Below are 144,179 nucleotides of genomic sequence, written 5' to 3' on the forward strand. Positions count from 1 at the left end.
GACGCAGTTTGGGCACAGAAAGCTCAACTAACATTTGGCAGAAAATCACGTACTAAGAAAATAATTACTTTTGGTTGAGGAACAGAACCACTTAAGAGCGCACGCTTCGTACAGTCTGTTTTATTCTTCCTAGTGTGACGCTTTCTGTATTTTGGTACCGCAACAGCACGGGAGTGGTTCTCGTCAGCTTTCCTTCTTCGTCAATGAAGCTCCGCGCATGCTGCGCAATCAGTCATACCAGGGACTCGTTCAATTATCGCTACGACGCTAAGTGGTAGGAGAAGAAATCATGGCCGCTAAACAAATTTTGCTCTGAAGTGGAAAAATTTCAAGGTATGTTCTGCGGGGAGAAAAGAGTTCGCAGAAGACAGAGGTCGGTAAATGGCGGTATGGGGCGCGTTACGAAGTAACAGGAACAAATTTTCGAAGAGCACGAAGTAATGATCTCACAGTGCACTAATCACGAGTTTGGCAATAAATTACCAAATCGCACTGAATTGCCGAGGCGGTACCATACCAGACTCTTCCCGAACGTTTTAAAACGCTCGCAGATAACGCCATGGTCAATATATGCTTTTCCCCAGCGACCCAGAAAGCAGTTGTCTTGGAATCAGATAGCTAAACAGAAAAAGAGCGGATGGAATATGGCACGGTCTTTTAGCGCCGTCTGCTGTGAAAAGCGCCTCCGTGAAGCAGCATGCATTTAACGACAGCCAGGACAGGTGTGCGAGTAGAATAATGGAGTATACGTGCAAAAAGAAAAAGATCGCCCTATATAGTTATATACATGTAGCTGTCTAATTTTATTTTTTTCAAAAACTTCTGCAAGCAGTGATATTGGAGCAGTAAAGTGTTACAGTCTAAACCTAACACCACCGGGTGCTGATTCTATCCCCGCGGTAGTTCAGACTGATACGGTGACCTGGGTATTATTGATCACGCAGTCTACTAACCGTATTTCCCACCTTTCAAATGGACGCCGCCTGCTCTACCAATTTAGGTCAAACCCGGAAGCTTCCAAGGAACACCACCTGGTTCTCTTACGCCGTAGTGGCCAAGCCTGAACGAACCATTTGCATCATAATGAATAACGGATTGCTACATGGTCCTGGCATGAACTCACGCCTCCTTTTCAGCCCTTTCACAAAAGATGAGTCGAAGCGTAGATGGCGCACCTTTTGGCCTCTTCGTTTCTGGGCAGCACAACCAAGCCAGCCGTCAAACAGAACCCCATGCTTTTGCTTCTGCCCAGTTTGTTAGAAACGTTTACCGATCGGTCGCTGATTCGTTCCGCTTTCGGAGAGCCATAAGTCGGCCTCCGAAGCGATGGCCTTGTGGTAGAGCATCAGTCTTGGATTCAGGAGGTGTCAGGTTCGACCCCCGGTGCCGTCGAGTGCGTACCGCTTTTCACTGGGGATAAACTCCCCGGCCTGTTGCTCAGCTCTTCTGGGGTGAAATGCTTCTGAAAAGGGTCATGAATGCAAAAGTGACTTGAGGTCTGCAAATATATGCTCCCCCCCACTCCTTCGAGAATACCGATCGAGGCTGTCCTGAGCGCGGCAAATTAAACCTCGGCCCAATTTAACAGCAGCCACGTTTCTGAGATTCCCAATGTGAGCCCGAGCTCACAGGAGTTCTACCATGAGGGGTCGATTTTGGGTTAAGGTAGCCAACAAGTGCCAGATGAGTGTGAATCCTGCCTCCAACGAAACTGGACAAAGTTCCTTTTGCAAAGGCTAGGGCGAGGGATCTTCTCTGTTTTTTCGGGTGTACAGCCTGATGGAAAGCGGTGATGTAAGGGGAGGATGTCCATAATACTTGTGGAGGGAATTAGCGCAAGCTACACTGGCGAATGTGATATTGTAGGTGGACTTTTTGAGGAATACGTTTAACAACGAGATGTGCGTGGATGTATCTAGCGATGACTGGGACACCTCAACCACGCAGTAAAGGATGGGAAGAAGGTGGGAACGGAAGTGGAAAGAGAGAATGACGTGTTGTAACGAAAGTCTACAGATTATAATTTCGACCATCTCGGAATATTTAACGTGCACTGACATCGCTCAGCACAGGGGCGCCTCTCGGCCCGTGTGCTGTGCATTGTCAGTACACATTAATGATCCCCAAGTGTTAAAATTGCACCGCAGCTCTCCACTACGTCACCTCCTTCTATCTTTCCGCTTTCCCCTACCCTACTACCACTTTCCACCTTCCTACAACACCAACTAGACTAGCAGAGGCTCAACGCTTCTATGTGACGTCATAGCTACATTACGTCATCGAGGCATTGTTCAGGCATTGTTGGTCCAGTCTGCGCCCCTATGTGCATGCCACTCCTACCGAATCCAGCGTTGCTTTTTTATGAATCCGTAGGCGAGAGCAGCGTCCAGTAACAGATGTTCCTCGCACTGGTGCATGTCGAGTTGTTTCTTTGTTTCGCGCTCGTACATTTGTGGTTTGTTTACCTGCCGCCTGGTCCTTCTCTGCGTAAGTGCTGTCAAGATGCTACGAAATTAACATAAACATGTCGGATTATGTGTTGAATTCCTCTCTGCCAAGGTAACTATAGATCAGGACCAAAGGTTTATGGGCTAAAGTTCTTAAAAAATAAACCGCTTGAGAAGGCATGGATATATGGGCCATTCCACGCGAATTCATTTTTTCAGTATATATAAATATTCACAAATGAGTCATTTTTTTCTTGCCGTTGATTTATTTTTCTAGTCTTTAATGTTTGCGCCGTCAACAGTGCGAAATACTTGGAGAAAGTACATTAGCGTCTGCTGAAGCTTCAAGCCGCAACTCTTATAGCAAGGCTCATGAGGTGCGAAATCTGAGGCCGGCAGTAGTCCGCAGAGTTTGAAATATATATGGCTCTTCTAGTCGTAAGGGCAGTAGGCGGGCATTTTGCAGGAGAATCTGGAGCCAGCTGATGGTTATATACTGTAAGAACGTAAGAAAGAGGAATATTGTTTTGCTGTGGTTCCCATCCTTCCTGCTTTTTGGTTTACCTTCCGTTCAAAACATAGAAAGTTTTATTCGGCGATCAGCTAGCCTCCCGGATCCCACAGGCAAGACACGCTTGAAGGAAGTGATTGGGGCACGTAACAGCGTACAACCAAGGCCCATTTCTTGTTCCCAGAGAGCCTATAGATGGGACAAATGGTTAACGTATGCATAGCTAGTGAAAATAAGGTCCGCCGCATCCTTTGCGCCGTAATTAGAAGGCACACACCCAGCAAATACCCCATAGATAAGAACTTTGCTACTTCGCTTCGAATATTAACTGCATCATTAGAAATACTAGACGCCCTTTCCATTACTGAACGAAAAGAGGGTATGGTTCTTTCATAAGAAGGTTACAGTGTTGTACATATGTGACTTCATAACACATTTTCACTCAGAGAAAACAGTGAACGAGAAAAAATTACAAGGATAATTTACACTAATATAGATGTATTTTGTTCCGTTGTGGTGAGATCTTCCATTAAGGCATAACCATACAAAGCCTAGGCTTGCAAATTTTGCGATCATCGCCCAAAGTACCTCTCTTCTGTAGCAGCGACCTTTCGTATGTACAGGCGTACGATTTCGTAAATACGTTCGTTGATGTTCAGCGTAATAGTGGCGCAAGGTGCTGCTTATTATATATGAAGCACAATAACCAGTGATGCAAAGCACCGTCATCAAAATGCAAGAGTCTCTACTAATATATGCCGGCCCGTTTATGAGCTCCACTGCCAAAAATTTCGAAAGCACATCGTGCGGACGCTGGCATTTCGGGCAGCTTCTCCTGTTCACGCATATTCTATAGCAACCTTCCGAACTTCACTATAAGCGGTAGATGCTCAGGGATGGATTGGCCGCCTCGCTTCCAGCTTCGCGCGTTTCACGTGGTAATCCTGTCAAGCGGCAGGCACTAGCTGCATGCACGCGCGCTAAGTCCCCTAAACTGGTCTCCGGTCGAGCACGGGGCAGTAACGCTTCCATTTTTACGCCAGTCCTATGTAAAGCGCTTCGCTGCATTTTCTATCCCCGCGAAACTATCCTTTCAATTTGATGCTGGAATGAGAGAAGAGAGGCCTTACACCACACTTTTCCAGCAAACTGGTTATGTTGAAGTAGTCGCAATGGTGTTGAAATATTATAACCTTACATTCTGCTTTTTTCTTCTCACGACTTCGCGTTCTGTCCTAAAAATTGCAAAGTGCTCTGTGTTGAAGGCGCGTGCGAGGATTAGGTATCCGTCATGAGCTAAAATTATACCCTCTCAGTCTCTATGTCACTGCCTGAGAAAGTCCTTGAAACACATTTATTGCACGGAATTTCGTGGCCGTTATGTACCCTTTTCAAAGCGGTGTCTCCTATGAAATGCCTACTGCACATCCATGAAATAAACTGAACAACGATTATCCTTTTTGTGCCACACCATGTGTTACTATAATTCGGAGAGTAAAGAAATATTTCGCCCTCAAGGCACACCGATCAAAAGCGTTTTATGAAACTCACGCTATAGCGTTAAATGAGTACGGCTCAACAAAAATCCGTCGGTAGTTTAAAGTTGCTGCCTTGGGGAGAAATGATACCTTCGCAGTTACTTTTAATTTTCGCCGTCTTTGGCAAGGACTAAGTTCACGTAAAGTTCTGCAAAGAAAAGTTAGTTTCCTTAGCACGTGTGCGGTGGCTAAGCGGTCGTTTTAGATTTTCGTTAGATGACTTGTCTGTGAAGTCGAGCCACCATCTGTGGCCGACGCAGACCCGACGACCACAACAACGTTCGGTCAACTCCGCGGTAGACCATGTGTGCAGAGCAAGCTGTACAAGCCGACAAAGAACCTATAGCGACCGAAACCAGTTTTCATCCCAGTGTGACACGTATTGAGGACGTGGACACCCTACAATATCAGTTTGCCGGCTGTCGGTTTCTGAGCCGTTGCGAGGTCGAGCGCGCAGCAAAAAAAAAAAAAAAAAAAGGAAAAAAAAGAAAAAAAAAAGAAAAAAAAATCCCGATACACGACACCGATTCTGTACACCATATGTCGACGTCGAATGGTTATATTCCGAGCATTCTTCTATCACCTGGTTGATGGAATGGATGCGATCAATAGTAGAGTACCCTTTACGAAAACCTGCCTGATCTTTTGCTTGATTGAAGTGTAAAGTTGTTGTGATTCTATTAGCAATTGGCTTAGTAAATAGCTTATACGTAACATATAGTAAGCTGGCTGGTCTATAATTTTTTTAAGTCCTTAGCGTCCCTTATGAGTTACGATAATGTTTGCGTTCTTTCATGGTTTCGGTACTGTCGGTGACACCAGGCATTGCGTATACAGAGCGACCAGTTTTCTAGCACTATATGCCCCTTTCCTAGAACATATCTGCGTATCATTGTGATATGCCACAACTTCATACTTCTCGACCAGCGGATGACAAGCACAATGATGGCAATGTATCCCAGTATTGCGAGCAGCATTTATATATGTGTCCCAGTTAAATGCAACCAAGTTTTTAAAAATATTGCGAGTGCCCGCCCATTAAAACCATTTAAGTGCTGTCCAATACGTTCACCGTTTTTAATTAGTAGCAACTAAATACTTAAATTTTAATTATTGCCTTAAGTAAAAAAGCATAAATGCCAAAGTTGTACATCTTTTTGAAAACGGCTAGCTAGGTTATTTTCAGCACGTTTTGACTTAAGACACCCAATTTATAGGCCTTCAATATGTTGTCACGTAACCAGTTGTTATTTTGTAGCATTCGCAGTGGCCGGCGTACTGTTATGCAGGCTCTGAGAACGTAACAGACATAGTTCTATTACATATTACTATAACGAAGGGAGAATACAGACGCCACAAACGCTAAGGGAGAACGTTGTGCTGGATCAACTGCTCCAGCTCTACAGTACATACAACCAGCTTCATCGTAGACAGCACGACGCAGAAAAGCGGATTTATTTATCTCGGACAAATCTCTGCGTTTTAAAGTAACGAGTAATTAACGCAGCACCGAGAAAGTTTTTTATTGCACCAGGCGTACTTTTCACTGGTATAAAGCGTGCTTTGCGTAAATAATAGATTGGTGAAAACAACGCAGCTAGCCGTTTTCCAATAAGAGCGACAACTTTTTGCTTTGGTAATTTTTCTCTAGCAAATAATAAAAAAAGAATAGGTTATTAGGTTTTACTAAATAATTACCTTTTGTGAACGAAAAACTACTGAGGTTAGCATAGCTGGCTATGAACAGCTCTTAATCGCTTCAACTCCGGTAACGCTCGCCATATTGTTTAAAACCTTGGTTACATTTAGCTAAGAAACCCGGTATATAATAGGTCAGGAGGAGTGAGTTCGCAGCATCCGGTGTTTGTAGTAACTAGGCTCCTCATACTGCAGCCAGAAATTTTAATGCACGCAGAATAGGCGTTTAGCGCCATCCTAAATATATGCTATAGATGCCTGCTATGATGAAAACACATCCTGAAAACGCTGCTTTAAAGCTCTCCGGAGTGGTCTTCCGTTCCCCACTTAACTCTTCTTGGCGACGAGCACATTGATGACAGTACCGTTTGATGACAGTGCCGTTGAAGGCGACGGCCTGACAGCCGATGTCAATTAGCTTGATTTAATTATTGCATTTAGCTGGTATCCATAGCTCTGAAAGCAAAGAGGCCCACCGTCAACGCATGGGGGTTGCGTAATAATAAGTAAGTGTTTCCGTTATTTAATTCACATTCGTCCATTCCGTTTCACAGAGGGAACACTCGGAGTAAAAACAAGTAACAAAACCACTGAACCGGAACGCCCATAAATTTTGCCCAGCTTCAGCCTGACAAAATCTTAACTGCTGAACTCCACAAAATTGCATCTTTCTAATTCCAAATATATTTTATGAATGAGACTGCCATGATCAATGTTTTTCACCGTCAATTACAATACAGAAATTGTGCCTCGTGGACAGTAATCCGCATCTCATGCAGACCCTCCTTCCATGTATCCCGTGACCAGAAGGCCTTGGTAAAATGGAACTCTCCGCACTTCTAGTTTGCGATCCAGATGTACTGGTGCCAGTTTCAAGCTTGCAGGAGTTTAATAATGTAAAGCACTTCAAGCAGCGGCTCTAGCAATCTTGACTCATTCCCTATTTATAATGCAATCTTTGTGAGCGTAGCACATGAAAAGAAACACCGGTGAAAAGAAGGAAGCACAAGCAGCACTAGGGTCCATCCATGTTGAACACGCCTGCGGTCGTCGATTCGCTCATCAATTCTTGACGAACTTGGTTTTCGCTGGAACAACGCTCCATAAGAGAACTTTCCACTCAAACTCCTAAATACGAGCTGTTTTCCTGCCCTCTCTTAGAAGAGTTTGAAAAGCCTTTTATTATTTTATCCTCTTTCTTCCGCGTAGCTTTTATTCTCGTGCAGGATATCAGAAAAGATCTTAGACGATTCAACTAGCAAGTAGATCCCCTTAAACCCTAATGTTACGATTATTTTGTCCCCCTTCAGTAAGCGCATTATAAAATAGGGATTTGTAGCAAGCCATTAATATCTGCCGCATAACGTTCTAGATTTTCAAAACATGGTTGTATCTGCTTTCTCAATAACACGGCCTCCAAAGCGCTCAGTGCATCCAATTGAAAGCATATAATACAGGAGAGCGCATGTGTATCACCCCATGCCCAAGCGCGTGCAGCTGAGTGAGGTGACCTCCGTTTTTATTGCTCTTCACCACCGGACGATATTACACAAGAAGGTAATGTACCCATCGTCAAGGCACATTTCAAGCTCAAGCAGATCTACATTAATGAGCTTGGCCTGCTATTGAAATGTTAGCACCAAGGAGGCTTAGCATATTGGAGAAAGCTTGCTTTATTTGGACACAATTATATATGTTCTTAGGGTAAGTTTTACAACTAACCATAGGAGTTTTTAATTTCTACAAGAAAAATGCGAGTGCACTTGAATTTTAATTACATGGTGTCAAGATGGCTTTGGCGTGTTGCACAACCTAATATCGCCGGTTTTTCGTGACCCCCCCCCCCCCCACACACACGCACGCACACACACACACACACGCACACACACACAAACACGCGCGCGCGCGCGCACACACAAACACACATACGCACGCGCGCGCACAGAAGCACTGAGGCAGACACATACAAACATACATCGGAGATGAGCTGGTTCGAACAGGTCGGGTGTGAAACCAGGTACTCGGGTTCAATACCCGAGTGTATTATCCGTACAGCTGCCGCGGCAGGTGATGCTTTCGCTTGTCGAAACTAGGTTAAAGTAGGATTAAACATACGCCATTTTTTGTCTTCACTCTAGAGAGAACGCTCTTTCCTTCCTTCATACTAAAGCGACATTGCAGCTGGCAGGCACCACATTTTATTTCGTGCCCTGCGTAGAAAAGAATCACACAATGATTGCAGCGTAGAAGCCCGCAGCTGACAGCATCAATATTTCCGAAGAGTATGCACATGCACCAGCAGATAAAAAAATAAAACTGGAGCCATTAAAAATAGCTGTTCTCCTCGTCTTGGCGATACCTTTACTCGATGAAGGGCCGCATTGCTTTTTCCAGAAAACTCGTTCCCCTCGTTCCAGAAAATATCAATGTCGAAAGAAGAACCTTCCGTTACTGGCTTCTTTCTGTGACAACATTAAAAAAAAAAATATGGGCACCGAACTTTTTTGTATTGCTGTGTGGACAACGTCCCGATATACACTCGAGCGAAACGAGAGCTTACAGCCCGTCGTACTTCTTGAGTAACAAGAACCAGGCTTATTACTTTCAAATCGACAAGTTTATTTCAGATAGCAGATAGGAACAACAGGAACCTTGCTTTATCTGCTCGTAGGGTATTACATTCCATCCGCACGTAGAATCGGGCTGGTTATTTTATTAGTTTGCGGTTCTGTATGACTCGATCAGATGCCTTATTATGATCACTTTTTTGTTCACAGAAATGCCGCATTTGGTAGTTCGGGAAACACTAGTGAAATATGCATGCAGGATACATTGTCTGTGCGTGCGTGACAGCGGAGATTTAGTTGGAGGGTATTTTCGCTGTGCTTGCCTTCTTGTGGTTTGCCCGTAGCCGCAAATTGAAACTACCTTGATCCTCTTTGAAAGCAAAACTTAAAGCGGGCACTTATGACTACTTATGTTCGACGAATCTGAAAGTATTAATTCCTACACGCGAGTTCTGTTTTGAACTCCTATAATGACACAGCATAGATATTCACCCCCGCCTGATCAAAGCCGTGCTAGCATGTGTTTCGTGGCGTAGAGAATACAGTTTGAGCACGCCAATCCAGTTGTGAGTCCGGAGCCTTTCTGGGCTTATTGTGAAAATCTCCTGTGCGCAAGACATGTTCTCGAGATCTGTCATCGAGATTCTGCGAGATGTGCTCTCCTTGTCCAGCGTTCCTGCCGTCTTCATGGCAACGTAGGGGGTGCGGCGACGAGCGGCGCCGTACGGCCGATCCCAGGCTTGCAGGGTCACTGTAACGAATGCGTGCCAAATTTCGGCTGTGCAGCACAAGCCGTGACCTTGTTAGCAAAATGTATAGAAGGGGTGCGAATGCTCAGCAGCAAGGCTCACGCGTTTGTATTCTCTAGTGCAGATTCTGCAGTGCTTTCCGAAGTTTTTCAAGGTGTCATTTGTCACAGAGAGAGTATAGGGCCAATCCGTGCACTGCAATGTGGGGAGGGCGCGTAGCGCCATCTGGTTAACAAAGGAGACGAAAGGTGGACGCAAGTCTCTCGTTCAGTTTGCAGTTAGCGAGAAGAGCGGCAAGGTGTTTCTGCCGAAGGTGAAACTAACCTTCGCTAATTATGGGCGGCTCGGCCTATTGCTGTGTTTATAAATGCTATCACAGCTATAAAAATACTGCAAGAAGGTGCCGAAGATCAAATTTTATTGTTTATTTTGGAGATCATACTAAACGGAGAAGAGGGAGTACTGGATTCAGGCAGTGCGGCGTGCTACGCAAGGGCGACTATTTCTATTGGCTGAGGGCTGCCCCTTTGTATGTGGAAGGCTAAAATCAGGAAGTAATTTTAAATCTTTTACCCTTTTCTTCGGGCAATGCTAGCCCCGACGGAAAACCCTGGCACAGGCAGTATGACTTGAAACCAGAATATGCAGCGCGCACTTTGTAGGCAATGAGAAAAGTAACATTGCTTCGCACTCGGCCTACGTTCCCACCTTATTCCCCCCGTCTTATGGAAAAGCTGACGGAATGATGCTCAGTGAAAAACTGCGGAGGTACTTCAGGTAAGTGCTACTACAGGAAATAGAATGACGATCTACAACATAAATCATACATTCGTCTTCTGAAACCTAATAGTGAACCAGCTGGCTATGACGCATGACAATCCCCACTGTATGTTTTTGATTTGAAGGCCTGAACGTCGTGCAGCAGACCGGGCCACGGTGGACCTGACGACTGCGGATAGTGCAGAGGAAAATCCAAAGGAAAGCGGTTCGTCATTCAACCAACGGGAATGCGCACCAGACGCCGAATATAAGGAGTCATTGCTTTCCATTGGAGGCGCAGAAATGAGAATGGAAAAAAAGGAGTGCATCCGTTGTAAGCAGTATATAATATTCGTTCTCGGCTTAAAATAAAAAAAAAAAAAACAATTGTGCAGTACTTGGTAGAATTTTGTGATCCCCCAGATAGGAAAATGAGTTCGCGCTACTTGTTTCGTTTGATGTTATCGTTTACTTCGAGCATATCGCTAATGGTGCTTGCGTTATTTTTGTATATTAAACTTTAGGTAATGCGCACGTTACGTCTAAAGCGGATTTGTGGCGTGTTATTGTGGTGTGTGTGTGCTCCTGGTGTGCTATATTGTCTTCTTTCTGCTGCGTGTTTCGCGCTTTTTTTGTTTTAAGTATGTATCACCATCTCGCCCGAATTGCTATTTGGTTGGATTATAAAAACACATTATAAAAACACAAATTTATAAAAACACACAACTACCATTGTCCTTGTGTGTTTTTATAAATTTTATGGTGTGAGCAACGTAGCTTTGTACGTGTTGTTTTATTATTTTTCTGCTAAGCCTCTTCTTTTTGTATGTTGATTTTAAATTCCATGTCTTACCCCGATCACAACAAGTAGCTCGCATTGGATATCGTTAACAAATCATCCCTGCGTCTGCAGATGACACAGACTGGGGCTCATTCATGTGAGGGCCCCTGCACCCTTTTCCTTTCTATGACATCAGATTGCACCGCTTCGACACAAGTGTGTCATGTCAGCACTGTGAATTCTTCAACTTAAGTAGAGCTTGCCACTACGTTTACAGCCATTGGCGAAGACGAGAGAAGTGTATTTCTATGGTACAGTTCCCTTTATGAAAGAAAGGACGTCTTTGTGAAACTTTGCGGTGTGAGCACAAATATCTTTGCAATGCTGCTTTCAGTGTTGGCTACGCTTTGTGTTATGAGAATTGATGCGCCAATCGCACAGAAGTTAGTTACATTTTTAATTATGTGAAAGCTAGGTATTTCATTTTCTAGCAGCGCAGTGCTATTTGGCATTCACAGGACAGCAGTCAGCCGCATTTTTTATTTTGTATTGAACAACCTACTGATTGCAATGCGGAACTGGATACCAAATGTACCCGTTGAAGTTGTCCAAGAATCTATCTCCTTATGTTTTAAACGACACAACCCGAGGTGCCGTTTTATAATTGATTGTACACAGCTCACCACAGTGGAGCCCCCCACTTTTGAGCAGCAGCGTGCATTGTTTTCCCATTACAAATTTCATTACAGTCTGAAAATTTTAATCGTAATATTGCCTAACAGAGTTGTAACATTTGTATCGAAAGCATACACTGGAAGGGGTTTCAGGCACGTATATTACCATAAAATCAGGGTTTCTCGACCGCGTTGAGCCAGGGGATGTAATCCTGGCCGACAAAGACTTCCCAGGGATTCGGGAACCAGTAGAAGGTCAGAAAGCCATCGTTATCTTGCCCCCATTTCCTAAAGGCAATGCCCAGTTAACATACGCACAACTAATGCCGACATATCGTGTGGCCCAAGTGCGAATTCATGTCGACCGGGTCACCTAGCGGATAAATATATTCAACATCCTAAACATTAAAGTTCACACAGAGCTAATCCCTACATAGGTGACATCATGCGCATGTGCTGCATACTCACTAACCTCCAGGCACCCATAATAAATGAAAAGTTGCAACCTCATTAGCATTATTCACAGCTCCTTGTTACGCAGATCTTTAAAGTGCAAGTTAAGGACCCAAGCGGGACATCCTTTCCTTTCTTTTACCAGCTCAGTTCCTTCAGAAATGGGGAGGTGAAACCGGATGCTGGGTAGATTTTTAGCTCCTGCTGTGGGTGCAACATGTGGGACTGCGGCATGAAAACAAAATAACACGGCGTCTATGTTAAGGCGAACCCAAGAGAGAGCACCACACATATGCGAGTACACGACGCTTAACCTTAACGAACAAAGGCGACATTTACCATCAACTCTCAGAGACTTGCAACCTGCGCTGGCATAAAATAATGCATGCGTTAAAATCAGCGGCCTAGGCCCATGGTGGGCAAAGTGAATGCGCGGCATAATTAACCCTAAGTACGCGAAATGTAAACATCATCTTCATCTTTCTGTTAATATGCCCAGCTCTCCCATTGACCCTGTCTTGCGTCAGCCGCAGCAGCCTTTTAACCGCAAGACTTCTAACTTCACCCGCCCGCTAAGCCTTCTGTCGCAACCTCCTACGCTCGCCTTAGCTTTGAATCCAGTAATGTATTTACCCTTAGCGACACTGGCAGCAGCTGCGGAGAGCTTCGCACTCAACTTGCTGAATCTTGTTTCTTCTACCATCATAGGTTCTACCTCTGTTCTGGAGCCGCAAGTTGGGAACGGCAAAACTTCCAGTCTGCTGCAAAGCTTCTTTGTTGTGCCGACTTCGTTGACCTTGCGAACAAACCTCTCGCGCCATATTGGTTCTAACCCCCATCGATGTCATCCAATATTGAAAATGAAGATGGTTGTGTGAGCGCTCCTTTAGTGGCGTGGACTGCGAAAGTAGTGTTTGTATCTACAAAGACAAAGAGGGTAGTGTGACGCGTGTCGTATGCTTGCTGAAGTGTTTTTCTCAATTCGTGTCGCTTTTACTTTGGTTTTTATTTTGTCCTCATTGATGTCGATGAAAATGAAAATGAAATTCAGCTGCCAGTGTTTGTTTGTCTCTTTGTGTTTTCTTGGCACACTTGTACGACAAGGTGTCTCGTCCTGTCTCTTTGTATTTTGTTGGCGCACTTCTCCGATAAGGATACTGAAGACCAACCAGGCCAGTGCAAGCCTCATCTAATGACCTCTTCTTCGTTAATCTCAGGTATAACCAAGGGCGATAACCAGACCATGTATGATTTCTTCGCTGACATCTTTGATTTACGCGTTTACTATGGACCAAAATCTGGTCTAACCAACGCTGAGCATTCGCGGAAGTTTCATATGCAGAAATATTTAAGACTAGCTTCCGCACACCAGTTGACATAATAAAAATTGAAAGGCATGCTGAATGCTGCTACGAGTACGCAACACAACTAAAAGAATAAGGAATTGGTTTTTACGCGTCGCCTTGCGGTTTTGGCGCAACATCCTGGTGTGATCTCCGCCTTCTTCAGCGTTTAGTAATTTCATTAGCGGATTTAGAAAGCAAGGTGCGAAGGTACGTAAAAAAATTACTTCCTATGAAAAAGCATGGCGTGTGTTTGTTCGGCAATCAACAGAAAACAGTAAATAAAACAGGTAAATTTCTGGTTTCGGCATCGCCATGAAAGGAAATAAAACTTTTTTTGCCTCCGCAACTTGTGAAGTGGGCCTCGTTAGTATTCTTTAAGGCAGCTTATACTCATCCTACTCGCCGACACACAGATAATGTTAAATTTATTAGGTGCCGTAACGTAAGGGGCTAAATGCACTTCGTTAGACGAGGCTTTTGGAAGCACACACGCGATGCCGCTAATTAGCGCTCATTAGCAATACAAAACTGCTTCGCGGCAGGCTGTTTTTCTTTCATCGTAAGTTCTGGCTACCTACCTGCATTCAGCATCTGGCGACCGCAGATGCGCTTGTACGTATATTAAGGGTTTCTTTCTTGATTTAGCTTTATCATGTGCTTGATGTCCGAAACGAGTTAAGTGAATTCAACTTTCTGGCGACTCATCGCAAGATGAGAAACATGTGCAAGCAATTACGCGCAGTGAGAAGACCCTTAAACGTTCAACGCTGAGTTAATATATGGTTACATGGATTTATGTTGCAGGGGTAACAGTCTAGGTTTTTTCGGTATGTCTGTGTTCCGACCACTTTATATGATCTTGTCTTTGATAACGGCCATATGGGGCCTTTCCTAACTGGTTTTGCACAACCTTAGTACATCGAACTGGTCGACACGTTAAAGAAACGAAATATAAGCACGCATATTCAAACCAATTTCACCTAGATGCACACGAAGGCTGGTCCACTGCAGTGAAGTGGGAAACGGTAAGGTGAAAAGGTATTAGGAGTACACAAAGTCGGTCCGAGATGTCGAATGCAGAAGTTAGGGCGTCAAGAAAAAATTGGTATGGGCCCGGGAGACACAACGAATGAAGAGGAGCTGAATGACAGTGCTTTCGTCCGTGGAAGTACTGATGTGGAGCGTATTATTGGTAAATGCTTCGTCTCACCATCAACGGTAAGCTTAACAGCTGCAAGTGATCAATAACGCTGTTTCAAAATTTTCAGGTTAAAAAAAAGGACATATTAGCTTTGCTCAGTGACTGCAGCCAATTCAAGTATGACAGTCGATTATATAGCAATGGAGGCACATGGTTTTCAGATATTCCGCATCTCAACACACTTACAGGATTACTTACACAGTTCGAACGTGCGAGACCAATCGCTTACTTAGTTGCTTTTATTAGCGAGAAGAAATGCCCTGGTAGGATCTTTTGTTGAGCCCATGTAGCTCCATCATCATCTTCTTCTTGTCTTGAAAACAGTTTACAGATTTCCTTTTGCAAGAAGTGGCCACGGGTGAATGTAATATTTACTTCAATAGAGTAGATGTGGAACTGCTTAGTGACGCGCGAATCATTTGTTTCCTGTTCGAAGTAAGTACTCCGTCGTTGCCCAATTTCGCCTAGATAGGCTCTCTCCAATCAGCGCGCCTTGCAAATCGTGTAGTAACTTTTCTCAGTACAGCATAATTTACTATTGATAAATTTTTGCAACTTCAGCTTTGCTCGAAAATTCGATCGCTGATTTTGCGAACGCATTCTTCATGCCACCTAACCCAACAGATCACAATGATTAGGCACTAGTTTTGTTTCATACATTCTGATCCTTGTAATCACATATATATGTTAGAAGCCATCAAAAGCAGCGGTCTTCCTACTGACCGCCAAAGTTGAAGCGAAAGTGCTCGCATGGTTCGCTGGAAACGCTGTTGTTTAGCGCAACTCTCCCTACGGTCACAGTCGATCTCGGTGCCTATATGACCCATATGCGTCGATATATTTGAGCAAAGACAGCCTCCCCGCCCAAGCCGTTCGGCGTGTCCAGGGGCCTTGGCCTCCTACAAACGGTGAACATTAGACCTGATTCTCCGAGGCAAAAATTCATTCCATCTCGCACTCATTGTGGTGGCAAGCATTTAATTTAATTTGCATTTAATTTTTCACATCATGTATTGGATTACAAGCGATCGATCGGGACGACTGCTCGGTGGCCCCGGGTGATGCTACGAAGACGACGAAGCGGGCTGTGGCGCGGGGCAGAGTGCTCGCGCTAGACCCGCTGGCGATTAAAGCAGATTTCATCGTCATGTCATCACGTCGTTCTGTTTCTGTTGTGTTGCCGTGTTCCATCGCTTGTCATGCCACCAAGCAACATTATGATTGATCTCTGTCGTCTTCAAGCTTCCACAGACATTCGTAAAACCTTCTCCGCCATTATGTTACATATTTTCATTGCATCTAGGCCCACTTGCATAATCCTGAACCTGAACCCTGATAATAATGCTGGGGTTCTCGTCATATATTCTCATCCTTCAAGTACTCTGAAATATTGAGACTAAATTACATAAATTATCTCGTACTTTGGTCGTACATCTCTTGGGGATGTCGAAACAGTTACGTTTACCGTCACTACCTAAATCAGCTGTAAAGATAGGTAGATAAAATGGCCATCTTCGGGTAGGACTACAGTATTGTGTTTTGTACACTTTCTAAAGTATCATTCCTTGATGGTCACTGAATATATCTTGCAATGCAGCACCATAGTTTGCTTTGACAGGTTTGCTTCTTTCATTGCTCAATATAAGTTATCGTGTATTCTTGACACCAAGCTGCAGCATTGTATATTTCGAAAGCTGTTAACTATGGGGCCGTATGCTGCGCTCGTCTATGGCATATGAACCTGAAAACCGATGTAATGCTCAAGATCTTCCTGTTTGACGGCATTTAAAGTTATTTGAAGAACTTAGTGTGGCTTTGTCTAAACTTATATGCTAAATATTTATTGTCTTTAGTGGTCCCTCTGTCAGACTGTGTGAGTGCTGTTACACTCCAGAAAGCAGTAAAGAGCCAAGAAAGCTGTAAACATCAAAGGGAAGATTCTCCCTGGCGATCCACTTATGAGCTGAAGCAAAAGGAGTAAGAATAGCGATAGCAGAACCAAAGGAATAGTTTAGTTTACTGCAAAGGTCTTCCATAGCACACAATTACATGGACACCTGGACACGAAGGCCTAGAAGAAAATGAGGTAGCGAATGATCTAGCCCGAGCTCTCACAAACCGGGCGGATCCCCATCCCTACCCCACCCCTCTCCTAGGACCCTACGGCGACAGGCTGGAACACCTACGGTTAGAAAGAAGAATTTTCTCACCACCACACAAACAACTTCCTTCCTCGGACGCTATAGACGGGAGAAAAATACAAACAAACACATTCCCTAATCTTCACATTTTAAATAAGATAAGCCCAACAAAATACACGAGTTACTGTCCTTGGTGCGGTGCAAGCCCCACACTCTATAACATCTCTTGGGAATGCCAGGACAAACCTGACCCAACGTTACTAGTGCCATGCCCGACACACGAGCAGTGGGAGGCGGCCCTGACCAGCGACAACCTGGACCAGCAAGCCTGGATTATCCAGCTAGTCCGCAAGTCAGCTGCTGCCAGCGGAGCCCTGGACTAGGGGCACCGACCACCCAGCTCCTGCGAATTCTTAATGATTATTATGCTCATTAAAAGTTTTCTCTCTCTCTCTTCCATAGCATATGTTTTGTACAAGCGATCAATACCAATAACCATGCGACTTTATCATTTTCTTTGTTATAGAAGATGCTTCCAGATGTATCTCCAAATGCCCCAGTCACGCACTTGTGCTTTTACAATGCTCACCCGTGTGTCTCGCTGTGTCCCTGTCTGTTTAGCGCTATGTAGCAACAAAAGCTTCTACTATATGTTCCAGGGTATGCTAGTCAGCTTTGTGTGGTTTTATCTACATCTTTCATCACCGCCTTTAAATTAACGCTGACGAGTGAAATGGGCATTGCTACTTAGACGACCGACGAGGACACTTTCTGCTACTGCTGAAGCCAAATAGCTTAGTACTTTTAGGGGTGCAAGTCAGCTAAATAAAGAGTTCATTCCAGTGCTACACCTACCTGTCTGTTCATTTGTGGCCCTCGTCATTGTCACCACCACGTGACATTGTGAGAGACCGGAACTGACAGACTAGTGTGTACGCTGTTGGCATTACGGTAGAGATCACAATCATAGTAGCGTGCGCACGTCACTTGGAATGGTGGTTGCCGGGGCTTTCTAATAAGCAATGGAGTCGCTGAGCCGGAAGGGACCTTGGATGCTACATTAGTATGTGTTGCGTTGGAGGGAGAATGAAATTGTTCCGCAGTATCAGGTGCCGTTTTAAAAATGCGCTGCACAAGCCTTATTGCGCATCTTCATTTTGTTTTTGCTCATAAAATATTGTGTTTTTATCTTCAGAGTTTTCAAATTTCACTGGCGAAAACAACGTGAAAAGGTTTCAATATCTTTGCTTACACTCTAAGTTTTATGTCTTTAAAATAAAAGTCTTTTGTTGGTATTGTACTTCGTAAAATAAACACCAATAGGACATAAAACTTCCATTTAGGGCGCAGTAGAATTTACGCTGTTCGTTCCTTTTCAGAAGATTTTTTAAACCTTTCCTGTCATGTAGTTCGGCGTAAAGAATACCAGGAGGCGTATTTGAAGGTGATGATGGTAGAGCATATATTTACAGCAGGACATATATACAGAGAGTAAACCTGGCAGTACAAATGAATCTACAAAAAGAACACCCAGCGCTATGTTATTCTTCGACCTAACTGGTTAGAGCCTAAGCCGAACAGCCGCATTACATGCCTACGCATGAAGCCCAAGCTCAGACTAGACTTAAATCTCTTGGATCACGTCCCGTTTTACACCTTCATAAAACAAATAGAGGCGGTGATTTTCAGAGGTCAGCCCCACACATCAATTGCCCAATCAGGAAATATACTAGATGGGCACAGCCCCGTGGTTTGTCCTCAGCCTCTAATCCAGGGCACCACTAGCAATACAAATTACAACAAACAAAGAGCACGACGAAACTCCTTCTGCGGTGAGACTTTATTCCCACTTGTCTCCTGCACACCGCCGCCCCATCCACGCTGCCGCTGCTGGTTAAATCCTTTCCACAGTTCATTGCCCCGCGCCACCTGTGTTCACCACTACGAGCAACGGCATGGAAAGGGAAAGATCACCCAGCCGCCATTCTGAAGGCCCGGCGCCGGATTAAAGGAGAGCTCCTGGCTTGCCCGCTCTGAGAACAATGCCCGAGTCAGATCTTGAGTACTTCTTGGGCGCTCTTTGTCGCATCAGCGGGCAAGATAAATGAAACTGCCTTTCGCACTGCTCAAAGTCGCAGTGTAAAAAAAAAGCTTAAGGGTCATTTGATTGCTCGTTACCGGCCAGTACGAACGATGCGATACATGCGATCACCTGGCAGCACGTTCCGCTGCGCCTCTGTCCATGAATGACCTTCGGGCTAAAACGGTTCCGCAAAGGCGGCGCCGACGGTCCGGCCGGCTTTCCCGAAGCGCGGTACGCGTGTAGAAGGGGAACCGCGTCCACAATACAAGAAGCAAACAGGCGGGTGGCGGCGGCGGCATGCAGAGACGCGCACCTGGAAGTGGTCAGCCTCGAACGCGGCCCTACAGGCGCCTCAAAAGTATGGTACTTATTAGCTTCATCTCCTGTCGAGGGTGAACAAAGATTTTCAACAAAAGAGCTCTAAAGTTAATTTTACAAAAGAAACTGAAGTAATGCATATGCAAATTAAATTGTGCGCGTTAGGCAGCCTCACCTGGAAAATATATCGACTGAAAACTTTACTATTTTTATTATGCAGCGGAGCTGTCAACGAAATATTGCTTTGGTGAGTGATTGGCGTCCATAGTCGCGGATGTAAGCACTGTTCAATTCACTCCGATTGCTAGGTGAATGCTGCCACGTCATCAGGCGCACCGTGCCATCGCACACACCTGCGGATAAAAATGTCCTAAGGTATAGTGTTCTAGCACTGTATCAATAAGGCGTCTCATAGGAGCTGCGTGAGTAGCGCATGTGGAGGATTACCTTGGCTCTGTGGCACTTACAGCAGCGCTGCGAGTATGGCTGGGGCTAGCACAACCCCGCAACCAGCATTTCTACGTTGGAGGAGGGACACACTATCTGCAAGACACAAAACCCTGCGTGCAGATGTGCTTCAACAGTGCCTTTAGTATCCCTCAGAGGTGAAGCTTAAGTAGACATGTTGTGGCAAAAATCCTTTTAAACATATCAAGAGATGGCACACTAGTGCAGTACTTTTCTGCTCAGTCTCTTTGCTCATTACCGCTGTTTAACCCTTCTTCATTCTTTTGACATCTGCTTTGCCTGAGTCGAAATAGACAATCAATGACATATTCAGGAAACCAACCAAAATAGGCAAGCGAAATATCACCAGTAGCAATGGCACTACACCCAACATTGGGAGTGCCATGATTGACGTTGAATGCTGCTGACATTCATGGGGCATATTGCGTGTTGTCTGCAGCACTGGGTGCAGAGCTATACAAATTGTCGGCCTAGTACAAAGCGCTGGTTATTTCACTGAAGTGGGCCACTAGTCTTCCGATTTTCCTTTCTTCCAAATGTTGAACTCGCTACAGGTTGTTGCAATAGCAGTGTGTTTTCTGCTACTGCCTAGACTTGTGGCGATGTCAACGAAGGGAAATCCTTGGGGGTACTCAGTTTATCTCGGCTTACCGCAGTGTCTGATAGCGTGCGAGTGTTAACAAAGACAGTGTTGGTGAAAAAGTACATCAGTAGCTGTGTTCTTTTCGCCCGCACAGCTTGACATATTTTTGGCCTATAAAGCTTTTGATGCGGGTCGGACGCCTCTGCATAAGTCCTGGCGGAAGCGCGACGTTTAATAAATCGGTCTGGTCGGCTATATATATATATGTATATATATATATATATATATATATATATATATATATATATATATATATATATATATATATATATATATATATATATATATATATATATATATTGTGGAAGAAGGCCAGGTCGAGATGGCAAGGCAACGGATGCCGTGTCTGGCGTTTTATTCCGATGGACAAAACCCAAGCGCGTGCCGGAGCCGGCGCCGCGGGACGATGATGATGGTATGTACAGGAGCAAGAAGAAGATCATGGTATGTACAAATGAAAGAAGATCCGTGGAGGGCTCACACAATCTGCCCGGGGGGTCGGAAGCGGCCAGCCTGGCCGCTCCTAATCAACCGATGTACGGCGGCGCACAAACGGCTTCAAGCGAGATACATGAACAATTTCAGTTCCACGGTGGCGTCGGTCGCCTGGGGAATCAACAGGTGTGACTTGGTAGTTTACTGGGGACGTTTGGTTGATAACCTTATAGGGACCAACATAGCGGTGTTGAAATTTATCACTAAGGCCAGGGGTGCGCAGTGGTGTATAGTGCAGTACTTCGTCACCAGGACGAAAAGAGACCACGCGATGCTTCGAATCGTAGCGACTCTTGCGGTCTTGCTGGCACGCTTTTGTGTTGAGGCGGGCAAGATGACGGGATCGGGCCACACGGGATAAGAATTGGGCTGGTAATGATGGGGAGTAATCGGGCGTAGAGAAGAAGGAAGTGTCGAGGATTGTAGTGGGAGGACGGCCGAAAACGAGGAAAAATGGGGAGTAACAGGTAGTCCGCTGTACTGCGGTAATATAGGCGAATGTGACGAATGGTAGAACAGTATCCCAATTTCGATGATCGGGTGTGATGTACATGGATATCATATCCAATAGGGTGCGATGAAATCGCTCAGTCAGTCCGTTAGTCTGGGGATGGTAGCTTGAGGTTTTCTTATGGAGGGTGGATGAGGCACGAAGAACTTCGGATACGACTGCCGATAAGAAGGCCGTCCCGCGGTCACTTAGAAGCACCCGAGGAGCGCCATGACGCAATACAATTGACCGCAAAAAGAAATTAGGTACTTCTTCAGCGGAACCAGTCGGTACAGGGGCCGTCTCAGCAAAGCGTGTAAGGTGGTCGACAGCTGTTATAATCTAATGGTCACTCCCATCGGAGAGAGCTAGGGGACCATATAAGTCGATGCCGACTACGCCGAATGGCGTGGCGGGACATGGAAGAGGCTGTAGGAGGCCAGCGGGCGAAGAAGTCGGCCGCTTGCGACGTTGGCACAGATGGCAGGAAGCGACATATTTAGCTACGGTAGAAGATCGGCCAGGCCAAAAGAATCGTCTTTTCACGCGGTTATATGTTTTGTTAAAACCAAGGTGACCGGCAGTAGCGTCATCGTGGAAAGCAGACAGTATACGTGGGCAAAGCGCACGCGGCACGACTGGGAGCCAACGAGTTCCACCAGGGCAATACACGTATCGGCGTAGTACGCCATCTTCGAGCTTGAAATTGCGAAGCTGTCGGCGAAGCCTAGCATTGGGCGGTTTCGAAGCGCCGATAAGGCGGTCGGTGATGGGCCGGCAGTAGGCATCAGCTAATTGCTGCGAGCGGAGTGCATGTTTGTGCTCAGAATCGTCCAAAGAAACTGTTGTGATATGCGTCGGGGGGCTGTGGTCAGAGGTAGAAATGCGTTGCGAAGAAAAACAGCAGGCTGGTTCCGTAAGTGGGCAGCGAGAAAGAGCGTCGGCGTCTTGGTGTTGGCGACCCGATTTATAAACGACGTCGAAGTTGTATTCTTGCAGGCGTAGAATCCAGCGGCCAAGTCGGCCTGTCAAATTTTTCAGTGAAGACAACCAGCAAAGAGCATGATGATCGGTCACAACTGTAAAGTGCCGACGGTAGAGTTAGGGGCGAAACTTTTGAACAGCCCAAACGAGGGCAAAACATTCCTGCTCTGTAATGGTGTAGTTTTTCTCAGCTGGAGTCAAGGTCCGACTGGCGAAGGCAATAACTTTCTCACGCAAAGTTGCATCGCGCTGCAGAAAGACAGCGCCAAGACCGTGACCACTGGCATCAGTATGCAGGATGGTAGGAGCGCTGTCGCTGAAGTGGCCAAGAACGGGATCTGATGTGAGGGCGTGCTTTAGGTTGGTTAAAGCAGTGTTGCACTCTTCAGTCCACACGAAAGAGCTGCGCGCTTTAAGTAGTGCATGAAGCGGCGCCGCAATAGTTGTGAAATGCCTTATGAAACGCCGGAAATATGACGCCAGGCCCAGGAAACTGCGCAAATCTGCAGTCCGTTGCGGGCGAGGAAAGTTCAAGACCGCGCTGATTTTATCAGGGTCTGGACGAATGCCGTCATGGCTAACCAGATGTCCCAATATTTTAATTTCCTTCTGTTCTAAGTGGCACTTCTTGGTGTTGAGCTGAAGGCCCGCTGGAGAAAGACACATCAGGACTTCATTCAGGCGCGTGAGATGGTCGTTAAAAGTTGCCGAAAAGATAACAATGTCGTCCAAGTAACGTAAACAGGTTCTTCATTTTAGGCCACGAAGTACCGTATCAATCATTCTTTCAAATGTCGCTGGTGCGTTACACAGGCCGAAGGGCATAACATTGAACTCATAAAGTCCATCGGGAGTTGCTAAAGCGGTTTTTTCTTTGTCGCTCTCATGCATAGGTATTTGCCAATAACCTGAGCGGAGATCCAAGGTCGAGAAATATTCGGCGCCTTGTAGAGAGTCAAGGGCGTCATCTATAATCGGCATAGGGTAGACATATTTACGGGTAATTTTGTTGAGTGCGCGATAACCAACACAAAATCGTACCGATCAGTCCTTTTTTTAACTAATACTACTGGGGAGGACCATGGGCCTGTTGATGGACAAATAATATCGCGACGGAGCATGTCATTCACATTTTCTTCGATTACATTTCGTTCCGAGAGAGAAACCCGATTAGATCGTCAGCGTACGATCGAGTTACCTTCAGTAATGATGCGGTGGTGTGCAACACTAGTCCGTCCTAGTGGTGGGGAAGTGGCATCAAAAATGGCTTGATGGGCTTGAAGCAATTCCAGCAATTCTTTGCGTCGGTGCGGCATGAGGTCTGGACTGATTGTCTTCGACAGCATGAGAAGAGAGACGTGCGATGAATCACGTTGATGAGGTAACGGGGCGGTGAGCACCATCATGGACATAGGGTGAGCATCCACTATGCATGGCAGGGTAGTTCCTTTAGTCAGCACGAGGGATTCACGGGATGTGTTCGTGGCAGCTACTATCGCTGAACCGCTGCGGAATCGTACAAGACTTGATGGGAAGGCAATTCCACGTGCAAGGTGACGATGAGATGGTGAGATGAGTACATCCTCGTCAGTGATGTGTTCCGACACAACGGTAACAAGCTTTTCGCACTGTGGAGGCAATACAGTATCAACTGCGGCAATGAGGGAATGACGTCCTTCAGAAATGTCAGATGAAAAATCACTGTCTGTCATATGAATGACACGGTCGCCGCAAGAAATTAACGCTGAAGCGCTCGACAAAAAATCCCATCCAAAAATCATCTGATGCGCACACGGTGAAAGCACAGCAAACTGCACATGGTGGCGGACTCCGTCTATAACAATTTGAACTGTACACTTTGCTGAAGGATGTAGAGGGACGTCATTTGCTCCACGAAGTTCAGGTCCATCGCATGGTGTCGTTACTTTCCGCAAACGGTGGCACAAATCATCGCGAATAACAGAAATTGCAGCCCCTTGTCAATCAAAGCTTCGACCGGTAATCCTTCAGCTAAAACAAAAATCATATTGTACGGGCGATGAGGAGGACTTTTGGTAAGTTCGCAGAGTGCAGTTTCACCTCCGGAAACTGCATCGTTTAGTTTTCCGAGTGACGGATAGGAACAGTTGTTGCTGGTCGAAGTGGAGAAACAGAGCGGCAGTATGGGGAAAGGGAACGGCGTCGGGATACATGGGCACCACTTGGTTCAGACGAGGATACCGGCGGTGGAGAGGATCGACGAGGTGGGCTTGGAATAGGTCGTCGCTGATAATATGAGGGTACGTCACTTTCGAAGGCGTCGTAACCACGCCGCTCGTTCTGAATGCGTAGACGACAGAAGCGGGATATATGTCCTCGTATTCTACAGTAGTAGCACACTGGGCGAGAGGGGCGCCAAGGTACGTAGTAGAGTGGCGTAGGCTGAGCCGTCGTCACGGCGTTGATGTGGTTGTAGGGCGATGCCAGTTGGGGCGGCGGAACAAAATGAGGGGGTGATGCTGCGACGCGCGCGTAAGTCGATGCTGGGCGGGGTGCAGGAGGGTCGGACGCCATAGGTCGGGTGATGGTTGCAAGCTCATCTTTAATGATGTTGCGGAGACCGGCGTCATTAGAAGGTACGGAAGAATGATCGCACCCGTGTCGACAGACAGGCTTGAGGGCTTGGAGCTCCTTCCGGATGATGGCTCGAATCAGTACCCGCAGATCCAGGTCAGCAGAGGTCGGGCCAGTAGCAATGCCGGGCTGCAATCGGGAGGATTGCAGCTGGTCGATGCGTTGGCAGGTCGCAATAATGGCGTCAACAGTAGAAGGATTCTGGGCAATCAGGGTATTATAAGCCACAGAATTAATTCCTTTCAAGATGTGGTGTACGCGTTCAGGTTCCGCCTTGGTGGGACTAATACGCCAGCAAAGTGCAAGTATGGCCTCTATGTAAGACGCGTACGACTCATCGGGACCTTGGAGGCGAGAGGCGAGCTTGTTCTTCGCGACCTCAGTCCGAACTGCTGGGTCCGCGAAATCACATTTGCCTACAGAAACAAAATGGCGTGCAATGTAAAATATATATATATATATATATATATATATATATATTATAAAATATAGTTAACTAAAATACATCGTTATGCGGAATTAGTAAGGTCAAATAGCCACACGTCCCTGTACCGTTATCGGCGAAGCTGTCTTTTTTTTTTTACATGAGACAAATCAAAACGACGTTTTTTATGATCTGGAAAAACTCAATTTTCCTGAAACTGCCATGTATTTTCAATCTTGCGACTACTCCAGCAGGCTTATGCAGTTCTGGAATCGAATGCGAATATTCGCGAAGTAATAGAGTCGGATTCGAAATTTGGCGATACTAGCTTAATGCAAATAATATAGATATCGCCTAAGCGGTTAATACCTGCAGAAGAAAAATCATTCTATGTGTGATGTCCATCGAGGACTAAAACAGTTACAGTGCCTGTCATTCTTGCAGAACCGATATCCCAGACAAATTTTTTATTACCTGCCTGCAGTGCTATAAGTTGACAACGGCTACGAAAAGATTTCAAACTGTGAAATAAACGACTCGCCATCTGCGCTTAAAATAATAAACAGATTGTTACCGCAAATCTGAAGAAGAACTCGGGACAAGGATTCTTTCGAGAAAACTGTAAACAAAATCGGGTATTGATTTCAACTCTGAGATCTCGGACACCATTCCCTGTCTGCAAAAACAAGAATATTAACACAGAAAATGTAACCCATAGGGCGCAGCATTATGCCACATATATGCCATGGTTCAAATTCTTAAGAGATCACAAATTCATTTCGCGCTCATGTGTCCTCGGAACCGCATGGATTGGCTGAAGTTCCGCCGTTTCCTCCGCGCCAGCAGTATAATTGCTGACGTAGTGGGTCGTGACATAACCGCTTGTGGCCATTATAATTAAGTTTCGTCCTTGGTTTAAATCCATATAGCCAATTATTTTACAAAGCCAATTCAGCTTTGTGTATGTATAAAAATATACAAAAATAACAATGCCATTAAAGCTTTGGCTTCATTCTACGAAGGGAACATAGCTCTCAGCTTCACGAAAGCTCTCGCAGTTAAATGATATATCAGGTAAAGTCGTAAGCTACCGAGTGGTGTAAACGTAAATCCGACATATATATAAAGAGGCGCTTTATCTAAAGCGTACGAATGCGTCTGAGTGGCCCCTAGGGTATTTTACCCAGGATAAAAGGGTCGCAGATTTTTGGTAAACATCTGAGCCTCCGATACCAAAAGGATATTCAATTGCAACGCTGCTTAAACTCAAAGGTTATAAGTGATATTGGTAGCTCCTCTCTAAGAGCAGCCAATTTGGACTTCCACTCGAAATGAATTTATTAGTTGTGGTGACCCATGGGCCTTACATCAGCATCCACGAGGATAAGGCAAGCAGTCCATTTCTGCTTCCTTTTGTCTTCTTATTGACAGAAGCCTGAACGGGCTATACGTGACAAATTGGAGGTTCCAAGCTGGATACTGGCTTGATACAAAGCATTTCAAACTCATAAGCTTTCCTTGAAGGCAAAGTGCTATTTATTTGCTTCATTACTGCCGCTGTGAACATCGTGCTACAAAGTGGAACGACACACGGAACGTCACTTTTCCCCGAAACGCCTCAGGCGCCTTTTTCAGACGTCAACTGGCGATGAAACTGTGCGCCACTTTCCTCTGTGGCCCGAACGTCCGAAAAGACGCCCTATTTTAGGTATCTTGTAGTGCTGCTTAGTCGCAAAGGTTTTCCTTTCTACATTGGGCGAATGATTTTTGTACTTTTTCCCTAAAATAATGACGAAAAGACCTTGGATCAACAGCCTGAAAGCAACATTCGACAAGCGCTCGGTTATTATGTGCCAATAACCGGTTAAGAAGACATTCGCCCACGGCGATTCGGGCGCTCATAACAAGAAGCAGCGGCCTCCTGCCGACCAAGACAGCTTGCCTTGTTTTCCAAGCATCAGAACAAGAAAAAGGAAACAGAGCCTGCTGTATATTTCCACCCTTGTTTATTCCACCTTATAGAGATATGTCATTTGATGCGCTAAATAGCTTAAATATTTTCATTTCCAACTGCCCTTCGGGAGGCTTTGGCAGGAGAGGACGAAAAAAAAACCATAAGTAGGAGCCAGGACTGACTGAATTTTTTTGCACATATAAGCGTCACAGGCATGAAGATGCGAATTCCTTGATTCCACGAAATGTCGACAAATTCTATTTATAATTTTCAATGTTGCAACACGTTTCAGCAATTTCCGAAGAAAGCGTAGCAGGACAGAATATGAATTTTAGTACACGGCGCCACCTCCTAGATAAATAAGCTTGCCTCAAATTTTTATCGCGGCGATTGCTGCGAATCCTGAGCGTCCAACTGATTATTTAGTTTACGAAGCTTAGCGTCCCGAAGCTACTCAAGCTGTCAGAGGCGCCATAGTGGAGGGCTCGGGAAAACGTTCGACCCTCTGCGCTTCTTTAGCTTCCACTCACAGCGCACAGAACACGGGCACTCAGCTTTTCGCCTCCATTTAAAAGCGGCCGCTGCGGCCAGGATTCGATCCCGCATCCTTGGGCATAGCCGTCGAGGGCCACTGCACCACATCGGTGGATTGCGTGTGAATGAAATGACAGCGTCTTAAGTTCGCGCTTGGGTTTATATATATCCCCTAAAAAGTACGCAAAACATGAAAAGTGTGTTTTAACGTATAGGGGCGTGCCTGGAATACACAAAAACAACAGGGGACATATAATGAGAACAGAGTATGTTGAAACAAAAGTGCATCGGTGTGTGTAGCACGTGTTGAATGCATACAACATAGGTACAAAGGAGATGTTATAGAGATGCTTGAATGTTTTGTTATGTCTGCATATCACTTTTGAAGTGATACTTCGGAGGTGTCTTATTCCTTCATTATTTGTATTCATTTATGTAACCAGTCTACGGACAATATTTTGGATGTGACGCTGAACAGAACGAAATTAGAAACACACTCGTTACCCTCATACCAAATTTGAAGAAAAATAACAGTCGCAGAATCGCTTGCCACTGTAGAAGCATGCAAAAGAAATAAAAGCAATACAATAGCCAATGACGCAGAATGCGCTAAGGGACTTTCAAAATGCAAGTTCATGCGAACTATCCATCCTCATCATGATCATTGTCATTAGCCTGACAACAACTACTGCAGGAGAAAGGCCTCCTTCCTGTCCCTCCAAAATAACCAAGTCTTGTGTCACTGCTTTCATTTGATCACCACAAAGTTCCTAATATCGCCGCTCAATAAGTACAAGGCAGGAAAAAAAGACGAGGGCGATGACGATGAGAAAGGTCAAGCGTCGTCGTCCCTGTCTTTTTTCCTGCGTTGTGCTTTTGTGAGTTTCGATGTCTAACCAACACGCCCAATCCTATTCACTTCTTAATATCATCCAATCACCGAACTATCTGCCCCTCCCTGCTACTCTTGCCCTGCCTTGGAATCCAGCCTATCCCGTTTAGAGACCTTTATGTAATGCAACCGTATTACATGACTTGCGCATGCCAGCTTCTTCTACTCAATGTTCATTAAAGTGTCATAACCCTTTGTTTGTTCCCATGCCCATTCGGCAAGCTTCCTGTCTCTTAAAATTACACCGAATATTTTTCATTACATAGCCCTGAAAGTGGTCCTAAATTTAAGAACACTTTTCATTAGCTTCCACGTTTGTGCACCATAGGTGGCTACATGTAAGAGGCAACTGTTATACACTTTCTCTTGAGGTATATTGGTAGCCTGCTATTTATGATAAAAATCGTACCTTCTGAATGCGCTCCAGTGTAATCTTGTTTTTCTAGTTTTGTATTTCCCATTCGTGGCTTGGAACCAATAGCTTGCTGAACAAGGTGCTTATAAAAACCAGCCAGTGGAATGTGATATGGGTTCCATGTTGCAAAATGTAGGAGGAAACTACCTGTCCGATGCGAGAGGTCAATAGTACACACACTGGCCGAACAAGCGAAGCCCCAGAATCGGAAATAAACTATTATTAAATTCAATCACCAAAAAGCCCAGCTTTGAACATTCAATTAATTCACTCCAGGAGCGCGGAGGAATCCTAGAACGTTCGAATCCGGGCAGGATTCTCTCATTTAATTTTCGTTGCTTGATGCGGCGACAAGATTGCAGCCGCGCGATGTATAGACCCTATTCATCGCGATATCTTAGTTGTCGAAAATTCCACCTGCACTTTGTATATTTTACCCGCTAATAGCTCCCACTTCGTCAACTCGGAACCCGCATCGGCGGCAGCATAACGAATGAAACCATGGTACGGCGGGAGCAGATCGCTGCGAGACGTATTACATAATGCGCGCCTCCTTCTTCCATGGACGGTGTCACGGGTGCACGCAGAAAACTTCGAAAATATATAAGACATCATCCACATATATTTACGTTAAATGAATTCCGCAGCCTTACTTTATGACAGCAATTCAGGGTTTTCACGGATATTAGCAATTTCTTTATTGTATGCCTTTAACACTGAAACCGCTTGTCAAAGAATTCTTAGGTTCAATTACAGTTATATACCCGGAAGAAGGATGAATTGACAAGCCTCAGACAGCAGCGAAAATAAGACTAAAGGTCATTCAAGGCACAGCAGGCGGCAGTGTATGCCGAACCGTTGGATGAGATTGTAGTCCAGGTGTATTTATCATGGCATTGTTAACAGCGAATCCAAAGTCCCATGAACGAAGGATGTTTCAAAGTGACTGATTAGTAACCTTGTATTTATTTTTCATAGACGTTCACATTGGACGTAGGTGCAACCACGGCAGCGACCGCGGTGCTTCGTTGCAGCTGAAGCGGAAGAGGCTCTTGTAGCGTGTCATGTCAGCACGCATTAAAAGAGCCCCAGCTGGTCAAAATTCGGCGTACATAAAATATCACGCCATTTGGTATTGCTAAACTTAATACACCATATGCAAACTCAGTTATTGTCCAGCTAGCATTCCTTTGCTCCTTCTTTCTTTGGCGTGCACGACTATGTGCGTATAAGATTTAAAAAGGCATATCATGCGTGACATGCACGTGCAAAAGTTTAATAGGCACTATATATAGGTATTGCAGTCATAAAAAAAAACAACCTTAATGCGGCGGTGTTTATAAATAATGAGCAAACAAAACATACGCGCAGTTAGCTTGGCATCAGAGATGTGACAAAACGATAATTTTTGTGACTGGCGCACCATCTGCAGTGGACAGCACAGCAGAATTGATGAAGTTCGCTATGGCTAGCTGAAAGCATGAAGAGCGCTTTGGAACTGGCCTGTACTATGAGCCGTGCACATACGAGTAATGCTTGCAGTTGTTTAGGATTTTTTTTCTTTGGGGGGGGGGGGGGGGAGGGGGGCTGTAGGGTGCTGAAACATCAGCATTAGTGTGGCTGCGTACTGAGTACTAACACAATAAACGGAATATAAAACAAACTCCTATAAATAACGCGCCAATTTTAACTCTGCGACCACGCAAATAGACTCACTCCTATACAACCAGGCAACCAGGCGGGGAAAATATCTCTGGCAATATTCTTTAGCTCTCGAAACTGAACGAATCGTGGCTATCGTGCCGGCCGGCCGCGGTTATCCCCAGCCCCGCAGTCCCCAATAAAACGCCCGCGCGACGGTGCGTCAGTCGGCAGAAAATGGCCGCGCCAGAGAGCGGCAAAAAAATCTTATCTATACTAGTCACGCTCAATTAGAAGCCATGCTTCCCCAAATTCGTACCATGCAGCCAGCGGGAGTTTATTTGTATGCGCTTACGATTGCACACGGCCTCGATGCAACCGCCTCTTAGCCGTTAGGCCTTGCACCTGGGAAAGATGTTGGTATGACGCGGGGAATAATTATCAGTTACTTTCCCCTCCCTTTCTATACCTTCATCCACCAACCGCGCACGTTACATCTGGCGTACTGGAGTCGCACGTTTCGTTACAATTTGCTGGCTGCCGGTTCTGATACTGTGTGAATGAGCTTCGGTAGGCAGTACATACGAATAGGCCCAAGTGCAAGGCAAAATTATGTTAATCAGTCCAGGTAACGCGTTTTACTAAAAGTAATTCGTCTACACAGTGTGGAGCTTTGGGATTGTTAATATCTTATTTTGAACAATGGGCGCTGAACCTGTGTGTAAAAAAAAAAGTAGTTTTGTATTCAGGGTGCACAATGATAATCAACTTTTTTTCGATTTAATTTTTGCGCATATTCGAGTTTGCACCGCAGCCGTCCTGCCGGCAGACGTTTGCATAAAGAACTTTTTTTAAACTGTACTTATCTCCCATTCTCAAAAAAAAAAAAAAGCGGTTCCCAGAATGCCTGCCTCTGCCGGCAGACTTTTGCAGAAAGAACTTTTTTAAAACTTTACTTATCTCCCTTTCTCAAAGAAAAAGCGGTTCTCAGAGTGCCTGCCTCTGCCGGCAGACTTTTGCAGAAAGATCTTTTTTAAAACTGTACTTATCTCTCTTTCTCAAAGAAAAAGCGGTTCCCAGAGTGCTTGCCTCTGCCGGCACACTTTAGCAGAAAGAACTTTTTTTAAACTGTACTTATCTCCCTTTCTCAAAGAAAAAGCGGTTCCCAGAGTGTCTGCCTCCCTCCAGAGCCCGCAGGTGTCCACGTTATTTTATAAACAAAAGGCCTTATTCTCCCCCCGGATAAGTCCTCCACACTGGAGTGTTGGCTTCCTTATGCGCCTCATGTACTCACTACGATTAGTTGTTGCCTTTTGCACGAATGACGTTTACATTGGTCCTTGGCGTGTGCTTATTGTCGGATTTTACTTTAATGCCCAAGCGAATATAACTTACACCCGAGGGCATTTTATGGAGCTGAAAAACCATACGCAGAAAATTCTGGACAAGTTCTTTTTTAAAGGTAAGTTCCTGATGAACGCGATCGTTTGCATATTGTGAACTTTATAACCCTGGAGTATCAACATATTTCTCCTTGAGTGAGTTGTAACGTTTTCCAGTTAATGTCTAGATATCATCAAAAATGTTCCCTAATTACCTTTGTATGACAGTCCCAAGGGACCTATGCGAGCAGGGGACAAATTTAGAAAGCTCTAAAGTTTAGCAGAAGTTCTGGCCATTCAATCAAATATTTTCACAAAACTATCTTACAATATTTTGCAGTTGGCTAAACATCAAAATTGAGGGACTAGAAAATTGAACGCGATGAGGTCGTGCACTGAAGTGTGACTTCCGTGAACATCGCGTGTTTATATTTCCAGTTGGCGGCACTGCGGAGGAAAATTACTGACTCAATGAATATAGCACCCAATCTAGCAGTAACGAACCATTAGAACCAACTATAGAAAAACAATCAGAGCCAGCTCTTGTTTTGAGTGAAGCGATGCTTGTAAAACCTCTAGAAATGAGGCGACATGAAAACAAAGCTTTGATTTCGATATTTCTGCGTAGCATGAATGTTTACACTGAACCATTTTCATTCTGCAGTCTTTCACCTTTCACCAATAGCACCGTTCCCACGTGAATCGCCGATCACTTTGAAGAAGTGTGCATAGGAGAGGGGTGTAACTAGTTTTACCTCTACATGAGGGCAGTTCTCAAACATGCCATTTGTAACCAGCAGCGGTTATTTAATATCGAATGTCATTTACGCAGGGTTAAACATTTTGACATACTGATGAATTTAGGCCATCCGCGGTTACTTTGTATGCGCTAGTGCCGCACAACATTCGACAAGTTTCGGACTTCGCATCCATGCACATGCTGCAGCAGAGCTTCGATCCAACGAGCTCGGAATGAACAGCCGATAATTAAAGGCACTAAGCTGCTCCACGACGGGTTTGATATAATCAGACGCGTAAATATTTTGTTGTAGCGTTACAGACAGCCATATTTACGCACCAGGAATATTATTTCGAGGCGTGTGTAATTCCTTATTGCGACCGAAGGATTTTGCATAAGCTTGAATGTTTTAATATTGACATGAACCAAACGCCTTTTAAACCCTTGCTCATCAAATATGCCACGTGTTGTTTGTCCGCACACCATTCACGTATTCTGACTGCGACTTTCATTATCCAGACTTTTTATTAAATCCGTTTGCATAGGAAATGTTATCCTCGAAACCTGCACAACCCTATCATCTGTAAAACCCCAGCTAAACACCGTTTTTGTCACATTTATGCTAAGTTCTGCTCATGGCAGTGACAGAATGTTGACAATGCGGAATTAGAAAGCATGGCTGCCCCCCATTACCTTGCGGGATATTTACTGAGGGCTTTCATGTTTTCCTTCCGTTGTAAATGCTAAGTTTGCGTACCCTAGGTATAAAAAAGTTTATTTCATAGAAAATCACCCGCTTCCCAGATGTCACGTATATGTTGCTAATTCGCGCTTTATTTGTGTAATGTTGATTTAACCAAGCTTTCTTCTGTACACCGTGGTGCGGGCAGCAGTTAAGGTCAGAGACATCCACGCGAGACCTTTCAGTTCGGATGTTTTTGTTTCGTTAAGCAGCGTTTTGTGTTTTGCATACGCAAACAAACTTGTCGGCAAGAAAACAGGAAGATAAAAATGAGGATTCGGAATTTTCTCACCTTTTTTCGCCATTTAAGAAATGTACCCTTTTTCTCTGTACTCATTATCTTAGCAAGGTTGGCACTACACAGTCGAGATGGGTGCAGAAAGCGTACGACCGATTTTTACTTTGAACAGTCTTTTCCGCATTGAACTAACTACACGATCCTTCTTGCTGCTGTTTGCTAAAGATCTTTGGCATAGTTAAATAGAACAAGCTGTTGGACGAGTTGGTTCATACGATCACTTTAGAGAACACAGGACAGGCGCATTTGCGCCTCTCCTGTCTTCTATTTTAAAGTGATCGTCCCGTTTGCGCATCTTATTTCTTTATCTTTGGCATAATTTGGCTCGTTTTAAAAAGAAGATTCGTTTGTGCGCTGCATCGAATATTTTATTTGATCAGCCTTCAACTGAAATATTTCCTTTTCTTCCGTTCTCAGTAGTTCTACTATGCTGTTAGTATCCGATATGCTAGTTTATATAAAGAATCCGACGGACGATTCTGTGGCCGAGGATATTCAAAGACCACGCTTTTTTTTTTTAATGTCGGCATAGGAAATGTTTGTGTCCTGTACACAATATTTCCTTAGGCATTATTTTGTTGAATACAGGCAGCTCTTCTTATATTTAATGGCGTGCCTAATAAAGAGCACTGGAGCTGACTCCGAATGGAACCTCGACTCTGAGAATTTAGGAACTTTGATTCTTGCAGAAATAAATTTTTACTAAATGTTATGACAGATTTAAGCGTTCTTACGCAATAAGCTCTAGCTGCTTTGTACACTCATTAAAAGAGCAAAACCGGCTTTTGACTGGTTTCTAGTCGTTTGAAGGACGAAACGAAATGCTGTGCAGTAACGTGTCTAGAGCTCCTGAAATGGCTTTGCCGAATTTCGAAGGAGCAGCTTTGAAGCAAGCATTGAACGACAATTTTTAAACTTTAGTAAATGCAAGAATATTTTTTCTATCACTGCGCTGAATGCAAGACGTGCCTGAGAAGTGTAGTGGGTTGCTCCGCTATGGGCGCTCACGATGAAGTCATCGAACGTGCGTTCCTAATGTTTAGTTGCGTTTGCTCCAAATGATGGTGGTAGACATCAAGTGGTTGATAAATGGTAGTGCAGCCGATTATGCCATAGACACAAATAAAGACATTTTTAAGCCGGACAACTATGAACGCGTTCTCTTTCGGCAGCGCTCAAAAGTTCCCTGTAGAAATCAAGATATCTTAAAAAGCTTCTCTGCTATAATATATTCCTAGTTTTTGCCATTAGTGTTTTCGCATTTCTTTTTCATACCATTTGTTTGTTTCTGATAATATTTGAACCTAGTCTAATCTATCCGTGTAATTATATTCTCAGGTGTCATACGTCCTCTGTGCATACTGTGTAATGAGGTGTGGCACTGTATGCACGTTATTTAGATTAAGCATGCCATGGACGTCATGAACGTGCAACATTATAAAGTGAGGAGAAATGGTAAGATCTCTTCAGGCGGACGCATTCTGAATTAGACATTTTTACCGCTGTTGCACTTTTCATCCTGATATGCTTTCTATTAAACGCCCTTCCTGTTGAAGGCCTAAAGTTTTGACAGTATTGTTACATATATGCCCTGCGCGTCGCTGGATGTTGAAGAAGAGGACGATAAACAGTAGTGACGCGAAAGAGGAAGACGAAGCTGAAGAAACCGTTGGGACTTGCCTGAACACTTGTTGTGTTCTGCTCTACTGTGCTGTGAACGCTTGCCCATCACCTGCTGTGGTTTCCTGTTCTAGCCTTCTGCCCCGTATCAATATATTTAAATAAATATAATAAAAATGTTCGCCTTCGCTTTTTATGGGAATACTCCTTACGCAATGAGAATGAAGGCCTGGACTCAAAATAAATTTTAGGGGCGCACTAGATGATTGAAAAGCTTTGCTCAATACTTTCGTAACACCATTTTGCAATATTTTGCATCGCATTAAATTTATAGCTGATACCTGAGAAAGCCGGGCCTTGACAAAACAAAGCAGCTTCAATGCCCTAAGCGCGGACGAACTTAAGTGCATAGGCAAAAATAGGTGGAACAATGCTGGAAGTGACACCACCGATTCGTGAGGCCTTAGCTAACTTATTTCATGAATGTAGCTTCTAAGCATTTCGAATGGTTTTTTGTGACCTTGTATACAAGATTTACCGCGTCTATACTAAAGTTTTGTAGCGACAGCAATACTGGCCACAGTCTCGCGATTCCGCCGTGTCTGTCCCTGCCTGTAAGAAGAAGAAGAAGAAGAAGACAACCAGGTAGTTGGTAGAGGCGAACGACAACAGCGCTAATATCTAATATCTCTGCACCCCAATTCTTGGCCGATCCCCCTGTGTGGGTATGTGCCATCACATTAGAGGAGAACAACAACAACAACAGCGCTGCGGTGTGCCCCGGAATTTGACGTAGAGACAATGTCATACCACTAGGAGTCTTCTACCCCCGAATGAGAATGGTCAACGATGAGAGGCAAGGGGTGCTCATACGTGAATAAAAGGATTCCCCTACTGCATAAATAAAGCTGAAACGATAGACTAAACTATACTATGAGCAAAAACCATGTGTTTACTTTCAAGCCGAACCTAAGCGTAGCCATGCAGATGTCTATGGCCTAACTCCAGCTTTAACCACAAGCTAAACCACAGCTATTGTTTTCTGCTCTTTCTGCATGCTAGAAACTTACATGGAATCAAAATATGAAGGTGGGCACACGTAGCCCGTGCTGAGTAAATACAAAGATGCACCATATCGCAAACTGTTCAACCAAAGGATGCGAGGCCCAAACTGTGGCAGCACAGGGGCCGCTTTATGCTAGAACCTGACCTGAGAGCCAGCGTTGGCCAAGAAAATTTATGAAGACCGGTCAGCCCGTACAGGGCTCCCGTGTGTCAGTGCGTTGGTGAACAAGAAGGAATTGAATAAGCGCGAGAATAGACAAAACATTTAATTACTAACAGGGACAACTCAAGAAAAGAAATGAAAGAACAGTAGGATAAAAAGCTTACTTTTAAACTGAACCTTAGCGTAACCATGTAGATTGCTCTCGTGTAACTCCAGGTTTAACCACAAACTAAACTACAGCAAATTTTTTGATATTATAGTTAGGTCGCTGCTTCAGTGCAGTTTCTGTTCTCTGAAAGTTTTGATGTTTCAATATGTTCAATAATTTTGTTCATCGTTGCCAGAGTAGGCGTGTATCATGAAAAGTAAGATAAGAACTTGGAATAGTCTAAGCGCTTCCTTTATTCTTCCTTCTTAGAGTGGTATGACAAAGATCTAATGGGCTTAGAATTAGGAAGAGCTATGATTTTGCCCTATCAAGAGTGCCACATAAAATGTTACTTATATTTCTTGTTGCATTCTTCAAGCAGTAACTATTTGCTCCCACATTGTACTGAGGAATCCTGTGCTAGTGTGAGGAGCTGAAATTCAAGATTGTATAAGACGCCAAAGGTTACACATCACGCGATTTTAGCGACGAGTGTTACTCCATTGTTTTGCTAGGAGCGTAAAACATTGGGCCAACTAGTTATTCATTTTTCATGCGCAGAACTGCAGCAGAAGGGTACTATAAAGAAACAGAAAGGAAATAGAATAAGATAAATATCCATGAAATGAGAACGGTGAGAACGCAGACAAAGCTGATGCAGATTTATTTTTTTTTGTAGAGCATGGTTTTTAGCGGTGTCATTATTACGCAATGTTCGAAAGCTTTACAACAGTTTTGAACTGGCAATGCTTTGCGTCTTTCGTATCGAATAGTCTTCTTAGAATATCTTTCCCTCCGATGAAGTTCCACGAAGGCTGAAGTTGAAGTTTCTTCAGGTTTTGACATCTCTTACGCAACAGGTCTTTCTCGTCATCCAGCGGCTGCGCAGGAAAGGTGGGCAGAAAAGGTATTCCTCAAATACTGCTCAGAGGTGCCTAACAGGGGGCTTTTGTTCGAGTACTTCAAAACTTCACTTTATGTGAGCAGGTTGCAAGAAGCTGGAAAGAAGAAACAAGCGCCGAGGTTCAGCGATATACTTGAATCAGATTACAAAAAGAGAAAGCACCCGCCACCGATTCTCATTGCTTAAACGCTCAACGACTGAAACCGATTACCCAGCTTCAAACGAGACTGGTTCAAGTGCACACCTTACCAATTATTCCTGTTTTAAATGTAAAAATGCTACTAGGGGACTTGCTAAACCATCGCCAAAGCTATTTTCGCTATTGTATATATATATATATATAGAGAGAGAGAGAGAGAGCGAAGGGTACGCTTCATTTAAAGAAACATTTTATTAGACTCGACGTTTCGATCGGAGACCGATCTTTCCCAAGAGTGAATCTTCTTGGATAGTGTTGCGGCTTTTTAAGCATTTGGACATACACCACACCAGGGTAGGAAAACAAAACGTGGGAGACAGAGGAAAGAGACAGATACAGTAGGGAAGGATGATGTCCAGGTGTGCCATCGCAGGTGCATCGCAGGTGCTGGACAGGTCTGTCGAACTGCGCTGACACAGGAAAAACTCTGACTAAACTAACCGATGAAGGTGAATTACCCCTACGTGTAAGTAAGGCACTGACGCCAAAAAATGCCTCAGCGGGGCGCTTCTATATGCTCCCGAAAATACACAAAGAGAATTATCCAGGGCGACCTATTGTTTCCGGTATCGGCACACTCACAGAGCCAATTTCAGATTATATCGATTCCCTAATCAAACACATACCTCCGAAACATCCATCTTACATACGCGACACCAATCATTTCCTGAGAGAATTATCCAATATTACCTTCCCTCATGGCGCTTTTCTAGTCACCCTTGACGTGGTGTCACTTTACACTAACATCCCACATGACGACGGAATCCAGGCCATGATCGGAGCATACGAGAAATATAAAATTTTAGACTCTCCTAGTCCAAGTACCATCGAGACACTAGCCAATCTGGTCCTTAAACTTAACACTTTTGAATTCAACAACTCATACTATCTTCAAACTAGTGGTACAGCTATGGGCACCAAAATGGCTCCAAATTACGCAAACATATTTATGAGCAAAATTGAGTCCGACTTTCTGTCCTCATATGCAATCAAACCAATTTTTTAGAAACGCTTTCTGGATGACATATTCATGATTTGGACCGAAACAGAGGACGAACTCGTAAAGTTTATCGCCTCATTCAACAACATACACCCTAGCATCTCTTTCACACACACCTACTCAACTAGTAAAATCAACTTCTTAGATGTCCTGGTTCGAGTTGAAGGGGGCGCATTAATCACTAGCGTTTACAAAAAACCCACAGACAGACAACAATACCTTCACTTCAAAAGCTGCCATCCACGCCACTGCAAGACTTCAATCCCATACTCGCAAGCTAGCAGATTCAAACATATTTGCTCAAAATCCATAGATTTTCAAGAAAATGCTAATCGCATGCGAGTAACACTAGAGAAACAACACTACCCGCCCTCTATCATCTAAGATGCCATAAAAAAGGCTGAAATAAGTAATCGTCATCACACCCTTGCGGAATCACAGCCAACACCACAACACTGTAATCCCATTCTAACCTTCGCAGACAATATCCCAAATATTAACAAAACCCTTAAAAAACATTTCAATATCATAGAACAAAGTCAACGACTTTCCAAAATATTCTCGACTGCTCCTCAGGTAACATACAGAAGACCAAAGAATTTACAAAACCACGTTGTCCACTCAACTGTCAATAAACTGAGACCTTTGGGTTGCACGTCATGCGGAAAAAGCCGATGTCAAATCTGTAAACACATGCAATCCACAGCACTAGCTAAAAGCACCCACTCAAATTTCAAACATTTTATACGAGAAGATTTAAATTGCGATTCTAACAATGTTGTTTACATGCTCGAGTGTGGTGACTGTGGTATGCAGTACATTGGCCAAACAGATAATTCCTTCCGATTGAGATTTAATAACCACCGCTCGCACGCTCAAACCCTTCCCAACCTCCCCCTTTCGAAGCACCTTCGCAAGGAGGGACATGAGTTCGATAATCTTAAAGTCACAATATTACAGAGTGGCTTCAAAAACACTCGTGAGCGCGAACAACGAGAATCATATTTCATTTTTAAATTTAATACTCTACAACAGGGCTTAAACGAAAACCACGGGGTCCTGTCCTCTCTTCCGATGTCACGAACACAGGAAATGTGCACACCTGGCCAAGTCGTCTGAGGTCATCACCTTTTTTGAATACCAAAGTGTTGGTGTGTTCTGGTCTTGTCAGAGCCACTTACCTCCTACCGCCCTCCCCCCTTTCTGTTTTCTTTGGCTTGCTTCCGACACTTTTTTTTTAAGCTAACACCTTTCCTTATCCACCTCCATCCCCCCCTTTTTTCTTTTTTTTCTTTTTTTATTTATTTATTCATTTATATTTTTTTCCCTACTCCCACTCTTCGGCCGTCGTGGCCAGGAACAGTGAAAATAGCCCGCATTCTTTCGCAGCAGAGACTATGCATCCAGGCACCTGTGTCAGCGCAGTTCGACAGGCCTGTCCAGCACCTGCGATGCACCTGCGATGGCACACCTGGACATCATTCTTCCCTACTGTATCTGTCTCTTTCCTCTGTCTCCCACGTTTTGTTTTCCTACCCAGGTGTGGTCTATGTCCAAATGCTTAAAAAGCCGCAACACTATTCAAGAAGATTCACTCTTGAGAAAGATCGGTCTCCGATCGAAACGTCGAGTCTAATAAAATGTTTCTTTAAATGAAGCGTACCCTTCGCTCTATTATTTTTTAAGCGGCCAAGTACGTTAAATGTTCTCGCATCCTACCTTCTTCAATGGCCGCCACTAACGCTTCAAGAAACATCCTCTGGAAATTTCCTCTCCACGCGCCAACATAGGCTCTGATTGGCGACTCCCAAACGAAACATCTCTACAACCACTTCGATGCATCAAGCCGGTGCTCTCCAGCCTTCATTTCACAACCCGGTGCTGAAATCAAGGACATAACAAACCTCCTGGACTTCGTGCCTCCAAGTGTAAGTGGACTCATTCTTCATTTGGGCACCAACGACATCTCCCGTACAAGCATCGATGATGCCCTCAACCGCTACGCGGGTGCACTTAAACTCATCCGCGCCACACGGCCTGAAATCGAGGCAGTATATGCCACTTTGGTGCTACCACGGGCTCCTAACCGCCGACGAAGTTCCGGGAATTGGCGGACGGTGAATCAATTTAATCAACGATTGAATTGTGTTCTCAAGGCGAAAACGTGTTCCACCTCCACCATTCCTTGGAGGCCTTTCCCGCTACCAAAGTTCTGGCTGCTGATGGAGTGCACCCAAGTTTTGGAGGTGTTTCGGTGCTCGCCTGGAATATATTCAACCTCCTCCTCAGTGCTCAACGGCACTGCATGGCCCCATGGAAAGACCACCTGCCAACCTCAGATAAGACCCACCAACCCACCATGGAGCACAGCACCCGAATAGCTGCCAGCTGTTTTGAGGTCCCATCCCAAAACAGTGAAGATGCTGGTCCACCCGCAACACCGGATTTCCCAACCATTGAGGAAGCAGAGCATCTGATCAACCAAGGACGGACATCTGGGTTGAAATGCCGCCGTGCCACGCATAACCTACCACCAAGTGGTTCAGGCTACACTACACTCACGAAAACGCCCCTTCGCCAAGCTCTGCTGCCAACTCCAAGATCACCACATTTCACTGCGCCTCCAGCCGCCGCCAAACCATCCAGAACAACAGGAAATCCCACACCGAATAACCCCACCTGCCCATCATCAAACCGCCCGTCCCTACTACCGACGCCTGCTGTGCAAGGCGGTACATCCCGGTCTCCACTTCGACGAGGCCCCGATCCCGGATGGATCCACTCTCAGCTGCAACACTTGGATCCCAGCAAGCTTCATCCACCATGCAGGACATCGGAAATGACGTCAACACGCCCACTCCAAGAGACCCAACGGGACACCAACAGCCTCCTTCCAATGAAAACGACCGTCCAGAGAGCGCCGCTACACCGAAACAAAGTGTTGCAGCACGAGACACCACACTCCGGCACCCAAGCTCTACATCGAACTGCCCGTCCCTACTGCCGACGCCCATGGGGAAGGGCGACACGTCGCCGGCTGCCACGCCGAAAACCCCGGGACCACGGATGGCTCCAATGTCGGCACCAATGGAGCCGGCACTTGGATCCCAGCAAGCATCAGTCACCATGCAGTGCTTCGGGGATGAAGCCACCACGCCAAAACAAAGGTATGACCTCAGACGACGCTGTGGCTCAGCCCAACGGCTGAAGCAATACTGACAGGCCGACCAGGCTCACGCGCCCACCAATTCTCCTTCTGGCGATGACATACACTCTCAAAATTTTTTAAAGTTAAGAAAAATAATAGACAAAAGAATCAGGCACGAGCTCCACGTAAAATCCCTTCGAATATATCTGAAATCGGAAATTGTACCGAGAGGACTTACTCTATCTCTAACCCCATCGATGAATAACCTTTCGGAATCCCATCGACTAGCATGGACCAAAGAACTACTCGGGGCATCTTTTAAACTTTTGAAAATAACCATTGAGCACTTCGAACAAACGTTGGCATCATTAAACTTCGAGGAAAGGCGGCCGCGTCACAACATGTTGCTTTCAACATCACAGGCAACCGTGCTTGAGGTCTTCCAGTCTTGCAAAATTGAGCAAATTTGGACGAAGAAACTTAAAAAGTTCTCCCGGGATAACATAATTGTTGATGCAAACATAGACCCTACAAAAGAAATACAACCAGGAAGCCACATACACCCATCCAACGAGAACCTCAAAACCGTAACCGAACACCTAACCACATTAGACCAAACACCCGAGGAACCACACCTTCCAGAAATTATGATTAACCTCTCAAACTCTCAACTCACCTCCGATGAAAAGTCCCTTTTGTCACGCGGCCTAAAATTCTGTCCAAGTAATAGAAAGTATAATGAATTTCAATTATTCAAAGATCTGGATAACTTTTCTCGAAATCTTAGACTACGTGAATACTTTTTCGATAAACCAAACTCGAGTAATCCGCACTTCCCCCGACCTCAGGAACCGTGGACGCCCAAACCTGGTAGGGAAAAATATCTTGACATGTATATAAAAGCAGTACAAGGGGATATTCTTCAGGCCTTTGGGACACGCAGATCTGGCCCACCTAACCTCACAAGGAAAGAACGTAATGCATTAGGCTCACTCGGCAAACGAACTGACATTGTTATTAAACCCGCCGACAAAGGTGGAGGTATAGTCATTTTAGACAAAGACGATTACATTCAGGAGGGCAACCGTCAACTCAATAACCCAAAATTCTATAAGAAACTCTCATCGAGCCCCACCGCTGAACACCGGAGCATCATAGGAAAAACTCTGACTAAACTAACCGATGAAGGTGAATTACCCCTACGTGTAAGTAAGGCGCTGACGCCAAAAAATGCCTCAGCGGGGCGCTTCTATATGCTCCCGAAAATACACAAAGAGAATTATCCAGGGCGACCTACTGTTTCTGGTATCGGCAAACTCACAGAGCCAATTTCAGATTATATCGATTCCCTAATCAAACACATACCTCCGAAACATCCATCTTACATACGCGACACCAATCATTTCCTGAGAGAATTATCCAATATTACCTTCCCTCATGGCGCTTTTCTAGTCACCCTTGACGTGGTGTCACTTTACACTAACATCCCACATGATGACGGAATCCAGGCCATGATCGGAGCATACGAGAAATATAAAATTTTAGACTCTCCTAGTCCAAGTACCATCGAGACACTAGCCACTCTGGTCCTTAAACTTAACACTTTTGAATTCAACAACTCATACTATCTTCAAACTAGTGGTACAGCTATGGGCACCAAAATGGCTCCAAATTACGCAAACATATTTATGAGCAAAATTGAGTCCGACTTTCTGCCCTCATATGCAATCAAACCAATTTTTTACAAACGCTTTCTGGATGACATATTCATGATTTGGACCGAAACAGAGGACGAACTCGTAAAGTTTATCGCCTCATTCAACAACATATACCCTAGCATCTCTTTCACACACACCTACTCAACTAGTAAAATCAACTTCTTAGATGTTCTGGTTCGAGTTGAAGGGGGCGCATTAATCACTAGCGTTTACAAAAAACCCACAGACAGACAACAATACCTTCACTTCAAAAGCTGCCATCCACGCCACTGCAAGACTTCAATCCCATACTCGCAAGCTATCAGATTCAAACGTATTTGCTCAAAATCCATAGATTTTCAAGAAAATGCTAATCGCATGCGAGTAACACTAGAGAAACAACACTACCCGCCCTCTATCATCTAAGATGCCATAAAAAAGGCTGAAATAAGTAATCGTCATCACACCCTTGCGGAATCACAGCCAACACCACAACACTGTAATCTCATTCTAACCTTCGCAGACAATATCCCAAATATTAACAAAATCCTTAAAAAACATTTCAATATCATAGAACAAAGTCAACGACTTTCCAAAATATTCTCGACTGCTCCTCAGGTAACATACAGAAGACCAAAGAATTTACAAAACCACGTTGTCCACTCAACTGTCAATTAACCGAGACCTTTGGGTTGCACGTCATGCGGAAAAAGCCGATGTCAAATCTGTAAACACATGCAATCCACAGCACTAGCTAAAAGCACCCACTCCAATTTCAAACATTTTATACGAGAAGATTTAAATTGCGATTCTAGCAATGTTGTTTACATGCTCGAGTGTGGTGACTGTGGTATGCAGTACATTGGCCAAACAGATAATTCCTTCCGATTGAGATTTAATAACCACCGCTCGCACGCTCAAACCCTTCCCAACCTCCCCCTTTCGAAGCACCTTCGCAAGGAGGGACATGAGTTCGATAATCTTAAAGTCACAATATTACAGAGTGGCTCCAAAAACACTCGTGAGCGCGAACAACGAGAATCATATTTCATTTTTAAATTTAATACTCTACAACGGGGTCCTGTCCTCTCTTCCGATGTCACGAACACAGGAAATGTGCACACCTGGCCAAGTCGTCTGAGGTCATCACCTTTTTTGAATGCCAAAGTGTTGGTGTGTTCTGGTCTTGTCAGAGCCACTTACCTCCTACCGCCCTCCCCCCTTTCTGTTTTCTTTCGCTTGCTTCCGACACTTTTTTTTTTAAGCTGACGCCTTTCCTTATCCACCTCCATCCCCCCCCCTTTTTTTCTTTTTGTTTTCTTTTTTATTTATTTATTCATTTATATTTTTTTTCCCTACTCCCACTCTTCGGCCGTCGTGGCCAGGAAGAGTGAAAATAGCCCGCATTCTTTCGCAGCAGAGACTATGCATCCAGGCACCTGTGTCAGCGCAGTTCGACAGGCCTGTCCAGCACCTGCTATGCACCTGCGATGGCACACCTCGACATCATCCTTCCCTACTGTATCTGTCTCTTTCCTCTGTCTCCCACGTTTTGTTTTCCTACCCAGGTGTGGTCTATGTCCAAATGCTTAAAAAGCCGCAACACTATCCAAGAAGATTCACTCTTGCGAAAGATCGGTCTCCGATCGAAACGTCGAGTCTAATAAAATGTTTCTTTAAATGAAGCGTACCCTTCGCTCTATTATTTTTCAAGCGGCCAAGTACGTTAAATATATATATATATATATATATATATATATATATATATATATATATATATATATATATAAGAAGTGGTTTGTGGCTTGAAAAAATTTAATGACGTTTCGGCCGCGGGACCGGCCTTCGTCAGACGTTTCTGACGAAGGCCGGTCCCGCCGCTTTAAGGTCATTAAATTGTTTCAAGCCAGAAATGTCTTCTTATATCGTTTGCTTATATAGGTAACCGACCCCAAGGAAGTTTTTTTTTCTTTCTAAAATGTGCGTGCGTGCGTGCGCGCGTGTGTGTGTGTGTGTCCTCTTTTGCAGCCAAGAGTGGAGCCTCCGCTCTAATATATCCTTTAATCCGCCCTCAGAGGCTTAAGGGAAAGATGGAGTGAGGGTTCGTGCAGAGCTCAATCTCATACGCCGCCACCTGGTGAACTCGGGAGTTGAACTCAGAGAGTAGATCTTCTGCTCTTAAATATTCAATTAGGATTTCCATGGTAAAACAAGGCGGGTCAGTTTCGGTTGTTTGTAGTGTTAGTTTTACAGGAAGCTAAAGGAAACATTTTATCGGTGTTGTGCCGGTAGTTCCTGGGGACAACGTTTTGGGCCCCAAAAATTTGACCCGTGTAATAGATTGATTCAATAAGGTCTGCATTAGGCCTAGTACAGAACTGCCATAGGAATAAACGAATAAAGGGAAAAGCGGCTTTTGTCCCTCAAAAAACGCAGTACAGCCAATCGCGTCGACAGTCTCTCGCCATGGCATGCTTGGGATTTTTCTTTGATCTGCTGGCGGGATAAGGCAGAGTGTAGCAGATAAAATCAAATCAATCCAAATACGTTTATTAAAACATCCTACGATGATTAGTGACACGGACAAAAAGCACTAGAGGGGGTTTCGCCATGGATTAATTGAATTACCTGCGTTGCCTTGAGAGATCATCGACGATATTGGCTCGATTGCGAGACAGCGCTTTTTTCATGAGCGGTACCCGACTGCGATAGAGAGTCTAAACGCAAACTAACACCGATATTGTATGTCTCTAGTTGCGGGTTCTACAATGGCTCTCTAAATACGAGGGTTGCTAGGGAACAGCTATGTGATCGTAATATCAATATGCAGAACCAGCATTTAGGTGTGGCATTATTTGGGGCAATCTTGGGAGTATTATATGAAATCAAGAAAATATAGGCAGCATGCAAAATCCGAATCATATTAAGCGCGAACAATGAGTGCGCTGTAGCATCACTTTTAACTCTCCGAGTTTGTTTTCCAAAATTTTTGTCAAAACGTTTGAAGCAAAAAACGCATTAAGAAATTGTTGGATGTTACTATACACTCTCCGCTTGCCAGACATCGCATAATCATCTAATACTGCTTACCTTCAGTAGCCTACCATACTTACGCCCCACCTGCGCTCCTTTAAATGAAGTCATTTTGTATGTATCGCTTCGGTGGTGAACATTACATATACGTTTCTAAACGTAGGCAGGATCACTTATGAATACTGCATAGATTACAATATCTTGAACAAAAAATCTTCAATATAACGCTTAAAGCCATTGCATCATTTTCGGAAGAGCGAAAAACGACTACCGCACCACTAAGCACCGAAAAATGCTAAAACCGCATTAAAAAAAGCAGGTCCTAAAGAAAGGAAAAATGAAAGTTACTTTGTACTTCTTCAGAAGCTTTCCCTCATCCTGCTTCCTATCACCTGTTCCCAGCCGACGTCTTCACACAGGCGGCATGGGAGTCGCTTGCACGCACGTTTTTCGTAACAGTGTTTGATTCTGTAATAATGTTTTTATTTTCCTTTTTTTTTATCAAATATGCCCATAAAGACTATGCGATGCGCTCCACATGTCTTGTAAGAACAAATAAAAGTGGATAGAATTCAGGTTTTATTTCTATACTTACTGGGTCCTCGACTTGTTTAAAGAGATCACAAAGCACTGAGTTTTACTGCATTTCTTTCCCCGAACTCTAGCGCTCAAATCACAGTGGAGTTGAAGTGTTTACACGAAACGGAAATGATTTACTGGTGTGCGTGAACTTTCGAAACGGTAAAAAAATACTGCGTAAATCCGGCTGTTCCGAGCAAGCAGCCCATATTTGGTACAAAAGGACTTAAATGTTAACGCATGTTTACCTCAGGTTAGGTTTACCTGAGGCCCTTAGGTCGTGGCACGGAGAAGACTGGGCAGAAGGTGGAAAGTGCACTTGGAGGTTCCTGCAGTTTGAAAACACTGCCGCATGGCTGCTCCCAATCTAAGAGTGCCAAGAGGTGATGTATTTAAATTTTCGTTTCTGCCTAAAACAATCATTGAATGGAACAACCTTGACCGAAGCGTATTTGAAAAAACTTGTTCTTTAGAAACTTTCGAGAAAGAGTTGGAAATTTGTTGTGCCGCTTAAATGTACATTACCCACCCTGTAACAGCCCGGAGGGGCTAACTGTACTTGCAAATAAATACATAAAATAAATAAAAAAAAGGACAATGCGGATGTCAAACCCCTGGTCTTGAACAGCGAACAACAAGCAAGCTGCAAAAGGAAAGAATGCAATAGCAGTAATTATGCAAAGGTTATTCCTTCCAATAATTTGCCTTGGCATTTATCCCGTAGACTATTCGGCTGCCCGACGTATAAACTGCTCTTGTATGTGTAAATGCCAAAGAGTACAATCGTGTAAAAAGCAGGATGTAGGAGTTTGTCACAATGTATTTTCCATAATTATTTCTGAAGTTCTAAACGAATAAATGGCGAAAAAGCTCTAACAGAAGACATAAACGTTAACGTGCCCTTTCAGATGACACTCCGAAGACGTGCTAAGTGCCGTAGCTTTCCTTGTGGCTGCACGCGTTATATTTGCCCACCACATGAACATTGACAAACTCACCACACTTGGGTCATTGTCCCATTCGACACAATTTCACACCAGAAAAAACAGCGTGCAAAATAATTGCCCGCCGCGCCCCGTCTTAAATCTCGCTAACCTGTTTGAAAAGTAGACAGCAGCTTCTAGCATAACAAAGAGGTGTAGGGTGTGCCGTGATACACATTACAGTGCCTACGATTGCAGTTCCGCAAAAAGCAAATAAAAAAAAATCTCCGAATAGCTTTAAACTCACGACAGATGTAGTAATTTGTTCGAAGCTCAAAGTGCTCCTCCGAGTGTCCTTTTTAAGGTGACACGAACCTCTTTCACCCTTTTGGTCATTCAAGCCATACCTGATTTTGTTACTTAATACGCGTTTGGACAAAAGACGAGTCGCGCTCCTATTTTTGAAGCACTGATTCCTAAGTAAATGCATTCTTTATTCAGCACCACAGGTACTGCCGGTACTAGCCTATTACCTCCATCTGAGTACGCGAGGTCGGGTTTATGTGGAAGAATAAAATGAATCAACTCATAATAACCATCTCTCTCTGCCATTCTCGACCAAAATAATTTGGGCCAGTTATCACAACGGCTTTTTCGCTATGCGAATGGGAATATGTTTACAGACTTCATCGTTGAAAGGCAGATATTGTTTTATCTGGGGTAAACTAGACATGGTAATAGCTGATTAAACCTCAGATCGGTGCACTGCCTCTCGTGCTAATTTTTCAGACACTCGATGGTAAAGAATTGTGACTTTAGCTTAGAAGAACGTCATGACTGTGTTTTGTATAGTTTGATGCAAAAGGACAGACTCTGAGCTCCATGCATGCAAAGGCAATCAGAAACAAATTTGTTTTGACCTAGAGGTAAACAAAATAAATGCCATCAATAAAATGCAAGCTTCTAAGAAGATAATTCTGCGAATTGGTATGAATCCATCATTTACAAAAAACGCAAAAAAAAACACGGACAGAGAGAGAAATAAAGGGACACAGCAAGCGCCCGCTTCAACTTCTTTTGGCACCAGGAAGGTAACCACATACTTAGGAAACCAGAAAAAACGATATCACAACCAGCCACACAGGTCACATAAAAATTAAAATGACAAAATAATAAAAATAAATACAAACAACACGCGTAAGTGCTCCAAAAAACTACCCATGTGTCGTAAAACAATAGCGCTCGGGTCCATACCTAAATTAATACTCGCACTTAGAACACACTAGGTTCGCATAAAAAACTTAGCCGACGTAGGCAGCACTGAAAAATTCACTTGCTTCTTCGACACGACACCCCCCCTGATGAACGACCGGTTCCAGTGTCACCTACGTCTCCATAAAGTAAGCTTACATAATTTCTCTAGACACTTCAACTCTATTTGTGAAAAGGTGCAGTGCATTCACACGAACGGTGATGTTGAGCAAGATCACCCGATAGTGCACTAGATTCATTATCAGAAAAATAGCAATCTTATAACTAGAGCTTGTGATAAACTAAAGATGATGGTAAAAAAGGGCATAAGGGATCGGGAAAAGACCAATAAGTTTGATAGGGTAGCAGTCGTGCCATATGTGCATTAACTCTGACATGGGTTAGGGAAGATAGTATGCAATTATTTTGTTAAGGTTGTTTTCTCAGCACCTATAAAACCGACTAGTATTTGTGGGCAGCAGCAGTGAACTAAGAATATTTCACGAGGCCAGTATGGCGCATGTGACGTTAAACATCGTCCAAAGTTCATTTTTTGCAAAGCTGATGCTGTATATAAGTTGCTGCTTTCTTGTGGTGGTGTGTATATTAACCAGACCGGGCGATGCATAAACAACGCTACGATTCCTTTGATAATGATTATAGTGCATCATAGATTGGTCTTGGTCAGCATCGTCGTTCATGTGGATGCAAACCTACTTTTGAGAGCACCGTTATTCTTTTCACACAAAAAGATAAAGCATCTAGAAAAATTATGGAAGCTTATTTCATGGATTACGAAAAAGCATTTGACTCAGTTGAAACCTCGGCGGTGATGCAGGCATTGCGAAATCAGGGGGTAGACGAGCCGTGCGTGAAAGAGCTGGAAGATATATATAGGGGCTGCACAGCAACCATAGTTCTGCATAAAGAAAGCAACCAAATTCCCATAAAGAAAGGTGTTAGGCAAGGAGACAATCTCCCCAGTACTATTCACAGCTTGCTTAGAGGAAGTATTCAGAGACTTGGAATGGGAGCAGTTATGGATAAGGGTAGATGGAGAATACCTCAGTAATCTGCGATTTGCTTATGACATTGCCTTGCTAAGCAACTCGGGGGATGAAATGCAAATAATGATTGAAGACCTAGACAGGAAAAGTAGAAAGGTAGGCTTCAAAATCAATATGCAGAAGACTAAGGTAATGTTCAACAGCCTCGGGAAGGAACAGCAGTTTACATTAGGTAGCGAAATACTGGAAGTAGTAGGCGAATATGTCTACTTAGGACAGGTAGTAACCGCAGATCCGGACCATGAAAAGGAAATAACAAGAAGAATAAGATTGGGATGGAGCGTATTTGGCAAGCACTCGCAGATTACTTCATGAAGACGTATGGTCAAAGTTGCATCAGTCGTCCATCAGTTGTGATGGTGAAGACGGAACTGGATTTTTTAAGGACTGCTTTTGTCGGCTGATCAGTTTGGACGTGAACCTTTTGCGTGTTCTTGGTGCAATGTTGGGTGTGGACACATACGTTGTTGCCTTGCGACAAGTGAGTGCTTATTTGCAGCGTGTATGCCTGTTTTTCGCTTTTTTATTTTGTTTTCATTTTTGTATTTTTAATCTATTTGTGACGTGTGTGATACTGATAATATCAGTATGCGCAGTAGGCGCAGTATCTGCCATATATGGCAGATACAGCTCCTTTCTTTCCAATGAACCAGTTATTCTAATTAATTACCTTATTAATTCATTTGCATATTTATTTTTTTGGACACAACATTATGTCATCCTTTCGCGATTGACACCACTCATTAACCTCTACCGCTTCTCAATTACAACTGCTGCGGACACGATTTTGCGGACACGTTCTACGGACACGGTCTGCGGACAGAAACTGTGAACATAGTGAAATAATGCTTTTACATTTATTACTCTAGTCACTGATATTCTAAGTGGAAATCAAGAAAAAGAAATGGGCATGGACAGGACCTGTAGTACGAAGAGAGGATAATCGATGGTCGCTTAGGGTAACGAACTGGATAACAAGGGAAGAAAAGCGTAGCAGGAGGCGGCAGAACGTTAGGTGGGCGGACGAGGTTAAGAAGTTCGCAGGGCTAAAGTGGATGCATCTAGCGCAGGTCTGGTTTAATTGGAGGAATATGAGAAAGGCCTTCACCCATCAGTGGGTAGAGTCAGGCTGATGATGATGATTGTGGTGATGTTTCGCAATGTAGGATCCTTGGCGGAGGTGGGGTTACTTTTTGAGCGCAGTGTCGCAGATAGATGACATGACTTGACGTACGTCTTGGGTCATATATGCATGAAAAGTACACTATATACACATTTATAGTACGATCAGGGCGGTCGCTAGCATGCAAAATTATCGAAACTTACGGTCACAGTTCGTCGGCAATGGGACCCTGTAGTCTTCTGCCTTAATGACTTGAGTCGCGTTACAAGTGGCTCTGCGCTGACTCCGCTCAGTTAGAACTCTCACTCCTCCAACTCTACACCATGAGTCCCGTCGAAATTTTCGTTTTGTTTTGGTGCCAAATATCTTCTTTAAATCATTTTGTCCAGTATTCTCCGGACCATCCTTGTTACTCATCAGGAATGCGCGTACTGGAGCCAATCATAGAGTTTTATTTAATTTGAAAAGGCACATTGCACGCCATCGCTATAGAGTTTGCTTACCCGCTAACAGATTTTGCATTTCACGAATTCATTTAAGCGCTTTCCCTTGAAGATATCGTGGAGAGATCCAATCTCTCAAACAACAGTTTGTATAATAAAAAAGCAAAAAGAAGACACGCTTCATTTCCACATCCACCAGCTGCTATCGCAGTATAAACACAGAGCGCCTTAGTTAAGCCGACCATCGGCGAAGTTTAAAAAGAAAAAACGAACTAGCAAAAAATATGCAAAAAAATTAATATGCCAATAAGTTAATAAGCGTTCCATTCTAGCACGACGGCTCGCGTGTGCTCTCAACTGGCAACACGCGCTCGTAGCCTTCCATGCAATACACCTTTAAACTTACCAAGAGCGGGCTTCTCAGAATGAGGCCTTAAAGCTCTCGCGAACAATGCACCAGGAGCGCGACGCACAAATTCGTCGCTGAGCGTGTCTCCCTCCAGAGGCCTTGCTGCTGGCACCGTTTACATTACGGCTCGACAACCTTCTGCGAGCAGCACTTCGCTTCCTTTGTTGTGGAAAGACCGGACGACCCTGGTAGGGGCGACGCGGGGAGCCGTTAAGTAAATTTAAGACGAGGGAAAGTGAGCAACCGCAGTGTTTGTATAGATTTGCATATCCCACTAGCTGGCAGCCTGGAAACCTAACTGGCCCCATTGTCCACAAACTTTGGCGTTGACGGTGTCAGAATTTTGAGCGACAAGATCCAGGGATTGCTCCGAGAAATCATAGTTGGCACGCGTCATGGTCGGGACCACATAGAGCGCGGTTGGCAGGAGCTGCAAACTCGTCTGTTTCTTGCAATCGGACGGTGAGATGAGAGCTAAAGCCAGTACCCTTAGATTTCGAGCCAGGCAAACTACCTCTAGACAACTCAAGGGCGTTCAAGCGTACTGGTTAAAGAAGGGCTTCACATCATGTCGCGTGAGCTTTCACGTAACGCCGGCTGTACGCTTAGAGGTATGAAGAAACGACCGTCACAAATAAAGTGTTTGTGATTGAGCGATCAGCAAAGTTCATGTACCCGAAAGAGGAACCGCCAAAGGAGCCCTATATCTGAGCCATTAACTTTGTCGCCTAAGACCCTGTATTGAGCTTTGAACGTCCTACAGATTTTTACGTTCATTCTAGAAGGGCGCTGTTTATTTTTCTTGCAGGGTTCTGAGCCGAAAACATTTAATGTATTAATGATTTTATTTCGAGCCGGCTTGCACCGCGGTTAGACAAAGGACAAACGAAAGGGCTTGGCGCATTTAGGGAAAACAGCAGTGTTTGAAATATATTTGACGTCGGAGCCCGCTTCTTGAAGAGTACAAATTAGTTATTTTGGTCCTTCGTATGTACAGCAAGTGAAGCATGGTGCAATTAACGAGAGCTGCATTTTCTATGAGGTGTTCTGTTCGGCGACAGACACTTTGCGGTGCGCCGTCATTCACTCGGGATAATGACAGAGGTTATAAGCTAGGCGCCGCTTTAATACATTTGTATCTACGTTCGGTGTGACATGGAAAAGAGGAGGATTATGAGGCAGTTTTTATTGCAGCTGAATATTGACGGTTAATTCGGGCGCTGGACAATTTCGAGTGGAGGCACGCCTTACAGTTGACTCCACAGTTTGAAGTTAAACAAACCGAATGAACGAAGAAAACAGGGTCAATCAAAGCTACTTTGAACAGTTATGAATGACTCATGTTATTTCAAAAGTTTGACATCCTTTGAGCCGTAGACGCTGCTGCTTGGTCACAGAGTGGGACTTGTTCAGAACGCTACTAAACAACACCCTGCTCACAACTGTGGATCCACAGGAAGCTTTGCGCACTGCGCTGCAAGCTGCAGCTCATTTCAGTTGGGTAGAGGAAAACAGACCGCCTCCGGATCTGCACCTTCTTCGGCTATGGGAGGCTCGTCGCATGGCGGAATTGGCGTTTATTAGAGAACTAACTTTTGGATGCCGATTTACACTACACCAGCTAACAGCAGCGGCACGCCGACATGAGAAGCGCCTTCCTCGTCAGCGATGGCAGGACTGGTGAGCATCTCCTAACGCAACATCTACTACTCGATCAATATGGCGCATATTGCGGTCCATGGAACTCGGCAGACGTTCAAAGGACCCCGCAGGCAATGCCTGTCTAGCATCTGGACAGTCTCCAAGCCAGTTTGCATCAGTGGTGGTCAGGAATTTATTTCCGGATTTCAACAACATTCCACCTATGTTCACCAGCCCGAATAATCTCCCATCACAAGCGGGCTCACCTTCAGCCAATGAGGACCTTGAAGGTATTCAAAAACATTTCACAATGGCCAAGTTTATTGCAGCTATTGACCAAACAAAACCGCGCAACGCTCCGAGGCCGGATGGCCTGACATACGAAGTGTTTAAAAATATTGACCAACTAGCTCTAGAGTGGCTGCTTGAGGCCCTGAATACAATTTGGACCTCTAGAGATGTCCCGACCCCTCGGAAACACGCTGAGGTGGTGCCAATTCCTAAGCCCGGGAAGCCTCCCACTAAGTTGAGCAACCTTCGCCCAATAGCGCTTACATCCACACTTTGCAAGCTACTAGAAGGCAAGTTAGCTATGCGCCTGTCATGGTGGCTTGAAAGATACAACTGGTACTATCCAGCTCAGATTGGCTTTCGCCCTCTTTTGGGCACTGAAGATGGGTTGGAACACCTTTCAAGTATGGTACTATTAGGAGGACGATCCCGCAAAATCCGGACCATTTTAACAATGGACGTCCACAAGGCCTACGACAATGTCAGCCACTCAGCGATTCTAACCATTCTACGCTGGCTACGTTTCCCACCCAGAGTATGTAACTTTGTAAGATCAATCTTAGAAGACTGTTCTGTTTTCATAAGGATTGGTAAAGAACGTGTTGGATACTCCAGTGTATAGAGGGGCGTGCCTCAAGGATCTGTGCTGGCATCAATACTATTTAACATGGCGCTCCTACCAGGTGGCCTGGCAACTAGCAACCATTCCGAACATATTTTATCTGATGTATGCAGACGACGTCACAGTATGGTCACTACACACGGATCTAAGCGGCCAAGAATTAGGCCTTCAGACTGCTCTTCACAAGACGTCTGAGTGGCGCACGAAAATTGGCCCCGCCCTCTCAGTAGAAAAGACAAACTTTATGTCTATCACAAACCCATGGGGTAGACGCAGGCTCTTACAAGCACCATTACAGCTGTCATTGAACGGGCATCTGCTCACTACCACTTCGTCGATGTGAGTCCTTGTTATCGAACTGGACAGTTCTGGTTCAGCATCGCCATGGGTTCGATCTGCACGACAGAAAGCCGCTAGTACACTACACCTATTTTGGCGCATAGCCCAGAAAACAGGCGGCACTTGCAGCTACAAGGCTCGGGCGTTAGTGCGTTCTGTGTTACAGCCTCGGCTTGTCTATCAAGCCCAATTTCAACGTCTCACATCAAGAGATTGGGACCGCTTGGAAGCAGTCAATAGAGAGGCAATGTGAGCCATCACTGGCCTCCCTCGCCTGACATCCATTCCCACTCTCCAAGCGGAGTCTCAGCTGAACAGCATTGATAAGCTCGTCGAGCAGCGTCGTGCAGCGCGCTACTTGAAGCGTGGAGCTATTCCTGCAGCGTCTGCATTAGCGCATTATTTTGATTCGTCTTGTATGCTGCTTGAAGCAACGCCTTCGGAACCTCCATGGAATCGGCCACAGATGACAAACAACCGTCCGCTACGAGAAAAGCGCCGAGTTCAACATTCGGTTCAAGAAGCTGAGCCAGACCATTACACAGACACTACAGGGGCACTTCCAGCTTATGTAATCGCAAGCACTGACTATGAGGTTTTACATACTACCTCATTTGTCCATTGCTTCCTGAAATACGCCACATATGTTCATATAGAGCAGAAGCAATGCACCTTCCTTCTCTAATGCAGAGCTCGTTGCCATTCGCGACGGTCTGTCTACATTGGCAGACAGCCTATGTGCACCACCCCCGACCATTCTGATCTTGCATGCACAATCAAGCCAAGCAGCCCGAGCATTACGGAGTATAGCTAATACCTTCGACATCATCAACGATATCTGCAGAATTGTGGAAACATATTCTTGCCATGTGCGTGTGGTGTGGGCTCCACACACTACGCTCCGTCTCACAGAAACTGATAATGCATCCTGTTCCCAGAAAGCGACATATCCTCTGCCTATGTTAAAGTTGTCCGCCGGAGATGCCGTAGTGCCACGTGTGCTTTAATTCCACCGTGTGGATCAAACCTTCCCGGCGGTTTAACTCGCCGTGAGGAGGTGACGCTGAGAATAATCCGCGTGGGTGCTGCGTTAACGCCTGTTGTAAAATCTTCCTGGACCAACCAGACTGCTCCCACGAACTGCCCTTTCTGCCCAGCCCCTGTTATGGAGGCCACACTAGAGAACTTCCTAACTACTTGTCCTGGTCTTCGCGTGGCCCGCAAAACACACCTTAGAAGCCACTCTTGCCATCCTACCAGACCACCCGACACAGGGGTATGGACACATGGCCCACACCACTGAGAGCTGTTGGCATTCATCGCTGCCACAGGCCTGCATCAATATATTTAAACCCTTATGCTGAAGGGCGAGCTGGCGCAATAAAAAAAAACATCGTGCAACCCTGATTTCCCACTAAACACTCACAAAACAACAAGGCAAGAACCTGTAGATTGCTACTCAAATGAGAAAGCTTACAATGATTTCGCCTCCTCTCCACCAACCCAAAACACGTTTGCTGCAGAGATGTAGCTTCTCTCTGTCAGTTTCGCATGACTTTGTCGGATGTACTTGATACAGCTTAAACTTAAAAGCATTTAAATCGAGCAGTGCGTTTGTGTGTGTGCGGGGGGGGGGGGGAGGGGGCGATCCGCAATATTAGCTAGCGCTTGTATCAAATGGTAATCGTTACGTCTTATATACTACGGGCATTATTCATCGTATCAGCGATCAATCAAATAACCAGTTTCGTGCATGCGAAGAACCCTTAAACGGAGCCGCTTAGAGCAACCTTTTACGCTGTCTAACATATCTTTGAAGACAGAGAATAAGTGTTCTCGAAAAAGATTTAGCGTATATATGAAATGCTAGCACCCAAAGTTGGAAACCGAATAATAAAGGTGCCAAAATAAATACATGTGAATAAAGACGAGAAGGTTTTTTTTTTTTTGTTGTTGTTGTAAATAGAAAATTGTATGCTTCAAAGTGCATGGCTAGCAGGACATCACCGCCGTCTCGAAGTGCGGTGTAGGTGGCCAAAATGCGCGTTCAGGTTAGTGAAACTGTGTAGTCCCGAAAACGTCGCATTATTAACAAATCAGTGCAGGTCCACAATTTGGAGTGTATGCCATTTAGTGGTTAAGTTATTTTTGCATGCCTAATATAACTTTTATTTTAATGCGGCGCTATATTGCATCGATGGCACAAACAAGTTAAATGAATGGTACAAGTTAAATGGCACAAACCTGCATTGAAATGAAATTCGCATTAGTCGTCAGTGATATATGTGATCTGATAGCGACATTACCTCGCATATCTAATTTAAACCCCGCACAATAAGTACAGCAGAGACGATGGAACTGCACGATTCCAAGCTAGTCTACAGAGAAATGATCTTTCACTTCCGTTACGTAGTGCCTGTGTAGAAAGGAAAGCAACTAGACTGAAAAGAAATGCGGTCGAAATCGAACTTGAGCACATTTCCCATTAGATAATAAGAAGGCCATGGTTCCTCTGCCAAATAGAAAATTTTGGTCAGGGCGATAGTTCAGACAACGCGGCCACCATGAGCACGAGGCGAAGCTGTCGCATCATAGTCTCAAGGACACTAAAGGGTGCAAACGTATTCATTAGATTGCTGGCACATATTGGCATTAGCTGCGCTAAAAACAAGTTGCTAGATTTGTTGCATAACATTTTACTAGGCAGGCGCAACGTACAGGGGGCCACAGAGAAAGTTAAACATTACTTCTATAGAGAAACGCACGCAGGATTGCGAGATAGGCGTTATTATTCGGCAATATCTGTTTGCTTCTAATAAAGGGGGGTTTGACTGGCGCGAAATGACGTGTAAATAAGAGACGCTATTTCTGAAGAAACATGCTAAATTTTAAAATACTAAAGGATGCCTTTCATCGCAAATATTTACAGCGAGGCTGTATTTATACGGACAGTCGTTATTACATAGCATGTGTGTTTGGTTATACGCTGCTTTGCTTTCTACGGTGGTGGAATGACAATTCATTTTATTTCCATGGACATCATTACAATCTCTACAGCCACTTTTCAATGACTATCAAACTTTTACCGACTCATGGCAGCGTTTGCAGTGCTGACGGCACCAATGACAGAAGGTGTGGTGGCCAACCACACAAGACTGAGGGCGAGACGAACGCAGGAATTTGGAATAGAAATTCAAATTATATGGACATATATGCATTATATACTGGCACGGACGACAGAAATGCTGCCGTGCAAGCGGATTAGCTTTCTGGCAGGTACAATGCCGCACACCCCAGCACCTTGCCTAACCTGATAAGTTCAAATCACTACCAAAAATTGCTCACTGAAGGTTCCCCTGGCAAAGCAATGATGCACTACGTACGCATCAAAATGAAACATGCGATCAGGCTTGGGTTATCTGAAGCAGCAACAAAGTCGGTGTTTGATCGTACACAATGGCTCACCCGACCACAAGAGGTGTTTCTAAACAAAGTAATAGTAAACGCAACCTACATGTACGCACATAATCGAGTCATTTTTCGGCAGGAACTAAGCACCGAAGAAGAACAGGTATACTCACTGTCAAGAACAGTGTACAGAGGACCTAAAACATTTTTTATGACAATGCACATCTTTTTTCGAGGAAGTAACAAGCTTAAGCTTATTCCTTATGATGACATACAAACCTTAGCCCATCAGATACTAACTAGAATCGCCATACAACATGCCATTGCGACTTATGGCAGTGAGAGCGGCCTACTTCCAGTAGTGTAAGAGATGTCGACTTACAATGCACAGATTGGCACCATGAAAGAGAAACGAGGAGAAGAATCGAAAAGAACAGAATAGCGATAAGCTACACGCCCATACCTCTTAATTTCCTAATTTCCAATAAGCGGCCGAAAGCCATCTCTTCGACTCAAATAAACGATTAATTCATTAACTTATTCATTCATTCATTCATTCATTCATTCATTCATTCATTCATTCATTACTTCATTCAAATCATAGTTGTATTTCAATCTGATTTGTTTGAACTTTGATATTCTTTCCACAGCAGCGACTCAAATCACTCAGTTAGACGGGGGTGGGGCAGGGGGATGAAAAGAGTCAAATAAAATTGAAGACCAAATAGTCTTAACAGTCACTGCATGGATTTCTATTTACTGCTTAAAAAAAAACAATGAAAGCAGCGTTTTGTCGGTTCCGAGTAAAAAGCTTGGAAAGGACAACTGAACCGCTCTCGCTTACCACCAGTATACGTACTTACTAAGCTACATTCAGTTTTAAATTCTGATATGATTCGCAAAAGTTCTAAATGGGAAATAGCGGACTTTTGTTAGCGACAAGCGACCTTTTTCAGTTTTGCTCCAGTGGTGACATCGCGATAACCACTGCTTCTTGCCAGCTTGTACTTCTGAATGAAAGTAAAGTGTGTTTGTCTATCTGCTACTCCACCTCTGTAGAATATTCTTTATCATTTATGTTACTTGTTTCAAATTTCATGAGATGCACGCGTTAGCCTTTTACCAATCCGGACGAATTCGGACCAACTATTTTCAAGGGTCATGAAGGGATTTCTTTTTCAGTAAATTTTTCTATTTTTCATGATCCCAAATAAAAAAAAATGGCGTGTTCGAGATGGCCCCTTGCTCTTGTTGTGCTATAACGCCACGTGTCTGGAACCCGGATAATGTGTTCCCTTTGGACGCCCTTTGTTGACGTGATTAGCGGCTAGACCCATCTTGACTGGTGCCCAATACCGAGTCTGGTTGTCAAGTGCGTAGCTCCCTGTTTTGAAGCACTTATTCGCGGGAGCCGGGTGGACATTACCGGAAGCGCTCCTTGAACTACCCTAACGTCTCCGTGATCCTTTTAGCAATTTGATCTTGTTGCTCAGAGAAATAAAACTTTGCAACCAGAGCAAATACATGGGATAAAACTTGAGGGCTGTTGTTGGTACAAACTTCTAGCAGGATTTGGCATCTTACAAAAACTAATCTGAGCGAGGACAGTGGTTTTCGTCATGTTTGTCTGCGTCCCCAATTGAAATTCTTAAAGGCATCAAATACGCATTGGTACGCCGCACATCCAAATGTCAACCGCGACCCTGTACCAGACATGATCAGAGGTCAGCCTATAAACACCACTGGTTTAGTTTTTCTGCTTTGAAGGCGTATGTTTAGAAAACGGAAGAGGCCGTGACCATACTTGCAATGTCCACAATCAGTCTTGACCAGATTACAAAGTGGCGTTTTCTTGCATTGCACTTATTGGTGTCCAAATAGTCTTCGTGAATGCGACAGAGTATATCGGTTCGCCCATGCTTCGGTGTCACTGCCGTCATTCCTTTCCAGACAATACCTTGAACATCTGATTGCCTAGAGCGAATGATTTCAACCAGATTTGGTTTTCTTTATTTCACTTAGCAGCGCTAGCAGCTCGATACGTCCCTGTGTGATCTAATATATTAAAGCGAAAGCCTTTATAGGCTCATGAGTGTCCACCGGTGCTTGTGTGTGTCCACGAGAAGTGTCACAGTTCGCGAGATTTCGCAGGGTTCTGTTTATCTTTCAAGTTGCCAGTGAAGAACTTTATTTAGTGGTAGGCAGTGATTGACAATTATATTGGTAGTTAGTGACGTTTTTGGCTATGACCGAATGTGATGTCATCATGACCTCGCAATGATGGCGTCCCAATCTGTCATGTATATTAACCGGAACTGACGTCCTCATGACGCCACACCTTGTCGCGACTTCACTCCCGGTCATGACAGATTATTTCATCAGGCGATTCACATATATACGAAGCTGACACCGTCAGGCGCCGATCTATAAGTGTCCATGCTTTGCCTTTGTTTTAATAGCAATCAACGGCGTTTTAAATTGGTTTACATGAAAGATAAACGCCAGAATTTGTCAAATAATTCAGCAAATCACTAAGCATTCAGCCACATTTAGCAACCACCGCGCTATACACTTAGCACCCACTGCGCTATAATGGCTTTCGCCTCAACCCGCTTTAGTGGTCCAAAATGCCCCTAGAAATTTTACAGATAATTCAGGTGCGACAAGCGCCCGCCTGAGCCTTCGCTGCTGGTCGCCTTCCCCCGTCGCCTGAATTTCAACGTATGTTCAGCCAACAGGTGCTACCAAGAGGGAACCAGAGGAACAAATTATATTACGGCCTTGCACTTATCTATAGTAGCAGCGCAGAGCGGGCATATTTGTAACACGCTACATCTGACTCTATTACAGGTTGTAAAGAAATTGCGTATTTTTTCCAACTGCAGTTTCCACCACTATTTTTAACTGTAACTGCTCCTTGTAATTGTTTACTCTGTATTTCTTTCTGCCTGCTCCCCTCTGAAATGCCTGCATGCCCCTGAACGTAAAAATAAATAAACAAATACTCTGAAATTGATTTATCGCCATGAACTTACTAGGCATATGTGCTTGTGGAGACCAGCAATATACCTAAGGGTCCTGCCTTAAAAAGTTAGAGGTAAATGACAAAATTTGCATAGAATGTGAAAACGAAGTCAGAGTTACTCCTGTTTAGCAACACGGCACAGATAGCTATGTACGGCTGGCGTCATCTTTGTATAGAGCTCTCAATAGCCATTCTTCCCTGCAGAAACATCGACACCTTTTTGCAGTTTGTTAGTTTTTAGGGCCAATACTTGTACGGAAATAGAACCACACAAATTCACACACTGTTAAGTACAACCACTTTAACGGGAAACCGTGGGCTCCTTCAAAATTTCAGTTTTTATTTCATGATTAGCACAGCTCGAGCGCTCTATATAACGCCGACGCAGGCTGCACAAAAATTAATGGGTAAGTTCTAAGCTTCTCTCCTTTCCTTTTTGCATGCATCGGACAAAATGAGCCAAAACAAAAAAATATACAACAAAAAGCAATAAAACACCAAATGGTAGCAATGACCACAACTATGTCGCGAGCAAAATTCAGGACATCTGCAAAAACACAAAAACAAAAAACAGATATTTATTAGTGATTGCTTCGAACTTGCAACCGAATTGTAGTAAATACGTTTTGCTCAGACAACTTAATGAATAAAAATGGGCTGTAAACATTTCTGCACCCCTTCCCATTTTTGTGTATATTTTTGGCAATATGTAAATCTCGGGTTTCCGGTGGGTAAATTTACATTTTGGTTTTAAATGTTTAAATGCATAGCTGCCATATTGATTCGTATATATTATGTAGTCACGTAATTCCCTTAGAGTAAATCATCTACCAGTTTGATTATGTCATTTGTACACATGAAACCTGTTGCAATACCATGTGCCATATTTTTCGCAAATTTATATACGAGCCTAATATCATTCTTCAAGTATACTCAACAAAATCCATATGAGGTAATTCCATACTGTCAGCTATTTTCACCAATTGTTTTAAACATTCATTTTTTCAACTGAAGGCTTGTGTAGCTTATATAGTGGTATACAATCGTGCCTCGTTAATATGGACACTTCGGTTTTCGCACAAAACTGTCCATAAAGCGAGTCGTCCGTAATAACGAATCACAATTGTTTTCTCAAAATACTAAAACAAAAAAGAACAAAAAAGAACCCGTAAGGATAAGGTCTGCTTTAGAGCGCAATGTAGACCAGTGAAGTTGGCATTAGAAGCTACAAGAACGTTATTCGAGTCACTGTTATGCTTAAAGTTTCATGCAATTTGAAAATATTGCGATGCAGTTGCATAATGTTGTCGATAGCGCTTCCTTAAAAACTTGACTTCTACTTATCATTTCCCACGAACCCTTAGCTACGTATCAGCATTCAGTGGGTTGAAAGCTGCTGAATCCAACTTTTTAAAAGTCACACAGCTGTTGCCAGAGTTTTGCTTAAGTCATGCAATACAAAAAATAGTAACGGCGATGGACTGCGCAACTTCGCAGTGTAAAATATGAAATCACAAACGAAAAGGGCAATCAATTGTCATTGGCACTACGGTTCATGTGGTGCCTGTCAACAAAATCTAGCAGAGAAATTACCTTTGAAGCAGTGTAACAAATTGGTTTTCACAACTGCCCATTTTAACGCGACAAAATATATGGACCCGAATGGTATTTGTGCATTTTCTACTTGTCCATCGTTCGTACAGGGAATTTTTACATTAACGAGATATATATGCATGGGAAAGTTTGGCCCCCCGAAAAATGTCCCTAATTCGAGTCGTCTATATTAACGGGGGTCACATTAATGAGGCACGACTGTAGCTGTGCTGACAAAGCCCTTACCTTCCGACATACTGCATCAACCTGCTTATTCCAGGACAGGCCTTCATCAGACTCGATGTCAAAATTATTTGCAAAGGTACTGTAATGGATAAGGATGCCAGTGGAGCTTGTACATATTTCAGTCTGCAGGATTGTTAGTCGTAGCATGTGCAGTTTTCTGTGGGTGTTGTGGAAGCAGAAAAAAAATCGTTTTTGACTCGTTGACAAATTTGAAAATTTATATCAGACCAGCGTATAATATTGTGACCATCATACTTCAAATAACTGCATGCCACATACATTTCTTTAAGGCAACACCACGCTGTGTCATCTGCAAAGGCGGATTCCGCCTTTTTGACAAGCCCACTTTGCGTATGCGCGCCTGTTCCCTGTTTGGTGTTTGTTGTGTTGTCCTTGGCCTCTGCGCTTGGTGCAGCCGGAGCTGATCTCGGGGGCCATGCGCAGTTCATATTCGTGACAGGCGTTCGCGACAAATGGCGGTAGCTGTCAAGAACATATATCAGTGTTTCGCAGGTGGCTGCGTCCCACAAAGACGTTTTAACCCAGTAGCAGACGAATTATAAATCACTCGCACAGGGCGCCACATTTTGTGAAAAAGGCTTCAGGACTTCTAGGTAATTCATTTATGAAATGAATAACAAGAGGCCCAGTGAGGAACCCTGCGGAAATTCATGTATAGTTTCCAACAGATAGCTAAAACCGTTATACTTCGGCTATTTATTGGCGATTCATCAATCAGTTTTTTCAATACCGATGAAAATAGCCCCCAAATTCCCAAATGTTCAGTCTTAAACAATAGCATATTTCTGTAAATAGTACCAGATGCCTTTGTCCAAGGCAAAAAAAAAAAAAAGAAAGCACAGTACAATTTCATTGTGATCAGTGTTTCAGCGCACAAAGTCTTAAATGTCTTCAAGCTGTGTTATAGCGCTTGTCTTGTCCAGGCCCCGTATTGAGTAGATGAAAACGGCTTTTGTTTTCGCCAGATATGAACAATATTTACTAAATATTTCTCCATAAAATGCACGGTAAGGCTATGGGGCTAAAAAATCTCATAATTCTGTACGTAACACTCTCTTCTTATTTTGGACATAGGTCGCATTACTGATGTTTTAAGCGCTTTGGGTACAACTATTATTATCGATTCATTATTAAGGGCTCGGTTAATAGTTTTAGTTCGTTAATGTTTACAAATATATCCGTGACACTTATGCCTTAAATACAGGGGGGTTCCTAACCTGCACCTTTTTTGGGATGCCGAAGAGATCGGTGGTAAATATGCGGACATAAAATTATATCAAACTTGATTTCTGGTTTTGCTTTACTTCATCTCCTAATTTAGCTGAATTTATGAAATCATTAAATTAGCATGGTAATACCGAGAAATTTTTCACTTTCCAAATATTTACCTGATTTTGTCATCAGTGCTCTGCCTCTTTATCCTGGACATAAGCTCCACAAGGAGCTCCCAAGTTGATTTCATGACCTTTGAACTATCAGTGAACCTTTTGAAAAATAAGTTTTTTAGCCAAAAACAGTTTTGCTGTTATTCTCTTCAAGTTTGTCTTTAAAACTGCGTTTCATGTTTTTTTTTTCCGCAGAGCTTCTAAATCGGACTTTCTTCACTGCAAAGTTCCATTATTTCCTTATTTATCCTTATACATTTTGCATTTGTTCGTTTTTTCACCTTCTCTTTATATGCCTTAGAAATACCAGCCAGCTGATATGTTGACAAGCGTCTTGTATATTTCGTCATGTCTGTGTTCTGTCAGACAGTTTCAGTCGAATTGCTTCATCAGCTTATCTAATAATCAGTTTTTGTATGCGTGGTTTCATGTCCTTCACTTTTGTTTGAAAGAATTTGCTATTCGGCATTGTTGCCACCACGTGACATCAGGTGGAGGCTCTGCCGGTCATCGTCGGGACACCCTACAACCTGTGAGAAGAGCTTCTAACATGTTGCGGTACAGGAGGTGCCCATAGTGCTCCATGTCAGCCGCTGACGTTTATGCTTTCGACCTGAACATAGGCTACTGCAGGCGCCCACTCAACCCGAGAAGAAAGCCTCGACATCTAAGGTTGCCCAGTCAGGATCGTCGTTTACTGTTATGCAGCAGCCCGGAACGTCAGCCACTTTTCATGGCGACCCCGAAGAAGACGCAGAAATGTGACTGAATCAATACAAGAGAGTGGGAGACTTTAACAACTGAAGTAAGCATTTAACGCTTCGAATATATTTTGTGTGCTTGATAGCGCAGCCGGTACATATGGTACTAAAACCACGAGTCATTTCTGACGACATGGGAGCCACTCAGTAAAAAGGTATTGAAAGTATTCGCCAGCGTGATGAGGATGGAAAGAGCGGAGCTGCTTTTTGAGTCTAAGGTCCAGCTCCCAAAGGAATCCGTCTTGGTTTATGTGAAACGCCTTTTCGTCTCGACGACTCTGACATGCATGAAAAAAAATTTGTAGAGGTTCAACCATCATTGAACCAAGCTTCACGAGCGTTAGATATCGACCGTAGCCGCAGTGGCGGCTGCCGCTTCGCTCTTGGCTCAGTTTCGCGCTGGGTAAGCTTCTCAGCAACTAGATAATATGGATGTGTGCTCTGGCCTTGGCAGCTTGTCTGGCCCGGCTGCAGTCTTTAGCGAGATCGCGTATGTGTATGAGGCATTTACCTTAATATAATGAAGAATCGGTGAAGCTGTATCTTCATGAAGACGATGACCTTCAAAGTACAGCTGGAAGCCTTTGTGGTTAACATCCATGTCTTCCTTCCTCCTTCATATCTAACTGTATCTGCACAAGGCGGGATCGAGTGCGGCGATAGCTTAGCGCTCTAGTGCCTGGGCACGATGATGAAGACGATGATGTTTTGTCCACAGCACGACATGAAATAGCGTTCGGAGCACAAATATGCGGCGTGATTTACGAATACGCATGAGGTGAAGGTCCGGGAATAACGCGGAGTAAAGCGAAACTTGCAAACCAACGCAATAAAGCTGATACTCTAAATGTTGTAATTATAGCGAGGGGTCAAACACTTGCCTTTTGGAGGCCTCTGCAGGAACCCACCGTAAACCATTGCAGAGTTCAATAAAGCTAGTACCTTGATTAAAAACCTTGTACTTTCGAGGCCGTAAATACTACCACCCCGCTCAAATATCACCTATATACGCCGACACAATTTGACGTCTCTTAGCAGCGACAACCTGCTATCATTCGCGAAGTCATCTGAGAACTCCGCCGGCTGCTACCATCGTTCCAACAGTCGCAGGTAGCGATGCCAGCAGACATCGTCCGTGACGAAGTGAAACAGTTGAGGGGCAGGTTGGAAGCGACAAGGACATGGAGTCTCTCGTTGTGCAAGCAAGCTACCTGGAGCGGTAGCGTAGCTCATGTCTTGCGGTTCCTGCGTAGTAACTGTCGTGGACGGGATTATAAGCGCCAGCAGACACTTATATAAGCAGCAGGCGCTTATGATCCCGTCCACGACAGTTACTACGCAGGAAACGCAAGACATGAGCTACGCTACCACTCTAATTAGCTTGCTTGTACAATGAGAGACTCCGTGTCCTTGTCACTTCCAACCTGTCCCGGAACCCAGCATCTTAGCACCTGTTCGCCCAGCTTACCAGAAACCCTCATGCACGAGGGAATGCGACGCCTGGAGGTCTTCAAACAACCGTCCCATGTACTTCCACTACGGCAAAGCCGGTCACATTCTTCGTAGATTTCTATACACATGAATGGGCTTGCTTGGTTTTGCAATCAAAGCTCAAAGACCCCGTGCAGGCGAATGACCCCAAACAATCGACAACTTCCGCGCAGGAGCGATAATGCATCATCAAGCTGGGTGTCCCGCTCCCCATTACTCTTCCGCAGAGGCTTTTCATCGCCCTGCCAGAGGTACGTGCGAGGATGGTCTCCTAACCACCGAAGGCCACCGTAGCCTTTAAGATTGGTTCGATACACGCAGAAGTAACGAAGATCCTCAACCGACGACAACGCGTAACGGCGTTGCAACAATTACGTCGCCACTAGCCACAACGACAATATCGCCGACCACGCGACCAGACTTCACCTCACACCACCACACAGCGAAATAGCAATGGTGTGCCCGGGACGCGACCGCAGTACGCGTCGAAGCAGAAATGTGACACCAAGGTCAACATATCATGCAAGGACACGAACAAGTGGCCTTGAAGTTGCAGTCGGTGGTCGCTCGGTTGCTGCGTTAGCAATTACAGCAGGCACCCACTCAGTCATCAGTGGACCGTTCGCTTCCCAGCTGCAGTGACGACCACTTGGGATGGCTTGGTGATCTTCACCGCTGGCGGCTACCTTATTAAGTCTGGTTCACACTGCGGAAATAAAACCGCAGCACAAAGAATACACGTTCGCTAGCTAGACGGAAACTTGTTTTCCTACACACGTTTTTCCTATACTTTGTCACACTGCATAAACAGCTGAGAAACAAGGTAGGCTGCCGGGGTGTTGCCTCGGTATGACAAATTTGGACAAACAAAAATCTAAAAGCAAGCAGCATTCGTCCGCAGTGTCCGGCATGTTCCCTGGTCGAGCGAAAATGATGGTGACAACACACCCCCACAGTAAGCGCCTAATTGTTATTCATCGTTTTTAAATGTTCCCGTGCTTGCAAACATGACTTGAAAAAAAAAGCTTCTCTTCATTGCTCTGTTGTATGCTGCGGTAAGGCAAGCAGTCAGACAGGGTGCCATTATTTGAAATCAGCAGTGGTGGTACCGCCGTGATTCCCCTGCTCTTCTGTGCGCAAACATCACCCACAAAAGAGGCCACGGGAGTGGTATGGGGCCACACGAGCAGCTACGCTGGAGGGGCAGCGAAGGACTGTTGAAGCCTTTTCTTTAATGGAACAAGAAGTTCACTAAGTGTTTCCGTTTAAGCTTCTGTTCCATGCAGCCTGGCGATAGAGCCGTATTTACAAACAGTTGGTACTGAAGCGATGTGAAGATGAAGCGAGCGGGCACAACTGGAAAACTGTATCAACAGCGTGAAACGTGATTTACGACGTCGGGGTTTGTACCACGTAGAATTAAATAGTGCTTTTTGTTTGTTTACCCTCAGAATCGATAAAACCATCTTCTTTTTCATCGTTTCTTTTTAGCGATAGCAATACTGTGCCAAGTTTCGGCTCGTAGCGTCGTTCCGGGAAGGGCCACGTTTGACCTTGAAGAGCCGCGAAGAAGAAGAAGGAGAAGAAAAAGAAGAAGAAGAACGCTCGGTCACCGGCAGCTAGTACTTTCGCTCCACATTTGGTTCAGCAGCATTGAACCCTTCTCTTTATATGCGGGCTGGTAACTTACGCTCTTGCGTCATACGCTTAACGGATGAGCTTAAGTATCCCCAATAATGTAGCACCTTGCACTGATAGGGCGTGACAGGGGATTAATGTAGTAGGCGAAAAAAGCTTCCGCCATTGCGATCGCAATTCAACTAGGGTTAACCAGAGTTAAACCACTATTTGTTTCGTCCGAGATGCGCCGAAATATACCTCGAACAATTGCAGCTACTTGTGCCCGCTTTAACTCCCTTCCAGTTTGTTCTAATCGCTTTTGACAGCCTTATCGAGACGTTTGATTTGATTTGCGGTTAAACGTCTTAAAGCAACTCATGCTATGAGAGACGCCTTAGTGGAGGGCTCCGGAAATTTGAACCAACTGGAGTTCTTTAACCTCCACTGACATCGCACAGCACAAAACCGCTTAGCTGATCACCTCCATCGAAAAGCGGCCGCCGCGGCCGTAATTCGATCCCGCATCCTTGGACACAGTGGTAGGATTCCCTAACCACTGGACTACCACGTCGGAAATTATTGAGCTGTTTCTTCACCGTCTTTCACTTCTAAACAATGGAACGGGCTATTGCAGATCGAGGACAGGCGAGGACGCCTGCTGCTGTCGCCGCTTCTGAGTTTCATTTGAGTACAAACAGATCATTTGACTACAACCACACTTTATTCGGGTCAGTGTCAGTATATCAAGTGACACTTAAATCAGGATCAGGAGCTGCTGCTTCTGCCAGATCAAGTATTTTTCGCTCACTGACTTCAAAGTCCACTGCATGAATATCGTTATCAAGTTTGAAATAACCCAAATCTCATGGAACGACCGGTGATGATCTAGATTGATGTTATTCAAATGGGAACCTTTGGACCTCAGTATTTCCGCGAATTGATTTTCTGGATCTGCCAAAGCCACGCCCACAACATAGAAAGCAATAGATGGCCCTTGCCTGAGTAGACAGGTTTTTCAGATTTAACAGCACGAATGTTCATGAAGACTTTAGTTTCTGAAAGCAAAAGAAACGCGAGAAGAGTTTGCGAACGGAGAGCGCGCAGGAGAAAAAGAGAGAGCGTCTAGAGAATTATTTGATGCCGGCATAAGTGAAACTCGAGCTCTGGCTGCATTTCTGGATGAAGGTGCAATGAAAGGCATCTCTGGTGTCCGAAAAGCAAATGGCACGCTCTTTTCGTCGAATCCCTTTTAGCAGCATGCATACCGGCCCCGACGTGTCGCCTGTTCCTCACTTCTTCTGCACCGTGATGCGCTGGCATGTCAAGCTGCCAGTGTTAGATGCCAGTTTAGCTTAGAATGAATCCAATTCCGTGACCTACTTATGGGAATACGGTAGCAGTCTGTACAACCCCCCCCCCCCTTCCCGTCTCAAGGGCCTCCCGCCCCGTCCACTGGGCCACAAGGGGTCCCCGGCACCCCCATGGCTGATAACTGCTGATTTAGTGGCATATAGTCCTAGAAAGGTATTTTACCAGCTACACGTTTGAGGACACAGTCGCTCATAGCAAGGGCAAAATAAACCTTTAATTGTCGCCAATGGCGTGTCACCAAGACTTGCCGAAGCGTTCGCTTTGATTGATTAGTTTTGGCCTTAAGCTTGAGGCCAAGAAGGTAAAAAAACACATTTCTTACCCAAATATAAAAGTCATCATGAGATTCTACTTTCTCCTATCATTGCCCCTCATTTCATCGTGTGGCATGCATAATAAAGGCAACCCGGTACCGCCAACAATTTCCACAGTGATAAATGATTGAATCGATCCTTATTTCTTTTTCATCTGGTCATTCTATGATTCATCTGAAACAACTGTGGCCTCTCTAGCACTACGTCAAATGACTAGCAAAACTGCACAGCTCATTATGGGAGAGAGTGCCTGTAATTTTGTTTTGAATGGTTTTATGATTTCAGAGATGCGGACATGGCTTCATTTTAATGAGACTTTCTATAAGCACTGCGTCTGTTGCAGCATGTGTTTTCCGAAGTAGGTCAGAACGCAAAAATTCTGAGAAGGCCTGTTTTGCCCTTTGGTTGATTCATTTTGATCAGTGGTGCTTTAGATGCGGGATTATATTTCATTCAGTTGTGATTTGTCACGTCACCAAAATGTCAATTTCGATGCACCGGATGTGTACTTTACAGCATTATGCATCAGGCCGACCGTTCTAGGCAACTGCAAGGCTGTGCGATGGCGAGTATTATACTTTTTCCATGTGCTTCCTTGTGTGAATAGAGCGTCTAGAAAATTCACACAAGTGGAGCCTGGTCAATGCTTCATTCACTGTATTTTAAGAAAAACGACAAGCACCAAACAATTGCCGTAGGGAAGTCTCGAGAAAACTCAACAACAAAGAAATGGTCCACTTGCGCACGCCCTTGATGTAGCTTTGTCAAAAGCATTGATGAAAGCCAGGTGCTCGCCGAGGCGAGAGAAAAAAGCGGCACTGGCAAACTCAGCTTGAACGTCTTCTTTCTTCGGAATGTGCTAATGATGTCTCTTTATGCACTCTATAATTCGCCTGGGGTCAATGCAGGGCAGGCGTGCAGTTTTCCATCCATTTTTCTTGTTGCACCAAACAAGCTCATACATCCCGTCAGTTGGTTAAATTTTACCAAAGTGCCTGCGCACCCCATGCGGTCTGTTTCTTCTAGTTAGGGCTTCAGCAATGCATATACCACTTTTAAGCTAGATAGACAACTGATGGTGCATCATCTCGGAGAACTCCTAGGAATCCGATATCTTGAAATTAATCGGAAAAATACTTACGTTGGTCAGTTTCTTTCGTTTTACAACGTTCACGAGGCGTGACAGCAGGACCGCTTCGCTCGCCGACCGCTGCAGAGAGGCTTGTCGTCTCTTCTTCACTATAAAATATTAAAGTACCCCCTGTGGTAGTTTACGGCCACTTGCTTGCAGCGTAGCCACGCAGACACGCTTTATGACGCCCTCGCTTTACGAGCGTGGAGCGACAGAGCATTCTAGTTGAGTGAGACACCCAATTCTCTTGCAAGGCACTGTTTACTTTCGGGGCCACAAGCCACAAGCCACTTTCGGGGCCACAAGGGGGGTTGGAGAGCCGTTCCCGACTTGATGATCCAAGTTTTTGGTGCCAGCGCTTACTGCGGGGATTTCAGAGACTTCTTTATGGTCACTCACATCGAGTGCTTGATTTTAACGTGTGTTGGCTATCAATCATATTCGTACAACAGCTTCTATTTAGGTAAATGGAATTATCTGTGAGTTTGTATCCTAACCGCTTCCTGCTCTCGTAAGCCTCGTTTTGCTTTTAGCAATCAGCTCATTGTACACTATCTGAACATTTTAATTGCGGGTGTGTTATGGTTTACGCTACTTCCTTCCCCTGGAGAGCCAAAAGATTGTTTTTCCTCACACATACCCCTCCTCTTTGCAAATTTTCTCCTGTCTCAATATTGAGAAGCCCTTAATATTCAGCACCTTAACGCGTAATGCCGGATTAAAATACTTCTCCGGGCGATCCCCCACTCCAAGCAATCTGAATATTATAGGAAAATTGTGGTTGGCCATGTGTTGGGGACGCGAGAGAAATTCATAAAATGCTACAATATGTTATATTTTTGCATATAATGTGCCTTGACAAGTGACATTACTCTAAACTTCATTCACGTTTTTTTAACTCGCTGTCAAGGCTCATAAAACAATGTTTTAGTGTTCGCGAAAGTTTAGTTGAGTAGTCGTTTGCTACAGGTGAGATTATCCTCGCTTATTCTGCCGGCAAGTGCTCCGCTGTAGCGTTACATATGGAAAAAAATTCTTATGTCGGTGAAATCTACCACACTATGCACACAGTCACTTATAACATTACATATTCCACTCCAGAATTCACTATCTATGCACACAATCACTTCCAGTATAACTTATTCCACTCCTGAATTCATCATCTATGCATGCATTCACTCCCAGAAAGCACAGTCCAGTCCAGCTGCCATGATCTGTACACACATTCGCTGACAATATAACATAGTCCACTCCAGAAGTCACCATCTGCGCACACATTCACTCACAGTAGAAAATAGTTCATTCCAGCTCTCATCATCCAAAGCCAAGAGCAGTGTCCTGCAGAAAATGTGAAAGAAAGCCTGAAGCCTCCCTTTTGCATGTCTAGTTTCCACTCGGGTAGATAATGTCCTGAAGTGCACCATGAAGGGCTCCTGTCTTCTTGAAGGAAGCGAGCATGCGCAAACACCGCATATAGAACATAGCAGAGACGATGCCATGCCCGTCTGATGCATTCAGGCAGGAGTACGAGCAGAGTTCGTATGAATTCAATGTAGTAGGGTGACTTGATGTCTTCTCAGTCCGTTGGTCACGCATGGCTTGCGGGGCGCACTCCACAGGGTACTAAAATGGTTGAGTAGCATTTCTCTCTCAAGTCTTTTTTCTGGACGTTTTTTGAGCAAGTACCTGACAATGCTTTATAGGCGAGACTGTCTACCACCTCGTTGCCTCTGATATCTATGTCTGAGGGCACTCATTGGAAATGTAAAAGAAAGCCCCTGCTGTGCGGATTCTGCATCAATCGCAGAGAGCTTATAGTCAAGCATCTCTAGGAAAACCGCGGTCTAACCTTTGAAGGGCAGATTTTGAATCTGTTGGATGTCAACAGGTTGAGCCGGACAGTACGCAAACTTCCGTAAAGCCACCTCAATAGCAACACTTTCGGCCATTGGCGGGGGGGGGGGGGGGGTATGACTTAAGTAGAGCGTGCAGACCGCGTATACTCCACACAAGGAATATAAAAAGCCGCAGAGCTAGATTTTCTAATCTTGTCAACAGAATCATCAGCGAAAATGTGAAGATGGCGGCCATACTCTCTTTCCAAATGCTCATGTAAGAGCGAACGCGTTGCCGCTAAAGGAGAACTGCACTTGGGAGAACTTCGGAGAAGAAATGACAGTGCGTTTACATAGACACACACGGAAATCATCGACACAGTACTGGCGATCACTTCATCTAACTGTATTCGCTGAGCTGCCAACAATTATATAACAAGCAAGGTATGCGCAGACACGGACACAACTATTTGTCAACAAAAATGTTAAAAAACGACATCTCAGCCTTCAAAAAAGGTCACCGATATATCGCGGAAACTATAGTTTCCTATTTCGTTATATAAAAAGGTGCGAAAATCTTCAGCGCCTTAGTATTTCTCCTCTTTCCCAGAATTCTTATCTCTCAAAGTCGCCGTTCGCACTCCATACACCACAGACAACTTTTCCTGACAAATGTTCAGCCACGTCGTCACACATAAAACGTTCTGCACAGTGTTGCACTAGATGCACTCCTCCTAGTTCTTTTAGCGACCGCGGGTGCTCGGATGCTCGGTGATTTACACATTACCCTGTTTGGCCTACTACGTCTGCCCTCAGATCCACTGTCTCATACACCACACCGGTGTAGCATTTCACAAACTCCTTACCATGCTTCTTTTTGCAGCAGCTCTTATGTCTTTCGTTGGCAGTGCATTAACAGTGCTGCGCAAGGTTTCGTGGAGTCAACAACACGGCGGGTATGACATGCTTATTCGCCACCTTTTCGTATTGTAAGCGATCCCATGAGCGTACGAACTCATTTCCGGCTTCACGCGTCCCTTTGCTAGCTCACATGGCTTATGAAACATGGTAGGTTTGACCTTTGGAGGGCTTCCGCAACTGCTGTGATGACAACACATGAGAACCTTGCGGAAACCAAACGTCCCACTTTTTCATCAAAACTATCCTGCGTGGAAAGATGACACGACTTCGCGAGAGAAGCGTCCAGGCAAAGACTACCAATGGCGCGTGTAAAGGTCCTTGAATCGGCCGACATGTAAGGCAACAGCTCACTTTGTGCCCCTTGTGCATACCGTCTACACACATGGTCATCGCCTAATGTAAAATTAACATCACGAAATTGCAGGCACCCCTTCAATGGGAGTTCATGCGTGAAAATCAAACACCCCTTCGTGCTCACAAAAGGTGTCTAGAACCATGCCTAATTGAGAATATTCAAAATGTTTAGATCTATGGACGATTTTTTTTGTTCTATAAAAAAGACAGAATGACTTCACGTACACAGATGCTGTAAGCACGGTTTTAGACTCCTTTAATGAGATAAGGGGAGGGGGGTAGTGTGTGATTTTCACGCATGAGCTGCCATAGAGGGCGTGCTTTCAGTTTATAAATCTTAATTTTACCTTAGGCGATGACCGTATGTGTTGGCAGTATGCACCGCGTCCACAAAAGGAACTGTTGCCTTATACGTCGGCTCATTCAAAGACAGTTACATGTATCATTGCTAGTCTTTGCCCGAAGTCATCTCACGCTTTGACCATTAAATTTAGGCTAGTTTGATAAGCAATGGGAACGTTTGGTTTAGGCACTGCTCTCATGCTTTATCATTACAGTGGTTGCGGAAGCCCTCCAAAAAAAAGTCAATTGTACCATGTTTCATAACCCTGCGAGCCAGAAAGAAGCTTGTGAAGCCGGAAGTGACTCCGTACGCCCACAGGATTGCCAACAATATGAAAAAGGTGGTGAATAAGCATGGCGTACACGGCATGTTCTCGGCTTCACGGAAAATTGGAGATGCTCTTTTGCGCACTGCCAATGAAGAAAATAGGAGCTGCTGCAAAATTGAGCATGATAAGCAGTTTTGAAGAGTTTAACCGTTTTGCTGTACAAGATACAGTTCACCTTCCGAGAGATGTAGTACGTCGGGTAAACAGGGTGATGTCTAAATGACCGGGAAGCCGAGCAGGCGCGGTATGTTAAATAACTTGGAAGAGTACATGTAGGGCAAGACTGTGCAGAATGCGTTGTGTGTGAGGAAATGGCGGAAAATGTGGAAGGTAAAAACTTTGCAGTACTAAAAATGTAAACCGCGACTTCGAGGGATAAGGGTTCTTAGAAAGACCAGAAATACAAACGGGCGGGGGATTTTCGAAGCTTTTGTATAAAAAAAAAAAAGAGGGAACGATTGGTCAGTGATACCTCGGTGACCCTTTCGAAGACAGATGTCTTGCCTTGAGCGCTTTGGTTAATAAAGTCTTGTCTCTCTGTCTGCGTATGCTTTGCTTGCTATATATTTGCTGGCGACTCAGCGAATAAAGTTAGATGAAGAGACCACCTTTTCGGCGTCAATTCCTTTCATATACATGTGCACACATAAGTACACTAAGCATGCTTTTCCGTTCAAATTAAAATCACGCCTTCTGCTCAGGAGATAAGAAAATAATATTCGTCCAAGTAACAGGGCACTAGCATTTACTACTCGTTTCCGCATATCATGACTGACAATTATAATTATGCAACACGTCAGAATTTTAGATGAAAATAGCGTGCTCCGCTTACTTTTGTCCGTGCCGGTATGTCTGTGCAAATGCGCTATAATGTCTTCTCCCAAATAGGAACCATACAGTTCAATTCCAAGTTCTCTTCTATCGCGAAATCCACTTCTTGCGTCAAGCACGCGAAGCTGGGAGGGGAAGAGACAGTAAGTATCCGGATCGAAAAACTGCGGTTTAAATATACTCTTTTCGAAAGCACAACCTATTTTCACTAAACTGCAACTACTTCCGGCAGCGTTGTTCAGGGGTCGTTTGCAAATCTAATTGAGACAACGTCGGCATAGACGCGGCATATCACAAAAATGATACTTATCTTTGTTATCTCTATCGTTTTTCTTCTGTACAATCGTCGTTTGACGTCAGGACCGCGAAATGTCTAGAAGATGCATGAACGAAACACTTTTCTGTTTCGTTTACTACTATTTTCTGTGTGTTTGTAATGTTTGGGGGGGGGGGGCATTTATCGCGCTATTTGAGAATACCATTTTATTAGTTTGCTACGAGTGAGAGAGTATTCGCTGTTCTTCAAATATTAGATATTTTGTCTAAGGGAGGGGGTCCTACTCGTGGACGGGTACGACTCGATGACTGAAGCTGTTGCGGTAGTTTTCCTAAGGTCTCCATCCAGGATCACAGAGCATAGAGTAATTTAGGGTTCAAAATGCCAAACCGAAGCTTCGTGCTAGCTTCTCTATGCTAGCAAAAATCTCCGACGGCTCACTTTAAGCCTGCGTTCTTGAGCAGAAACCATAACGTTCACACCACGACCTACTGCATTATACAGTAGGTCGTGGTTCACACTCTTCGTTATCCTGTTAAATACAGTATTCCAAGTGTTGCATAATGTTCTTGGTTTTGTTATTCGAGTAATAAGCTTTGTTGAATGCTTCTAACGCCTCCTTCCCGACCACGGAGAGCTGAAGCGCGGTCTTGGCTGGCTGCCTCCAACAGAGATATCTTGCCTACCCTGTGGCCGGCATCGCGAAACCTAGAACCTATGTTCGAGCTTGAAGAAAGGACCAGTGGCTGTGTAGGCTTTACTAAATGTATCGTGCCAATTCAGTGGGACGCCCTTTGCGAGAACCTTAATACCCTCGGCTTGGCATCTCTAAATACCACACCGGTGGCGGTTCCGGCAGCCGCACGATCGCTCACAAATGCTGTCTTCGCTCTTCCTTTATTCTGGTGTGCTTAACCCCCCCCCCCCCCCCCCCTCTCCTCTGTTTTCATTTTTCTTGTTTTATTCTGTTCCTTCCTCCTTCGTTTTCCCCTTCCTTTTTCTCTCTTCGGAAACGGGGTGGGCGCTCTGCACCTCACCACTCGCCTCTCCCCTCCCACCCCTTACGAGTTATATGTGGTTGTTTGGTTCATGTCCTTCTTTTTACACCCCCTCTATGAAAAGTTCTTTTAAAGTACATGCGTGTAACCGTCTGTACGTTCATTGTTGACAAAGATTGCTCCCCGATCCAAAGGTTGAAATCAATCTACGTTATGCTTAATAGTCGACGTGGCCAAGGAAAGAATAGGAAATTGTTTTTGTGAAGAGGAAGTAGTGCACGTAGTAGTATTTTTTCTTGTATGAGAAATTCGGGGCCGGAGCTTTTGGAAAACAAGCGAGGATTTATCTTTTATTGATAGATGGTTCATTAAGTGCATCCCTTTCAGAAGGCCTGTATATTTAAGGGATCCCCGTTTTAGGCTGCCTCTTTTTTTTTTTTTTTTCATTCACCTTGAATATATATAGCGGTTCCAAAAGATTAGGCTTTTCTAGCATATTTTAGCACTAGACCAGCAAATCTCGCGTACCTAGCGCACTGAGCTCGCAGACTCTGTTTTCCTAACAGATTAGATCGTTTAGGGGCATCCATGGCGGAGCAAGTGTTGTCTGACAAAAACAGCCAAACGATACGGATTTCTCGATGTGCCTCTGCGGATGGTTGCGTAAACGCTAATGCGTGTCGGCGCTCAGAGCACGTCGTCCTAGAGGTGCTTTCTCTGATCGTGCTGCAACTGCTGATATGCTGGATTCAGAGAATACAGATGCAAACATGCAATACAATCGTAATGCACAAATACCGTTCCAGGAGCACAAACTAGGTTCTGTGCGTCTACGTGGCGTACATACGTACTCAAAACAGGCGACAGGCTTTCAGTGTGTTTATCTGCTCTCTCTCTGACTTCCCAGTTTGTCGTGGTTGGCAGAGAAATGTAAATACGTTTGCAGTACCTTTTTATTGTTGAAGGTTTGATGTATGTGGAAAACAATGGATAGATAAAAATGCATAGACTATGAAATCTTTTACTCCATTTTAATAAACTAATTGATGTCCGTTGTAATATGTAAGGAATTTTTATGTCCTCAATGTCCCGTTGCGGGACATTAGGTCATTTAAATCTTAGTTCAGACTGTTCTGTCCTTTTGTTAAAGTAAGCAGCTGTGATAGACTTCGGTGGATGCGTTTACGCAAAACATGGTGTCTGGTTTACTACTTAAAAGCAGCAGTGTAGGTAAAAACACGATAACAAATTAGAATGCACCCGGCTTTATTCTATGCAACTTGGATGCATACGATGTTGTGAGTGAACGAATGCTCGAGGCGCAAAATTCCAGTAAATCCCACCTTAATGTTGGTCTACGATACGAAGCCTAGCGTGCTTACAGCTGCTTGAAATTATATTTAAGACTTTTTTTGATCTCACTAAATTTTTCTGCACTCTTGCCTTATTCTCTAGACACCGATATACGGGCTTAAAGAGCAGCGCTCATGTCCGTGCTCTGACGTCTCTGCTCTTTCTTAGATACATCACTTCTTGCAGCGGACACTAGGACTTCTACAAGAGTAGACAAAACAGTTTCGCGTCTTCCTTCGTATGACTCACACTTTATAAATCCCCTGAATTGTCACGGTGTCGGCGTGCTATTGATGGTAAACAACCATTTTCAATGCGAGGTATTGCATGAATTTTCTGTAGTCAACGTTGATTATGAAGCAAACGTCACGGCGGCGATCTATAGTCCCAAGACGGAAATTTAAAATCCTTCTTTGCCTTTCTTGACCTTTTTTATCTTTTATAAGAGAAAACAAATACGACGTAATTTTAGGTAGCTATTTAAATATCAGCCTCCTTCCAGACAACTCCACAAAAATAGCATTTAAAAATCTACTGAATTCGTTCACTCTTCTGAACGTGATTTCTAATCCTACTCGTGCTACACTGCAGTCTGAATAAACCTAAAGGCAACACCTATAACGTTTCAAGATATCTTAATAAAATATCTGAACAATTTTAATCTCGAGAGTCCCGGTGCAGTTGTCTAGCTATGGGACCTCGTCTGTATTTTCATGCACCCTGTAAATATGGCCAACCTAATAAACTTTCACTTTCACTTTCAGGCTTACAAAGAGAGAAGTCATGATTGGAGTGACGTTCTTAAGGAAACAGGTACCGAAAGGGCTTATTATTTGTTGACAATGGCTTTTTAAAGTATACACAAGGGTTTTCATAATACACACGAAGAGAAACGCAGGAATATTAGGAAGCTATGAAACGCACTTGAAGTGCTGAAGAAAATACACAGAAAAGATAGGCTATACAGGAAGTTTGAAAAAATACGAGGCCCTGACATGTTTTGAGCGCTTGAAGTGTTTCGAAATAAACTGACGACGGAAATATGATATGTGCGTCATAAAAATTTTTGTGATAAGTCGGATGAATAATGGAGGAAACTGGATGCACTACTTTGCAGATCCTCAGCTTCAATCTCAGTGATAAAAATTCAGACCGAAGGTACGGAATAAACAGGCTTTGGTTTAACAAATGCATTTAACTTCCAATTTACAGATATAACCAATAATTTTGTCGATTCAAGTACTCTCCATACACGAAATGAGAAATCTATGTCCTAAACGCCAATATCAGAATCAGGGGTAATATCGGCTTTCATGGGCGTAAAGAATAGCAAAAGTGCTGGCGTAGAAGGCATTATAATAAAAACCAATCAATCACATGATAAAAAGACATAACAGGGTACTTTACGCACATATATAATCTGTGCTTATATTTAGGAATATTTCCCGAGGAGATGCAGCTCGCCAAAGGTAGTCTACTACTCAAGAAAGGAAGTGAGGGATTTTACAAACTATAGACCGGCGTTAATACATCCCGGTTTTTCTAAAGTATTTGAAAAAAATGATACTTACCAGAACAAATTTTACTGAACAGTGCAACATTCTTCACGACGTGAAGTAGGGTTTCAGAACACATAGATCAGCAGAAATAGCCCTGCTGCAGCGCAAGGAATTTATTTTGCAATCTCTCCAAAGCAAAGAAGTAGCCCTTGGAATGTATGTCAGTTTCACGAAAGCTTTTGATGATTTCAAACAATCTATCCTGATAAAAAAAAATGTTTGAAATTTACGGCCTCTGTGGAACTGCGCTAACCCTGGCCTACTTTCTCAGTTAGGGTCCTTTTAACTACAAGTGGGGAAACATCTCCTGTAGTTACTTCGCGTGCTCGTTGCAGACCACATGAAATCATGAAAAGTTGCACCCACTCTTAATCAAAAAATGAAGCATTGTTCTATGTGCGTCGCCCTTGACAGGAACGTATTTACGAAAAAAAGTTAATAAAGGATAAAACAATATATCAGTCCAACAAGGGGACGGAGTAGGTGCTTGAAAGTCATGACCGCGAAGTGCACCACCCGTTAACCTAATAATAGGGCAACTCAGGGCGATTCAACTACACAAGGTTAACCCACACCTTAGGAAAAACGAAGAACCTAGAAAAGAAGAGAAGACAGAACAGCTTTGAGAAAGGCAATATGAAAGTAAACGATGAAGGTGTGTACAGAAAAAGGTGAACATCGATTTTTCGCTTTCGAATCAACCCAGAGTTGACATCTGCAGGTAACATAGGTCAAAATGATGTTTCACTCGGGATCGAGTGAACCACCAGGATCTTCACTTACACGGACACAAGGATCTTGTGTGGCTAAGTGTGTCAGAGAGAGAGAAACTCTTTAATGAAGAGCAGAGATTTTAGCCGGCATTTAAATTTCGGTGGCATGCTACTCTGTGTAGGAAGAGGAATTGAAGAAGAAAAGATGGAAAAAGAATCGTGAGGAGATTAAAAGAAATGAAGTGGGAGATAAAATGGGCCATTAAATGTATTCTATGGTACATCGTGGAGTAATGATATAAAATGAAATGATGAAACGGATACACCGATAAAAGTGCTTATATAGTTCACAGCGTGAACAATGTCTAAGGGTAACATTCAAGGTGAACCTACAGTTTGTCTAAAAGGCATTGTCTTTTAAATATGTAAATAAAAAGTTCACTGCAAGCCTCTGTTGCCTAGGACAGGCTAAGAGGTCTAAAACAATGCCCATTGTTGAAGGCACTGGGGAGAACTTTTCGATGATAAGTTCGTAGTACGAACGCTAGTCAGCGTACGAGGGACACTCAAGTAGGATATGTTGCACAGTTTCAACCGAACCACAGTCGTCACAAAGCGGACTGTTCATTTCACCAAAATGGTATCGCAAGCTATTTGTATATGCATAGTTCAGGCGAAGTCGGTGGTAAAGAGTTTCTAGTTAGCGAGGAAATTGCGGAGGGAGTATTAATCTTAGGTGTGGGTCAATCGAGTATAGAAATTGTCAGGGATTTGTAGGCAAGCTCCAAAGTCGATAATTTGCTTCGGTAGCAATTTTTTTAGCCAGGTGATTATGGACCGCGTTGAACGAGAATACACCAAACATCTGCTTCTTACACCTGTCATTACTGGTATTACTAAGAGCTTCATTTTTAATAAAGAAATGTATGTGCCATGTACATGGCACATAAGTTTGCTTGACACGTGTGATGTTTTTTATGTAAAGTTTTGCTTAGATGCACGTAAACTCCCTATTAGCTTATTTTTTTAAAAGCGAAAATGAGTACTCCAGAGTATGTTACATGATACCCTCTAATTATATATATTGTTAATTGAGTTTTTGTTGATTGCTTTTTAATACAGGCAGAAAATATTCTCCCTTTAGTGATTTGCATTTTACCGTTTCGACAGTAAGGAATATGCGCACGCCGCGTCTCCTAGCTTCATGCCTCAATTTCCTCAGTCAACTTTTGTTTTCTTTCTTTTTCCCCGTTTATCCCCCTCTACACATGTACGGCAGCCTAATGGGCATCGTCAAGCTCTGTTTCTCTTTCTAAAACACCTTTCCATCTTCGCAGGAGCCTACAGCGCGCCAGCGCATGAAATTTTAACTAATTTTAAGGCCCAGCTTGTGCTTTCCCTTCATCGGTTGTGTGTGTATGTGTGTGCGTGCGTGCGTGCGTGCGTGTGTGTGTGTGTGTGTGTGTGACACGCACACACTCTCTCTCTCTCCCTCCCTGCGCAGCTTTATGCGCTCTACACAATTCAAGCTGACAAAAGAGGTTAGAAAGTTAAGCAGACTTGCTGGCCTTGACGATAGCCGGTCATAAAAAATGATGGAAAGCAGAAACGAAACAGTTCGAAAAAGGTGGACAGCACAGCCAGTATGTAGCTACAACTAATTGGTAATTTGAGACGGCGAGCGTTGCCCTGGGACATGGACCATGCAGGTCGCGCAGGTGCCTCTTCGCCAGGGCTGGAGCTATTTACGAGAACGTCATTAAACGCTTTATTCCTTGCATTCATATGCCGCTGATAAGTGAAGGCGAGAAGCCATCGGCGCTTGTAAGGAGAATGCCACTTTCCGCTCCCATTCTGCGCCAACCCACTCCAAGTATTCTGTTATCATTCTTTCTCTTCAACTGTAACTCTCCTCGCGTCTAGTCAACTCTTTCAACCTCTCCGTGCGTAGCTGCTGCCGAATGACTAACCACAACTATGTCATGGTACACTGAGACCACAACGCCGCCACATATTTCACTCGCCCTCACTGCAACCCGAGGCCTCTGAATCGCGGAATGCACCGCAGCTTCTCGATTCATGGATTACCGCCATTTTTCATACCTGACGTCAAGAAACAGTCGCAGACAACAAAGCGTTTTTTTCTCTGTCTTTTTTTTTTCTCCTTTTCTTCAGAATGCGTAACCACATTGAGTGCAATCTGCACTCGTTACTTGTACGTCACAATTTGAACAAAATGGCGAATTGTCTAGAATAGGCCTCCTGTTATAAAATTAACTGTCTTCAAACAACATTAATTCAAGCAACCTTCACTAACTAATTCCAGTATGAGCGAGTCTGTGTTATGGAAATAAAGTTAGAAAAAAAAAACTAAACAATAGCAATCGATTGATGTTCTTTTTTAATCAGTTACTTTTTTCGGGCTGTACCAGACCATGGTAACCAGTTACATTTAAGATGGCGTAAATGAAATCGGTTAAATATCTTCTGTATTTTGTTCATGGCTGTAAAATCTGATAGATAACACATTACACAGCTGCAATACGCTTCCAGAGTTAACCGTAATTTAAGAGAGAAGTTTACGGTGTGACGGCAAAGGTTTGGGGCACAAATCTTTTCACTTATTATATTCGCTTGCCACACTAGGGTCAAGAAACAGCGACACGTCCTAACAGCATATATGACTTGAGAAGGGTTAAAACTTCCGTTCTTAAGAAAATTTGCTCTCATTAAGCAGCATATTTCTTCAGCTTTATTATAAAAGTCTGCTAATTTGATGAAGTAGGTGCGATTAGAAAACAGAAATGTGCAATTTGCGTGTTTTAAATATGACTGTGAAATGTGGACGATTTTCTGAGATTAAAAATCACACTGAAGAAATGCTTTGGTGAACAAGCGAATGGACATGGCCAGCTCCAGCAGATTCTATACGATGAATGGAGTTTTGAAAATGCACTTGCGCTGAAAACGCCACGCGATAGTGCAAGAAGGACAAAACTACATGACGTTTATGGCCGCAGCATGCCAGACCTGCAAAGAGTAATTTCATTTTCCACCAGCAAAATATCGGCGTTCATTGCCTGAAGAAGAGTTGAGAGTTCCCGACCATTCAGAGGTACATATACCGCCAAGCCGGCAAAGTTTATTTGGCGAAAAAGACACATTGTTGTAAATCTGATGCAATGTGCCGGTGGTGCTTCAAAGCACCACACATTTCCAATTTTAATTTGTTGAGGTATTTGCCAGCTCAAAATCTTTTCGATGCGTCCTGTAACGCATCCTGTGTTACAAGAAGTGCTGCGTGGAAAGTGATCGAACAGTGACAGTGGAAGATGTCCAAAAACCATTAACCTACGGCAACAAAGTAAATAAAACCGTTGCGGTCGTTAAGTGAATGAGAAGATAAAACAACAGAAATGACGGGCTCGTTATTTATTTATTTATTTATTTATTTCAATAGTCTTAAGGCCCGGAGGAGAAGAGGGGCATAAAAAACAGCAGTAATTTTTTTGAAAGTTTCTATTTTCGTGATGGCAGTAATGAAGTCATGGAGGTGGTTCCAGAAATTTGCAGTCCACGGAATAAATAAATTCGAATTAAGCGTGCTTCGGCAGTGCGGTATCCCTACCTTGAAGGTGTGATCACTGCGTGAGGGCATATAAGATGGAGGCAGTCGAACTGATCTTTAAGAATAGAATTAGTATAATAAATTCCGTGGAAAAAGCAAAAGCGAAAATATTTACTGCGCAGAGAAGTAACTGGAAGACCGAGGGTTGACATTATTAGAGACAGTTTGCTGTTCGTGAGAAATTACAAACAATAAAACGAGTGGTGCCGTTCAGAACGGAGTCCAAACTGTCATTTAATGTAACTTGATTAGGATCCGAAACAGATCATGCATGTTCTAGTTTGGGCTTATTAACGTCCTATATAAATGTAGCTTAACGGAACTATCTGTAACTGGAAAATGACAACCTACGAAGCCTAGTATGCGATTAGTCTGGCTAGATACAAAGCTCACGTGCATTTTTTAAGAGAAGTTATGGGTTATTTGAACACTACGATATTTGTATGATAAACAAGGTGATAGCGGAGTTTTATTAATTAAGTAGCTAGTGGTATTATCATGCGTGCTGATAGAGATACGCATGTATTCGCATTTAGTAGTGTTAAGCTTTATAAGCCAGTCGGTTAGTCTTCGCGCACACATGTATAAGACCAAAATAAATTATCTTTTCAATATTTGGTAAGAAAACTAATTCCGCTTGTTTTATTCTGTCGAAACATAATACCCTTAAGACGACTGCAGAAAGCGGCGAGAAAATGGTCCACGTTACAAAACCCTGCACGTATTTGAAACACACTTAAATAAGAGGCTCACATGCTTTATGACGGAAAAGAGTGATTAATCTTTAGCACACAATAATTGGTTCAACGTAACGCGCCCCCGCGAGTTTAATGAACTTTAAAACGGACTTCTCGCGGTGGAAAAACCTGTTTGCAATTTCGGGCTTTTGAGAGGTGGGGTGGCTCAGATCTATTTCTGGTCATTCCAACTTCCTGTCTGAGCGAGGTGGATTCTTTTTTTTTTTTTTTGGCTGTGAACCAAAGCTAAATTAAAAAGAAAACTCAAGTAATTTCAGTCAGCTCAATCATAGCAGCGGAAACCGGAAAAATAAGCTTTAAAAAGCACCGCGAACATAAAAGCCAACCATGCATTCATTCTACTACGTGAATATATAAACGGCTTGGAGTGTGCCTAATTTTGTTTTATTCACGTTGAGCAGGAAAAGCAATAAATGACCTAAAAACATTAAGGAGAAGCGAACACAGATGAAGATTTTGTAAGAACTCGTGAAGTCGACAGAGAGGCAATTAGTGAAACGCGAATCTCATCTTGAGGACGATAATTGGAATCGGCCGAGTTTCGTGTAACTGAAGCGCTTTCTGATCGAGTTGAATTTGGACGTTTTTTTCAAGTTGAATTAGAAGGTACGGTATAATTGAAAGAAGAGTAAGACAGGTCAAGCGCCACTCTTTTTTCTCGTCGCGACATGCTCACTGAGGTCCCCAGCGGCACACAAACGCTGACAGCACAGTTTTTGTTCCTTAGAATCTTCCACTTCACTTTGGCCGCTTTCTCAAAAGCAAATGCATTTGATGGCAAAATGAATATTTGCTTTCTTTATCACCCACGAAAGGGGGAGTTGTTCGCAAAACACAGATGACTTCTTTGTGCCGGGAGGAATAAGCCATCAAATGTATTTCAGCTAAAATGTGTTAAATTTGATACGTTCAAAATCTCTGCCTCATTATTCAGGAGGTGGGCAGGACAGAATTTTTCTGCTCTAAGACATTCCTCTGTGTTTGAAAACAGTACTTCTCACTACTCAGTTTACCCGTACACCATAATTTGGAATACAAAAATTCATTCCTATACCTTCATGTGCAATGTGTTAGTTTAAAAAGCATAAAAGGGAAACAAGATCTGTTTATCTTATTTCGTTAATGTTACAGATGCTGAGAATAGATGCGGACGCAGAGTTTCGTTCGGAGTGGTGAAGATATCTATTCTTAATATGAAGGAAGAAATCACCAAAAGGAATTTCTACTTCTATAATAAGTAGTGGTGTCATGCTAGACAATTCAGGTGGCTTTCCGCTCTGTTACTATTTGGCACAGATCGCAGATTATTGATTATGCATATAACGCCAACAACGCCTATGAGCAATGCGGGAACGAGCACCGAAGTACTGCACCAAACATGAGAGTGCCTTCTTCGAAGCGTCGCCAAACGCCAGAAGGGTCTGTCAGCAAATTTGCTTTTGTTCCACTCTCACACGGCAAAGCATTTCTTAAAGGCTCAAATGCTGATGCATTTAAGCAGGGCATTGTCGTCTCAGGAATTCAGTTAAAGGCTCTAAGCGTAGCGTGGACAAAAGGAGCTTGTAAACTCCAGCTATGCTATCGCACAGCCTCCCGAAATTTAGGCACGGTGACTCTAGCATAGCGCAGCCATCTAACCCGCATGTATTTGCGATGCAAGCGATCAACCACATGCTTATCCGCCTGCTGTTGCTGACGGTGGCAAGCATTTTTTGGTTGCGTCTCTGAAGTGTGCATTGCATTTCTCCACCAGCTGGTTAGGACGCTGACATTGCCACTTTACGCTTGTCAGCTGTCCCCCCTTAATGGCTGCGCTGACAATGGAGAAGTGGCCACTGGCACTCAGTGGAAATTGGACGCCCATATCAACGACATCAACAGCACCATAGGCTCTAAAACTGTCCTTGCCGTGGGTGCCACTCCGTGGGCTCGGTGACTGCACCACAGCGAAGTCATCTACCCCGCTTCCATTTTCGATGCACGGTAGTCAGCCATACGTCCTGCTTGCTAAAAATTCCAGTAATTGCGATCTGCCTCAGTTCCCGAGCCCACACTGCGGCGTTGGAATTGCTGCCGAGTGTGCGCGCGTCATTTATTCTTTGCTCATGTTATCGCGAGGTATTGACACCAATCCTGGTCCTAACGGCAATAATACTGAAGTACTGAAAAATGTCAAATCATTTTGTGGAGCCTACGTATCTCTGATTTTTTCACAGTTTCCCTCTTCAAACATACCTTCAAATAATTGAAAGGCGGGGAAGGTTATTCCAGTCTAAAAAAAACAAGTAACAGAGACCCACCCTCAAATTATCGTCCCATATCAGTGCATCATAAAAAGTCAAGGAACATGTCTTCCACTCTTAGAGCATGTTTTTCTAACGTTTGTAATTACCTGACTTGCTTTGGGACGTTAAACCTTACTAAAGCAAACCGAGCATAAGCACTTTCCCACGCGATGCTACTGCTTAAGATTTCTAACAAAGCCTGATTCTCAGCGCTCTAGCGATAAAAAGTATCCTATGGTTTTAAATCTTTTCTTTGACAACAGGCACAAACTTCTACTGCATATTATTTTGGAAGTGTCTCAGAACTTCGTTTTTATTTCATTAGGCTTCAAAAAGTGTAGCTAGAACAGGCCACAATTTACTGCAGCGCCTTACTTCGTGATATCGGTAATGGGTGGAGAAATCGTAAGCATTTACAGTTCTCTGGTTATTGTGGTAGTATCAAGCTCAAATAGAACGTTTTAATGTTCTGATTGCCTGATTAATGAGCTTTTCTTAGCTTCTTTGAAGCGTTCATATTTTCGTTTAGCTCAGTTTAACGGCCATAATGTCCAGAAAGCTACAAAATGTGCAGTATAGACTAAAACCTACTATAAAGCGCGTAAGTACTGGTTGTATAGAAGTCGTGATTTCCAATCTCGGTCTGACTGTGGTGGCATTCTGAGGACAATTCGAAGAAACCTAAGCCGTTGTTATATTTCATCAGAAAAATTGCTACAGTCTTGCGCACGTGCGAAAGAGAAAAATACGTACAATCTGATCCGTTCACATTTGGGATGACTGTAATCTTTCATATGTTGTCCGTAATTTCTCGCTTTAACAGCAACCTATATTGTTTCTTCCCTCATCTTATATTTTCTGTATTTCATTTAGCATGTTTCATTTTTTCCCAGTTTCACATTATGAAATCATGTTTATCACAAACGCTGCTACTACTTGCTTTACAAAACAGTTTTCCTCCTCCTCATCTTCCTACTCCTCCTCATTGGCGGCGGGAACAGGCCTCCATTCTCAGTCTTTGTCTTCGTATTTTGCACAAGCTGAAAATAACAGAAAAGCTCGAAGCAATGAATAAAAACCTTCCGCGCTCCTTTTCTACAAAGCTTGGAAGCTTACTTCCATTGCCTGGTCGCACGAGTATCTGTTTCTGAGATCATTTACTTTATTATTTTGCTGTCCTGCAATCTTCCCGTCTTCAGCGGTTTTGTCTAGAGGATATTTTGAAATAAATCTTGACAAATTGTGTCTCGGAAATGAAGTAATATTTTGTCCTGTGTGTTTCAGAATTAAAGCACGTACGCAGAGAGCCGCATCCTGCATTTCGGCACGTTCCCACTGTTGTGAGCCCTTGGGAACACAATACCCATTTTTTATGCCTTGAAAGGACTCCAAACTGAGCGGGGTCCCAGTAGTGCTTTCTGTGCGTGCTGCCAGGTATATAAAAGTGGTCTCTTTTGTCCGGGATGACGGAGGCTTGTCAGGTTTTCTCCGAGCCTAAAACGGCGGTATTCAATGCATCCTCCTGAATGTCCGGCACGCTTCATGTAAACATCGTTTCCCTTTGAATATTTTGATGTTAGCACTCTTGCCTTGGATAAATTCTTGTACGCACTAGGAGTTTATGGCAGAAAGGAAACTATATACCTAACCACTAGTACTGACCTCCCATACTCTGCCATGTAGCAGCAGATCATGCGCATGATTTTGAAAGAAACAACTTTCCAACTATTGCAAAGCAACACTGACGAGCACTCGATGTACTGAGATTTCTTGTAGGTCACCACAGCGCATGACACCAGTATGCGCTGTTCTGATAGTAGCAATAGAATAGTTTTTCTTCATGTGGAGACGGTTAAGTAACTTGTTCATTACAAGAATTAGCTCCCTTACTCCTTTAGTCACATAGCGATTTGACTGTAAAATGAATGTAGTCCCTAACCTAAGCCCTAGATGTCCCAGCCAGTCACAGAAGTGGATCCTCGCCACTTATAATGAATGTGTCAAGGAGCGCAGACTTCAGCAAGACTATTCTAAAAGGTTGGACGTACGGCTAAAAAGAAAGAAAAACCTGTCCTGGATGGCTAAGCGACAACGCCAGGATGCATGGAGTGGAGTTCTAGAAGGTAGTGGCCTCTATGTCCTATTCTTGCTCGTTGACCTCATTTAATGCCAAATGTGGAGTGTTCGAACACGAAAATTACAAATTCTTGAGCACTAGTCTTCTTGCTGGGGCAGAATCGAACGTTCCTTCGTTGCATTTAAACTGCCGCGGCCAACGCCGATCGCAGGTTCAAAAAGCGATATTCAGTGACCCCAGCTTGCAGCTGCTGACAGCATTCGCTTAATACTTGCCAGCAATTAACATAGAACTAAACGTAACAAAAATACTGTTGCCCGGACCGGAGCACCTAATGCAGAGCGGGCAGAAGAAAATATAAAATAAAAAGCTGGCAAAAAAAGAAAAAAAAGGGGATTACTTAGCAGATACCCCACTACTGATTGGGGGTAGGAGAGATTCTACTGAGCGGCAATCTTTTATCAAATCGCATAATTATACAGCTCACAATTCTTTAGTTCTTAGTTTAGAAACTGTTTTTCTTGCAAAGCTTGATGTTTGACCGACCGTTTCCTTCACTCAGAATATTTTGCGCCTAGTTCAGGACGATGTTCTCTGCACTCACAATATTGTTTTTTTTATTACACACACACACACACACACACACACACACACACACACACACACACACACACACACACACACACACACACACACACACACACACACACACACACACACACACACACACACACACACACACACACACACACACACACACACACACACACACACACACACACACACACACACACACACACACACACACACACACACACACACACACACACACACACACACACACACACACACACACACACACACACACACACACACACACACACACACACCCTCGAGCCACGGTCCCATAGACTCTGGTGACGGATGGTTGAACAGATCCAGGGGAGGCGGATCACCCACGCATCAGACATCCTGGTGGCAAGAAAATCATTCACTCCTGTCTTTCCTTGAACATCCTCACCGTCACGTCCCCATCAACTTCAAGCGAATCGATCGGGACGATCGCGCGGTGGCCCCGGGAAGTGTTACGAAGAACAAGATAGGCAGTGGCGCGAGAGCAGCCCTTGCGCTAGGCCAGTACATTATATATATATATATATATATATATATATATATATATATGAAGGAAAGAAGCCAACAGTCGGCGAGGCCAAGGAAAGCGTTGGGGATGGTATCTTTATGTCATTTTTTTTCTTTTTTAATGTTTACTTCTATAACCACAGAAATTAGTAATGTAATCTGTTTAGGGGAAAGATAATTAGACACAAAGTAGAAGAAAAAGCAACGTGCCGATGGTGTGTATATATATATATATATATATATATATATATAAGGTTATATATATATATATATATATATATATATATATATATATATAAAACTTATATATATATATATATATTATATATAGTATATATATATATATATATATATATATATATATATATATATATATATATATATATATATATATATATATATATATATAAGCAGATCAATCAAGGGAAATGAGGGTGCTCGTTATAATACATGAAGGAAAGAAGCCAACAGTCGGCGAGGACAAGGAAAGCGTTGGGGACAGTACTTTGTCTTTTTTTATGTTTACTTGGATAATCACAGAAATTAGTAATGTAATCTGTTAAGGGGAAAGATAATTAGACACAAAGTAGAGGAAAAAACAACGTGCCGATGGTGGGATCCGAACCCACGACCTCCGAATAACGCGTCCGGTGCTCTTCCAACTGAGCTACATCGGCCGCTGTCCTCCCTGCTATTTTCTTGGGTATTTATGTTGTCTGTATACGAACCTTGAGAGTGTTCACCAGCGCCACCCTCAGCCATAGCGGCGGACGTGGGACGTCCTTTGTTACCGCCTGCGTCACGTAGGACGTGATCAAGAGCGAGGGCGAAAGCTGTGCTAGAACCCTCTTACGCTACCTATGGCTTCAAGATTGCTAGAACCGAGACCCCCGTAAGCTACAAGCAGATCAATCAAGGGGAAATGAGGGTGCTCGTTATAATACATGAAGGAAAGAAGCCAACAGTCGGCGAGGCCAAGGAAAGCGTTGGGGACGGTACTTTGTCTTTTTTTTTTATGTTTACTTGGATAATCACAGAAATTAGTAATGTAATCTGTTAAGGGGAAAGATAATTAGACACAAAGTAGAAGAAAAAACAACGTGCCGATGGTGGGATCCGAACCCACGTCTCCGAATAACGCGTCCGGTGATCTTCCAACTGAGCTACATCGGCCGCTGTCCTCCCTGCTACTTTCTTGGGTATTTATGTTGTCTGTATACGAACCTTGAGAGTGTTCACCAGCGCCACCCTCAGCCATAGCGGCGGACGTGGGACGTCCTTTGTTACCGCCTGCGTCACGTAGAACGTGATCAAGAGCGAGGGCGAAAGCTGTGCTAGAACCCTCTTACGCTACCTATGGCTTCAAGATTGCCAGAACCGAGACCCCCGTAAGCTACAAGCAGATCAATCAAGGGGAAATGAGGGTGCTCGTTATAATACATGAAGGAAAGAAGCCAACAGTCGGCGAGGCCAAGGAAAGCGTTGGGGATGGTACTTTGTCTTTTTTTATGTTTACTTGGATAATCACAGAAATTAGTAATGTAATCTGTTAAGGGGAAAGATAATTAGACACAAAGTAGAAGAAAAAACAACGTGCCGATGGTGGGATCCGAACCCACGACCTCCGAATAACGCGTCCGGTGCACTTCCAACTGAGCTACATCGGCCGCTGTCTCCCCTGCTACTTGTTGGGTATTTATGTTGCCTGTATACGAACCTTGAGAGTGTTCACCAGCGCCACCCTCAGCCAGAGCGGCGGACGTGGGACGTCCTTTGTTACCGCCTGCGTCACGTAGAACGTGATCAAGAGCGAGGGCGAAAGCTGTGCTAGAACCCTCTTACGCTACCTATGGCTTCAAGATTGCCAGAACCGAGACCCCCGTAAGCTACAAGCAGATCAATCAAGGGGAAATGAGGGTGCTCGTTATAATACATGAAGGAAAGAAGCCAACAGTCGGCGAGGCCAAGGAAAGCGTTGGGGACGGTACTTTGTCTTTTTTTTATGTTTACTTGGATAATCACAGAAATTAGTAATGTAATCTGTTAAGGGGAAAGATAATTAGACACAAAGTAGAAGAAAAAACAACGTGCCGATGGTGGGATCCGAACCCACGACCTCCGAATAACGCGTCCGGTGCTCTTCCAACTGAGCTACATCGGCCGCTGTCTCCCCTGCTACTTGTTGGGTATTTATGTTGCCTGTATACGAACCTTGAGAGTGTTCACCAGCGCCACCCTCAGCCAGAGCGGCGGACGTGGGACGTCCTTTGTTACCGCCTGCGTCACGTAGAACGTGATCAAGAGCGAGGGCGAAAGCTGTGCTAGAACCCTCTTACGCTACCTATGGCTTCAAGATTGCTAGAACCGAGACCCCCGTAAGCTACAAGCAAATCAATCAAGGGGAAATGAGGGTGCTCGTTATAATACATGAAGGAAAGAAGCCAACAGTCGGCGAGGCCAAGGAAAGCGTTGGGGACGGTACTCTCACGCCACTGCCTATCTTGTTCTTCGTAACATTTCCCGGGGCCACCGCGCGATCGTCCCGGTGAGGATGTTCAAGGAAAGACAGGAGTGAATGATTTTCTTGCCACCACGATGTCTGATGCGTGGGTGATCCGCCTCCCCTGGAGCTGTTCAACCACCCGTCACCAGAGTCTATGGGACCGTGGCTCGAGGTCACGTCGGGCGGCGTTACGTGTTCGTGTCCGTTGGTTCCTTCAGGCCATTCGGGTCTTTCGGATCTTTCGTCTTGGTTCTGATTGGTCTGTCTGTTCTCCTAACCTTCAGGTTCGGTCTGGGGGCTGGACGGTGGTAGGTGGTCGGATCTGAGCTGGAAGGGCTGGGGCGAAGCTGCTCGGCGATGTCCCTAGGCCCTCGATGGTCCCGGCTTACAGATGGCGTCGATGCTCCAAGGCGAGGATGGTGATGACGTACCCCGCGCCTCCAACGAAAATGTTACGTGGTGACAAGTGAAGAAGACAGCTCAACATGGCGATAGGGTAAAAGATGATTTAATGGTTGGCCTAGCGCGTGGGCTTCTCTCGCGCCACTGCCTATCTTCTTCGTAACAATATATATATATATATATATATACATACATCCTCTCGCGCCACTGCTTATCTTCTTCGTAACAATATATATATATATATATATATATATATATATATATATATATATATATATATATATATATAAATAATATTCCTCCCTCAACAAGCCCATGATCCTCCCCAGTAATGCTAGTTAAAAAAAGACGGCTCGGTACTCTTTTGTGTTGATTACTGCGCACTCAACAAAATTACCCTAATATATGTATGTCCGATGCCGCGAATTGATGACGCCCTTGATTCTCTCCAAGGCGCCGAATATTTCTTGACCTTAGACCACCGCTCAGGTTATTGGCAAATACCTATGCACGAGAACGACAAAGAAACAACCGCTTTCGCAACTCCCGATGGTCTGTACGAATTTATTGTTATGCCTTTCGGACTTTGTAATGCACCAGTGACATTTCAAAGAATGATCGATACTGTATTTCGTGACCAAAAATGGAGAACCTGTTTAAAGTTACTTGGATGACATTGTTATCTTTTTTGTAAAGTTTTAATTACCATCTCACGCGCCTGAATAAAATCATCACGTGTCTCGCTTCAGCAGGGCTTCAGCTCAACCCCAAGAAGTGCCAGTTTGCACAGAAGAAAATTAAAGTATTGGGACATCTGGTCAGCCATGACGGCATTCGTCCAGGGCCTGAAAAAATCATCGCGGTCTTGAACTTTGCTCGTCCACAACGGACTACAGATTTGTGCAGTTTCCTCGGCCTGGCGTCTTATTTCCGGCGTTTTATAAGGCATTTTGCAGCTATTGGTGCTCCACTTTATGTCTACTTAAAGCACGCCCTTTCGTGTGGACTGGACAGTCCGAAACTTCTTTTAACGACCTTAAGCACGCCCTCACATCAGATCCCGTTCTTGGCCATTTCAGCGACAGCACTCCTACCATCCTGCACCCTGATGCCAGTGGTCACGGTGTTGGCGCTGTACTTCTACAGCGTGATGCAACTTCGCGTGAGAAAGTGATTGCCTTCGCTAGTCGGACTATGACTCCAGCTGAGAAAAATACACCATTACTGAGCAGGAGTGTATTGCCATCGTCTGGACTGTCCAAAATTTTGCCTTTACCTATAGGTCTCCACTTCGCAGTGGTGACCGATCACCATGCTCTTTGCTGGTTGTCACCACTCAAATATTTCACAGGCCGACTTGACCGTTGGATTCTACGCCTGCGAGAATATCATTTCGACGTCACTTATAAATCTGGCCGCCAACATTCAGACGCCGACGCTCTTTCTCGATGTCCACTTTCGGAATCAATTGGCTGTTTTTTTTTTCCCAATGCATTTCCACCTCTGACCAGAGTCGACCATCTCTTTCCCCGACGTATATCACTACAGTTTCTTTTGGCGACTCTGAGAACTCCGCTGAGAACGACTCTCCGCTCACAGCAATAAGCCGATGCATACCACTGTCCCATCATCGACCGCCTTTTCGGCGCTTCGGACCCGCCCAATGCTAGGCTTCGCCGACAGCTTCGCAATTTCAAGTTTGGAGATGGCATCCTATGCCGCTACGTGTATTGCCCTGATGGAACTCGTTGGATCCCAGTCGTGCCACGTGTGCTTCGCCCACGTATAATGGCTGCTCTCCACGATGACGCTACTGCAGGTCACCTTGATTTTTACAAAACCTATGACGGTGTGAAAAAACGATTCTTTTGGCCTGGCCTGTCTTCCGGCTTAGCCAAATACGTTGCATCCTGCCCTTTGTGCCAACGTCGCAAACGGCCTACTTCATCGCACGCTGTCCTGCTTCAACCTCTTCCCTGTCCCGCCACGCCATTCGACGTAGTCGGCATCGACATATGTGGTCCCCTGCCTCTCTCCAATGGGGTTAACCACTGGATTATAACAGCTGTCGACCACCTCACACGCTACGCTGAGCCAGCAGCTGTACCGAGTGCTTCCACTCAAGAAGTAGGAAATTTCTTTTTGCGATCAATTGTATTGCGTCATGGCCCTCCTCGGGGGCTTCTAGGTGACCGCGGGACGGCCTCCTTATCGAAAGTCGTTTCCAAAGTTTTTAACGTCTCAAAGACAGCCTCAAGCTACCATCCCCTGACTATCGGTCTGACTGAGCGATTTCATCACACCTTATCGAATATGATAACCACGTGCATTACACCAGATCATCGAAATTTGAACACCATTCTACCATTCGTCACATTCGCCTATACTACAGCAGTACAACATCCTCGAGGCGCTGCAGATGAAGTTATCTGATGTTAGGAAGATAGTGACAGACCGTAAAGCGTGGCGTGATATGTTCCATAGGGTCACGAAGAGTCAGATACGATTGAACGACTGAACTGAACTGAACAGAGGACTATCGGTTACTCCCCATTTTGTCTTCTTATGGCCGTCCTCGCACTACAATTCTCGACACTTCCTTCTTCTCTATTCCCGACTACTCCACATCAGTACCTACCCAGTTCTTATCTTGTGTGGCCAAATCCTGTCATCTTGCCCACCTCAACACAGCAGCGGGCCAGGAAGATGGCAAGCATCGGTATGATTCTACACATCACGTGGCCTCTTTTCGTCCTGATGACGAAGTACTGCTTTTACACCATAGCGCGCCCCTGGCCTTAGTGGCAAATTCCACCACCGCTATGGTGGTCCCTACGCGGTCATCAGCCAAACTTCGTCAGTGAACTACAAAGTCACGCCTGTTGATCCCCCAGCCGATCGACGCAACCGTATAACTAAATTGTTCATGTTCCTAGCTTGAAACCGTTTTTGCGCTACGGTGCATCGATTAGTTAGGAGCGGCCAGGCTGGCCGCTTCCGATCCCTCGGGCATATCGTATGAGCCTTCCGTGGATGCTCTTTAATTTTCCCTTGCATTGATCTGCTTCTTTCATTTGGACATACCATCGTCATCGACCGCGGCGCCGGCTCCGTCATGCACCTGGGTTCGTCATCGAATTAAAATGCTAGACAAGGCATTGCTGGCCTTGCCATCATGATCTTGATATATATATATATATACATATATATATATATATATATATATATATATATATATATATATATATATATATATATATATATATATATATATATATATATATATATATATATATATATAATTCTTTTTGTCATTAGTAATAACAATAATAATAATAATTGGTTCACAGGAAGGGAAAGGCGCAGAATCTGGCACACTTGCTCTGTGGGCGCCTGAAGCGCGCCGTGAGGGAAGGGAGGAAGGTGGGAGTGAAAGTGGAAAGAGAGAAAGAGGAGCCGTAGTGGAAGACTACGGGGTAATTTTTACCATCTGGGTATCTTTAACGTGCTCTGACATGTTGTTGTTGTTGTGGCTGTAGGAAGAAGGAAAAGAAAATGCACGGGCCTGCTACTGGCTCTGTAGCTGTGTCACCTCCGCGGCCTCGTGCAGACAGAAGAGAAAATAGTGAAGAAAGAAAAGGGAAAGGCAAAGAAAGACGCGCGCCGCAACCACAGCCGTCGTCCCCCACCGAAGCGGTGGCGGGTGAAATGACGGCCTACAACAGATAAAAATTCGGTGGCAGGCTAGCCCCCGCCGCAGGCGGCGGTGACCTACCTGCCCCAGCCCCATGAGGGGCGAACATCGCACAGCACACGAACGCAACTTCGTTTCGCCTCCATTGAAAGGCAGCCGCCATGGTTGGGTTCGAGCCCAGGAACTCCGGCACAGTAGTCGGGCGTCTTACCACTCCACCACCTTCATTTTTTATTCTCTATGCTGCTCCTTTAGTTAGATTGCAGGGACTGGTTGTTGGTATTTTACTGTTCCTAGAACACCATGGGGCTGTACAGCTTCTGAAAAACTGATAAAACTCAACCGTATTATTGTTTTCAGAACAAAAAGGCAGAATGTATTTGAAGGCAGCGATGAAACATTTTTGGTTCCTTGGAAGTCTTTATCTTATGCTCTTTTAGATATTTAATTTGCCTTACTATTGTTTAGTCTAAAATGCACAGACATTTGTCCTTCAATTTTACTGAAAAGGGTGACTGTGATAGAATAATAGTATCCAATTATAACTAAAATTTTGTAAGCTATTTAAGTATTGCTCTACAGATGGAAATATATTATTTCTATTATTCACTCATAATTTTATAACGCACATATGCCTTCTTGTTCCTTTATTCTCCTATTTTTCCGACAAGAGGTTCTAATTGATATGCTATCCTGCAATGATAATTTTGGCTGTTAAAAGCTAAATTTTCATAAAGTTGATTAGACAAAGCTTTTTTACATCTTATGTATGTATTGCTATTTTACAAACTGAGAACATGCCTGCCTCGGAGGTGAATACACAAACTCATCACCCTGTGATTCCAAGTGGTGCTTTGAAAAAGTGACCGCAATGAATTTTGCTAGACCAAAGCATTTTGCTAGCTGGTTGGTTCGCTCGTATGGGACGTAACAATTAACACAGTCAGAAGGAAACATTCGCATCTTCTCCACGAACTACTTATTAGGTACGTGTTTTAGTCGACAAGCAGACCAGAAAGCATGTGAGCGGAAGAACGGTTGCGATAGTGGAAGTGGCACATCAGGCTATCGAAGTGTCACTAAGGCCACCTGGGTACCAAAATTCCTGCGTTTGACTAGTTCCCTCACGCATGTCAGTTGAGCTGTTCAACGGATGTTTGATCAGGTTTGCTCACCTAGGCTCACCACATAACACTAGCGTAAACTGTCTTGACAGGAATAGAAATTTTTCCGCAATAACCAGGGTCAACAAATATCTGCAACTAAATTGTGGAGGAGAGGTAAGGTATTATTTCGCAGAAGGCGGCCCATGTTTAGGTCACTGTGGTTTGCAACATAGACATAGCCGCACAGGAACGTTGTTATAACTGCATTGTTCAACAGCTTGTGTTATTAGGCAGTCCAGACATTTTGGATAGAATATTTTCGGAGCACAGCGCATGCATACGGAAATTACCTTAGAGAAAGAATTTTTAACCAATATCTGTCATTGTTAGTTGCATACCAGTAAATACGACAGTGAGCCACGCCTCCGACCTCCCCCTTCTCGCCCCAAAGGTGTGCAGCATGATTAAGTGAGCAGAAGGCCTTTGGTTTTATATGTTTTGATTCTCTGAATAATTAACGAAAGAAAGGCACAGTTTCTTCATTCGAGGGGTCCCAAATTGCGTCAGGGAGAGAGTATCCTACCCTGCATTTGCTGCAGTCTGGAAACCCGGTTAACTACGTCGGAGAGAGTTGTAACAACCCACGCCTCAAACTAAGCGCGAGATACCGAGTTCTTCGGTGGTTAACCTTGCGGAAACGCTGTTTTGCCGGGGCATGCAACGGCGTTAACCTAATTATGAGCCGCATGGAGAGGTTGAATTCGAAATTGTTTATTTATTATTACACAGGTAAGCACGGTGAGAGTAAAGCCCGTTAACGAAATAAATACAGGGCCATATTCTCTATCCTCCTCCTGTGCCGCCTCTCAGCCCTCCGCTTTTCGACCCTAGTTCCCTATACGCGTGCGCAGAGCTAGCAGACGTTCTTCGGAGTAAGCGCTGGAAGTTCGCTTAGCAAAACATTTTTCTGGGCTAGTTGGTGAAGCGTGGTATCGTAACAAGGTATTCAGCACTACATAGAAAACATGGACAAGGCAAGAAATACACATGACGGCTTTCGTTGTAGTGGCCCGTCGGTAAGCCGACTAAGTACCCTTATTTATCGGCTTCCGGGAGAGCCAGGCCATTATTCTTGCTAAACGCGGCCAGCCTGTCCGCCATGGTTCTTCCTTTCGCGGTGGGTTTTATCAGCGTGGTCCTCGCCAAGCTGTTTATGCCATCGAGAACGCACTTTTCTTTGTCTTCTTTCAATTTCGCTTTTTCCGCTATACGCCGGTTAAGGGCCCACAACTCGTGCATGGGGACGCGGTCATCATCGCAGTATTTCGGACCTTTTGTCAGGAAGTGTGCAATCTATTTTGAAAAGATGGCGTCGCCTAGAAACACGAGCACCTTCCTCGCTTCCTCTTTTTCGGATGGCTTCGTACCACTGTGCAATGCTTGATTAATCGTGAACCTCCATAACGCCGCAGTCGTCTGGGCCGCTCGCCTTCGAATAGACTGTAGCCTTCTCTTTTTCACCCAGTCTACATCTTCAGATAGGCAGGGGACGTTGAAGCAGCCCTGCAGCAGTCTAACTTTCCTCCACATTTCTGCTCTCAAAACCAGACTACGAGCCTTGTATGGCCTAATGATGGTCTAAAATTTCCAAAAAGCACTGACTTCGGCTGGCACCAGTCCTTTCTTGAGACAGAAGGTGATGAACCTTAACAAGTTGCAGGGCCAGTTGGTGAAGCATGGAATACTACTGCGAAGAGAGGTAGCGTTGTGCGATGTCACCTTGAAAAATCTGAAGGTCTGCTTATTTCCTTTTTATTAACCACTGCACTAATAATGATAATAATAATACTAATAATCGGTTCACGGGAAAGGAAAGGCACAGTATCTGTCGCACTTGCTCTGTGCCCTCTGTGCACACTTGTACCACGCTGCAACGAAATGGAGGAAAGTGGCAGCTTAAGTGGAAAGAGAGAGAGGAGCCATAGTGGAGGGCTACGGAGTAATTTCGACCACCAGGAGATCTTCAACGTGCGTCGACATTGCACAGGAAGCAGATGTCCGGGCGGTGGCTGTTACTGGCACTACGCAGCTGGGGCTGTTACTGCCGCTTGCGGCGGGGGGCTAGCCTGCTACCAAATGTTTATTTGTTACCGTTTCGGTGGTGGTTTTTCGGGCGTTTTTCTCTTCCTCTTCTTTTTCTTTCTTCCTCTATTTTCTCTTCTGTCCGCACGAGTCAGCGGAGATGGCTCGCGGCGGTGACCTACCTGCCCCAGTCCCATCAGCGGAGGTGGCTCAGCTGATAGGGCTGGCGCAGGTAGGTCACCGCCGCTTGCCTGCCACCGAATATTTATCTGTTGTTGGCCGTCATTGCACCACCAACGCTTCGGTGGTGGACGATGGCTGTTGTTGTAGCGCGCGTCTTTATCTCTGTCTTCTTTTTCTTTCTTCTCTGCTTTCTCGTCTGTCTGCACGAGGCAGCGGAGGTGGCTCAGCAACAGAGCCAGTAGCAGGCCCGTGCATTTTCTTTTCCTTCTTCCTGCAGCCACACAACAGGTGGCTTAGCTACAGAGAAGTAAGCAGATCTATGCATTTTCGTTCCCTTCTTCTTTCAGTCGCAACAGCAACAATGACAAGGGTGGCATTTCCTGACCCTACGGGGATGGCTCGCTGAACATCCTGCTTTCTTCGTCTCTTCTGTCGTTTTGTCCCTTGCGGAGCCACCGTACCGAGCAAACCCAAATACGCGCCCGGGCCTGCTACTGGCTCTGTAGCTGAGCCACCTCCGCAACCCCCGCTGCCTCGTGCGGACAGAAGAGAGAGAGTAGAGAAGAAAGAAAAAGAAGAGGGGGAGAAAGACGCGCGCCGCAACAGCCGTCATCCTCCACCGAAGCGGTGGCGGGTGCAGTGACGGCCTACAACAGGCAGTGCCAGGCTAGCCTCCGCTTCTAACTCAGCCCCATTAGGCCCAGGACCAGCCACTCTATTGTTGGTGAAGGGTGATTGGTCATGATCCTACAGTGCCTGGACGGTAGGTGAACATCGCTTGCGGCGGGGCTAGGCAGCCACCGAATTATCTGTTGTTGACCGTCATATTATTCTTGCCCCATGGTAGTGGACTATGGCTGTTGCGGCGTGCTCTTTTTCTCCCTCCTCTTTTTCTTCTCTTTTTTCTTTCTTCTGTGCACACCGGGATGATGCAGTGGTAAATCGCCCGACTACTGTACCGGAGTACCCGGGCTCGAACCCGACCTCGGCGGCTGCGTTTCGACGGAGGCGAAACGAAGAGGCGTCCGTGAACTGTGCGATGTCAGCGCACGTTCGAGATCGCCTGGTGGTCAAAAGTACTCAGTAGTCCTCCTCTACGGCTCCTCTTTCTTTCCATTTTCACTCCCACCTTCCTCCCTACCCTTACGGCGCGGCTGAAGTGTCCCAGAAAACAAGCGAGACAGTTATTGCGCCTTTACCTTCCAATAATTCAATCAATCAGGGGGCTCAGCTACAGAGCCAGTAGCAGGCACGTACATTTTAACGCAACAGCGTTAAGGGCCCCGTGTCGCAGAGAAGTCGGTGTCGTCGTGTGCGGCCGCCGTCCCGCGTCGTCCGACGTTGGCCGTTAGCGAAAAATCCCAGAACCATTAATAAATAAAAACGAGTAGGAAAAATCGCCGACCTGAGAAATCAAACGTGGGCCTCCGGGGTGCGAGAAGAGCATGCTAACCACTCCACCACGCCAGCTAGATGGTTTGAAATGAACAAAGGTGCGTCATTTGATTGCGGTGTTGTCTCAGAAATGTCCCCTAGAGAAGTGTATTGTGGCGTATAGTATTAACTATGGGCATGTAAATTACAGAATTACAAAATACGCAGTTAAGCGAGTGGCAAATTACTTTTCCGCTGTACTTCCTCTTCGGTTGGCGTGCACGTAGCGCCATCATGCGCGTGGCGCATGGAATAGATAGACAGGGCATGGCCTCCAGATTTTCATCGCGCCGGCTCAGATCGACAACGATGTTGCCGACAAACTACGACTGCAAATTGAGGCCCCTGTGTTTCGGCAAGGTGGCAGGCAGCGCTTCTACGTCCCGGAAGGTTTAATAAATAAAAATGAGTATAGCAAGTTTCTAGATAACGCTATCGCGTTCCATTCTTAAAGGCGAAGCTTAAGCGTCCTGCAAATGTTTCTTTTCCTTCTTCCTACTGCCGCAGCAATAACAAAAACTGCCTCAAGCAAGTTGACCTACCAGTCCCATCCCTGTTGGACCAGGAACAGCCACCCTGCACCACCTCTCCTCCGACCCCCGCATATACGAAGCTGACCCTGCCGAGCGTCCGATCCGGGCGTCCGTGGCACGCTACCTCGAACGCCGCACCACACAGCATACAGAAACAGACGCATTACAACAGGCATCAGCGGCGTTTAAAGTTGGTTTACATGAAAATAAAGCGCAGTATCTGTCACTATTCTGTGTGGATACCTTAACCGAGTCATAAGGAAAAGGAGGAGGGTGGGAGAAAAAAAAAGAAAGGTGCCGTAGTGGAGTGCTTCGGGCCACTGCGCAATGGAGGCTTTGCCCTCATCACCGTCTAGTGGTCAAAAGTGCCCACTAGAATTTTTCGATATAGTTACAGCTTATCCATACGTCGTCTTTCAGCGTCGCTGAGAGCGGCGGCAACATTGATGTTCGCTGACCACAAAGCTATGTTTAGCGAGGTATTCCATGAAGATAGTCTCATTTTCATGTGTAATCGCCCCTTCCTTCCCTAGGTACAAGCACCATTCGTTTAAATAAGGTGATGCATTAAATTGATGCAGTGACCCTGAATCCAGGCCAGGTGGTGCATTGGTAAGACGCCCGACTACTGTGCCGGAGTACCCAGGTTCGATTCCATCCTCGGCGGCTGCGTTTTTATGCAGTAGTAGTAGTAAAAAAAAACATTATTTTAACAGAGGAGTTCGTGGCGCGCAGGCCCCTGGGCCCCCGCACGGCTCCACTACACTCAAGCGTTCATGTTCCTACGGTTCATGACCTCGGCAGCTCGGTCTGTGGCGGTCTTTTGCCGGACCGGGTCCTTAGAGCGTAGTAGGGTCTCCCATTCCTCCCTGGTGGTGAAGTGCTCCAGACCCCGCGGGGCAGGATCCGCCTGGCATTAGAATAGAATGTGAGCGAGGGTGGGAGTGGGGTGGTTGCAAAGGGTACAGGAGGGGTCGGTAAGAGTGGGGTGGTAACGGGACCTAATGTAAGGGGATGGGAGGGTTCGCGTCTGGAGGCGGTGCCATAGTGTTTGGTGGTGATTGCTGAGTGAGGAATGAGGTGGGGGGTAGATCTGTCTCTCGACCCGGTAGGCCTGAGTCATCTCTTTAAACGTGTGCATGCGCTTCCGGGAGAACTCCGACGTGTGGACCGCCCATGCCCGGCGTATTAGACTTCGGGCTAAGCTGTTGGCGGCCTCGTTGCCAGGGTTCCCCGAGTGCGCAGGCACCCACATAAGCTCCACGTGGCGGGGCGGGTTGGTAGTGGGCGAGGTCAGTATGCAAAAAGCAGAAACATGAACTCGCCCACGTGCGAAATTTAGTAGTGCAGTTTTTGAATTTGTGAGTATATATTTAGCTTCCGTGTGGACAATTGCAAGGGCGATCGCTGCCTCCTCGGCCACTTCTGAGGAGGTAACAGAGGGGAGGGGGAGAGTTGCAATGGACTGAAGGGTATTGTTCACCGCGGCTGCCGCCGCCTCATCGCTCGAGCATGCGGCGTCCACCCATACGGCATCCGTCTCGGAGCCGTAATAGTTGTGGGCGCCTTTGCCCGGGCTCGGCGGCGGGGCTCGTGGTGTTGTGGATGGGAGTTTCGGGAAGGGGTTTAAGAAGGTTAGAATGGATAGGGCGTGGGATGGAGAGGAGTGTGGGGTCGTTAGCTGGGATGTGGACATCGAGAGTTCTGAGGATGTGACATCCGGTGCCAGTCTGTGTCAATCGGATATACTGGGTCTGTCTGTTGGCCTCCACAAGCTCCCCAACAGTATTGTGGAGACCCAGTTGAAGTAATTTCTCTGTTGAAGTGTTGAGGGGTAGGTGGAGGGCGGTTTTGAACGCGGTACGAAGCATCGCGTCCAAGGTGGAGATCTCTTCACCTCTATGTCGGAGGTAAGGGAGCGTGTATAAGAATCGGCTGAGGATAACGGCATGAATGAGACGACATAGATCGTGCTCCCTCATGCCCCTATGTTGGCCCGAACCTCTGCGGATGAGGTGCGAGATAGCACCTGTCACCCGCTTGAGTTCCTTTATTGTGAGGCTGTTTCTACCGTTGCTTTGAATATGAAGCCCCAGGACCCGCGGATGCGTAATGGGACGATCATCCAAAGCAACGGTTATGGGGGCGCTGGCAGGGTTACGGGTGGTGGGGTGAAGGATGAGGAGCTCGGACTTCTCTGGGGAGCATGAGAGTCCGATGCTTCGTGCGTGTTCTTGTGCTAATGTGGCGGCGCTTTGTAGTGTGCCTTCTATGTCGCCATCACTGCCGTGGGTGGTCCACAACGTTATGTCGTCGGCATAGATGTGTGCCGGAGGTGTGGTATCGTGGTAAGTTCGCGGCCGAGTAAGATCATTGTCGCGTTGAACAGGAAAGGGGAGAGGACAGAGCCCTGGGGATCGTACCGACCCCTTTAAGGGAGTAAGGAGGTCATGTGTGTGGGCCAAAGTGGACCACAGCCGTGAGGTTGTTAAGGAAAGCTCCGATATAGGAGTGCGTACGCGCACCCACATCAAGACAGGAGAGGGCTGTCATGATCGCGGTGTGATCAACTCGATCAAATGCTTTAGATAAATCCAAAGACAGGACGGCCTTTGTATGGCCCGGGATAGGCGGGTCAAAAATGTCGGTGGTGAGCTGCAGCATGGCATCGTGCGCGGACAAACGGGGGCGGAAGCCGACCATGTTGTGGGGGTAGAGGTCATTGTCCGTCATGTGCTGATTGAGTCTCGCCAGCACGACGCGTTCGAAACGTTTTCCCAGGCACGAAGTGAGGGAGATGGGTCGGAGGTTTGCTAGTGTGAGTGGTTTATTTGGTTTAGGAATAAATATAGCTTTGGCATGACGCCAATGTGGAGGGTAACTTCCGCCCAGCTTTTGTTAAAGTAGTCCGCAATCTGGGTGATCGATTGACCATCCAGGTTGCGAAGCATGGAGTTGGAGATTTTGTCAACACCAGGAGAGGAAGAGTTGCGGAGAGTCAGGAGGGCCGCTGGGACCTCGGCTTCCGGAATCTCAACATCGAGAGTAGAATTTGGTTGACCTGTATAAGGAGGAAGGGGGTCGGATGTGCCGGGTGATGCATGTGTTTGTTTTAGGTTGTCCAAAAGGATGTCCGGGGTTAAGTCCGTGTTGTGTATGAGCCGAGTGACGTGATGTTGCGCAGCTGTTTTGGACTGTGTAGAGTCGATGAGATGCCGAAGGAGTTGCCAGGCTCGCTTAGTGGACAGATTGCCGGCCATGCTGTCACAAACCTGTCCCCAGTTGGACCGGCAGAGTTCCTCTGCATGTTGGGTGATCTGTGACTGCAGTGCGGCGAGGCGAAACGAAGAGGCGTGCGTGTGCTGTGCGATGTCAGCGCACGTTAAAGATCCCCAGGTGGTCGAAATTACCCGCAGCCCTCCACTATGGCTCTTCTTTCTTTCCACTTTAACTCCCGCTTCTTTCCTTCCCTTACGGCGCGGTTTAGGTGTGCACAGCGGGGTGGTGCAGTGGTAAGACGCCCGACTACTGTGCCGGAGTACCCGGGTTCGAAACCGACCTCGGCGGCTGCGTTTCGATGGAGAAGAAACGAAGAGGCGACCGTGTGCTGTGCGATGTTAGCGCACGTTAAAGATCCCCAGGTGGTCGAAACTACTCCGTAGCCCTCCACTACGGCTCCTCTTTCTCTCTTTCCACTTTCACTCCCATCTTCCTCCTTTCCCTTACGGTGCGGCTGCGGTGTCCACAGTAAACAAGTGAGACAGTTACCGCGCCTTTCCCTTCCTATAAATATAAATAAATAAATCAATCAGTGCACAGCAACAAGTGTGACAGATACTGCGCAGTTCCCTTCCTCTGAACCAATTATTTTTATCAACGCGTTGAAAAGCATGACCTAGCTATAAAAAGCAATAGGGCCATTTGTTTAACCTACACCAGCTACACGAGTGTAGCAAATCTCCGATACCTACAATGGTTATTTGCTGCACTGCTGTAGGTGGTGTAGGTATAAAATTTAAATGGCCCTAATAGCTTTAGACGTCTATATTACATACACGAGGGAAGCAAAATGTTGCAAATAAATACAGCGATGACATCGATACCTAGCAATGTGAAAACGAAACGGATTCACGTACAGTTAATTTCGAATCATACATGATTAACGATTAAAGAGGAATCAATCTCAGATTTATGTGTATCACTAACTCATCTAATCATCTCACGTGATGACGTCGCCAGTCAACAAATTTTCACCGCATAAACGGTTTGGCCTTAGGAGCGGAACCAACTTCACCAGAGATAAAGACCACGAATAGTTCTTTGATGGCACAGGCTGCTCACAGAAGGGTTTGGTCAAAAGCAATTAAAATTTTGCGCCGAAAGCGTATAACGTACTCGGCCCATAAGCGGTCGCTGTCGCCGTTACCCAGTGTGAGAAAAACTGTATTGGAGCAAATACGCCTTGAATTGGTTGGTTTGGTTTGTTGGGTTTAACGTCCCTAAGCAACTCAGGCTGTGAGAGACGCCGTAGTAGAGGGCACCAGAAATTTCGACCATCTGGGGTTCTTTAACGTGCACTGACATCGCACAGCACACGGGCGCCTTTGCTTTTATTGCGAAAGCAATATACTGCTACCATTTTTTTGCCGTCTGTGGAGGTCGTTCCTTCGCTCCGGCTACCACGTGACAGTGTGACGCCACGACCAGAGGACAGCAGAAGCCCCAACTCGTCTCTTCGGCCGTAGTCGTTCCTTCGTTCGGTACGGCGGCTACCACGTGACGGCCTCCTCGGCCCGCCGCGTGAGGGCGCTCGCTAGGAGAGGATAATAATTAAGATATATGGAGAAACATGAGCATGATAGCTACTGCTCCCACCCCGTTTCAAAGGGGACGCTCCTATATTCCATCCATTCCATCCATCCATCCATAAACCGGGCGCCGCAGGCGCGCTCCGCTTAGTCATGTCTGAGGGGTTATACAAGGCGTTGCTGGAGCGACATGCTGCGCGCAAACGCCGGCGCCGTGCCGAGGAGACAGGTGAAGAAAGGCAAGAGCGGTTGGCTAAGCAACGCGCCTACGCCGCAGAATGGCGAGCCCGGCGGCGTTCTACAAGTTAGTGAGCGAGCCAGTGTTCACACCAAGAGTCACTATTTTAGGGACCACCAAAGCGTGTTCATTGGAATAAACAAACAGTAGAAACGATGTTGTGTCCAGAGTAAATTCCTTAGTTGCATAAAAGGCGAAGCCACGCCAAACCACCATCAGAGCAGCCAGGGACGTATTACTTTCGCGATCACTCAGGCTTAACCAGAGCTAAGCCACAGCTAATTTTTTCGCCTCCATCGAAAAGCGGCCGCCGAGGCCGCGATTCGATCCCGCATCCTGGGGAACAGTAGTCGAGCGCCGTAACCACTGCGCCACCCCGGCGGGGCAAATGCGCCTTGATTTCATATGAAACTTGGGACACGACCGTACTTAGTGCAGCGTTCAGGGTGTTGTTATACCGTGTGTTGTGCGATGTCAGTGCACGTTAATGATCCCCAGGTGGTCGAAATTTACGAAGTCCTCCACTACGGTGTCTCTCATAGCCTCAGTCGCTTTGGGACGTTAAACCCCATAAACCAAACCACACCAATTTAACTTCCAATTCAGCCTTATCTGCGAGTAAAGTTGGAGACTAGCTTGGACGTGCAAAACCTGAGTAGTGAGCATGAAATTGCGCCTTTTCTTTTCCAAAGAACCGACTTAAACAATAAGTACAAAAGCATTCGGGCAATGAAAATGCTGTATCAAAAGGCGCTTTGCATTACTCATAAAGTGAAGGCTGTCTCCCTAATTTTAGGCACCTGAAACTCGTCTTTAGCTCGTCCGCATTCATCATCAGCAGCCACAGGACTAAAACAACTGCAAGGCGAAGGCCTTTGTTATAATCCCTAAATTAATCCGTTCCTGTGATCGCTGCATCCACTTGACCCTTGCAAACTTCTTAACCTCATCCGCCATCTAACTTTATGCCGCCCCCTTTTCCCCCTCCCCACGCGCCACCTGCGTCGGCTTGCTTTAGTGCTAAGAGACAAAGCGTGAAGATCGCCGAGACATTAACAGCCGGTTGCACCATGTATTAAACCTGTAGTGCACAACCACTCGATAAATATGATCTAAATATTCAATACATTTTATTTCTTTATTCCTCTTGGGTTCTGAAAAATACGTGTTTAGCTTCCCTATAAGTTCAGCTGTGATGTCTATCGTTAACATAATACAGCATGGTCAGCGAATGTGATCACAAAGGCTGAGGGCTTAAAGGTGGGCTTTTTAACTGTGCGTTGATTGTGTGCATCTGCTCTTTGAAGCAGACTGTCGTCGACTTCTGTGTAGTCCGCTTGTCTCGGATTACTCATCAAGCTGTTTGAGGTATATTGGCGAAACAGTGGAAGTACAAGTGAAATAGGACCGCGATCATGCTTGAAGACTGCAAGAGATCAGAAGTATTACAACAGATGGCTGGGACCCACTACACCCGCCAGAACGCACAAACCTGTCGACACTGCTTGGAGGGCAATATTACAAACTCGCGGCAACATGCAGCAGCTCGGATCAATTTCGCGACACTGACCTTCCAAATAAAGCGTGTCTAAAGGTCCCACGAAAACACTCAGTGGGACATCAACGCATCTCGCTTCCTCTTGTTTCAGTTCGGCGACATGCAACTCTGGAATGAACGGTAAATTAGAAATAGTGCTTCTCTAGCAACATATTGCACATGCACATTGCCTCATCGCAGACAGATGGCGTTACGAAATGCCACCGCAAGTGTTCATCTGAAAGAGGCGCCTTGTCTGGAGACAGATCTGTAGAAGAATTTGAAAGTGACTCTGTAAATCTACCTATGAAGCCTGTATTATATGCCTTGAAGTTTTGTTACGGTATGTTAGGCAGTTGATGTTTGTCCCTGCTGGCTGAGTGTCCTATAACTTCATATCGGCTGCTGCTTTCCAACATGCACAGTATTGTGAACTGTTCCGTAGCACGAAGCGTATACTGCACGTGCAGCCGAAATACCATCGCCGCTGTCTTTACTGTCGCCGTATCACATATTGATAGAAACGGAGTAGGAGAATATACGAACGAGATTTTGCATCAAAATTGTTTTGCAACCGTATTTTGTGCAGAATTCAAGGTGGTACCATTCTACTGCGCTACCCTATTAGCATCAATTTTCTAGCCAAGTTGGAGACCAATTTGTGGTAGGTATTTGAACCGATGACGTATGAGAGACGCCGTAGTGGAGGGCTCGGGAAATTTCGACCACCTGGAGTTCTTTAACGTGCACTGACATCGCACAGTACACGGACGCCACTTTGTTTCGCCTCCATCGAAGCGCAGCCGCCGAGGCCGGGATTCGAACCCGCTTCCCTTGGGTACAGTAGGCAAGCGCGTTAACCGCTGCGCCACCCCGGTGGGGCCGAGGCGAAAGAAGAAGCCGACAAACACTTTCGCCTGTCGAGAATCATTGCAGAGATGTGCGAACGCGCCATGACGCTGAGCACAGATCGGCGCACGGTGTGGTTGGCTCGCATTAATCGAGCTTATTGGACCCCAACAACCGGAATTTGCGAGTGTGCGCTGTGTACTTCGTTACAGGTATGTGTCTTCTTGCATTACCGGGAAATTGTTTTTCAAAGCAGTGGAAAGCGAAAGCTGAATGAAGGTAATGCTTTCAAACAATATTCTACTAGGAATCTCATAAATTTTGCTATGTTTGGACGCTGTCTGATGCCGCGTTGCTGCTTTAAGCGAAGCAGGGCTGCCTACTTCATATTTGATCCCATTTGAACGCGCCTACTTCAACACCTGTCGCATTTGAATAACTGCGCAAATCGATTCTTTTTTCAGGGATCCCGTCAGGGCTGTCGCTGAGCCTTTGAGAGTGATTGACTAGCAAATAAATTTACTGGGCTTACACAGAGGAGTACGTTTCGATTTGAGCAAAGTAGGTATACATGCACAGCAGACCAACTGGTCGTGGATGAAGGAAGCATCCACTGTCCAGTGAAAACTAGCGTTCCAAACATGTTTTTTTTTAAGTGACCCCAATCAGTCACTGTTTTTACTCTTTTCCTCTCTCCAAAATTATCCCTGTATTTTTTATGCTCAGAACTGCGCCGAACTGTAGCAACCCGTCCTCCGTTATCTCCATCGAGGCAGCTCACACGTCCAAGGATGCTTGTCGTCTTGGGCTGTAACTACATGTATTTTTTAATTGTGTTTCCTCCCATTAAGTGTAACGCCTGATCAGTCTTGCAAGTAATAAAATGAAATGTCTATGTAAGCGGACATGCAGGGCTAATCTTTGTTAACTGCATTTTGACGTGCTCCGCAAATTTCGGCTCGCGGACGTTCAATACTTTCTCGTAACAGTATAAGCACGGCCGTTCCATCGAGAACTTTTTTTTCTTCAAGTCGTGGATATTCATTCGTGTAAACCATTTCGTGTGATTTAGTTTGAAAGCTAACACCTCCGAGCACAAGCACTTTTCATCTTGTAGGCGCATCGCAATCACGTTTCTCACCCACCCACTGGCGAAATAGTTGTGCGTCTCTAATGACTTGAATGCCTTCATTCCTTCCAAGGTGGAGGAGGAAACAACTTTATTTAACACATTGCATTAAGCGTTAAGAATGTTCTGGGCCAGGGTCACCAAGGCCAACTGATCTTGCAGCTGGTCAGAGGCTAACCAAGCCCGCCACGTTGGGGGAGGAGGGTGTGGAAAGTGAGGAGATTGGAGGGCGACAGGGCATGAAAAGATGCAATGCTCCAAGTTTGCATTGTGTTCTGGGCAATTTGGGCATGCAGGGGAATATATGATTCTGTATAGAAAAAATCGGGCAGGAGTAAGCACTGTATTTAGTTGTATGCGTCTAAGAATGCGGATTTGCGTGGTAGTGAGAGATTTATCAGGAAGATGAAGTGTACGGAGTGTTTCTCTAATGTTGTCCTAGTGAACGTTGATTCTTCCAAAGTAGCAAAACGGGTGGAATGAACTAAATAGCTGACGATATCACCATGGGCAACTTCAAGAAACACATAGCGTCGGTCTCCGCGTCGACTCCCGGTCTAGCGTATCTGGATTCGTACCGCCGCACATTTACACTTTTACTTCATAGCGCATGCGCCGATCTAACTAGTTAAGGGTAATAGCGTGAACACAACGGCTAAATCCTCTTAAGAGGAGGCATTGCACCCCAAAGAACACGGAAAATATCGCCCAAATCGCCTGTACAGTGGTCCGGCGTAACGGAGCTACCACCGCGAAGCACTGACGGCCAGCCGAATGATTCGGCACTGTTTCACCAGCATGGCCACGTGCTAGGCGATCGTAGAAGTGACCTCCCGTGCAAGGCATGTGTTCTGCTTAAAGGATTTTTATGATTGTGGTCAAGTCCAGAGTTCGTTCATAGTACATACCCGAACCATGCGCGGTTCCTTCGATTTTCTCACACAAAAGAGTCGTGCCAATCGCCATTCCCAGAACCGCATTTAACAAAAGGAAGAAACGGGAGGGAAGTGTTTTTACATCTAATTGTACTCCATCATTTCCCGAAAGTTCAGGTCTAATTTTTACGTTAAGTAGCGTTAAGCTCTGAGTGCGATTAGTTCACGGAGGGCAATCTCCCAATTGGACAGGCAGATAGATTTGCGTGTCCTGAATGTCTCGTACATGTTATGCTACGATGTCAGTTGACGCCACCTAAACCGAAAGGATTAAGCCTGCCATAAACTTCAGCGACAATAATTAAGTGATGTTTGATTTGTGTTGCGATTCTTTTGGAGTCGCGTTTTGTCTAACAATGCGTTTCGCCCTTTACAAACTGAAGCCGCAGTTCTTTTTTTCTGAAACCATGCTTCTAGTGATTAATTAATTCAAGTAATCATATTTCAAGTTATGATGTTTAAACTTTTCCTCGGAAAAATACCAGATAGCACCTGTCACGATTCGTTAAGCTATGCCAAATCAAAGTAGCAGTAGAGTAGATGTCTGCACGGGTTTCAGAACGACTATGGCCTTCTCGTTCTATAGATTTGAAGCAAGTTCATGGCATCCACGATGTGCATTCTCGACCTCTAAAGCCCTTCAAAACGAGAAACATGTAGAACTGCATTTGCCTTCGCATTCCTTCAAGCGTTACCTGCTACTACTGGCGCGCCGCTCTTCGGGCGGAACAATTAGATTTCCGACCGCGAAATTGCTGAAAGCCCACAACGCGCAATATAACCGGTTCCAAAGTATGCCACTCGCAAAGGTGCAGCCACTCTTCCAAGTAGCGACTAACCATATTTCCTAGAACACATGTCCGTCGAAGAGAGTGGACAAAGGGGTGTAATACACTTAATTAATGTATCCCGCGTACAGCGCCGAAAACGTTCGTACACTTTTATAGGGAGAGGGTCAGGGAGAGCGTCGATGCAGAAGCTTGGTCGCAAAGCCTCTTAGAATTACGCCGGAAGTTTAGAGGATAGATGGACTTCCATATGCGGGCATGAACCCACATAGCGAGTCAGTGTGTCAACATCGAGCTCCACATGTCTCAGCAATAAATTTCCTTTCTTTTTGTGTCAGTTTTGAGTGTTGTGTAGTTGTAGCAAATGAACTAGTGTATCAGTACCAAGCTCCACAAGTTTCAGCACTAGACATCTTTTTTTTTTAGTTTTGATTGTTGTGTAGATGTTGCAAAGTGCGACTAACTTTCATATTAGTCGTTCGTATTCAGCTTTCAAGTTTAAGTATTACGGGTTATGGTTTCGTGTTCCATTCGCTGAGGTTCCTTAAATTTTATTTTTGCATTATTATTTTATTTTTTACATTGCTTTTTGTCACTACGGAGAATATCCTCTCGATGCCGTTTCCTCTGATAAAACTTGGATCGAATGGAAAGAAATTGGAGTTGATGTAGTACATTTAGCTTAGTGCGAAGATTGTGTGCTTTGTCGCTTTTTATCTGGATTTTGATTTTAGGTTAAAGCTTTAAGTACAGCCATCAGGCAAAATTGGTTAAACTCTATACTAGAGTGGTCCACAAAGAGTAAACTTTGTAGACCATTTGAAGCACCTCAGGCAGGCATTGCCATAAAACTCTTCCACTGCACACGTATGAGAGTTAATAAAGGCGACGGCGTGCAATTCACAGCGCCAGAAAGTGGTAATTAGCTTCTACACTTGTGTGCATGTGCTTGAAAACGTGCTAGTAATATGCGGTACTTTTCGGAATGCCGCATGATTGACAAGCTAAAAGCGACCTTGAAACAAGGCCCATGCATTGCCAATTTATTGCATGGCCCATACAGATAACGACATTCTTCAGTCTGATTTACAAAGTTTGGAAGAGTGGTGTCGTAGATGGCTGATGGTCTTAAACACTAACAAAACTGCGCTTGTCTCTTTCCACATACGACAAAACTACCCTACCCCAAATTATCTTTTGAATGGTTCTAGTGTCTCATCCCTCAGCTGCAACAAATATCTTGGGGTTGATATCTCGACATACATTACGCGCATAATTAACAATGAAGAGGGCACTGCAAGCAGCCGTCTCGAGCAGTCGCACGTTCGCATCACTCCGACTCTTTGAAGCTTTTTGGCCCGGACGTTTTTGGGCTAGGCTCCCGAAAATGAATGGGCCACCTCTATCGTGTTCCCCGCCACCCGAGAACGACGGTTTCAGCGCTTCCGCGTCGAAGACTACGCCAGGAAACCATCCGGATGCATCGGATACGCCTACCGCCGAAGACGCCAACATGGCTCCACAGCAGCCCCGGCAAGACGCCGCGGCAGCATCGTATATGCAGTGGCACAGATAACGCGGCCCAACCTGACGCCGTGCTGGACGCAGACGAAAACATGGCGGATCACGAATCCAGCCCAGTGGTTGCGACGATACCTGTCTCCAATCCTTCCTCTGTTCTTTCCATGGAGAACAAGCCGGGAAACACCCCTGCTCAGGTAGGATCTTGCACTTTTCCGTTTTCGAAATTTGCCAAGCAACCTAGGATGGGGTTAAGCACCTCGCAGATAGCTCAAGAAAGCACTCGCTTTGTGAACACACGACACGGCTTAAAACATGGCCACTCGCAGACAGCTACAAACGCTCGCTTCGCGGACGCGCATTATCGAGGGCAAGGCGTTGCCTCAGCGCCCATAGTCACCACGACGGGTGGAAACTATCACTTGGCTGATAATGAACATGCTGAAGATGATTGGCAGTTGGTTAGACGAAAGAACAAAGCCACAGCCGCCGATCCAATCAGTGTTAAATACACTGTGATAATTAAGCTAACCTCACCTGGACAACTGGGCACACTCCCCGCACACTGGCTGCACGAAGATGTTGCTAATGAGCTTCGAGAAATCCATTTTCACTCTGGATTTCAAGCACGGCCACTTGAGCGAAGCAATCAGTTTGCAGTCGACATATCGCATGTACATGCCAGAGACCACCTTATTGGACTGCAGTCTCTCGTCATTGCTGGAAAGGATACACCTATTCAAGCTTATGAAACCATACGTCCCGGCCAGATCCGCGGGGTCATTTATCGCGCCAATGGGTTAACAAGCGAACAGCTCATGGCAAACCTCAAGTGCTATTCGTGCAGGATAATAAACGCCAGGCCTATGGGCAAGAACGGAACAGCTCTAATCACGTTTGAGGGCTCCAGACTTCCCCGCAAATTTCATCTGTACAGCATACTCCTTCCGGTGACACCTTATCACCCGAAGTCTGTCATATGTGAGACCTGTCACAAAATCGGACACAGGGCAAATTCGTGTGCATTAGTCGATCAAAGACGATGCTCGTATTGCGGTCGCCTCGCGCATGAAAACCTCGAGGTTCGTCCGACAGAACCACTCTGCCGCAATTGCAGAGGTCCTCATGTAGCCACGGACCCAAGGTGTCCTGCTCGGCAGCAGGCCACAAGAACCTTGAGGAATGACATCTTCCGCCGTATACGAGTGTCGCGACGAAAAGAGCGCAAACAACAAGCCGAGATTCTACGTGGTAACCAAACGGCGGCGACGACGGCGCACAACAGCCCTGTCAGCATACAGCAATCAACCTCGGAGGCAACTGTGCTTGATAATCAGGATTTCCCTCCCCTACAAAGTCAGCCGTTGCCGAAGACACGAGACAGTGAACGTAAAACCAAACGGCAAGACGCGCATAAATCCTCTACACAATCTGATAGCAATAGTCAAAGGAACGCCACCTCATCCCTAGCCACAGTTTCTGAGCATACCGCGACGGCACCAAAGCAACCGCACGTACATCGGACTCACGCTGAATCTCTCCGTGATACGAAACGCGGCGCACAAATGAATCTTGCGAAAGAACGTTCGCATACGCTACACTTAGATGAAAGCCAGCTCACGCACATTATCGAACTGGTCACCGCTAGGTGATCAAGCGTATGCTGCCACTCTTGGGAATGTCACAGGTTTCTCCTAATCAAAAGTCCGAAATTGGGCACACATCATCTCTAGTTCTACGTACCTTTCAGTTTAAAAATGGCAGGCATTAGCGCGAAACCACATGACATTTTTGCTTCGGACTCTCGTACATGGTTATTGCAATGGAATTGTCGGGGAATCCGTCGCAAACAAGCGGAACTTCAGAGGAGACTGTCCATCACGTCAACGCCTCCTATAGCTATCCTGCTTCAGGAGACCGCTATTAATAAGCCCAATTTAATAGGGTACAATTCTTACTGCACCCCTTCCATAGAGCACCGACGCCCCGGGCCAGGATCGCGAACAGCGGCTCCAATGGCCAATGGGCAGGCATGCGTCCTTGTTCTGTCGCGTACTGCCCATACTGAACTAGATACTTCCGCGTAGTGCACGCAGACGCAGGAGGTGCGGGAGTACGCCTTAGCTTAGATAGCGACCAACAAGCCTTAGTTTTTTAGTTTATGCGAGATCATTCGGTACTACGACATATCGAGTGGATATGTCTTTGTTAGAGCCCTTCTTAAGGATATATGCCCAGGATCGCGTTGTGGTTGGGGGTGATTTTAACGCCATGCACACCAGCTGGGGATATAATCGCTCGGATGCTAGGAGAAGGCACCTTTGGCAGCAAATTGTCAGAGCGAAATTGACCATAGCCAACGACCTCACTCTACCCACTCGCCTTGGCGAGCACAAAGGTCAACAAGACACTTCCCCAGACTTCACACTAGTGTCTCATCCCAGTGAGATCCTATGGTCATGGGCTGATGTCATGGGCAGTGATCATTACCCGTGGTGGTCTCATGGGCTCCTCGAAGGCGAAAGTCATTACAGCGACAACAAGGCCGTCGAATAGAGGAGCACGTCTCATGGGACGATTTCCGTAGGATGCTCGGTGAGGTGAACGTTCCCACAGGAGTAGACGAGCTCATCACTCAGATCACCGATGCCAAGAAGAAAGCTACAACGAAGCTTTTAGTCAAATTTGATGCCCCAAAGCCGGACTCTCACCTTTTGCGTCTGTGGAATCGTAGGCTTCGTGCTCTCAAGGCGTATCGCCGATCAGGCCGGACATCCCATCGGAGGCGTGCTCTCGCTCGCATTAGCCAAGAAGTTACGAAGTATACTTTGCACCTCGCTCTCCAAGACTGGCAGCTGCTGTGCCACTCACTAAATGAAACAGTTAACTTGTTGAAGGCCTGGCACATATTTCGAGCTGTCCTCGGACGCAAGAAGCCGATTTCCCCTGCCCAAAGTATGGCCCTGAAATTTAACGTCTCCTCGGCAGAGTTAGCTATACAGCAGGGAAGGTATTTTTTCCCCAACCTGAAAATGCGGATGCCTTGCCTGCGGACTCCTTATCAGGTACATTAAACGAATACGACGTTCCCTTCACATTAGATGAACTGGAGGCAGCACTTTATGACTCCAATCACAATAGCGCCGCAGGACCGGATGGTATAAGCTACTCAACACTTCTGAACCTTCCCAAGTCACACAAACTTGCCCTGCTGAAAGAGATGAACAAATACTGGGCCGACGGTGATCTTCCTCTTGCTTGGAAGAAGTCAGTGGTAATATCAATTCCATAACCTGGCAAGCCAAGTCGAACATTACAAGACCTCAGGCCGACATCGCTGACGTCCAACCTTTGTAAGGTCATGGAACGTATGGCTCTAAGAAGACTTGAATGGTACTTAGACAAGTACAACGTCCTGTCTCCTATGCAAGTAGGTTTTCGTCGAGGGCTCTGCGCCCAAGATATTCTCAGAAGGCTTCATAACGACGTTCTTGCATACCCTAGCAGCGCACAGCTCCGAGGAGTTGTTGGGGTCGACGTCAAAAAGGCGTTTGATTCCGTGCCCCACTCGACCATACTTCGCCGGCTCCAGGAAGTGGGGATAGGCGGCAACCTCTGCCGCTTCGTGAAAGCCTTTCTTGCAGAAAGAACCTTTTCAGTAATGGTTGGAGATACTCAGGGTGGTTGGCAACGCAACCAAACAGGTGTCCCCCAAGGCGCTGTCTTATCACCGGCTCTCTTCAATATAGCTATGTCAGGTCTCCCGTCAATGCTGTCGTTGATACCCGGTCTCAATTTCGCCGTGTATGCGGACGATATAACGCTGTGGACCAATTCAGGGTCCCCTGCAGAGCAAGAACAAGCCCTACAGAGAGGCCTCAATGCCGTCCATGAATACATCGAGAAGTGGGGAATGAAAACCTCTCCGGAAAAAACCGAGTATGTCGTTGTCATTAACGGCCCGCGGGTACGAGCCGAGGCAGAACGCAAACTTATCTCTCTTCATTTAGGGCACTCGGTTATTTGCCGGAAACCAACAATCCGTATACTAGGCATGCTTATTGACGAGGATGGAGGAGCCAAAATCTGGCTTCATAACACGATGCTTAGCTGTCATCAGGCTTTACATCTAATGCGCCGCGTCTCTGCGCGTGGATGGGGAATCAAGGAGGTGGGGCTCCGTCAGATGGCATTAGCACTCATAACATCGAAAATCCTGTACGCGTATCCGTACAACGACTTAACGCGACCCAACGCCTTCAGCTTGAGCGAATCAATCGCAAGGCGATGCGCCTAGTTACTGGTCTGCTACAGTACTGCCCAGTAGTGAACCTACACGCATGCAGCAATATTAATGCCCTTCAGGATCTGGCAGAGCAGCAATTGCAAGCCCAGCGAGTCCGTCTCTCCACAACGGCGGCTGGCCGACAGATCCTGCAGGCATTAGGCTACAGCGTTGACAATTTAGAGCCCCTTTCGTCCGCCGCCCCACCATGGGAGTTGATTGACTTAGTAGATGGTATACCATTACCAAAGAATATGAGTTCGGCTAATCTTCAAAGGCGCAAAGCTGCCGCCAAAAGTCATAGGAAGATGTCACACAAGCTAGCCCAGGAAGGAGCTATCCAACTATACACAGACGCCGCTCAGTTTCAACACTGCGCAGCTATAGCTTGTCACGACTCTGTGTCAGATACCTCGGTAGTTCAACGGCTTTTCGAGGAACACACTGTTACCAATCTCGAACTAATTGCCATACGACTTGCCATTACTCGAATAGTAGCAAGACAAGATCGGGCTCCGTGCACCTACCATGTTTACACAGATCTGCTCCCGCGCAGGGGGAGCAAACTATGCCATTCTGAACACTATTCGAACACACGCCCGTCGCCTGAGAGAGGAGGGCTACACCTTAATTATCAAATGGATTCCTGCACACGAAGGAATCACTGGAAACGAAAAGGCACACCAGGCAGCGCGCGCAGCAGCTCTTTCCGCACCTTTGCCTGGGTCCACATTCGTTTCCGCTTCGTGGCCCCCTGAGGACGTTACGCATCCGTCGTCGCCTCATATCGATAGGGCGGAGACATGGCATCGAGCACAACGCTATCGTCGAAGCATACTTCAGCACTTGGCCAACCCCGAGCAACTCTATCGCCGCCCAGATAGCTCATTCCGGAGAGTGGAGGCAGTACTCCTTCGCCGAGCCCAGACTGGTCAGCTTCTGTCACCCGCGAGGCTGCACCTCATAAACCCGCAGGTATACCCTTCTCCTCAGTGCCCGACATGCCCGGCCAGAGGCACGGCCGAACATCTCCTGTGGAGCTGCCCTGATTGTGACGCAGTACGGGAGAGAGCACTCAAGTCCCTGGGCGGGCTCCGACCTGCAACCTTGCAGGCATGGGTCGATCCCCCATCGCACATCGGCTCTGACGAACTTTTCTTTCTTACTTCAAGGAAGAAGAAGGACCAGGCCATTACTTCGCGGAGCCGACCTCGGGACGACCCTACCTCGAGGAAGAAGTGGACACCGGTCCCTCATATCTATCCCAACCTTCACCCCCACCGCCACCCATACCCTCACCCCCACCCTTAACCGCTCCCCCCCCCTACATCCATGAAGCAACTTAGTTCTGCCGCAAGGTAAACGCCTACCGCAAGCAGAAATAAAGACGTAATAAAAAAAGTTAACAATGCAAATAGAACTCTCGGCTATTTTCTTCGTAATTTACGTCTGGCTTCATCAGCGGTTAAATCACCAGTTTATAAAACATCGGCCGAAATTAGAGAAATGAATCTGCCATTTGGGACTCCGCTCAACATAACCGAACTAAATCCATTGAACTTGCTCAAACCCATGCCGTTCGATTCATCTGCTCAAATCACTTGTAATCCACCAGTGTTACTTGTCTAAAAAATAATGCATGCCTACCTAACCTCCAGCAACGCCGTATTGTTGCACGACTATGTTTGTACTATAAAATGTTTCACAATGTTTCTTACAACTGTCCTATTCAGCCTGCTCATCGTTCTTCAGCCCGCACAAGCCACCATAAGGCCGTTTACCCTCCTCCTGCTTGCACCGTCACCCATCTTCACTCTTTCTTTGTGCAAACATCTCGTGACTGAAACAACCTTTCCACAAGTTCCATCCTTCATACAAGCCCAGACCATTTCAAGACAGCCATAGAGATATTGTTTTATTAACACCATGATCCACACCTCATGTAAAGCCCTTACCCAGGGCCCTTGAGGTGTCTGTAATAAATGAATAAAGTTTATCTAGGGCACTACAAAGCTGAGCATATGTTTCTATTGAGAGAGTCTAAAATTATAAAAATAAATTATACAAGTGCGTTTGATAGTTCCTGCGCTTCTTCGTGTGAATTTGAATTATCAAATTTTTCAATAGTTGTGAGGGTCCGACGGGTGACATTGAATGACGGCTATCTCAGAAAGCGGTTTGTTTAAGACTTTAATTGCTTTAACTGACAGTAATGTGTGTGAGAAAAATTAGTGTCGCAACAAAGGTTTGTTTAAAGAGTTCTGGGAATTTGTTTTTACTGAACACCCACTTGGTATTTCTCCTCAGGACGTTTCTGCCTCAGAACCGTAAACGGAATCATTAGCGGAAATGCATTTTACTCTGTGAATCAACCACAGCATCTCACACTGTCAAAAAGCAATTATTTACCAATGATTACATGTCCCAATTGCACGACTCTAACGTGCTGCGGCATATCTCCTCTACTCTGGGATTGCCCTGCTTTTTCTGCTGGACGCTCCGATGTCGAATCCTACCGCCTGAATTACCGTACCCTTCTAGGACCTGACGCTAACACACAAATGATATTTGCCAAGTATGGTTCATTAGTGGCTTCGTCAGAGCAATGTGATTTGAGTGACGACCTGTGCTAACAATGAATATTCTGCTTACTCCCCCTTACATCCTTCCATGGCCATAAGCCTTCTGATTTAATAAAGGACTTTAAACTGAACTCAATTTCTCTTGTGTAGTATGCATTGTTTCATAGCTCTTTGCTCAATGTAATATTGTCTGAGAGGCCACTTTCTGCGGAAATACGCTTTGAACCCCCAAAATAAACTTCCGCACGCCTGAAAATACACACTCTACGACGTGTTCCTGTAGGACCGGAGAGAAACGCACATGTTTTCTAAAAGCATTTTGTTTAAAGGGAAGTTTTGCTTCAGAAACGCAGAAAATCTTTCAATCCTTCCTTTTTCGCTGGAGTAAGCTGCCCCAATACATAGGGCCCTCATCCTTCTCCTTTTACTTTGAGCGGCTGACAAGATTTCCACTGATGTGGCTGGGGTTTCGGGGCCTAGGCTTCACCGCAGTCGAATCATGAGAAGCTGAGATGACGGAGCAGGAGCAGCCAGGGAGGAGAGGCAAAGACGAGCGTTTTATACAACTTTTTACCTGATGAGATATTTACAGGTCAAGAGAGGAAAACGGGGCTCTCTGTGGAGACAATTTCCACCGCTTAAATACGGTCGGTTGTCCCCACTTCTCTAGCTGGGGAAACAAAGTTCAATCGGTGCAGTCCAATCACTGGGACAAAAGAAGTCACTCGATGTGCCACCCACAGCCGAGGGTGGTGCTCGGACTCCTCTCACATATTTCGGTGGCGAAGGCACATTTTTCGATGTCGATGACGATCTTGTGCGGACGATGGAGTTTCTGCACCAAGGTGAAACATGACGCGAAGTCGCCCGCTGGCGGTGATCATTTCCCCCGCGTAAGTTCAAGGTCACCCACCTTCTTCACGAATTTGCCGAGCTGGGTCAACCGTCAAGGATGCTCGGTGACGCGCCTCTGGACCATTCAGCACAACGATAGGTTCCCTGCTGTCACCGCCGTGGCGCCAAGGTGATTAAGGCCTGAAAGGCAGCTCGTTTCTATCTCGAAGGAGGGGAGGCGGGAAGGGTTGGTCGCCGCAGCCAGAAACAAAGCGTCACACCGCTGCCGTCACCGCCGCTTCACTGCCTTTGGCGCCAGTCGCTCGCCGGCGTCCGCTAAGTACGCCTCCCTTTTCAGCTGCTGAAGTCTGCGCGTACCTCGGCCAGAGCCCCGGTCACAATACTACCAAAGCTATAAATAGTGCACACATGAAATTATTAGAGTAACGTTTTATTTGTTTTTGGAACAGGTAGAACATGGTTTATCATTATTTTCCACTGTAGGTTTCTTTAGCAAACCTTTAATTAGTCCAAGTACTTTCGGATAATATCAATCTTAGGTGCTTAAAGTGAAATACCTGTAAATTAAACATCGTTTTCTCAGTATAAATATCAACACATATGCTTGTAAGGAAGCAAGCATCGGCCCTCTTAAATTGTGCGCACGTTAGAGGTGATTTCTCAGGTGCGCTTGTCGCGTCAGTACATTGTAGGATAAACATTTGCAGGTAAGCTCTAGGCTTTTTATGATTGGGAGCCCGATCATCGGGAAGAGAAATACGTGTACATCTTCAGTTCAGTTCAGGCGTTCAATCGTGTCCGACTCTTCGTGACCCTATGGACCATGTCACGCCACGCTTTCCAGTCTCTCACTATCTTCTTAACATCACATAGCTTCATCTGCAATGCCTCGAGAATGCCATCTAACCATCGCGTTCGCTGCCTACCCCTTCTCCGGCGACCCTCAACCTTTCCCAACATCAAATCTTTCTCCAGCGACTCCTCTCTTCTCATCAGATGACCAAAGTAGCTGAGCTTTAACTTTAGAATTTGACCCTCCAATGAGCAGTCAGGGTTTATGGTCGACAATATCGACTGATTTGATCTTCTGGCAGTCCAAGGAACTCTTTAGAGTCTTCGCCAGCACCACAATTCAAACGCGTCAATCCTTCGCCGGTCAGCCTTTTTCACAGTCCAACTCTCGCATCCATACATCACAACTGGAAAGACCATAGCACGGGTTATACGGATCTTGGTTGGCAGACGAATGTCTCTGCTCTTTACTAGGCGGTCAAGGCTAACCATTGCTCTCTTTCTCAGAAGCAGGCGTACATCTTAGACATATTAAAAAACCATCGGATGATTATTGGCGGTCGGGGATGCGAACTTGCTACAAGTTGCGCCCAACTCAGGTTTTCCACCACCACGCCGTCTTTGCAAACATTTTATTTGAGGAGCAGTGCAATCAATGGAGCTTTTCGATGGAGGCGACAAAAAAGGCGCCCGTGTGCTGTGCGATGTCAGTGCACGTTAAAGAACCCCAGGTGGTCTAAAAATTTCCTGAGTCCTCCACTATGGCGTCTCTCATAGCCTGAGTCGCTTTGAGACGTTAAATGCAACAACTCAGCCCTCCACTACGGCATCTCTCGGCTCACGGTCACATTTGTGGCTCCATATGACATATGACATTTAGAGTTGCAGTTCACTACCTAAAACACCCGGTATATAGGTAGCACATAAAACCTGAAAATTGCCACCTAATATTAATCGCGTCCAGCGTGTTCAAATTGTGTTATTGTGTCATTTGTCAAAATATTGCTATAGAAAAAAAAAACAGTAAAATATTTAGAAACAGACATAAAACTACCAGCCTTTGTGCGCATATAGGGACGAGAACATCTGTGCCATGCGGAATCTATCAAACGCAGTAACACTTCTCAATGGTAAACAAACATTCACTCATATTCAGCGTAATATCTTACCGAAAAAAATTAAAGTGCACCCTGCAGTGCGCTATAGCCTTTCTCTTATTATTACACTCGCTATCAAACCATAAGCGATAATGATACATGTTAAACGCAGCTCAACCTCTTGGTGCTCTAGAGGGTCGTTGTTCCTTCTTAGCTATGCAATTAATTTTTCGAAAGTGCCTGAATCAACAGGTGTCATCGTGCGCGGAGACGACACTAATATTTTTCCCGTCACATGACAGCAACGCTCAAATTTAAATGAATACCTATTTCGCATGCTTGTGCGTCTTTCTGTACGAAAATATTCTTAGTCTATGTTCAAAGAAGCAAAGTACCGTATTTCGTCTCATTAATAAGCTGTCGCACAATACATTAACAAATAGGTTCGATGACCAAAGCATTTTTCTTTTATAGAAGTTTTCATTTTTATGGTTTCCGAAAAAAAGTGATAATGAACACAACATGTAAAATATTCTACAGGAGTACTGGCACTAATCGTAGTCTTTTGCATAATGAGCTCCATAAAATGCCCCTATGGCTTGGTTAACTGCTGCAGCGCTCACTGCTCCAAAGCACTTCTGTGGTACGATGGCGTAGGGAAGAAAGTGGAAATTGACGAAGCCAATAATAATAGAGATGAAATTATCAAGTTGGCTTCATATTAGCAACAGCTTCAAAAGTCTTCTTCATTGGTCTCAAAGCATTGTTCAGCGACCAGCAGTTTTACCACTGTAAAACTGCATCGCTTCATAGAATTCTGAAATACTCGCATGAACAAAATGGAAAGGAACTGCTTATTCATTCTGAAATAAAAAGGATGCACGTCAATAGAAAACGAACTATGCAGACAAGAAGTGGGACACAAAATGGTTTTCTTTGCTAATGAACCATTAACCGGAAAGGCTTTTAAGTGTCAGAACCAGCTCCAAATAGTATAAAGTGTGTTATACTGATATCAACGTGTAATGTTGACACGACTGCGAAGCCGATATCGTTTTATTGTATCCGAATTTCAGTTCTATATTTGTGTTGAATTCCATTGTTGTGTAAAAGTTGATCGTAATTTAACAAATATATTCTGCATTGCAATCTAGCTTCCAGTAAAATCTCTTTTTTTTTATTCGAAGGATTTCTTACAGGTATTACAGCCTTAACCTACACTTTCAAGGCTATGATTTTTATAAAATATTTTTGCAAGATTTTTTTTCCCTTAAGGATCACTATTTTCTACGCAAAAATATCAGTGTACTTTCCCACATGCAAACAAACAGAGTGCTCTGGCTGGTGCTACCTGCTGCCCTGCAGCAAACGATCCATTTGTTGGGATTAAAAACAAAATCGAACCTCAGAATTCAATGTAATGTGCAACTTCGACAGCTCACGGAAACTAAAAGGTTAGTCAAAAACAAAGACGAAAATTGACCAATGGATACCATGGGAGCGATCTGGAGCTACTATTATAAGTCCGCAAATTTAATATGACGAATGAAAAATAAGGAAAGAAAATTGTCGCAAAGGGTGAAGAGTGCAATAAGGTTTCTAGGGAACAGCTGCTTCCTGGAAACCTGCCGAGGATATTCGAGCTGTTTTTTTAGAAGAACGAGCTTCGAGTACAGAGGAGATTTTTTTTAATGAAAAATTTTAAAATTATTTTTATCCTGGACACATCAGTGTATGCTTACCACGTTTTTATTTTTGATTCTCGTGAATGAATTGAAATACGAAAAGCAAACGGGAAGAAACAGGTTGTGCAGTAGAGTAGGGCCATCTGTTTCCCAAACTGCGTACTGCTGTCGTCTCTTTGATGTAGGAAGAAATGTGGCGGGGGGATCAGTAGGCACTATTGTGCTGCCCTGACACCGATTTTGCTTTTTCTGTATGGCATTTTATGAGCGATGCCGTTTAGGCCAGCTGGGTGACAAAATAATGAAGGTTCGCGCGGACGCGATGCATAGTGCGAAATTACTCATATGGTAACCACCACCAACCGAGAATCTTTCCGATTTCGCTTGTGCTGTCGCTCTGATTGGCTCAGCTGTTTCCTGAGGTCACAACCAGGTGTCCTCGAGCTGGTAATTCTAACTAGGTCTGATGTAGCGGCTGCATTGTTAGATCTCACCGTCAGGTTTTTCATAATCGTCAGCTAACAGAGCGAGTGATGGACCAATGATGACCATCTCGTGTAGTGCTATCACCCTGAAATCATCGGTGCGGATTGGAACCTACCGGGTTCGAACCTCGGTGCTCGGGTTCAGTAACCGAGCTTTTTGGCCCTGAACCCCCGTGACAGGTGCTTTCTATAATGTAACCAGGTTTAAATAACGTTAAAGATCCGCAGTTTGATGCCGCAGTTCCCAGGTGGAACCAAAAGCAGGGTTAAACCGTGGCCGCCCCGGTCAAGCGCTGATCACGGAAGCCACAATTATAACTTGGAGGTTTAACGCAATAGCCCTCAGATGTCATCACAAGTTCCACTGTAACTGCAGCGCACGAGGCCCATAGCCACAGTAAAGTGTTTTGTTACAACGTTCCGTAAAAACAATTTTAATGTTACTTCGTTACAAAGGATGATGATTAACTCGTTCATTTAGTATCTTGCGTAAATTTTAAACAATCAGATAAGTTTTATGTAAAATCAGCAATTGAACCGAATTAAACCAAATACGACAAAAAAAGTGCCGCTTTTGCGCTGTAATCGTTTTAGCGTATAGATGACACACGAAATATGTTTTTCTTATTAATGACAGCCCGTTACGCCACAAAAGCCGAATTATGAACACGTGCGCCAGAAGTAGGCACAGAGTAGTGGTTAGTGCACCCGGCTGCAACAGTGAAGGATGGTGGTTCATGTCATGACATGGGCATGACGTTTAGAGCGCACTTCTTGTACTACATTCGGGTGGTTGAGCCGCTTCGCCACCGGTGCCGTTGTAACCGATCAAAAGAGTGTCGCGAGTCACGAGAGCCACGAACCGGAGATAATTTCTCACAATTAGATAAAGAACAGCTACGAGCTCTGTATCGCTCACTGATCGGTCTCCAGACACGGCCCGCCGGGCACAGTGCGGGTCTCACCGAGGTCAATTTCAATTTATTCAGCACCATGAAGATGTTGGGTGCGCCGAAAAGAAGCCAGATAAAAGGCTTGACAGAGCTCGACGCACCTGACAGAGTTGACAGCAGTATGCACAAACAATTGATGATATTAGTTTTGTAATGAAGTAAATGACTCTACATTACAATAACAGCAACTACCTATATATTATTGCGGCATAAAACAACACGTGAAACACCTAAAATAATAACAATAAACAAAACGCAGCAATTACAGTGACACAACATTGTTGGGAGAGCATTGGCATACATAAGTTATAGGTACATTATTTAGTGATTGAGGAAGAGTATGGCGCAGCATTTGGCAATCATAAATTATTTAGTGATTGAGGAATAGTATGGCGCAGCATTTGGCAATCATAATTAGTTCTAGACCCTAATTGATTGGCAATAGCTAAACCGTATACACTTTTTCTCTCTTCCTCCCCGCTACCACCCCTTTCCTAGCATTTTCTTTCGCTTTATGAAAAGAATCTGAAGATCTGCGCTCAGTAGGAAATGTAGTATTCGTTCTTATAATTTTTTATTAACAAGTTCCTAAGGACAGGCTGTGGGGGCGTGCTCTATACACGCCGCTCGTGAAGAAAGAAAGAAATGCAGAGCTAAGTTTAGTGACTTAACGCATCAAACAGTCTAAGCTTAGTAGCATTTTCCAACTTGAAGTGAGGAATCCGGCATGGAACCTGGAACGGAAGAGCGCGGTGTTTGGCGGGATTCTGGCATATAAACACTACAGTAGAATCAGCCCCAAAGGCTTTCGCCTTATTGCTGTAAAGGGGACTTAATTAGCTCAAGAAGTTTAATATGCCAAATATTTGGCACTTGACTTCAGACTGTGACGGCGGCAGCATGGAGTCGTTTCTTCAGGAGTTTACAGCAGACATTAGCCGGCGCTCGACCCCTTGTTGGACGCATGGGCGAAAACGATGAACATTTTCACGAACGGATAACAAGACACTCACACCGCTATTTCTTTTGTTGCGGTTTAGTTTCCACTGAGTGCTTTTTTCGACCCACAAATACCTTTAAATTTAGAGGCAAAAACCAGAAGTTGCTGTTCAATACTGTCGCGCATGCTCAGAATAGAGGATCGCGTGCCGCGATTCTTATGGTCTTCATTGCATCAGTGCTTCACTGCTTCCCCAAGAAGGCTCTTTCTAACCTTAAGAAACAATTTATATATATATATATATATATATATATATATATATATATATATATATATATATATATATATATATATATATATGAAGGAAAGAAGCCAACAGTCGGCGAGGCCAAGGAAAGCGTTGGGGATGGTATCTTTATGTCATTTTTTTTAATGTTTACTTCGATAACCACAGAAATTAGTAATGTAATCTGTTTAGGGGAAAGATAATTAGACACAAAGTAGAAGAAAAAACAACGTGCCGATGGTGGGATCCGAACCCACGACCTCCGAATAACGCGTCCGGTGCTCTACCAACTGAGCTACATCGGCCGCTGTCCCCCCTGCTACTTTCTTGGGTATTTATGTTGTCTGTATACGAACCTTGAGAGTGTTCACCAGCGCCACCCTCAGCCATAGCGGCGGACGTGGGACGTCCTTTGTTACCGCCAGCGTCACGTAGAACGTGATCAAGAGCGAGGGCGAAAGCTGTGCTAGAACCCTCTTACGCTACCTATGGCTTCAAGACTGCCAGAACCGAGACCCCCGTAAGCTACAAGCAGATAAATCAAGGGGAAATGAGGGTGCTCGTTATATTACATGAAGGAAAGAAGCCAACAGTCGGCGAGGCCAAGGAAAGCGTTGGGGATGGTATCTTTATGTCATTTTTTTTAATGTTTACTTCGATAACCACAGAAATTAGTAATGTAATCTGTTTAGGGGAAAGATAATTAGACACAAAGTAGAAGAAAAAACAACGTGCCGATGGTGGGATCCGAACCCACGACCTCCGAATAACGCGTCCGGTGCTCTACCAACTGAGCTACATCGGCCGCTGTCCCCCCTGCTACTTTCTTGGGTATTTATGTTGTCTGTATACGAACCTTGAGAGTGTTCACCAGCGCCACCCTCAGCCATAGCGGCGGACGTGGGACGTCCTTTGTTACCGCCAGCGTCACGTAGAACGTGATCAAGAGCGAGGGCGAAAGCTGTGCTAGAACCCTCTTACGCTACCTATGGCTTCAAGACTGCCAGAACCGAGACCCCCGTAAGCTACAAGCAGATAAATCAAGGGGAAATGAGGGTGCTCGTTATATTACATGAAGGAAAGAAGCCAACAGTCGGCGAGGCCAAGGAAAGCGTTGGGGATGGTATCTTTATGTCATTTTTTTTTAATGTTTACTTCGATAACCACAGAAATTAGTAATGTAATCTGTTTAGGGGAAAGATAATTAGACACAAAGTAGAAGAAAAAACAACGTGCCGATGGTGGGATCCGAACCCACGACCTCCGAATAACGCGTCCGGTGCTCTACCAACTGAGCTACATCGGCCGCTGTCCCCCCTGCTACTTTCTTGGGTATTTATGTTGTCTGTATACGAACCTTGAGAGTGTTCACCAGCGCCACCCTCAGCCATAGCGGCGGACGTGGGACGTCCTTTGTTACCGCCAGCGTCCCGTAGAACGTGATCAAGAGCGAGGGCGAAAGCTGTGCTAGAACCCTCTTACGCTACCTATGGCTTCAAGACTGCCAGAACCGAGACCCCCGTAAGCTACAAGCAGATAAATCAAGGGGAAATGAGGGTGCTCGTTATATTACATGAAGGAAAGAAGCCAACAGTCGGCGAGGCCAAGGAAAGCGTTGGGGATGGTATTTTTATGTCATTTTTTTTTAATGTTTACTTCGATAACCACAGAAATTAGTAATGTAATCTGTTTAGGGGAAAGATAATTAGACACAAAGTAGAAGAAAAAACAACGTGCCGATGGTGGGATCCGAACCCACGACCTCCGAATAACGCGTCCGGTGCTCTACCAACTGAGCTACATCGGCCGCTGTCCCCCCTGCTACTTTCTTGGGTATTTATGTTGTCTGTATACGAACCTTGAGAGTGTTCACCAGCGCCACCCTCAGCCATAGCGGCGGACGTGGGACGTCCTTTGTTACCGCCAGCGTCACGTAGAACGTGATCAAGAGCGAGGGCGAAAGCTGTGCTAGAACCCTCTTACGCTACCTATGGCTTCAAGACTGCCAGAACCGAGACCCCCGTAAGCTACAAGCAGATAAATCAAGGGGAAATGAGGGTGCTCGTTATATTACATGAAGGAAAGAAGCCAACAGTCGGCGAGGCCAAGGAAAGCGTTGGGGATGGTATCTTTATGTCATTTTTTTTAATGTTTACTTCGATAACCACAGAAATTAGTAATGTAATCTGTTTAGGGGAAAGATAATTAGACACAAAGTAGAAGAAAAAACAACGTGCCGATGGTGGGATCCGAACCCACGACCTCCGAATAACGCGTCCGGTGCTCTACCAACTGAGCTACATCGGCCGCTGTCCCCCCTGCTACTTTCTTGGGTATTTATGTTGTCTGTATACGAACCTTGAGAGTGTTCACCAGCGCCACCCTCAGCCATAGCGGCGGACGTGGGACGTCCTTTGTTACCGCCAGCGTCACGTAGAACGTGATCAAGAGCGAGGGCGAAAGCTGTGCTAGAACCCTCTTACGCTACCTATGGCTTCAAGACTGCCAGAACCGAGACCCCCGTAAGCTACAAGCAGATAAATCAAGGGGAAATGAGGGTGCTCGTTATATTACGTGCTCGTTATATTACGTGCTCGTTAGGCGTTATTAAAAGCGGAAGGTAGTAAGTAGTTGTACAATATATTTTACAATTCTTCCAATTTTGCAGAAATGACACCTCTATAATTAGGCATTACTAATACTTTCATTTGCATTGGTTGACTCTCGCAAAACAATAAGCTTTTCGCTGCATGCTTCAGAGGGCGCATTTAATGTTCCCGCTTAAGCAAGCATCCAGCAACACTGATTAATTATGCAAATGCACAATCATTTACCGACAGGCGTTTACGCCCGAGATCTTCCAAGCAGCCTTTTAAGTGTGTCTCTATTAACTGGAATTAATTATCTCGTACCGGCAGCCCGTGCCCACCGAGGCATCTCTTGTCTCCAACACAGATTTCAGTCTTGCAGGGGAGTCGCCTAAACCGCAACGATAAAATATTAGTTTGCAGCAACTCTGGCGATATCATTTGCCTTGGGATTGAGCCACGTGGCCGCAAAGGTAATCAGAAATGATGTTTCCTCTTGCGCACCTGGTATGAGCTCTTTGCTCAGCTGCAAGTAGGCTAGACTGGCTGACATTTTCATTTAAAATTGTCTTGCGGACTGGAAGGCTGCAGTTGTAGGCTCTGTCCGGCTGCTCTATCCATTTCTGTTCGTCTTCATTACGGCAACAGTAGAGCAAATCATCACTCAAAAGCCATCCTCCGAGGGACACAGATTCGGTCCTGATCGCGACGTTGTTTTTATCAGGGCGGTGTGCGATGTGAGCGCACTTCAAAAAATCCCAAGCGGAAGACACGACTCGGATTCCTTAATTAATGCGTCCTTCCAAAGTGTATAGCTGATTGGTACAATGAATACAATAACTTCCAATCTGAACGTATACTCCTGAATCACGAAACAAACTTTAGCCAGAGCGGAAAGCAAAAAGGAGTTTCTTTTGTTCTCTGAGACGTTTAGTACTTGAGAAAAATCGGTGTGGTGTTCGCGCCATTTTACAGATAGCTGTTGCACATAAAAAAAAAAAAACAGCTTAGGAACTTAAGTATATACGCATAAATATATATACATAATCCGCGCCTCAGCTGCCGCTTTTCGACGGAGGCGAAAAGAAAGGCGCCTGTGTGCTGTGCTATCTCAGTGCACGTTAAGGAATCCTAGGCAATCGAAATTTTCTTAGCCCTCCACTAAGGCGTCTCTCATAGCCTGAGTTGCTTTGGGACGTTAAACGCCATAAAACAAATCCAACCAAATCAGACGTACTTCGCGGCTTTAACAATTAAATGTGCATTCAGCGAAATGTGCGCTTCTTTAGATGTGTAAGAGACCTCAGCCTATAGAGTAGCCAGAAAAGAAAAATTGCAAAGGAAAATAAAGGGGGGAGGGGGGGCAGGGGATATCGGGGGGGGGGGGGGGGGTATACCGGGACTTTTCCGAACTTGGTTCGCAAAAAGCGTAGCTTAGGCCTCTCACCGCGAAAGAGAGAACAGGGTGCCGCAGCTTTGATTTATGCCACTATCGGCTTTGTTAAAATTAGAAATAAAATATGATTCTGGTTCCTCACGCCCACGGGTGTTTTGAATGGAGCTGTAATATTGTTACCTTAAGTTTGCCAAATTCATGGCCTTTCGTAGTTGTCTAAAAAAGGGAGGGAGGCCGGAGAGTAATGTAACATGTGAGCGGTGGTTATGAAATCTGAGCCAAAACGAATTCTCTCTTTCTATGTATCTCACCAGGCAGTCGCCACACTCTAGCTTGTAAATACCGTTGCAGTAATCGTAATTTCAGCCTTCCCGAGTAAAACGTTCGAGATTTGAATGTTTTATTTTAACGAGTGCTGTGGTTTGCATGTTTGGTTTGGTTTGTGGGGTTTAACGTCCCAAAGCGACTCAGGCTATGAGAGATGCCGTAGTGGAGGGTTCCGGAAATGTCGACCACCTGACGTTCTTTAACGTGCACTGACATCGCACAGCACACGGGCGCCTTACTTTTTGCCTCTATCAAAAAGCGGCCGACGAGGCCGGGATTCGATCCCGCATCCTTGGGATGATATCGCACGTATAACAGATAACGACGCATTTCGCAAAGCCATTGTTTTTCTTTGAATGTATCTATGCTTGTTACTATGTTGTTTGCCCTTTACTTCCTGAAATAGTTTTTACTTATCCCCACTGCATTCTGAAGTGTTGTTTTCCTTTTTCTTTTTGCGCATGTTTTTTGTGTACTTGTACTGTATTTTTTCTGTAACTTTGCTGTACTTTCATATACCTTTATGCATCCCACTCCCCTCTGTAATGCCCCCGGGCCCTAAGGGTAAATAAATAAATAGTAGTCGAGCGCCGTAACCACTGCGCCACACCGGCGGGATGTGGTTTGCATGTGTTAGCAAACATAGCATTGGCAAACAGCAAACATAGCATGTGTGTGTGCGTGTGCGTGTGCGTGAGTGTGCGTGTGTGCATGTGTGCATGTGTGTGTGTGCGTGTGTGCGTGTGTGCGTGTGTGCGTGTGTGTGTGTGTGTGTGTGTGTGTGTGTGTGTGTGTGTGTGTGTGTGTGTGTGTGTGTGTGTGTGTGTGTGTGTGTGTGTGTGTGTGTGTGTGTGTGTGTGTGTGTGTGTGTGTGTGTGTGTGTGTGCGCGCGTGTGCGTGTGTGTGTGTGTGTGTGTGTGTGTGTGTGTGTGTGTGTGTGTGTGAAAACTACAAGTCAGCGATTCAGTCGGGAGCGGAGAAAATTTAGGAAAATTAGGCTAAGGTGGTCTGCGGTAACATTTGAGCCAAGAACATTTATCCTTGAAGGTAGGAGCAATGCTTGCCACAGGCTACAACGGCCTGTTTCCTTGAGCCGCTTGAAGATGGACTTAGTAAATGCGGTCTGGCATATTACCAGGATGATTTTCTAAAATTCTTGTGCCTTTTGTGAATGAGTTATTACGAGTGTGTGTACAAAGAGTTATGTCGTCACACGAAACGGCAGATGAAGATCGCTGCGGAAGGAACACTATGGTGAGTTGGATGATCGTCTTTAACACCAGAACAGATCGACTACCACGGGGCGACCCTCGGATGCTGGTGGGCTCATCGAATTCCTGCGCTTCTCTCACCGAGACAGGAGAATGAAGTTTCCATGGCTTGTGAGGGTTGTTAGGTAGTTTTGTGAAAGGCAATCAAGGAGAGAAGCAATATATAAGAAAACTCTGTGAAGTTTAGATGTGTGTATGATGAGAAAGGCGTCTTAGCATGATATTCAAGTGCGCGATGCGAACGGTACATGTAACGGCAATCACGTTTTATTTTATGACAGCAGTAATATAAGCGCGTCTCTCGAGTTTTCGTTATTTTCTTAAGGTGGACGCTTGGCCCACTTCGTACTTTTATTCCCTTGAGCGTTTCTCGTTCCCTCCATTTCAGGACGTCATTTTAGAATATATATATAATCATGTAAGCCAAATATGCAAAGCAGAGACTGTGATGGGAATGTCCCAAAATTACGAAAGTTCCAAACATCAGGGGCGTTCAGCTTAGCTAAGACATTGAGAAGAAGGTCCCTGCTGGCCAATTTCGGTAATGGTCGCTCCGTGCAAATGGAATTTGTAAAAAAAACTCAGAAATCAAGAATGAGGATATTGGGCTCGCTGAATTGCGTTTTGTGTTGACTATTATTGACTCAGAATCTAATGATACATGATACATTTCTGCCTGCTCAAATAAAATGAAGCTGTTTTTTTTTGTTCATCTTCGGCTGTTAGAACAGCAAGATGAATTCCAAAATAATTATACGGGTTCGGTTTGGGGCAAGCCAGCCGTGACCAAGCTACAGACGGACTTTACAGGGACACCCGAACTATAACCAAGTATGTCGTAAGCAGTGTGACTAGCTTCATAGTAGTTAGCATAGCTTCTCCCTTCCCCCTAAATAAAGGAAAAACCAACGGCACAGGAGGCGAGAGAACAATTGTTAGAAAAATAATAGGGAACTGAAAGCTCAATGGACGGGGAGGAAAAAGCAATTGGCCACTGGCCTGGTCGTTTTTTCAGGTACTGTCAGACAATGAATGGCCAGTATTCTGGAAAGGGAAATCATAAAAGCTGTATATTTTAGCCGTTTGTCACCTAAGGGGAGGGAATAGGGTCGGTTAAACTGAGGAGAACGCAGAAAGCTAGTGAAAGGGGAGGAAAATGTTGAGCGGCATAATAACGGCGGGGAAACTCAAAAAGTGGATCAGGGAATAAAAGGCATTAAATTCATTGCCGACGTATTTAATCTTCTACTTCAGAAGTCCCCTATTGTTCCGCTGTGCAACGCCATTTTAAAATTTGCTACATATATCGTACTTGTTTTCGTTTTTTTTAAACATTTCCGTATTTATGTTCTATCCTGATCACATCCATAAAAGAATCGCATAGAACGCTGCCAATACGACCTATTGTTGCTCTTTTTTAAGTTGTAAAAATTTGGCCTGTTTCTGTACCCGATTTTTTCTCAGTTATTTTATGTTCCAATTGTCATTTAATACTGGCATTGGGGTTAAAAACGAATGGCGATCACGTAAATATACACGAATAAGCTACTTATAATTGAAAACATTCGCTTCTGAAGTTTATTAATTTTTCATTTGGAAGGTGAACTGGTTCAAATGTATAATTGCAGAACAGCCAGCTATTAAAACGTAGCTTTCTCATGGACGATGTGGTTCTGATATGTACTGGCATGAGTGATATTTTCAGCACTGGCAGCGTCGCTCTTTTGTTTCTTCGAAATTTGTTAGCCCAGCTTTCTCGGACATCATTTTTAGGTTTGAAATATGGAAAGATACTTTCATGACCCTGTTGATGATAGCGGTCTAACCATCTAATACGTCAAACATCATGATTTTAAAGTTTGTTCTGTGTTGGCACCAAGTTGCTAAGGATGACTCAGAAAAGCAATGTCATGCGCTTTTGACAGCAAAAAGTAAAACTATTAGGGCACCGAAGGACAAACAGCGGATAATGCTGACAGTTGTTGTTTCTGGTTGTGATACGGGAAAAACTTGCACTCATAAAGTACTTCCCATCGCACAGATGGACTTGTCCGTTATCTCTAGGTAACAATTTGTTACCGAATTTTGCACAATAATTTGAGAACTTTAGTGAAAACGTCCAAAAACGGAGTTGTGAAAGATGAAACATTTCATCGGCCTAGAAAAATGCTTTATTGTTCCTACGTGCACGTTCATTAACACGCAGTAAAAAATGGATGGCCTTGATACACGTAGCGAAACCTACCATAACGAAGAATTCACAAAGTCGGACTAGAACGTTTTCGTCGCTGAAGCACTGGCTGCCAACCGTATGTTGAGATCTGTGATTCGACGCGTATTCTTGGCATTATAAAATCTTCTTTCTCCATTTGACCGGCTTCTTCTTCTTCTTCTTCTTCTTCTTCTTCTTCTTCTTCTTCTTCTTCTTCTTCTTCTTCTTCTTCTTCTTCTTCTTCTTCTTCTTCTTCTTCTTCTTCTTCTTCTTCTTCTTCTTCTTCTTCTTCCTCCTCTCCTCTCTTCCAATCTTTTTCCCTTCTTCTGTTGCTCAGCGCAACTAGTTGCCGTGGTTGCGGCACATGCACAGTATAGTGACAAGCGACGCTCACCCAACATGTGCCTAGTGTAGCTTTTGCTACAAAAGAGAACCACTCCGTTACACAAGAGCGCATTTGAGTCTCCATTTCCTCCATCACTAAAAGCTTCTCGTGGAAAAGCCCTGGAGAGTTATAGAGTTCAATAAATTATTAATGCGCTTTCGCCTATTGTGAGTGCCAGTTGCTTAGATTTAAATTGCTGAGAAATATTCAGCTCTGAATGAATTCTTTATCATGTTTGATGCTTAAACATTGCCTTTTGGTCAAAACCCCATGCTTTATTCTGAGTGAGCCGAACCATGCTATGCAGGTTGAAGTCATTGAAGAAGTTGTGCCCTTGAAGCGTACAGCGAAGTAGCTGCAGCAGTTTTCAAGATTTCTTAATTCGTCGGGTGAAAAGGACCATTAGCCCGGGTCCAGCATTGAAGTACCAAGAAAGAATCTTTTATAATGAGAAATATTTAAAAGAAAAAGTATTCTGAAAATAGTATCTTAAAACTCTGGTAACTGCAGTATGCGCTCTTTTATGTCACTGTTGAAAACTTCAATGTGTATTCTTGTATTCAGGACACAGTAGAAAATGCATGACTGCATTATGTCTGCATAACTGGTTACGGGAACAGGAGTAGAAGGAAACGTAATGTAGATCAACAGCGCCGCCGTCTTGCCTTGCCTAAGTATTATCCTGCTTTTCTGAAAAGTGCGTTAGTATTTTCAGGTTAAAGTTTAAGATATGTGTATCATTTCACACGCGGCATTCAACAGAGATGTGCACTGAGCTCGGCCGTCACGCCAGCCAACGCACAGCACTCGCTTCCTTTGTCCACCAGTTCTAGACCGCTGCAAATGTTTACTGCTCTGCTTTGCCGTACTGTTGAGCACAGTTTCTGCTTTCAAGAGAATCGAAACGAGTAAGTAATACAGGTTTTAGGTATTGGACTTTTTCTTTTATTAATCATTGCATGTCCCTTAGGGTTCACTTAGGGAATGAAAGGAATAATCACCAAAGGTGCGAATCTGTCATATAAATTGCGCACGTCGGCTACAAAAGCAGAATGACCAGCGGCCACGAAAATTTAAGTTCAAGAATTGCGTAGTGCATTGAATAGTAAGGGACACCATTAGTCATTTTATGGCGTTTTGTTCAGTCTTCTTTGTTTGTGTTTTCTGCTTGTAGCTCTCCGTGTACAGAAGCATTACGCTAGTGTCTGACATGTGAACTGATATAGGAGGTAAATGCACGTTAGATGCTTTTCTTCGCCTTTTACTGCTATGTTCAGAGACGCTTCCTCTTTTTTATAGCGTACGTTTTCCCAAATTCTCGCCAGGATAACCTGAGTCGCTGATGCGCCAAAAAACCCAAACTCATATCTCACAAAATATATTGGTAATTAAGTCAATAAATATTACGATATACACGAAAGAGTTTTGTCATCGCTTATTACTTTCCCAATACGGAGCAGATGGCTTTCTATCTTTATATAGCTCTACATGCCCAGAAGCCGAACGCCTGCAAGCACAAATGTGGCTTTCCCAATGTCGCGTAAGTCATGTTTTTTTTTTTCGAGGGAGAACGAACTTCCTGGTGGTTCGGCCACATCCATTATATGAAGTAATGCATTTCCGTTCTATTGGCGTAGCTGACAGTAAGACCTCATATCGCTTCTAATATGGCAGCGGAAGCACTTCGTACTGCATTGGGGGAAACCCGATTTCTGTATTTCGAGTAACGCACATTCGGAAACGGGAACTCGCTGTTTCTGTTTTTCCGCTTCATGACTTCGACGTTATCACCATCTCTGCAAGCGTTCGGAACAAGAGCTGTATTATCCCACCCTATATAGAGAAAAACATTGGTTATGGCCACTTGCGATGACACGTTTATCATTCCCGTACATCAGTGCATATAACAAGAGCGCAAGTTGGGAGTTGTAGTATGTTGCTTCTTTCCTGTCTGCTTCGGGTTGCAGCTAAATTTGTTGTTCGTAGTCACGGTAAAACCGCACATGCCTAATGACTGCGGCGTCCTATAACCCGATTTCGAAAGTACTTCTGGTTTTCATGCTTCTCTTTTGCACTGCTGAATATTCATTACACTCGATACTTGAAAGCTTTATGACAGTGTTAAATCTGTTAGTAAACGCGTTCAACTATCGCATCTGAGCAAAATGCTGTGCGCTAAGAAGCAAAACGCTACACTTTGCATATTTTCAAGACGGAACGACTCAACATTTAACTCACGACATGGTAGTTATATGAGTGAAAACTTTCTCACCCATAATGAACTGGTAGTTCTTGAGCTTTTTGCTCTTGCCTTTTATTCATAAATTGTGGAAGCAGCGTTTATCGATCGCGTCTTCTTTTCCACCATTTTACGTTTTTCGGTCCATCCCATTCATAGCCCTTTTGAGGAAATTAAAAACAAACGTCGCGAGAAGTTGTGAGCTCGCACACGCGCCAGTGTGCGAGCTCTAGACGTGTCCCAACTCAGTATGCACAGCGCTAGAATGCGCTTGATGGAGCTGTAATTTTTCCTACAGTCTATTCCTGGACTCCTGTGATTACATTCCATTTGTAACCGCCAGTTTTTGGGTAAGCAGGAATTTCAAGTTGGCGACCGCCTTCTTGTTTTCGTTTTCGTAAGAGTGAGGTATATTTCTTTATAAGCTGTTTTCACCATTGAGGAAGAATAATGCCACATGTTAAATGAAGTAATATAGTAAAGAGAATTTACCTACTTTTCTATACGAGCCATCGTATATGAACCATTAAAACTCAAAGTGAAAGTAGTTAGTTGGAAACAAATTGCTTGACGCACTGAAAAATGCAATAAAAGTCATGGAGCTTTCAGTTCATCACTCTGAAAAAAAGAAACAACAAAGCAAAAGGCCATTCTCATAAGGTATAAGTTAAATAAAAACTCTCCAACCGCTTTGGTTTAGTGTGGCGCGTTGGAAACACGGATCTTTACATTCCTCATGTCTGGAAACGTAGAGGAACAGAAGGAAACTCACTTCATCTTATTTCAATCAGCGCTGTTGATTTTTCATAAACTTTCAGTTGTTGTTTTTACTCCTGGTAATGCCAGACGGTCAGACAAGACCAGCATCGCGTAGCTTTAATGAACATGGCAACAGAAACAAAATATACTCTCTATTCAAAGATTTGTTGTTAGGATATCCTTTAATTCCTCAATAAATGGTACATTGCCCAAGTAGAAAGAAAAGGCGGCACGTGGCTGGATCAATAATCCTTTTGAACAGCCTTCAATGCCTGCAGCTCTGATTACAGGCGGGAAAGAGGAAAAAGAGTAGCTAAAGAGCAAATATGATTTAAACAGTGGTCACTTGATGGTTGGCCGCCATCATTTTAAATCGGAATCGTTCGTACAGGACTCCGAAGAGAATACGGCTATCTTGAGCGACCAGTCGACCTGACGTTACTGGTCTTGTTGATCTCCATTGGACAGAATAGACTTCAAAGAGGAGAACATGGGGTGAATTCGGGGTGCTATGATCACCCGGCTGGTCAGGGCATTTCTATAGAAGATAGAAACGTCTAGATGCGTGCATGCCCGCTGCATGATGAAATGATTCAGGCGAATGTATGGGAGGGGGAGCGTTTGTAGTAGAGGTTTGGGAAAGTGGGTCATGGGAAGCTCTTGCTGGGCTATGGCGTTCGTTCCTTTGTGATATTTACGTGGAGAAAATTGAAGGCCTAGCTATTGGGGCGTTTGTATAGTGCTGAAATATGACTTTTTATAGGAAATGTTTTCTGGACCAAAATGGATAGAGACCAAAATGTTTTGGTCTCTACCGATGATGTCGGGTGGGTCAAGTGTAGAGTGGATAAGAGCATGGGTGCTCTCCCTGTTAGAATGGGAAATGTGTCCTTGTATACAGACAATTCGAATGACTGGAACTGTGCCCATGAAACACTGTTCCACAACATCTCGTGTCTGGTTTAATAATAAGCTAGAGGCATAATCATGCTCTGATTATGCATAATCATGCATAATCAGGCATAACCGGCATACTCCGGCATAGTCATTTTGGTAGAGCTTCATCAATGTGAACGGTTTGAGATAGGAAACGGAGATACTCTGTCCAGTATGAGTTCCATGCAGGACGGGTTCGTCCGCTTTGAGTTCCGAACAGGACATGGTCTGTCCAGTATATGAGCACCATACTAGACCGCCTGTTTCAGTTTGAGATCAATACCGAAGTTATCCTCCCGGTTTGACCTGGGTACCGGACATCGTCTTGCCAGTGCATACTGAACTGGTCCGTCCATTTGGAGCGTTGACGCAGCATATATACACATTTTTAAGGTTTTGCAAGACGTTCACACTTTACGAGCTTTATACCGGACTATACAGGTCTGTATAAAAATGACCAGGTGTGATTCGAGATTTTTAATAGAATTATATGACGTAAAAAAGAAGCCAAAACAGCCGCATATTTTCTGCTCACAAGCCGCACATATGGAGTTAGGATCTCAGTTGTTAACACTAATTATGTTAACTGATTTTACAACCAATGTTCACATTATGCGAGCTTTATACCGGACTATACAGGTCTGTATAAAAATGACCAGGTGTAATTCGAGATTTTTAATAGAATTATATGATGTAGAAAAGAAGCTAAAACAGCCGCATATTTTCTGTCACAAGCCGCAAATATGGAGTTATGATCTCAGTTGTTAACACTAATTATGTTAACTGATTTTACAACCAATGTTCACATTATGCGAGCTTTATACCGGACTATACAGGTCTGTATAAAAATGACCAGGTGTAATTCGAGATTTTTAATAGAATTATATGATGTAGAAAAGAAGCTAAAACAGCCGCATATTTTCTGGTCACAAGCCGCACATATGGAGTTAGGATCTCAGTTGTTGACACCAATTATGTTAACTGATTTTACAACCAATGTTCACATTATGCGAGCTTTATACCGGACTATACAGGTCTGTATAAAAATGACCAGGTGTAATTCGATTTTTAATAGAATTATATGATGTAGAAAAGAAGCTAAAACAGCCGCATATTTTCTGGTCACAAACCGCACATATGGAGTTAGGATCTCAGTTGTTAACACTAATTATGTTAACTGATTTTACAACCAATGTTCACATTATGCGAGCTTTATACCGGACCATAAAGGTCTGGTAAAAATGGTCAGGTGTGATTTGCTTTTTCTTTTTTTTTTATAGAGTTTTATGAGGTAGAAAATATGCCAAAACAGCCACTTGTTTTCTAGTCACTAGTCGAGCATTTGCAGTTACGATCCCGCCGTTGTTAACACTGATTATGTTAACTTATTTTACTTATTTATTTATTTTAACCTCAAAGGCCCCATTGAAGGGGTATTACATGAGGGAGTGGGTTACAGGGCATATTATTGCTTCGAGTGATGCTTTGAACATTTTTGGGTCTGTATGGAGCACGACGGCGGCAGGCAAGTCATTCCAGTCTTTTGCTGTGCGAACGAAAAACGAATATAGATGCGCAGATGTGCGGGCTTGCAGAGGATGGGTTGTCCTTTCGTGGTTCGTGCGGCTGGAGATGCGAAATGCGATTTTGTGAATGCCGAATGCATCCATTGCTGCCGGTCAAACAGCAACGTACGTGAAGGAATCATGCAATCAATGTTAAATATAACAAAATAAGATGGATTTATCCACAGCGTTCATTTATTGATTGATTGGTTTGTTTAAGTACGTACGTGATAACTGAATCACCTGCAGGCCGTTTTCAGCAACAAATAGCAGCCGAACTGATCCTTACCAAATCGAAAAAAATAAGAGTGGAGCAGAAACAGAAGCTGATATGAACTGCTGTAAAGTTAACTGTGGTATATGCATTGGTGGAAATTCTAAACAGTGTTATTTGTAACTTCTGCTATATAGATATTTGCTGCCTTGAACACATAATTATGTAGTTCTGATATCATTATCATGTGCGCTCCCGCAGGAAGAAAAACGCTGTGCAAAACTCGCAGCATTTTTAATATGTTTATTTTTGTGCCGCTATTGGGTAGCCACTGAATAAGGCTGTAGGCACTTCGTCCCGTATATTAAGTTCTGCATGAAAGAGGGATGCTCTATACCTTTCTTTTGGTGCAGCTTGTTCGGGCTAGCAATTTCATGCCTACATGGTCAACAAAGATTAAACTGCGCTAAATAAAAAAAATTAGATGTACGCAAGGAGTAGATGTAAACTGCTCCTACGGAAAAACGGATCTGAACCGTCGGTTGAATAAGAGAGAGGTTAGGTTACTCGTGTAGAAGCGCTACTGTGTGAAGTTATACTTATCCCACCTGCAGTAAGCAACAAATTCAACCTCAAAGGGGGTACAGTTGGTTCTTCTGCATTTATTAAAAGTCTAAATTTCCAGCCGTATTAATTCAGGCGCTGATAATGAGCGTGATATTTTTAATCCCTTCTTCATCACGCGTGGATTGTAAATATTTTAATTTTGTAACGACCCAGCTTTTTTGTGTTCCCTTTGGGTGATAGAGTACCTTTCCTTAGCCTCTAGAAACATTTTAACGCTCAACTCGTATTGCTGTTAAGCAATTCGGTGGCCGGCAACGTAACCGCCGGCTTTTTAAATGACATAAGTATACATATAAGCAAACTCGTTGTATTAAGGGTGAATTGAACCACTCCCTATAAACACATCCTGACCCAAAAAGAAACTACAGAGCAAAGCATTATCTATTTGCTCTCTTTAGCCTCGATGTTTATATAATAACTGCAATTCACTACATACCTAAACAAGAATTGCAAGACCCGTACGCCACTTCAGCTGAAACTGAAAAGCACTGTTTCATTCATACGGCACAATTTTCAGCATTTATTACGATAATAAAAGAAGAGTTT

The 144,179-nt window shown here is 44.8% G+C and overlaps 1 pseudogene; it reads left to right on the forward strand.

Annotated features, from left to right (window-relative positions):
- Nucleotides 1-11,182: 11,182 nt before the first annotated feature.
- Nucleotides 11,183-12,238, forward strand: LOC146199125 (uncharacterized; annotated as a pseudogene).
- Nucleotides 12,239-144,179: the final 131,941 nt, after the last annotated feature.

Source organism: Amblyomma maculatum, chromosome 2, assembly GCF_055883805.1.
Source record: "Amblyomma maculatum isolate TAMU_Amacu chromosome 2, ASM5588380v1, whole genome shotgun sequence".
NCBI lineage: Eukaryota > Metazoa > Arthropoda > Arachnida > Ixodida > Ixodidae > Amblyomma > Amblyomma maculatum.